The 144,179-nt window shown below is 46.1% G+C and overlaps 1 pseudogene; it reads left to right on the plus strand.

Annotated features, from left to right (window-relative positions):
• The first annotated feature begins 11,402 nt into the window (after positions 1-11,402).
• LOC138488596 (T-complex protein 1 subunit theta pseudogene) lies at positions 11,403-117,652 on the plus strand (annotated as a pseudogene).
• The last annotated feature ends 26,527 nt before the right edge of the window (positions 117,653-144,179 follow it).

A 144,179-nucleotide genomic window follows, 5' to 3' on the forward strand; every position in this document is an offset into this window, starting at 1 on the left:
GGATACTTTTACAGCCAGCCTTAAGGCGGGTAAATGAAACCATGACTGACTTGATATTTGATTTTATGACAGTGTGTGACACGGTTTTTGTTAAACCAACCAGTTTCATGTTTTTGTGGGGACAGCTGTCTCCAGCACACTAATGCAAAGAGTCATCTTTTGATTGTAGACATTTAGAATAATTCCTTGGAAAAGCGCTACAAATGAGTATCCACATGGAATTGCTAGCGTACTGGCCTGGCGCATTGTCGGGCATCTTTGGTCACTGACTCATATGACTGGTGCCTATGAAATCCTAGGCCCAAATGTTTCAGTGAATGGATCCAACGATTTGTTTAATTTGCTTAATGTGATGTTTTTTCTGACCAAGAACTGCAGCGGTGTTCTCGCCAAGATTTTATGGACTATAACTTGACTAAATGCATTTCACACAATGGTGTGATGAAACAGCCACTGCCGGATGGTAGTATGGTGTTTGTAGCTAAAACTAATATTGTATATGGTAGGCATCCTACTTGGAGAAGGGTATTCTCCAAGTCACACAAGGTAGAAACTGTGAACATGTTAGATTTTCCAGTAGTAAGGCAACATTTAAATTGTAGGCTGGTAATGCACACCTCTATTATTACAGTGATACACTTAGACATAGATTTATCATGAGGCAATGTTTCCTTAGTATTACCAAGCTGCTACAAATGGAGTCCATTTCTATGGCCCATCACCAGAGTGCACGTAGCTAGGGAGCTTGATTCATTAATTGCGGGAGCAGCGGGGGTAACAGGAGCTTTAAACGATTTTGACATAGAAACTGTGCACAATAAGCTAGCCACTATGGGTTCTGATGCCAGCTCTGCTACAAAACTTCTGGCCTAGTGGGGCCCATTGATATGCCCAACACTGCTGCAAGTATTGGCCACCACCTCAGATGGCAGAATTTTAGGTATGAAGACATTTTTTCTGCCATAGGGCAGGTCAACAAGACTGCTAAATACACACGATGCATGTTATGGCAAACATTGTTTAATCAGCAGGTGTTGGCTTTTCACTGAGTAGGGGCGACCATCCTCAACACACTGGCACACAGAGCTACAGTTACCAGCATACATATGGATCAAATCGCTTGCTTTAGATTGCATGAATAACAGATGCCATGCTTTAATGCAAATTAGTAGAATTGTTTTTATTTTGATAACCTGGTGCCCATGGGTTCACCTTGCTCATGAAATTAGATGGTTTTTGGTTGGGTTCCACATACATGGGGGAAGTGTCTAATCACACAGCCCATAGTCACGTTTGAATGCCCTGGGATCAGGGGGAGGGTAGGCCCTTAGAGTGAAAGGCTGCCAGGTTTTAGAATTGTAACCATACATAAATGCAATAGTGCATTGTAGATTAGACTACACCGGATTGCCTTGACATTCTAACTGCATGCTGCTTTTTAACTGACAATCAGTTATACAATAATTATTTAGGTATTTTTGTGTAGGCCAGGTTTTGGCTAGAGTAAATGTCCATGTTCACTTTGTGTAGGTATTTTTTGTGTAGGCCAGGTTTTGGCAAGGGTATATGTCACTGTTCACTTTGTGTACATTTTTGTTTAGGTAGTGTTTTTACTAACCTTGCATGCCACGCTGACTAACCGCTAGAAGATAGTTTGCTTAAACCTCTTGCAAAGCCCCAAGGTCTTTATCACTGCACTAAATACTATATTGATGAGTATTAGTCAGCATTGTCGCACACCCTTTGAATAGGGGTGGAATGTAGTGATAAGCAAAATTGCAACTTTGCCAATCAGGGCTTTAGATGACAGCATTAGCAGCTGAAAGCCAATAGTTTATTCAAAGTATGTGCCAAAAATGCTGACAGTAGTCTGTTGTAGCACTTCCATTATGCAGTAGTGAGCTACAAGGAATATGCAGGCCTAGTAGGAGTGATAGGTCACATTATGCATTGTTGATAGACAGGCAGGGCGAAGGCCCCAGCTCTGTAGCTAATAGACATTATTGGAGTGTTTGGAACATTATGGCACCTATATAGCGCTTAGATAGCCAATCTTAAGCGCTATGAACACTAAGCTATGAGTGCATGCCTTTTAGAGCTTGCTCACATGGGGTTAATTCATCTCGGCTTCTCTTAGAATATTCTGCCTTTCTAACGGTAGCCCTGCATGGCTTCGTAAGCAAATCCTCTTTCTCTGAGAAGGCACTGATAAGACATTCCTGAGCTTTCGCGCAGATGGGCTCCAAGCAGGGAGGGGCACAGAAAAGGAGCACAGTGGAAATTCACAGAGTTGGGTTTTTCCATGAGCAAGCCTATATTTTGCACAGGGAAAGTTCTGGAACTGTGCGTCATGGACTGACAGCATGAGATTATAAAAATGCATGCCCACATGACTCAGGTGGGAGATTGATCTGTGGACTTGGTTCGAGCAAGATCAAGTGTCCGGAATTTATGGCTCTGTCGGCACCCTGCAGCGCTGTCCTCTGAGCGGGGCTTGTTACAGCCAGCTTATGAGGGCCAGGGTCTCCCAGTGCTGATTGAAGGGGCGTAAGACTGTGTTTCTCTATGTTTTTCTAAGTTCTATGTTTCTCTATATTTTGCATTTCTCTAAGTTTTGTGCTTTGTAATCTTCTCTAACTTGAATCTCAAGATGTTGCTGAAATTCACTGTTTAGAATAAAATACTAAAACTTATTGAAGGTGTCATTTGTCACTAGCATGAGTTCACTGCTCGGCACAATAGAACCTGTATTTTGGGCTGAATTGGATAATTTTTGCTCCCAAGGGCTGGTCCTGAGGAAGATTTTCCCCTTTTCAAGACAAGCCAGCATTATGGATACCGCCTCAGTCCCCACTTACCTTCCAGGTAGAGCACCCAGGGCCATTTTACGCACTTTTGGGGCCCTGGGCATGGACATCTTTGGGTGCCCCCTTCCACCAAACCAAAGAAATTAAGGGATCAAGAATACTGGTCGCTCCCCCACCCGTCGCGCTCACAACCTAAAGGTCGATATGCTGTCTTGCAGCATAATAAGCATGTTTACTTCCTTTAAGTCCCCTTGCCCTCTTCATTCTTGCTCTAATCAGAATGATAAACAAGTAGCATTTGAAGACCAACATCAGCAGTCTACAAAGGGGTTACTGTTCTAGTACATACAGGATACTTTTTATCAATAACATCCAGGAAGGTAGTTGTAGTATTAATGCAGGACCGTATGTAAAAGGTACATGTAACCCATAATAGACAGAGAACTCACATTAACTGCATCACAGAATGCAAAAGTGTTCTTGCATAGATAGAGACCACCAATTGGAAGGAAGGAGAACGTTACACATACCGTAGCATGGATAGTGGAGGCAGATTAGAAGCTACCGGGAAGGTGTCTTTACCCAGACAGGCTGAGATTAGAAGTGAGATATGGTTTTCAAATAGTGTTGCTATTAGATATCAAAGGAACAAAATGCCTGTGGTGTGCAATATAAATATGCTCACTAGTAACACAGTGAAATCATGAATAAGGCTTTTATGAAGATCATACCATGAGAAGGAAATCACTCGGAAGGGCTGACAATTTTGAAAGGTTTAGGGACTGGCAATATTGAGAGGTTCGGCAATACAAGATAAAATGAGATGCCCAGGATCACATATTGGTTAAGGGGTGAAGCTGGGATTTGTGCCAACTTTGCAATTTCTGCATTTGGACACTTTCTTTTCCAGCTCTTACCATGACCTAAAACAATCTCATTTTAATTTTTTAAAAAACGAACTTGGAAAGTAACAGATCACATTACCAAAGATGACAATTTTTAAACAAAATATTATAGAAGGGTGTTATGCAAAATGGGAATGATTCTAGCTTCATTCTCTCCATCATCAAGGGAAGTATATAAGAACCAGCATACCAATCGATGTGATTTAACAAATTTAATCTAGGTTTGTCTTTTGTATTTTTTTTTTTACTTTATTTATACATTTAATATTACACATTGACAACAAAATGTAATACAATAACACAATTTTCAAAGAATACTTATGCAATTCAATCATATTAACTTTATCCATAAAGAACAATCACGAATTGAAATTAAAATGAGAGAGAAAGGAAGAAAAGAAGAAAAAAATTAAATTTAAAAATTTTTAAAATGAAGAAAATTTTTTTTTAAAAAAAATAATAATTATTATTATTGTTAAACCTCTTCTAGACTTAGATAACTAAGCATAGAGATCATTAAATGCTCCCCAAATCCTCGTATATTTGTCAAGTTGCTCCTTTGCTTTAAAGGACGCCCTCTCTCTCCTGGATAGCAGGCACAAACCTTGCAACCAATCCCCAGTATTCGGAGAAGCATCACTTTTCCAAAATTTTAAAATTTGCTTTTTAGCCAGGAGAAGGGCTCTATATAACCAGAACATTTTGCTGTTAGACAATCCAATACCCAATGGAATCAAACCTAGCACACCAAGGAGAGGCTCTCTAGGTATAGGTAAGCCCAAGACTAATTCCATCCTCTGGAAAACACTATCCCAAAATATCTGTATTTTCCGACATAACCTCAACATATGGAGCGTGCTACCCACCTCTCTATTACAGTTCCAACAGGTGTTTACAGCACTCAGCTTGCAAGATTTCATTCTCAATGGTGACCAGTATAGGTAGTGATTAATTCTTTGTTTTGTATACCTGAAATCCAAATCCACCTTATACTTAACAGGACCCGCACACACGATTCCATTCAAAATCTGATAATGAATTATTCAAATCAGAGTCCCAATTTGCCCTTCCACATTGTGGAACCACCTGGGACGCAGAAGGTGCAATAAGCTTGTACAAGGTAGACGCAGATAAAGGTACAGACTTAGAAGGAAGGAAAAACGCCGGTGGTGCATGTATAGCAGCATTCAAAGGCGAAAACAATAAACCAAAAAGCTCCTTCAAAGCATTATAGCGACAAATCTCAGTTGCTTTGAGCTTATATTTAAAGCGTAGAAACTCAAAGTCAACCATATTCTGACAATTAAAGACCTGCCCAATTCTCCAAATACCTGTATTTTGCCATGTGACCCATGATATAACCTTATTATCCTGCTTAACAGCCTGATTTTTCCATAGACACAAATCTTCACACAATAAAAACTTTTCACCCCGATCTCATTACCTTTATGCCATTCCTTCACAACATGTTTTATCAAAGGTGGAGTGGTATCAATTGGTAATCTTTTATCCATAAACAAAAGCATGTCTAGTGGCGTGGGAGAGATAGATTCCTTTTCAATTTTAATCCAACCCATGCCATTAATCTCTGCATCCGCCAACCAATGATGCAGTGCACGCAAAGTAAAAGCCGAATGATAACGGCTTATATCAGGAAAACCAAACCCACCCACATATACTGGTTTATGTAAAATATCTTTCGGAATTCACGCCCTATTTCCTTCTCCCCATAGAAACTTGCTCATTGTCAGGCTGAGAGTTATCCTGTGTCCGCGGAAGCTGCTGAACCCCCAACAATCCCCCTGAAATGTAATCCTCAGAACTTGATAATTCTCGGCTCTGTTAACTACATCCCAAAGGGAAAGGGGGAAGTGGATAACATAAGAAACACCAGGCTAGCGACGTTCTGACTAGCTGATGCGGAACCTGGTTCTTCTCTTTTAGGATCTTAGAGAAGATTGGAGTAATAGCTGATAAAATCTTTCTACCTTTCTTTTGCTTTGAAAGTCTTGAAAATAACAGCAACTCCTTTGAGTATTGAACTCTTAAGAACCTTGACTCTTGCCTTTAAAACTGTTAAATGTTCCAGTTAAGAAGACTTAGATGAATCTTGTTCTTCCTTCTTAATAAATAAAGTTCATAGTCTCTTGAAGAACTTGCAAACTTTTCCAAAGTCCGTTGAAACCTTATTGCGCACACGCGCAAAAATGTACCCGCGCAAAACACGCGTTGAAGAAAGCACGCGCCGGAGAACAAACACGCGCTGAGGAACACACGCGCTAAGAAAACACGCGCTGAAGAAATCACGTAGTAGTCCTTTCTTACTCTCGCGTACATGCGCTATAAACACCCGCGCTATGAACACACGCGCTACATGGAGCGACATGCAGGCCCAAGATCCTGGCTACTCGGTGAGTCTAATGTCATGACCATGGAAATGTGAAGTGGGTAGGTGAACGACGTACCAATGCATACTCCACCTGGCTGAAAGGGGGGGGGGAATGATGCATACTCCACCTGGCTGTGAGTAGCAGAGACAATGGAGCCAGATCATACCCTAAAGCAACCCAAACTTCACCCAACACCAGTAAACCCAATACATGATGTATGCAGCCCTACCATGTGAATGAGGTTGTGTCCCAACCATGAAACAACCATCTGCAAGTGCATTGTACCAATTCAGACCACATTGACTACAACAAAATGCACCTACATGCACGTCACCAAACACCATCAACCGAAAGGCCTGTCCCCCATAACTGCGCACGAAGGAGGCACATGACGGACAGAAACATCAACACACCATTACACAGACAGCATGGCCCCCAAAATGTCCCTATCAACATCAGTATTGCTCACTGGGGTCATGATGAGGCCGACAGCAATGTTGCAATGTTGTGAGCATTGACATCACAGGACACGTGCCAGGCCACCAAAACAAACGGCATGAACGAACACAGTGGATGGGCACACACAAGGCACTCGACCCCTCTGCATACATTGGTTGATGGCATGCAAAACAGGCCATGAGAGCCATGAGCATATACCGGTCGCATAGTGTGAATCAATTAGTGCATTTAGAAGTGGTCCAAAGTAACAGTTGGATGCAAGCCATGGTGGCACATCATGTTCTGAATTAGACGTCATGACTGACACATACATTCTCGCCCACATACAGGTGATGCAGGCTATCCCCTGAAGAGGTGGCTCCTTACACCAGTCCGGAACCCACAGAACCAGCACGAGGAGGACTTCAACCGTGCACATACACGTACCCATGTGGTCATTGAGCAGGCATTCGGCCTCTTGAGGGCACGGTTTCGCTGCCTCAGCAGGTCTGGCGGGGCACTCCTGTACCACCATGAGAAGGTGGCAAAGATGGTCATGGCATGTGTCATGCTACACAATATGTGCGTCAGACGAAATGTGCCCCTGCCCCCTGACGCAGAACTGCAACCACCTGACGATGAGGATGAGGAGGGTGCAGATGGGACCGCACCTCATGGAGGAGGCAATGCACAGGAGAGGCGTGAAATGCGTCAAAATATCATCGACCAATGCTTCTAGCACACACGGCTGGTGTGTATCACATGGAGACGGCACTTGGGGCACTGTGTGTCTCTGGGTCATGCACACTGTGGACTGTACACCAATAAAGCACACATACGCAATGAAAATGTCCACACATTTGATTTGGGAAAAAGGAAAATGTATTTCAATTGTAAATTGTTGTGAGCCACCCCCTCCCCCCTCCCCCCTGAACACCCCAACACACCCCCTCCCCCCTCCCCCCTGAGCACCCCAACCCACCCCCTCCCCCCTGTCTCTCCCCCCTGAACACCCCAACACACCCCCTCCCCCCTCCCTCCTGAACAACCCAACACACACCCTGTGAGTGGCTAAAGATGCCTGTAACAGTGGGCACACGCTATTGCATTTTGCTATTGCTATTGCAAGCCCCCTCTCCCGGACCCCGGGGCACCCCTGCCTGTGGAGCGCAGGTTCCGTCCTGATCGTCGGACGGGGCTGCTTTGGGCAGAACTGGCAGCGGAGGATGTCCCTGGCTGCTCACGTGCATACATGTCCTGAAGGGTGTGGGACAGCTCCGAGAGCACACAGCGCACGGCGGCAAGTTCCCCACAAATGTCCCTTGAGGTGGACTGCATTGCAGCCCTCAGGATCTCCGTGCTCTGCTCAATTTCGGACCTTAGGGTCTCCGTAGATTGTTCTATGGCTGCCCTAGCCCCCCCCACATTCCGCAGCATGCTCATTGAGGAGCGTGGACAGCTGTTGCTGACGTGCAATGACATCCTCAAGGGACTGTTGCCTCTGCTGGGCCATGCCCATTCCAGGTGGTGTCACGGAGGGGCTGCTCTCCTCCTGTGGACTTTCAGCGGGGCATGGGGTGGATGGCCAGTCCTCTTCCTCTGGGTGCCCCTGTGTGGGATCCTCATGGGGGCTGGTATGGGACAAACAGGGGGAATGAGGCAGGTCAGTGGGGCGTCCAACATCGGGCTCCTCTGTATCGGAGTCAGAGCATGCTGCAATGGCAGCTGTTTCCCCTATGGTGCTGCTGCCTGCAGAGGCGGTGCATTCGGTGGTGGACAATGTGGGGACGTGTGGTGCTGCTGCTGCTGGCCTGCTGGGGTGCCTGTCGGTGGCCCGTCCTGTGTGCTGGCAGATGATTTTCCCTGCTGCGGGGTCTGGCTCACTGCAGCTGAGGTGGAGGGTCTGTGCACGGTGGTCTTGGCCCTCTTGGCTTTTTTTGTGGCAGGGGTGTCCTCATCCTCTGGGTTGGATTCTGAGCCTGTGGTGGAGCAAAGGAGGGAGAGCGTTATTGATGGGTCTGCGGACATTGGAATGGCAATGATTGACATGATTTTGGTCACTAGATGAGGCACATTTGAGGTAGGGGCATGCAGGTTGTCTCCTTTTTGTGTGGAATAAGGATGGAGGTATGTGGGTGCCTGCAGTTAGGGTGTGCATGCTACATGTATACAGGGTGGAGGTCGCATGTGGCTGTGGGCAGTGTCCAGCTGATGTATTGCATTTACACTCTAGGGCAACATTGTGCTACACATGAATGGACTTCAGTGACTATAGCATGTCTTGATTTGAGGCACCTACCTTCATCGTCTGATGTCGGCGCTCCTCTTTCCATCCCTCCTACACCTTCGATGCCTTCCATGCCTATTGTGCTGGCACATATTTCCTCCCATGGTTGGAGTTTGATTGGGGAGTCAGATCCTCCCCCAGTAGCCAGGCCCAGGTTGCGATTAGCGGAGATGATGCTTCTGACGCAGAGCCTCAAGTCATCCCACCACTTCCTGCACTGCTGTGGGTTGCGGGGTACGGTCCCCACCGCACTGACACACTCTGCCACCAGGGGCCATATGGCCTTCTTTTTGGCTATTGCCGGCCTGGTCATTTGCGTAGAAAATACTACGGCAGCATTGTCCTGAAAAGTCTCAGCGAGCATGGTCAGTTCCTCCCAAGAAAATCGGTCCTGGCGCTGCCGATCGCATGCCTTCTTCACAACTTTGGGCATTTTTATGTAGGTAATTGGGTGGGTGATGGGTTGAGACAGGTCTCAGGGTTGGATCTGGTATGGTTGGGGAGGATGGCAATGGATTGTGTTTTTCAAGATGGCCGCCGTGCTGTTTCCCGTTCCGCCGCGATGACGCTACTTCCGGTACCGCTTATTTACGGTGACCGCTAATTACGGTCACTGCTAACTATGGTGTCCGCTCACTACGGTCGCCGCTAAGATGGGTGGTGGTAGTGCACCTTGCGCGGCGTACGATGCCAGTAGGGGCCGTTTCCGCCATGCCGTAATTTACATTACCGCCATGGCGTAATGCTCGTGCGCGATGGGTCGGAATGTGACGCTCTTTCCGCCATCGATCCACGGCGTAAACGTTCATTACGCCATGGCGGTAATATCAGATACTTACCGCCTGGGTCGTAATGACCTCCAATGGGTTTAGAGCCTCAGCAGCACCCCATAAAATATCCTGACGTGTGCTATTTAAGACTGGTTAACAATGGAATCGTACTACTTCAGATCAGGCTGCCTTTTGCGGGCCCCCTTCCAAGGTGGGGGCCCTGGGCAAGTGCCCCTTTTGCCGTCCCATAAAAACGTCTTTGAGAACACGCTCCTAGGCTGGGGCCACAAAGTCCTGCTCTACCGCTGACCCTGCATACTTGCCAACCCTACAGATTTAGGCTGTAGGCTACTGCTTTTTAAGCAGTCCTACCACCTACAGATTTGGGTGACAGATCCTACTGCTTTTTACAGGGGAGGTAATTTATGTGACTGTAAGGCAGGCTGCAGGACAAAGCATGCAACTCTTTAATTAGTCTGTACAGTGGGCTGGTAGGTGATTACTTTGATTGGGCTCAGACCAATTCAGTGACCTGACATCTACGTGGCTGTCCTGCACTCTTGCCGGTAAAACCCGTAGGTGAACCAACAGTGAAGGCAAGTGGCAGAGCGTAACACCATCACACAGCATCTGCCTATCAGACTGAGGGGGGGTATCAGTCTCCATGTCATTCATTGTTCAACTTGTACTGCAGGAATACATATGCATTGTCCAGGCTGCTGCTACAGAGCAATGGCAAATGTTGCCTACCAGTTCTGTGTGATTACCTTCTGTGAGGTTGGATTTGGTGTTAATTTACCATTCAGAATTATACATTTTTTTACATTTGAACATCTTTGCATGTTGTGCTGTTTGATGGGTTATGCATTTTAGAACGCTTCAATGGTGCCAACAATGTATGCTTTGTGTTTTCCTGTGATGTCATATTTATGCGAATTATTTTTTAAACTTGAAAAAGCCTACATCTTTTTGGTCACATAACGTTGGCAAGTATTTTTGCTGTGGGTCTCCTGCAGAGAGCAGGCCGCGCAAGGCGGCCCTTGGCGTTGTGGCCAAGCCGGCAAGCAACTAGTCATGATTTCCATTGGCCTCGTTAGGCGGCCGCTACGTGTCAATTCCAGGTCCTGGTGCTCCAGGTATTTGTTCAGAAGAGGACTGCGTCGCGCCCGTGTGCCAGGCTCCCGCCCTAGTGGTGCTGCCCTGCGCCATTAAGTCTCTACCTAGCGGGGCGTCTACATCTTGTGACTTCGCAGTCATTTACAATCGTCTATCAGATTCACCAGAGAAGAGCCCGCCACACCGGTCCGCTTGTCTTCCAGAACCCTCCACAGCATTCTGGAGACTGTTATGGCAGGAACTGATTGTGTGGCCTCATTTCATTCTGGCCAATGATTGGCTTCTGTAGGCTGCCACTGTGACGTCACTCCTTGCTGAACAATTTGGCGCCAGAAGCTGCCTGTGTGACATCTTTCCATTCCAATCAATAATCTTGCTGAGGGCGCCTGTATGTGACGTTATTGTATTTTGGCCACTAGTGTACCAGAAGCTACCACTGTGACATCATTCCAAAATGACGAATGAGAAATCAGGACCAGAGTAGCCTGCGTTATATAACAAACCGTTCTAACCAATTACCTTCCAGTAGCTGTCACTGTGACATTATTACACACCTGACCAATGGTAGGCCTATATTGAACATCAATCTATTCTGACCAATTATGTGCCTGGGTGACATCATCCAATTCTGATCATGCTTGTGCAGGGAGCTACCCCTGTGACATTCTGTTTTTAGCCGACTCTGTGACTTCACGCCGTTCTGAAGTGACAGTTGGGGCGTCCATAGTCAACTTGGGCGACGACGAGCCTGGGACATACAAGGTAAGAAACGCTATAGGGCAGAATGTGTCTGAGTCGAGAGGTGTTGAGGACAGCAGGCAGTATGACAGAGAGCTCAAGGAGAGTGCATTTCTGATTCAAGAGCGCCTTAAAGCCACAGACCATAGAATGTCGGACTGCACCAGAGCAAAAAGCGTCATCTAACGACAATATAGTGTGTCTGGAAACGTCAGAATAGAGAGTGCCTATGAACCAGTGGAGCAGCGACCATTGGGTAGATCGGGCGTTAGCCCCCCTCCCTGCCTCCACTGTCTCTACATTTTGGGCTATGTTGACTTGACCTGGCTGACCTAGAGAGCCATAGCCGGCAGAACGGGACATAAAAAAGGGCCACAAGGATACACAGTCAACAAACGCCCGGAGTGGTAATTACTAATGTAAAGCTTTTCATTGCTAGCACTTGCATTCGTATGCATACATTGTTTGGCAATTGACATTGTGATGTGGGGTTAGTACTTGCATGTCAGGGGAGTGATTGGAAGAGGGAGGGTGGGGGGGGCAAGCTCATTCACACATCAGTCCTTAAGTGTGTGGCTTCAGACGCAAAGGAGAGAGTTAACTGCTTGTAACATTGACGCTTCACTGGAGTATTCTCATTAGAATGTGTAAAGAAGTTAGATACCTCCAAGCAATATTGTGTGTCCCTCCCATAGTCTCTGAAGTATGCCCTTCTCCCAACATTTGAAAGGATAGCCACCCCTGCCCCCTCCCACGAAATGCTAGCCTAGGTGCACCCCTGCAGAGAATGTCAAAGCAGACAGCATGTATCTGAGGGTGTCCGTGAGAGACTCAGGATGGGCGTCGGGGCAGAGAACTTCAAAGGGCAGCAGAGAGCGCCAGGGGCTGTCCACGCAGTGTGCTTTAGAGCAGAACCACAGAGCAAAGAGAGAGAGTTTGGGGGTGGGGGGGGGGGTTCAAAACAGGGAGTCTCGGTGCAGGTACATCCGAACATAGAGGGCCAGAGACTAACAGAGCTGTGGACCAAGAGAACGTATCCAGACCGTCAAAGACAAGAGAGACTCAGAGAACACACACCAGAGAGTGTTCGAGCAGAGACCCAAAGGAGACACAATCCACAAAAGCTCAGAGCAGAGAGCGTCAGTTTAGAGATCACAGCAGACAGCATCTCAGGTAGAGTGTATCAGCTAGACCACCTCAGATAGACACCCCAGTCAGAGCATCATAACCAGAGTGTCCAGACATACAGTGTTCTATACATTACCCCATTGCACCCTAGGGGTCTCTATCTCTCTCTTCCCACCCCCTCTCTCCTACCCCCTCTTTGGCTCACCTTTTTACCTCTGTGTGCAGGGAAATTATCTTTTTAATTTCATCTAACACACATTTAATTGGTAAACATTCAAGGTTGAATCTCCTCGTCTTGATAGGATTTGAACTCAAAGCAACCATCTAACACACTACCATTTATGGCCAGGAGTGGAGTGACAGTGTTTTGGATTAGGAGATGGATCATTCAGTATATGTAGCCAGTAGTTTATGTGGTTACATAAATCAACCCACACTGTCTGCTGTCACGGTCTATTGGGCGGTCACTCTCAACTCAGAATTCCTTTCCCTCCAATCAAGGTGTCGCACAACAAAGCGCTTCGCAGATTCAAATTTGGTTAGGCCTCCAACCTATATAACACCATTCAGCAGATACCCTCTGTATTACCAATAAGTTGGAAACCAGGCCGGTGTATAGAAATAACAGTGTATATTTATTTAAATTTCTTCACTGAATAACACACAACACAAGAGCACCAGCCACCAACCGTGGCACAACGCAAAAATCACTAATGCAAATTACTGGCATTAATTTACTGACATGTATTTCTTAATGGACTTTCAGTTTTATAGGCTATACAGGTCACAAACTGGGGCAGGCTGTGAAAAAGCAGACCATCTCCAGATGGATCATTCTGGCAATTTCAGAATGCTACAGGCTGGCAGGCAAAGATCCTCCAGAAGGCTTAAGGGCCCATTCCACCAGGGGCATGGCTACCTCTACAGCTCTGCAAGGGGGTGTCCTGATCAAAAACATTTGTGAGGTGGCTATGTGGTCTACTATACACACGTTCAAAATTCAGGAGCAAAAACACAATTATTCATTAAAATCCAATCAGCATTTATTAAATGGCTGTTATTTTTCTTTTGTCTTTTTTTCCTTATTGTCTCTCTCGATAATTACTGCATTTCATTATCATAATTTTACAAACAAGTATCTTGTCAGTAAGATCCATGAACTCGGTAGTGTGTAGTGATACTTTTGTTACACCTTCACCTCCAGTGACTTGTGAATGTAGAAATTATACACAGTCCAATGAGAGTCACATTTAGGCAATCTATACAGCTATAGTTGCAACGCTGGACACAAAATGGTGGCCTAATAAAAGGTTTACGTCTCGATCTAAATCAACAGTTCAAATACAGGGGACAGTCCATACACAAGAAGTGTCGGGTCCCTGGACGTTTTGGCATATGAGTTGGTGAGTCTTCTGCTGAGAACTGGGATAGGTCTCCCTAAAGGAGGAACATATAAAAAAACGAACATTAGTAGTGCTATGTGTGTATTTGCATTAAAAAGTTTGTATATACATGACATTAAAAGAAGGGAAAAGAATTTGAATCTAACAACACCTAGGAGTAACATTTCAACGTACAGGGTAATAGGGAACTGACCTTCAATGTGTTTCACTAGGTACTCTCTCTGTATATTTCTAATGGCTTCAGAGCTTAGTCCTAAAGGTACTCTCTCCGCTGTGTGTGCGCTGTTGGGAGACATGCAGAGGAAAGGCTTAGCATGGCCATGGTAACTCATTGTACAATATACATGCAAAGTATTGTACAAGCAAGTGAAGTATTACCTTATTGTGTAGTACTTCAAGCCTGATTCAGGAAGTGTGTATTGAGATCGGTAGTGGGGGAGGGTGCTTCACCCCCATTAGCATCTAGGGGGAGAGAGCGCAGGGCTCTGATGGCGCTGTTGTTATTAATGGCGCCTCTGCAAAGATTTCTGCTGCTCCTCTGTAGGCCAACAAGTGCAGAGTTCTAAAAGGAGACCCGTATGTTTATGAGTGATTGGATGGGGCAAAGCTACACTCAAAGAACAGAATAGTGGCCAGGTTTGGGGCTTACCTAGTCGGGCGATCCGCTGACCCCGTCAGAGTGGAGTCAGGTATGGGCGACTTGGCACGACACGGGGGAGAAGAAGCACAGCTTCTTGTCATTGAGCTGTGTAAGTCCGGGCCAGTGCGCATGCGTCGGAGCAGGTAGTGTTTCTGTTTCGCACATGCGCTCTGTGCCCGCATCTCGTCGTCATGACGATGAGGGTAGTGAATGCCATCTGATGCGGTTCTGACTATTCCGATGGCCATTTCTCCTGAATCCCGTTAGAAAGTCGGGCTGGGTTTGGTTAGCGCACTTAAGGTGCAGTGTACCTACGGTACACTTGGATATGTAATTATAATAATAAAGCCACAAGTTGGCTTGTTTGCAAACAGCTGGAATCATATCACGTAGGGAACTTGAGGATACATGGTAGTCTAATACATGTTCTTTGCTGAAAACATGGTACCTGCCTAAAAGGGTACCATTGGTTTAAAGTAGTTCATAATTAACCTGGCATTGTGGGTAGGAGGGGGGCTTGACTAGCGGGATACGAGAGGTGAAATTACCCATACGGTCCACAGGGTTCCGCCTCATTTAGACCATTTGTTATGGAGTTGAGCTTAAACACCCACCATGCCTCCTTATGGTTTTGGGCACTAGTGGTGATTGAGGTAGAGGGCACAATGTCCACCACCCACCAAAGTAGAGCATCAGGGCCATGTTGGAATTCCGCAAAGTGTGTAACTATGTGGGCGGTGTGAGTTCTACACCTGATTCTAGATCTGTGCTCTCCTATTCTTTTGTGGATCTGTCTTTTTGTTTGGCCCACGTATCTCAGGATACAGGGGCTTTCTATAACATAGATCACATTGGAAGTTTCATAGTTTGAGAAATGCCTTAAATGTCAAACTCTATCCTCAATCAGAAAAGAGGTAATTTATTTTGGTGAATCTACAGCAAGTGCATGTCCCACAGGGATGGTGACCCCTAATCTCTCTCATATTCCAGGTTGTAGACCTAGTATTCTTTTTACTCATTCTTGCGTTAGTGAGCATATCCTTCAGGTTCTTGGAGCGTTTTATTGCCATTCTTGGTAGTTTCTCCTCTGGTAGACTCAGTTGGACCAGTGGCCAGAATGTTTTAATCAATCCTTTCAGTTTAGTAGCTGTTGGTCCAAATGTAGATACACATGTGAGGATGTTTTCATTCTCAGTGTTCGGGGTCATGGGTGTCAGTAGGGATTCCCACTGTGTATATCTGGCCCTCTTTCTTGTGTGGCTGAGAAGTTTTTTGGGGTACCCTCTTGTACGTAGTTTTTCTTGTAAAGTAGTAGCATGTTTTTGATATTGATCCAACTCAGTACAATTCCTACGGAGTCGTAGAAATTGTCCGTATATGAGATTGTCCCGCAGATTTTTCAGATGGTTGCTTCTGTAGTGAAGGGTTGTATTTCTATCTGTTTCTTAGGTGAACAGTGTACATGTAAGAAACACGTTTAAGGGTTTAATTGCGAGATCCAAAAAGTTAATCTCTGTGTTACTGTTTGTTATTGTGAACTTGACTTCCTACGTTTGTCTGTTAATCCAAATTAGGAAATTATCCAGTGTCTATATTTTGGTCTCTATCAAAGATGAGTAATACGTGGGAGGACACATTCGAAGAACAAGTTACTTACCCGTGCTAACGTTCTTTCGATGTATTCCTCATCGCCCTCCCATCCTACCCCACAGTAGAATTTCCCATGCTGTTACAGCTTTCGCTCCTTCAAAGCTTAGTACGGTCAAACCCGTCGTTATGTGGGTAGTTTCTACTGAAAAAACAGACTGAAGCCAACGGGTGCTGCGCGTGCTATATATACCTTCGATGACATCACCCTCGAGGGGCATCGAATTGAATTTGAAGACTCGAAATCAAAACATACGTAGGATTTATTTGCACATTAACAAGGAGGACATTTTAAACAAAACCCAGTGATTGCTTGGGTTATCACAATGCTCTTCTCTCCCAGCAGCCCCCAGCCCCAGGTATCAGTTATATATGACCCCTTAGTTGGAAGGCAAGGTACAGAGAGTGGGCCTACAGTAGGAACATCTTTTTGGCTTTTTATTAGAAATGCAGGGTTTGGGAAATAAACACAATGGGAAAATAGTTTGGGGTTTTTTGTTTGCAAGGCAGGTTTTGGGAAAGGTACTCAATGGGAAAATCGTTTTGGGTTTTTTATTTGAAAGGCAAGGTTTGGGAAAGGAACTCAATGGAAAAATCGTTTTGGGCTTTTATTTCAATAAAATGCATGGCTTTGGTATTCTGATTTGGGATGCGAAAGACTAAATGGGAAATTTCGTTTTTTTACACTCTACATTAATGTGAATGGCAGAGTTTTAGGGTTACTTATTTTGGGATTATGGACACCCGACTTCTATAAGCAAGTCTGGGGTTTCAGAAAGGTAGAGTCTGTCACGACTCGCTCCCTTCGCTCCCGTTCCCACCACTTGGGGGCATGATTTGGGGTTTATTCCCTACTGGACCTTTCCTCCGAACCTTATGCTACAGTGCTGTGATGATTTGGGAGCGCTAAATCCCTATTTTCCCAGCTACTTCCCTTCCGGATCCATTCCAGGTTTTTGGCAGCCAGCATGCTTCTTTAACCAAATGACTATGCTTCCCAGAATGCCTGGCCCACTGCTCCACCTCCACCCTTGCAACACAAGGTTGGGTGGAGGATAGGTAACAGCTGTGGCGGCAGGTGCAGCAATCAGCACACCCGAGGCGTGTGCTCGTTAAGCAGCTTTAAAAGCCTCAGTCTTACTTCAGTCCAGCGCTGGTCATCGATTGCAGTGTTCCTGTTTTTGACTAGTCCCTGGTTCCTGGTTCCTAGCCTTTGTACCTACTTCCTTGTTCCTGTTTTCTTGTTTCCTCCGCCCTGAATTTCGGATTCATGCGCTAATTGATTTCTGCTCCCTTGATTTCCCTTTTTGTCTTCCTCTGTTGCAGGCAGCAATTTTCAGTGCTTTCCCCTTTTAGATGCAGCCCAGTTTGTCTGTGTTCTATATTTCTTTGACTCTGTCCTTTGCTGCTGTTACCCATTTGCCTTAGCCTTCCTCTTAGTTTAGTTTCCTGTCTTTTCCTTGGAGGGGTAGGAAGAAGTTTGCATAGGTTATTTCGTTTTTTCCCTGCTCCTGATCCTTACTTCCTAGAGGATCCATTCCATGTTTTCCACTGCACTTCTGCATTTATTTTCCCTTTGATTATTAGGTGTGGTGTGCGGTAGTAGCTAGCTCCTGTGTGAATGCTTATGTTTTCCTCACTATTTTGCAAACACTATTCCCATTTAGGTATTTAGTTTTCCTTCCATTGCTGTTCTAGCCTTTCGGGGTCCCAGTTTCTTCAACAGGATTCGTGGGCTAGCTGACATTCAAGAGGTTTATCTCGTCCTTGTGAGTACAGTTCTTAAGTTCCCTTATGTAATACCATCAAGAGTGTTAGTACACAGATCCTGTCATTGCTTGCCCTCCACGTGGGTTTAGCGCTGTCAGTACCTGTAACAGCAATTGGGGGTAAGGCGCTTGCCGACTTTCCTCGCGGTCAGGTGCTTACCCCACATCCCTTTTCATATATTGGTTTTGATGTCACACTCTATTTGCACTCCTGGGTTCTAGCATACCTGAGTCGTAGTTCCTGGGTGCACATTTCCCTTGCCATATTCGCTGCCTTTGTACTCGCCTGACTAATCCTGACAGAGTCACCCAAGTACTTTATTGGCTATGGTGGCTATAACACACTGGGTATGAAATTTGTTAGTTTCGAATTCTAACAAAACTCATCCCGTGGTCTTTTCTATATGGGAATTAATTGAATTAACTTTAATTAAAAGTGGTAAGGATCTACACAGTTTGCCCTCCCCTTTACCCACAATTACATGGACTGGATTAAGGCAGGTAGTTCCCAACCCAATTCAATTTAAACAGATAGGGGTCTTTTCTATGAGGAATTAATTGAGTTATCTTTTTAGTCAAATATGCTCAGGGTCTACCCAGTGTTGCCCCGCACCCACTAATGGAAAGGGATTAAAGCAGGTTGCTCCTCACACAATTGATAGCTTTGGGATATATCTACTTACATGGGAGATCTCTGTTCTTAGCTGAAGAGGCCAGCCAGATTTTAGACCCTCTTTCAGGAATAGGTAGACAGCTCACACCTCTGGTCTCTATTCACAGCAAGGTTCCCCAGCCAGATTTTAGGGCTCTCTTTCATATAGGGCTCCCAGCTTCCAGGCTCTCACTCTCTCTCTCTCTCTCTCTGTCCCTTTTACATTGAAAACTGATATTATATAGCGCTGATGACACTTACATATTATGAATATTCCCATGCTGCGGATTGGATATGTCTCTTTCTCCCCCTCCCACTAATCCGCCTGCTGCCACCTGATAGGGCAAGGAGTTTAGAGATCTGTATTATGGATAATGGGGGAGGAGGGAGATGCATTATTTCAAAATGACAGATATTTACCTTCGGTTTTCGCCTAAAAATCTTACAATATGGCATTTACCTTCTTTTTCCAGATAACTGCATAAACATATATATTTTTAAAATCTACATTTTATGGCAAAACGGGAAATACTAATTTCACTTTGGCATGCCCTTCCTGGGAAGAGCTATGGTTTTTCGCAATTTACTCCTGAGCTAAAGTAGTGAAAAATATGCCACGTCGCTATTCAACCATTAATTTTGCATTCTATCAGTCCACAAACTTTAAGATTCCTCTGAATTATGAGTAGGTTAAGATCACAGTTTTCTTCCTAACTCAAATTCTATACACCACAGGCAATTAAGAGATACAAAGAACTAACAGGCATTCCATTATCTTTAATATGAGTCCTTGATGTGCTCACTGCGACGCACGGTTCTCGTGTTATTAAGGAGAAAGGAGTCCAATGTTAATCATCAGCAATGCATACATATGGTAGGTCGTAGTTTATTATTCCCATAAATCCCTCCTGAGTTTCATTTCTCCCCGGTCACATGAGACCTGAACATCTGCTTGGCTCTTGTTATTCCACCCTGCCATTAAGTGTCTTCAAAGGTCTCTGTTCAAAGCTAATGCCCATTTAATGGGGGAGCCCTGACCATGAAGGTCATTTTTGCTGGCCGTTTTATGTATACCCTCCACAATTCTGGTCCAATTCTTTATATTTATATGCATTTTAAAGTGAAAACCAGGCATGCTTTTTCTGGTGGGCCCAGCCCACAGGTTTTGAGGTCAAAGTTTTAGAGGCACAGACCTTTCAGTTAAGTGGGGGAAAACAAGCTACATAATAATAATTCTAACAGAATACCATTTTAAATAATTGAAAAGATGTGTTCAACATGACATTTTGTATCACATCCTGTCCTGTTGTGTATAACTACAATACAATATTTAAACAGATATAAGTTCACTTTTGGTATTATTCACCCATAGGCCACAGTTAATATAGGAAACTGTTGTTTACTTCTCCAACAAGTAGGCCTTTCTGTTTAAATGTCAGTTTATTTGTGGAAAGTAAGTGCCTTTCTCTGGAATATGTCACTTGGCTTCACATTTTAAATGTAAGGCACAAATCATTGTTTGTATTTTTCAAATGCACAGCATTTGAATGTATCTTTTCCCATGTGTACTGCTGTAGGTTTGAATCTGTCAAAAGGTGCCATTTCCCAGTGTACACAAAGCCACCATCTGCAGCACCAGATGTCTTTTTGGACTCCATTTGACACAGGTAGCCATATTAGAGTTCCGAGGCACGCTCTCCTTCAGCTGAGTACCTTTCCATTTTGACAAAGTTGAGGGAGGCCGATTTTTGTTCCTTCTCTAGGCCTTATGTCGGAAGTCAAAGTTTTGAACTGGCCTGCATCTTCTGATAGGTATCAACATCACCCAGCTTCATTCTGATAATAGGGCTTTGCATGACCTCCCAATCTCTGTCACTCTGAAGCTGTATTTTCACCCCACAAGTCCCCCTCACCCCCCCGGGTCTTTGACTCGGGTGACCTGTAGAAAAGAGCAAGGGAGAGTGGGGGTTTTGTTTTCTTTTTGCTTGTTAGTTCCATGAATTTCCTCATTGGAGCATGTCCGATTTTTTACCCATCCTGAGGGAGGGGCGCTCTTGTCTGCACTCCACTCTTTTTGTATTTTGGGGTTTATGTTTATGTTATGTTCATGTCTATTGAATTTATATAGCGCTTTAAGCCAAAGCGCTTTACAGTATAACAACAAGTAAAAAAGTGAGAGAAGCATATTTACAAACATGGAACAGGTCATTAGAACAATATGTAGAACAATTTACAAGGAGGGGGAGAGAGTGGGGGGGAAGGTAGAGGAGGGGGTAGGTGAAGGGAGTTATGTATCTGATTTGAGGTCGGGGAGAGGGAGGGAGGGGGAGGGGAAGGAGAAGGGGAGTGATCTGGTGTCCTCAATGCCGCCAAGTGGTATTAGTTACCAATTTACCAGTGGGGAAGGGGAGAAGATGGGGGGAAGGAGGGAGGGCAAGGGTTAGAAGGGGAGAGGGGTAGGGAAGGGATGCAAGGGGGGTGAAGAAGATGGGCTTTCAGGGAGTAGCAGAAGGATGAGTAGGTAGGGGTGGAGTGGATGGAGAGTCCTGCAAAAAAAATAAAAGGGTTTAGTCCTGGAAACCCTCCCTTTTGAAATCTCCTACCCCCAGGCTGTCATGGTAAAGAGTTATTGAGTCTGTAGAAGGTAAAAGAGAGGTTAAGTATATTCATACAGTACCTCTTTCCCCGGTAAATAGGCATACAATTTTAAAATCTAAACAACATCACATCACACATTGACATTTATTTCCCTTACATGAACTTTTCTACACACATTTTTCCTCATCCTGATTTTTATACATTCTTTATGAGTATAAATAACTTTACTCCCTATATATATATATATCATATTCTTCATCCGGATTTCCATCCTTTCCTTTAATTCTTTAGATGGTTCCTGGGCTCCACCCTCACTGGGCTCTTCAATTGGTCGTAAAGCCTGTCTAGGGTGACACCCTTCAACTGATTGTATTGATAGTGGACCCATTTCTCTTCCATATGTTCTCCTTTATGGATGCAGATCTTATAGGCAACCGAGGACATTGTATCGATTATTTCTAAGGCACCGCTCCTTAGTCTGGTTCCTTTGGAAATTTTACAAGTAGAAACTGTCTCCTACTCCTTACTACTTCTTGGTAGTTTTTAAGTCATAATAGGTTTTCATTCCTTATGCCGACTTTTCTAAATTACGCTGAACATAAGCAAAAGCATGCTGAAGGTGTTTTCTTAAATATTCATTGTACTCATGGTAGTGGACACATTTATCAGAGTTTGCTCTTGAGTTCTGTAGAGCAGATGCTGAGGTAGCACCATCCTTCATCCAGTCATGAGCTCAAATGGAGCCATTTTTGTTGCAGAAGACGAAGTGGACCTAATGGCCATGACAACAATTGGTAATCTGATGTCCCAATCATCAGATGTCCAGAGTCCGCAAAGAACTTCTTCAAGATGCCCACAATTGTCTTATTGTACCTCTTAACTCCCCCACTCGAGGCTAGGCGGTAAGCAATGTGGAGTTTTCTTTTTACCCCTAGAATCTCATCTCCCACATCTTGGTCATCATCTCGCTTTTTAAAATGACTTCTTCGGTCCAACTCAATCCTTTGGGAAAGGCCGAAACAACAGAAGAGGTGGTTGATCATTAGTGCGGCAGCTGTCTCCGCCTTACAATTCAGGCCGGAAGACATTCTACCCACTTGGTAAACAAATATGTTACTGTCAACATGTATTTGTTTCCTCTAGAGGAGCGAATCACTGTCCCGATGAAATCGACTTGCAAATCTGGTCAAGGCAGTGTCATTCCCTTTTTCTGTAGGGGAGCTCTGTATGTGAGAGAACTTGGCTGAAACTGTGCACACACAAGACACCCCTTTAAGTAGATGTCGAGGTCCTGGCCCATGTGTGGCCAGTATGCAACCTTGCGCAAGATTTCTAATGTCGTACGAAACCCTGTATGACCGGCAGCGGTCGTGTCATGGGCGTGACTCAAAATCAGGCTTCTGAATGCGTTAGGTACAACCCACTGGTCACATCCAGATAGGGATCCCCGTAACAACAAACTGTCTTGGATTTGGAACATTTTGGAAAACTTCATCAACACCCAGAGATCCTCCTTGCCAATATAATCGGATTCTGTCAGAGGAAAATTCATGGGGTCTTCAATATGTTGATAAAATGTCGCAATAATCAGGTCCTCTTTTTGTGCAGTAATCAAATCTGCATCTGGGATTTCTTTACTCCACTGGGCATTTGAAAGTTAATTACTGTCATGGGTTTTGCACCTGGTGACAGCAGTGACCTGGATTTCCCGCAACAGGGATTCGTTTTCTATGAAATCCCTGTGAATGGCTCCAGTTTTTGCCAACTGGTCATCAAAGTCATTCCCAGTCTTGTCCGATCCCTCTATTTTGGAGTTACCTCTGATATTTTTCCAAGAGATGGCCATCTCATTAGAGGTTACCAGACCATCAATTGATTGAATTAATTTCCCATGCTTGAACGGTTGATTGTTTGCACACAGCATGCCTCGATTTCCTCAGTTAATCAGGGGTTTCTGAAACCCATTCCTGACATAATCAGAGTCAGTGATTATGACCCGTTGTTTTAGTTGGTGGTGTGCTGCAGTGAGGATGTCTTGATGTACCACCATCAACTCTACCACCTGACTACTTCGGGGACTTATTTTGTACCCAGCAGAAGGTTTCGGGGCATCATTTACCTAGGCATTCCCAATGCTAGCCACTAGTTCTTTTTCACTGTAATTTTCAACATGGTAGAAGCACCCAGCCACATAAACTGTGGGTATCCCCTGACACGTGTCTTCCTCATAGACGTTGTGCGGGTAAGTAAGGTATGGCTCCATATTGCCATTAGTCCTTAGGCTTTCCTCCTTGAGACAGTTTTCTTCAGTCATGCAAGTCAACCAATCCTTATGCTAGAGGACTCTTCTTGTTTTGGCCATATCTGCCCTCCACAGAAAAGCCTTGCATGGACAGAATCCAGGAAGTAATTCTGGAATGACTTACATTCCCTGTTCGGATTTGGTCACTTTGTAAGTATTACAAGGGTTGGTGAGGAGTTTCCACAATGATGTGCTCTCCATGGATAAACAGGCAGTAATTATTTACTGCTCAGACCATTGCCAGGAGTGCCTTTTCGCAATCAGTGAATTTTTCTTCCACAGAGGACATGTTCTTGCTCACATACAATATTACTTTGTGGACCTTGTTGTGCTTTTGGTACAATACCGCTGTTAAGCAAGTATCTGAGAACTCTGTCTCAAAGAGGAACTCCTTGTTCTTGATGGGGTAAGCCAAACAAGGAGCTTGGGAAGGGTTTCTCTTTAGTTGTTTTACTGCCTTGGATTCTTCTGGACCCCACTCCCACTTGACCCTGGCTTTTAATAAATGGACCAAGGGTCGCGTGACCTCTGTGTAGTTTTCAATGAACATTCATGCTATAATTAGTGAGTCCAAGAAGGCTTCTTATTTCTCGCAGACTAGGGACTTTCAATTTCAATAATGCATCCACCTTTTTCGCCTGGGGACTGAGACCCTCAGGGGTGATTTTGTGCCCTAAGAAGTTCACGTGGGTCTTACACCACTGTGGCTTCTGAAAGGACAGTGTTGCTCCGGCTTTCTGCAGCTGGGTCAGAACATAGCGTATTTCTGCTATGTGTTCCTCCTCAGTCGAGCTCTTGATTAAGACATCATCTACACAGGCCAGGTTTCCCCTTTTACCCGAATCGGGCATGGCCTTATGTAGGAAGATGTTAAATTCATTGCTGGAGTTTATGTATCCAAAGGGAGTGTGGGTCCAAGTCTATTGCTGCCCCGAAGATAAAGGCAAGCTTGAACTGGTCTTCCCTACTCACGGGGACGTCCAGTAACCATTGGTCCGGTCAATGGCGGTATACACCTTTGACCCTTGGATCTCGGCCAGTATCTGATCGATGTAGGGAAGTGGCCATCTAGACATGTGGACCCGTTTGGTCAACTCCCTAAGGTCTGCACATTGTCTCCATTGGCCATTTGGTTTGAGTATGCCGAGTACCAGATTGTTGCAGGTACTGTGGATCGGGCAATTTATCCCACAGGATGCTAAGTTCTTTATAATCTCTGTGGGTGATTCCATGGACGTGAGAGGTAACTGGTATTGTTGAACCAATACTGGAGTCATCTTGGGGTCCGTGGCTGAATGAATGGTTGTGCATCCACAGTCATATTATCCACTGAAAAGATATCTTGGAATTACAGGAAGACCTTATTCAGCTTTTGTCTTTGCTCCTTGGTCTCACAGGCAGCAGCAAGATTGATCCTTTCCTCGACTATCTGCATGAAACCTGGAAAGACCTCGGAATGGGCAATTTCAGCTGTATCCTCCAGTTGGGTTTGAGAGATCTCTTTTGGTGGTGTTGACCTGGCCAGTAGGTTCCAGGGATTCAAAGTAGTGGACCTTGACTCTGAACACTACCTCCTCCCTCATGATGTCACAGGTCACCTGTTCCACCACGTAGGGGCAGGAAGAGTATCCCATGCCTAGTTAAAATCTTTTCTGGAGGAATATCGTCGCTGATGGTGGAACAGTAGTTTGGGATTGGTCCCATGATTTCATTACCTAAATCAATAGAATAATGTTGAGCATCAACCGCCATTCCAATAAAGGTGTCTGCGCCCAAAGTTATACTTCGAGGGTCGCTGTTATCCACCATCTAGGTCTACTAGAAGTGTCAAATTTAAATACAAGGTATCCACAAATCTAAAACCTAGTTGGGGGATCTGAAACCCAAATCTTCCCTATCGTCGTATCACACTTTGATTTCAGTCAATTATATTCAAATGTTGCTTCTTTTTTGGAATTGATCCACGGTGTTGGGTTCCTGTTTACTTTATCCTTCAAGGTTCTACACTTTCTGTTTTTTTTGTGTGTTGTTTCCCAAATAAACATTACATTTTTATTTCGTTTTTTGGAATGCAACCAATTAAAATAGAGGTGTTGATCTAATGTCTCTCAGCTGGACAGGAGATTATATAAGGCGAGAGGAAGAACTCATGAGTTCACTTCACAAAAGATTTATGTTAAAAACAAAACATTGTGTTTGGAGTGTTGGACCAAGAATAGTCAGAGAAAACTACTATTTCTTTGGGTTCGGAGATGTATTTTTTGTAATAAGTTTCGTTCCTAAGGTTGTTGAATACGCAATCCCTCTTAGTGTTGGGATCAGGGTGTGGCCTGTTCTGGGGATCTCTCTGATCCGTATTTGTCTAATCAGCTCACATAGAAGCCGACCGGGTTTCAGTGGTATTAGGGTAATTAAAACCACTTTCTTCAGGGCTATGGACCAGCACCGATTAGTGTGCAGTCTAATTTCTTCTTGTGATGATGAATCTCTAATATTCAAATTGGAGGTCGCCCCTATATTGTGAAAAGAGCGGGGTATGGGAGGGAGATAAAAGAGGGGAGAGTGCCGTTAGGAGACATATCCTGCAGGTTACCTTGGAAAGATAAAGAGTCATAATGTCTAATCTTACCCATCAAAGATGAAACAACTCCATATATCAGGGTCCTGGATTCAAACATGTATAGTTATTTACAGTGTCCCGAATCCAAAGCGATCGCACATTTCTGGCAAACCTACAGAGAAAGTATCATCTATAAGATTTCAGGTGGGATAAGATGGAACTCAGAAAGGATTACCACGTTTACATCAACAAACAATTCAACAGAGATCATTAAAAACTAGCTAAATCATTAGCTAGGTCAACTCATGAGGTGTTTGGCCTGAGGTACACATCGACCCAGTTATGTGTCCCCATCCTATCAACCAATATCTAACTAGGTTGCTATTTGTTTCTGAAAAAACCTCAGTGGTGCAGTCTATAAGGAACTGCTCCCAGGGCAATAATTTTCATAGAACTGCATTGCATCTGAGGGAGGTCATGTTAGTGTAGGAGTGGACCTCACAGGGTGCGTGTGTATGGTCCAAGGTATAGTACAGAGTGTGGAAAACGCCCAGAGCACAGGGAAAAGGGGGATGCAGGCGTATGATTAGACATTACATACATTGTCCTGAAAAAATCGAGCGGCTCAAAATACGAGGAAGCTCGAAAGTAGCGCGACAGAACCGCAATACCGGTGGTGTCTTAAATATCGCTTACCCCCAGATGAGTTAGAGGTAACCCCTAAAGATTCATCCCACAGCCGACGTCAGTTCAACAGAACGGCGTCTCAGATATGATTTTGCATCCTTTAGCGCATAGTCACATGATCTACTACCTGCCGGCCATGATGGCAGAAGACATTATAAACACTAAAGAAGGACCACGCGCATGGCGGCCATATTAGTGTGGTGTGTCAATATGGTGTTGTGGAAACGGCAGACCTGTCTAAGATAAACAGGAGGGGCAGTTTCTCAGAAAAAAAAGGAGCCCACTGGCAATGAGGAAGTGCCCGGAAAGACATTTTTTGAAGACATTCTTTCAAAACGATTCCCTTGAGGGAATGCCCAGAAATGTTGCAAACTTCGGGCATGAAACTTGTTTTAACAAAAGTAACAACAAAAGTACAAACCTTGTTGTAGCAGATGGGAATTAAAATGTATATAGGCGTCCTGATGTTTGAGCTTCTGTCCTCGTTTAATTTGAGGGGAATAGTAAATTGTCGCACCTAGCCTGGGATAGTAACCACTTCTCCCACCTGCCCGCATAAGGCAGCAATTGAGATGACCAGAATGGTTTTACGGTGTTGTCAAAGCCCATGAGGTTACCTCTAAGTCGTGACCAGGCTTTAACAATAATTAGATCCAAATTGATTGCGAATCAGTTGAGAATGTTACTGCCCAAAGTCCATTTAACAAATGCTATGCAAATTCACATAATTTCTGATCTGGAATGATGCCATCATCTGCTTACTATGTTCCAAGTGCTCCCATACCGAATACTTGCCATTCTTATGGTATGGGATCGGGAATCTCTTTATGGTCTTGATTTGTCTTATTGGGTCTTTCACAAAACCCTTGCTCTGTTTCCCTGTCTTTTTCTTCCTCTGCACCTGAGCCCATTCATTTTCTGACTCAGAGTTACTCTGTTTACTCCATTCCCTGTCCTGTGCTTCCTAGTTCTATGAGATCGGGAATATATCCCAGAGTCGCAGGATCTTGACTCTTATCGACTGGATTGCAGTGAGCTCTCAGGGTCACTTTCGCAGTAGTTACTTTCCGGCCCAGGATTATACTCAATCTCTTCTTCCCTCCTTTCGGGTAGTCTGGGGAAACCCCCCCCATACCCCTGAATGGATGGAGGTTTTTTATATGCTCTTCCTGGGTTGCATGTATGGTTTTCTCCTCCAGCGAAGTGGGCCAGGTAGTCTCTTTGTATCCTCATCTTCTGCAAGTCTAACTCACAGGATTCCTTTTGACCTGCCAGGACACACTGGTCCTACCACCTTCCCTTCCATGTGGTAGAGATGAATATACATCAATATCAGACAGGGACTGGCCTTCTGGATCAGTTGGACTAGGCCTGGGTGAGTCTAAATGCCACATATCACCATGTTCTTGATATGTGGCAGGCATGAGGTTGGTTCCCATTTGTACATGGGAAGTTGTAAATGACTGGCATGAGGCCCCTACTGGGAGGGGCCTCATGGCCTCTTTATAATGTTCAATTTCCTTGGTGTGACTCTCACACCTGTGTCTTTCTTTCCTTACTTCCTGTTGGTAGTCAGAGAGAGAGCTAGCTTTTTAATTCTGACACTAAGGCCTGATTAGTATCAAGCACCCTGCTCTGAGCTGACAACCAATCTTTTGCTTACTGCACCTCATGCTGAAGTGATTCATTCTCCCTCTGTAAGCCTTGTATGCTGTGTGCATATTTAAGGCGCTTTTCCTTCAGGAGAATAATCTCTTCTCAACCCCCAGAATTTGCTGCCTCTAATAGTTTGACTTCTATTTGTCTCAAATGCTCTACTAGCTCATTCCTTTCTTCTCTAATTCTGGTCAGTTTCTGAGGATCTGACTGTTGCTTCTCTGCATCCATGTTCAACCTGAATGCATCCTGGTCTTTGACCAATTGTAAATTGCATTGTTTCAGAATGTTTGCATTCTGCCGCATTTCATCAAACTCCTTTTATGAGTCCATCTCTTTAATGATGGACTGACTATTTTACCTTTCCAATTCCCTAATTTGCTGTTTGAGGTCCATAATGTCATCTAACAACCCTGTGATATGACCAGTCTGGCCATTCAATTGCCAGTGCAGGCGATTACAGTGACTATACCCTGAGTGTATACATTATGCAATGCAGCAAACTCTATCTCTCTCTTTGCGCCGGCTTGCTGTTGTGTTTTCAGCTTATCATGTAGTTGCTCAATGAGTCTTTCTTGTTGTAACTCAAAACCTTCGCTCTGATGCACTTTATCTTCAAACTGTGTCAGTTCTTTCTGAGCCTGTTTCCAGGCCTCAGTCTGATTCATCACCCCAGCCTCACTCTTTTGCACTTGTTCTTCGACTAACTGCAAGTGGAAGTATAAATAAGCTGTGAGCTAAGCCATTTGACTCAGTTCTTCACAACCATTTTGGGCCATATAAAATGCCTCTAATGCTTTGTGCAATGTCCCACCTTCACACCAAATGTCAATGCTCACGGTGGTGACCTGTTGCACCATTCTAGTTCTCCTCGAATGAAGAGCTTAGTCAGGAGGTGCTTCCTGGTATCACAAACTCTAGGGTAGTCATTTTCAAATGGCTTTTTTTGCAACTTTTCTAAAACCTTCTTTGCGCATAGCCAAAAAACACCCTGTTGCTGCTTGATTTCTACATACACTGCCAAATCAAAAAAGCTATTCTTACTCAATCTCATTTTCTGCCCTAGCACCCTACACAGTCTTATTTTTCTATACCCATACACCTTCCTGGAACTCAGGGGTCAAGCGTTACAGTGGCCTTTTAACAATGCATGGCAAGCTTATATCTACCTCAATGCAGTTACACCAAAATGAATATCTTGTAACCATGCACTTGTCATGAGTCAACAATAATAGGCCAGATCCCGGCACACAAGCCCCCAATTTGTCGCATTATATTGAGACCACCCTTAATGTGGGGAGTTCCTTCCCACCCCAATCAAGGAGCTCTCCAATACTCGCTTATGTTTTTTTACTGCTGGCCTTACTGAAAACTCATTTAGTGCCACACAAATCTCCCCAGCGTGCCCACAGCAAGCAAAGAACCAGGCCGGGTATAGGAAACATATTTGTATTTATTTGGATAGGTAATAGAGATCACACTAAACCGACAAACGCCCCCTTCTTTGTGGGTCACAATTAAACTTCTTATTACACAAATAAATCACAAAGTTGGTTGGGAAAAACACAAATCACAATACTTTACTTTATACTCACTCCTGTCCTCAACCACTCAACTCCTCTTTCTTGGAGACTTCAATATCCACCTTGATGCCTCCTGTCCTCCCTCTGGACTCTTTCGCGACCTCTGCGACTCTCTCTCACTCTCTATTCTCCCGTCTGGGACGACCCATTCTGCAGGGCACACTCTTGATGCCCTGATCTCTTCTGACCTTCCCCTCTTTGTCCCTCTCTCCACTCCTCTCTCCTGGAGCGATCACTTTCTCCTATCCTCCCACCTCACCTTCCATACCCCACAGGCAAACTCACCCTCATCACTGCCACCCACCTTCACGGTCATCCGACCCATGAAGCGCGTGTCAGTTGAGGCTTTCGCTTCTACCTTCTCGCCCCCCCTACCCCTTCGGCTGACTCACACCCTGACACAGCCCTCTCCACTCTCCACTCTGCTATATCTGATACCCTTGATATCCTTGCCCCTGTCATGAGAATCCGCCTGAAGCCCAAAGCCAAATCTAACTCCTGGTATGACTCGGATCTCGTCACCCTTAAACGCAAGTGCAGGGTGGCAGAGAGGAAATGGCCTGCTTCATGTTCATCCTCTGACAAACTGGCCTGCCGCCTGCTCCAAAGGCAATACCGGCTCTCTGTTCTCACTAAGAATAGAGCCCTTATCCAAGCCCGCATCTCTGCGGCATCTAACAATTCGGCCGAACTCTTTAAAATCTTCAAGGAGCTGGCCAACCCTGTTGCAGTCTCCACCTCTCCGGTCCCCTCCGAGGCCCTCTGCACGGCATTGGCCTCTCACTTCATTTAAAAAACTGAGGACATCCTGTCCTCACTCTCCTCCTATCACCCCCCCCCCCTATTCCCTGCTCTCCCTCTGGCCCTTCTGCAGCCACCCCTCCTCCCTCCTTCTCTGCCTTTCCCCTTTTTTCTGCTAAGGAGGTTTCAAGACAAGTCCGATCTATGAAAGTCTCGTCAAAACAGGTCCACCCCTGTTCCTCCAAAACTATCAAGGACCACATCGACTCCCTGGCTCCTGCCCTGGCTGACTTCTGCAATCACTCCTTCACCTCTGGAGTCTTCCCATACGCCCTCAAGCACTCCCTTGTGCACCCCCTTCTTAAGAAACCCTCTTCTGACCACTCCTGCCCAGCTAACTATCGTCCAATCTCTATCACTCCTTTCCTGGGCAAGCTCCTTGAGAAACTGGCCATCTCCCAGCTTAATCTCCATGCTGAATCTGTTGGTAGTCTTCATGACCATCAGTCTGGCTTCAGAGCTGCCAGAAGCACGGAAACTCCGCTCCTGAACATCCGTGAGGACCTGCTCTCAAACCTTGACTCTAACACCCCTTGTGTTCTCATTTTGCTCGACCTTTCTTCTGCCTTTGACACTGTCAACCACACCATCCTGCTCAACCGTCTCCGTGATAACCTGGGTATCACTGGTCAGGCTCTGGCGTGGCTGACCTCCTTCCTCTCCAATCGACCCTCCCAGGTCCAACTGGGTTCCTTCCTCTCTGACATCTTTTTCTCTACCTGTGGTGTCCCCCAGGGATCTAACCTCTCCCCCTGTCTGTTCAACCAGTATCTGGCACTTCTTGCTCACCGCATCGCCGCTCTCTGTCCCAACTTTCAGTGCTACGCGGATGATACTCAGCTCATTTTCAGGCTATGCTCGGCCTCCTCTTTCCCTTCCCTCATCTCTGACTGTCTTTCTGCTATCCAGGAATGGTGTGCCGCCAACGACCTCTGCCTTAACGCCAGTAAGACTGAGATTCTACTTATCGGCACACCGACTCCCTCCTTCCCTGCAGCTCTCTGGCCGGCCTCCCTTGGCCCTCTTCCTGCTCCTATCTGCAAGGCAAAAAACCTCGGGGTCATCTTCGACTCCACACTCTCTTTCTCTCCTCACATATCTGACGTCTCTAAGAAGGCACACTATCAGCTGCACCTCCTCAGAGGTATCCTTCCTTTCCTCTCCTTCCCCCAGAAGCTCACTGTCTCCAGAGCCCAGGTTCTCTCGAAGCTGGACTACTGTAACAGCCTCTATCTAAATCTTCCTGCCTCTACTCTCCGCCCTTTGCAACTCATCCAGAACAGGACCGCAAGACTTGTCCTTGGCCTCAAGCCCAGGGACCGTATCTCTCCAGGACTGAAATCACTACACTGGCTCCCAGTGGCTGCGAGGATTAAGTTCAAAACCCTCTGCATTATCCACAAGGCCTTCTGGGGCCTTGGGCCAAAATACCTTCAACTCTCTCTTCCTAAATATCTTCCTTCTCGAGCTCTTCGCTCATCCACCTCCAACTACCTCAGGGTCAGCCGCTTCTCCAAGCAACGAGCTGGGGGGTAGATCTCTCTCCGCAGCAGGGGCCTCCCTCTGGAACAGCCTTCCTGCCTCCCTGAAACTTGAGGAGAACCATCTCCGGTTCCGGAAGCACCTCAAAACCTTCCTCTTTGCCTCCGCTTTCTCTCCCTCTCTCCTCTGCTAAAATCACTGAACCTTCACTGAATCTGCAACTGGGCCACTCACCGATCTCGGTCCTTGGCCCAGCCACTCTTCCCTGCACTGCCTACCTGCACTACGGGACTGTCTCTGTATCCTACAGCCCCTTTCTCCCGGCACTTACCTTGCACTTGCCACCAGCTGGCCCTATTACTTATCTTGTATTCTACTAAACATGTACTGCACTTTCCTTGCACTTGCCACCAGCTGGCCCTATTATTTATCTTGTACTCTACTAACCATGTACTGCACTTTCCCCTCTCCCCTTGCCCTTGCATTTTTCCCAGTCCCCTCTACCCTTGCACTTGCGCGATCTGAATGACACCTGGCCTAGTAGGATCATTGTCTGTTTCCCCTTGTTCCCCTCCCCCCTGCCTCGTCGCGCCTTGAAACACTTGTGTATAGGCGCGTTACAAATGCCATATCATATCATATCATACAGATATCACTTCAAGAAATAATCAAACTTTTTAATGAAGAAAAGCAATTTACATCTATAGTGCGGTGCAATTTCGATTTACCTGCGCACTCCACTTAAAAGGCTAGCAGTTTGGTTTACAGATTGGTACAAATGCATATGGCAATTATGATTTGACCCACACTTTACAAAAATAAATAAACAAGGGTGATTTAGCGGTTTGTTTTCAGAGCCCCCATCACTGAAAGGCTTGTGTTGGGGAAGCTGGACAGAAACAATTGGTATGATTTGAGAATTTGGATGTCAGACCCCCCTTACTTAAAGGCCTGTGTTGTGGAAGCTGGACAGAAAAAATGTGAATGATTTGAGAATTTTGGATTTCAGACCACCCTCCACTTAAAGGCTTGTGTTGGGGAAGCTGGAAAGAAAAAATTGGGATGATTTGAGAATTGGGATTGGGATTATTGAGCAGAGATGGTCTGCTGTGGTGCGATGTGGAGAGCAGTATTTTTACAGTGCCAACTACTTGGAGGCGTGGTCATCTTACCCTGGAAGCAAGCTGAGCATTCATAAACTGCATAACCCGCGGAACGCGGAGCGGAGGTGTTGCAGAGATGGTCTGCTGTGGTGCGGTGTGGAGAGCAGTATTTTTACAGTGCTTACTACTTGGAGGAACTACTTGAATGACTACAGAGGTAGGAAGAGTCTCTGATTCAGCACTGAATTGGTTCAGATCTTTTCTGACTAACCGTCAGCAGCATGTGAGACTGGGGGAGTTCCTGTCGGACCTCATCTGTCTAAACAGTGGAGTCCGGCAGGGATCCTCCCTGTCTCCATTATTGTTCAATTTATATACCTGACCTCTTTTGGAAATTTTAAGACGCTACGGGTTGGATTTCCATTCATATGCTGACGACACCCAAATATTTGTACGAATCATTAATTTTCAGGAAGCATTTAGCAAACTGGGGAAATGTTTGGCAGAAGTGAGCAGCTGGATACTATTTACATCTTAATGCTGCTAAAACTGAACTCATTTTATCCGGACCAAAGCATCTGCTGACAGCTGCCAAGAAGTCATCTGTCCCAACACTGCTGGGCAAAAGTTAAAAATTTGTATCAAAAATTAAAAATCTGGGATGCATGTGGCAAGAAGACCTTGGCAGTGAAGCACAGGTGGGAGCAAAGACTAAAGCAGTCCATTTTGTCCTGAGAATGCTATGTCAAGCACTTCCCTACATTCCTAAAGAGGATCATGCATCTGTGGTAGGGGCGCTAACTAGTGCCCATCTTCACTATTGCAATAGTCAATTGCTGGACATCCCCTCCAAACAGCTCCAGCGGCTCCAGAGAGCACAGAATGCAGCTGTTAGACTGATATTTAAACTAAACAAATTTGCTTTGTCCCCATATCGTCAGGAGCTACATTGGCTTTCAATTGCCGACCGCATTAAATTTAAGACACCCTGCATTATCTTCAAGTGCATAAATGTCATTGCTCCTCTGTATTTAAGAGAGCCAATTCAGCCATATCATCCAATGAGACAACTACGCTCTAGTGACAGTCATCTCCTGATTATTCCTCGCTCAGCTTATACATCTCGAGGTGACAGAAGATTCTTTGTTTTTGGTCCCAGGTTGTGGAATTCTCTACCACTACAACTTAGGACCATGAGCTCTCTCCTGCAATTTTGCCAAGCACTAAAAACCTTTCTTTTTAGGTAGATGGCCCCTTATTTTCTGGGGGCACGTTCGGATTTATTTCATCTGCCTTTGTTGATGCCATCTGCGCTAATATTGATTAAGTTCGTCACGTGCGCGTTACAAATATAAAAAAATCAAAAATCAAAATCAAATCTTACCCTGGTAGCAAGCTGAGCATTCATAAATTGCACAACCTGCGGAACGCAGAGCAGACGTGTTGCAAGGGTGGCTGCTGTGGTGCGATATGGAGAGCAGTATTTTAGCGTGCTTACTACTTGGAGGCGTGGTCATTTTACCCGACGAAGCAATCTGAGCATTCATAAACTGCACAACCCGCGGTGGTCTGCTGCTGGCCCGTGAGGGGCTGGGTAAGTCTTCTCTTACTCTTACTCTGCCACCCCCTATTGTGCTCTTTGCTCATATCATTTCATTGTCTGCAGCAAGTCTGGTGCTAGAGAACACTGAAACACCAGCAAACATTCTGTGATAGATGTTTGGTATCTTCCCATGGAGATAGCCGTTTGAACCACACGGGTCGCGATATTCTTTTTTTGGCCTCTTCACACTCCTCGCCCCACCCATATGCACACACCTAAAAGGAGTATTTTTGTTCCCCTGCTTCTGAATAAATGATAAAACCAACGTTACGCTGTGCAATGGCCCGTGTGACTCGTTAGATTAAAAACAAGAGCCACACTGCGCCGTGTCGGAAAAACACTAGCAGCAGCAGGAAAAAGCCAACAAATAAAACAAGTCTTCCCCAAACTGACATTTCGACTTTTTTTTACATTAAAAGCAACGTTTCCCCCGAACTCCATATCTACAAGACCTTTAAGCGACCTATCTGAGGAACCATTTTCACAGACAATTGATAACAATAACTCTCTATTAGAAATGGTTGTAAACTTGCAGTGTGCTTCGCTTGGTGGAGAAAAGGATCTACCTACAGAACCTTGTGAAGGCAAATCCATAGACATAAATCTTTTGAATTCGCCAGATCGCGTTGACCAGGTCTTGCCCTGTTATTCGACTACCATGTCTACAATAAGCCAGGGAACTGAGGCAAACAGCGTGTTGGAACAGGACTCGGAACCCAACACTAGTGCTAATCCATCCACCAGGGCCATGCTTACACTCCTTGCTAAAATGGATGCCCTTTAACTGCAAATGGAAAAAAATTATTACGGATCAATCGACCATTAAAACTACATTGGCTCAAATATCTCTACAGATTGCTACAAAGGTTCTTAAGCCTCCCCGTCTTGCCCCTCTCCTTACAAGCGGATACCAGTAATCGCAACAAACTGAACCAGAAGGGGACCTTAAATCAGTAACACATCATACTCTGGATAGGATGCAGAATAACTCTTACACCAAAACAACAAGACCTACTCAAGAAGTTAGCCAAAAGTCTCCCCCGACTGTTTTATTATCAATTGTCTAAAACAGGGAGTTACAACGGACATCAACAGACGTTCGCTCGAGCTCTCAATGCATTTCATGAAAAATTATTATTTTATAACAGAAATTTGTCATATGTGATGTCATACTACATGGCGAACTAAGAACACCTACAGGGAATTGTGGTTGGACTAAGGGGAATATCTAAGTATACGAACGGGTTGTGATTGGGTCTCTACAGTCAGGTGGACAGCTTATGCCCACCCCTAGTGCAAGTCATCTTCAACAGTTACTAAATACACAGTACATCATTGGCTCTCAAACTATAAGGCCCTTCGTTATATGGCCTTTCACAATTGGTTGGCACGTTTGTACCCTTCAAGAATATTCATCTCACTAGCAGCACGTAAGCTGTTACCCTGGGTGTCAGTGGGTGCACTTGACCATGTCTCCCCACCCAATTAGCCCAACATCTCTCATCGCTCATGCCTTCTGCCATAAAGATTGCCTTTGAACTTGGCCTTGTAGTAGCCTCTTGTCTCTGGGAATATAAGGGAGTGTGGGCACACTCTTATCGCAGGGCAGGTGTGCATGCCTGACTCCTAATTCCATCATTGACTCACATGACAGGAGACTGTCTTTCAGCCTGTTTTTCAGCATTCAATTGTTTTGAATTAATAAACTTGGCACTCATGGTGTTCTTTCTTACACATTAACAAGGGCTGATTCAGCTTCCCACATTCACTGTTCTTCAAGGATAGATAACCAGTTCTTGGATGCTTCAAACTTTGATACCAGGCCAGACAGCCCTTCTCAGTCTTTCTTCGATCTTCAGCTACTTCTTTGCTGCGACGCACACAGCTATTAATCCTTATTTCTCTGTGGGCTTGAACTTACTAAAATCGTCACTGCGAATGTCCAGATTCTATATAATGGTGGCAACGCCTGCAGTCTATTCACTACGTATAGCCAGCCTTTATGATTACTTAGTCTACTTGCGTTGCTGCATCTGTACAATTATAAAATGACTTGCATTTTCTGTAGTGCTCTTCACGCATGTAATCTTCTTTCCCTATATGAAAGCTCACTCGATCCTTTACTTCGTCATCAGATGCCATACGGTCTATACATCCTCTTCTTTATTCAACCTTCTCAGTGCGTCACGCTCATTTCTTGTGACGTCAACAGCTTCTCTTTCTTTCATTTTCATATTCCTTCAGGGACTTCTTCAAGGAGATTGTCATTCCTTCGCAGGTACATCAGATAGAGTTTTCTCAGTGGATACCTTTTCTCGAACACTTGTCGCGGTATGGTCGTAATCACAGGTGTTAAACATGGTTCAGTTTCAGGCTTCCAGCATACAGGCAGCAGGGGGGGCGGTCTTCCTGCAGAGGCATTCGGCTGCTCCTCTACAAAACACTGTAAGGATATCTTCTACTAAAGCAGACAATGAGTCCATGTGTCACGCTTTTGCTCCAGGCCCTTACATACATTCAATGCAGAAGGCTTTGAGTAGGTTTTTATTCCTGCAACTCTTCCTCAGGCCAAGCCTCAAATCAGCTCAATTGGAGCTTTGAAGTCTACAAAGTCGGTTAAATTCAACACGTACCACCTAAATAAGCAAACGATAAAAAAGACAAAGATCGCTCAGGCCGCATGTGATCAGACTCAGAACGCATTGGTTACCCCTGTTCCACAAACCAAGGGTAAAACAGTAACCAATAAACTGGCTTATGGCCAGACAAGGCAAGTGATCCTGAGGGGCCCCCAGCCCAAATTGCCATCTCGGCAGTCTACTGAATGTCTGCCCACATGGGCACAAGTAGTGTTGTGTACTAATGTAAGCATGACTACTACATGCTGTTGTCTAAATCAAGGGAACTGTTCTAAGGAATTGAGCTTAATGGAAAAGAACGTTGAAGGGACTTTTGATTCTCCTACACATGAGCCATCTTACTAAAACAGTCCAAAGAAATTTACATCAAGAGATGACAGAGACCTCGAAATACCTCTGCAATGTACAACCTCTGGCGAAATGGGTAATTCTGGAGGAACTCTATCCTACTAACTCCAGCCCTTTTCTGAACCATTATCGACTTCTGACTATTTTCCAGCAAATACTACAGTTCAAACTACTCGGTTCGATTGACATTGCTCGCATTGAACTGCCCTACATGGGCATCTCTACAAACTGGGCCCTAATTGAATTTTCTTCACTTCTAGTAGTGTCTTTACTCAAATTATGCATGCCAGCTCTGTCTGATATTGGCTTATCCCTCATTATCTCTCGAAAAGCCAAATGTGCGGAACACTCATGGCTCACACCAAAAACACACAATACCCATTCTTCCTTAAAAGGCAGTAACAAATCAGAAAGAACTGCTCTGAGGGATTTACAAACAAATACAGATCAGGCTAGTATTGATGAACAAGCAGCTTTTTTTTGGCAGCCCGAACGTACTGTGAATGGGGCAAATTGACTTTACACCTTAGACCTCCAATTAAGCTGGATATCGTGGAACAGCATGGCGTCCACTCATTCCTCACTCACCTTGAGGGACTGGAAACTATCATAGCCAGTGATGTGTTCATGTGTTCAAATAGAGCACTTCTCTCAAGCAGAGGCTGTGCAAGTGGCGGTCTTGCTATAGGTGCAAGACTAACACACTCATTCCTGCAGTTTCTTGAAAAATTAATGTCACTGTACGTTCTATCAGCGATACTCCAGGTTGCAAATGGTAAAACAGCTTCTATCCTGATAGTAAATGTGTCCGACCCTCCTGGAAACATACAGACTAAAGCCATACATGCTGTAATAGATGAAATAACTATGGCATGTGGTGTCAGCATCGGGTGTCATTTTTCTTGTGGGTGATATGAATGCTAAGGGCCTGCTGAATTACTACTCTCACCAACATCGGTAACCTCGTCAGTGGTCTAGTTAACCGAAAACCCTTGAGCTGGCACATCTTCCCTTTGTAAATAACATCAAAGAACATTAAACTGCTACTTGGACAAATGGGACGGCTAAATCGCACCTGGACTATGTTACGGCTGACTGTGAGTCTATTACTTGCTGTAGTCCTGTTTTGATACACTTCAACACATAAGTACCACGCGATTTTGAGTTATCACTTAGCTAAAGCCTGTAAGAGCCTGATCTTGAGAAATCAATTTAGCTGAAATGTTCAAGGTAATCGCTTGCTATGGTCTTCTGCCAACATCAGGGATACCAACACCTCGCTGTGGAAAGATCAATTAAATATTGAAATTGCCTTAAAAACAGCGAACTGGGACCTGGAGCAGATGATAAGGTCCAGACTGCCAGACCCAAATAAAAATATTCATAATGTTGTGCGTTATAGCACTAGAAGCAAAAGATCCCCTTTTGACCCAGCTATTGCGGCCCAACAACACAGCAAGGCACATACCTGGATCAAGCGTGACCATACCTTCTGTGAACTGACAAAGAAGATGCTCATCAAAAAACTGGTCACTCATTCTAAAAATTGCCTGATGCTACATAAGAAAATCTATCAATACATCTAATTGGCTGCTATTGTTCACCTTGCTAAAAACGAATGACTCCCGTAAGTTTTGATCACACTTTAACGTCCACTGCAAGTCATTGTTGCCTGCTGATTTCAATCCTATATCAGAAAGAGAGTGGTTTGAGAATATAGACTCGATATATAAAGACTCTACACTGAAAGAAAACCAATAATGCTTTTCACTGAGTTTGATTTTGAGGAGGGCACATTAGCTAATATAATCACAAAGCTATAGAGCTCTCTTGCCCCGGGACCGTACGGCTTATCAAATATCGTCATGAAGGCCCATCCAGTTCTTTGGGCAAAAATACTAGCTATACTATATAGGCACATTGAGCTCTCAGCAGAGATTCTTCCCAGCTGGCTCAAATCTGTCCTGGTACCGATATTTACAATGGGCGATAGACTGGACCCATCCAACTACCGCCCCCTAGCCATGATGGATGTGAGTCAGAAGATTTTCCCAGCTGTATTACTAAAAAACCTCACCAGATGGACGGAGAAATCTTTTAAGTATCTGCCAAACTGGCTTTAGAAAGTCATATAACACATTAGCAAATATATGCATTCTCCAGTTTCTTATGTCAAAAATATCCTCAAATCAAAAGCGGCCCCAGTACTGCTGCTTTGTTGATTTCAGCAAAGCGTTTAATTTAGTTCCCAGACCCTTACTGTGGGAAAAGCTGTCTGGATGGGGTATTAATCCATCGTTATTACATGACATAAAACAGCTGCACACTAATACAGAAAATTCAGTCCACCTAAATTTAACTGGTGCTCATACCAATTACTGCCAAATGAACTGTGGACTTAAACAAGGTTGTGTATTTGCTCCCACCCTGTACAACTTGTTCACTGCCTGCTGACTTCGCTCAAGCCATCCAGAAAATTAACAATTTCCCACCAAAAATAAATGGTAAACATATATCATGGTTAGCATATGCGGACACCATTATTCTTGTTGACCAAAGACAAACAGGATTACAACGGTCACTGGACGCGCTTATGGCGTATGCAACTAAGACGAACATTATGATCTTGGGAAAGAGCACAAAAAGTGAAAGGGGGAAAAACTAGAACCTGAAAGGTATTCGCTTGGAAAACGTCAAGGAATACATCTATTTTGGATTCCCCATTACTGCAAATCTCACAGCAGCTTATTATGGTGAGAAAACCACTACAAAAACGTAGAAAAATGGTTAGTGGTAAGACATGATGTTATGCATCAGGTTAGATACAATATTGAGGGTCTATTGGAGATCTACCACACGTGTATCATACCTGGCATACTGTATGCTCTTGCTTCTCTACCATTCCGACTGACAACATGGCTGGACGGATTAGAGGGAAAATGTTTATGTGCAGTCATAAATCTTCCTAAATCAGTGCCGGTTGAGGCATTAAGACTCGATTATGGGCAAACCTCGCTGATAACAAGCTGGTCCATCCAAAGAACTTTGCTATATTTCAAACTTATGGTCACAAATCAAAACACTAATGCCCTATTGCAACTCCTGGGAAAAAACATGGACTCAGAAAATCTAAATATTTTCATTAAAGAACTAAAGTTCTCAGCTGCGACACATCTTGAGGAGTTAGATCTAGCTGAGGACATCATCAATACAAATCTCAATTATGAAAAGAGTATTAAAATTAAATCGGCTCAATGGGATCAAATAAAAAATATTGAAAAATTGCAGGGGATTAGAAGGCAGAACAAATATTCTCATCAGCGCTTTTGACCCCTTAAGCCACGTTCCTACCTAACTAAACACTGTTCAATGGAACTCAAATGCTTCATAATATAGTTTGGTTGGTGTTTCTATTCATATGGTGCTGGTGCATTTGATTGTATGCATTCACTTCAATCACTCTGTTGAGCGTATTATTTATGGTCCACTCGTGTTTTGTCTTATTTGTGATTGATTTAAATTGTGTTAATCTTCAGAAAGTGCTGTCACGTGTTTGAACCATAAACAGGTCTTTATCAAGGCTGGGTTTGTGGTGTCTCGGTTATAGAGGTTAGAAGGATGCTTGTAGCCTTGAACAGTAGTTCATTTTGTTGTAAGAGATTTAAAGAGGCGTGTGGCCTTAGGCTCAAGTTGTCCTCTCTGGTTAGGTGCATCTGTTTGCGTTGGTGCTCGCTAGCTTATTGCTGTAGTCTTCCGTCCGTGTGGTCCATAATATGCCTACGCTTAAATCTTCGTCTTTCTAGGGAGAATATTGGCTCCTTGAAGAGTATACCTCTTGAAAAGCGCATTTGTCATCTTTGCCATACCCAAGTGGAGACTGCCAAACCCAAGTGGAGACTGCCAGAGACCTACTGATGAACTACATACTCCACAAACTATACTACCAAAAAGGGAATGGTAGGTCGTAGGCAATATTGAGGACGTTGCCCAAGATCAATTCTGAAACACCCTATTTGGCGCTGAATCCATTACATCCACTACAGTTGCTCAAGATATATAGAATGAAGCATTGACATTTTTTTAAGAACCAATGAATTTGAAAATTTTAACAGACTCTTATTCATTTTAAATATGAAATGTAGTGCAATTGCTTTTATCTTATGTACATTTGTTGTGCTTTTCTTATGCTTTTCTATGTGCTTACTTTCCCTCATGTATAAACTAATGCACACAAAAAAGAGATTTGATAATTTTGGATTTCGATCCCCCATCCACTTAAAGGCCTGTGTTGGTAAGCTGGAGAGAAAAATTGGGATGATTTGACAATTTTGGATTTCCGACCCACCTCCACTGAAAGACCTGTGTTGGGGAAGCTAGACCGAAAAAAATTGGAATGATTTGAGAATTCTGGATTTCAGACCCCCCTTTACTTCAAGGCCTGTGTTGGTGAAGCTGAACAGAAAGATTGGCCAACTAAGGTACAGGCTATAGATTTCAGAGCACACTGGAAATTAGCTTTCTTGATTTTGAATTTTAAGAAAAATCATCCTGTGGTGCTATGCTAAATGGCGCATTAATTAAATTAATATTTGTAGTTTAATAGGCTAAGGATATACATGGTTTTGATACCCCACCTTCCCCCACTATAAAGGGAAAGGATTTAAGGCAAGCAGATTCCCCATCTTTTGGTTTCAGAGGCTTCAATTCTACTTACATTTAAAACCTTTGCTTAGAGTTCAGGAAATCCAGCTACATTTCAGGACCCTCTGGGAAGACAGGGCTGGGGTCTGGTCACCCCACTCTCAAGGATGGTCCCCAGCCCTTCACCATAGGATCCAATCAGCTTTTAGGCCTTCCCAGCAATAGAGCACTCCACCCAGATGCAGTTTCAGCAAAATCTCCTTTTGGTGTTTCCTTCCGGCTGTCAGATGGTAAATTTCTGCAGCTCTGTCCCTTCTCCCATAGTGCATCTACTTTAAATATCAGTAATGACATCATCAAGATTTAAATTTTGGGCAGTGCCCTGCAAGAATTTGAGCAACCAGGATTGGAGACTTACCCTTCTCTCTCCTCCCAAATCCAGTCTCTCTCTAAGGATTGGTTTAGGAGTCTGGAGCAGACATATGTCAATTCCCATTTGCAATCCCCTTTTGTTTTCATGTCAACTTTTGGCAAACATCGAGTTATGTGTCAAAAACTTTGTGATTTACTAGTAACTGCCATAATATATATATATTCCATTTCAGCTAATCATGGAGAATTAAATAAAACAACATCCGGGTTTGCACCATTTTGCATGGCCGTTTGGCAATTGCCTGCTGTTTTTACAAAAAGCATAACAGTTAGGAACATGTAATTTACTCCCCACATTCCCAATTTTACCCTGCACCAGTTTGCCAACTCACAAATTCAGCCAGGAACATCTTTTAGCTGGTCATTACAATTCCCTATGTTGCAGGTGGATGAATTTTATTTTGACAAAATCGTGTGGAAATTATCTAGAAAATGGCATGAAAATGTAGGCAGTACAGCTTGCGGTTGCTTAGAAAAATGCCGAAATGATAATAGTCCTTTTAAATTAATAGCACATTTTCCTGTTATGCAAATAGTAGCTCTCTGGTCTCCAGACCATTTGTCACTCTGGCCCAGCCTGTGCCCAGAGTTTTCTTTAGTTTTATTTGTCTCTTTGTTGTTTGAAGTGTAGGCTGCAGATCGTAAACACCTGGGATGCACTGGCCAACTCAGAGATCCCCCTGCCCACATTCCAGTCATGCACTGGCTAGAACATTTAGCCTACCCAGAACTGCCTTCAGAGATGGCAGGTCTTGGGACACTAGGTTTTCAATACCTTTCAGGCAGGCTACATTTGATTGCAGTTGTAAATAGTAGGGATGAACAGACCAGGCTTCCAGTCGGTGAAGCCATATTCGAATTCTGCCCAGAGACCGACCATCTGTCCTTGGCTGAAAGGAACTTACATATTAAATTTTCTAACATCACCCTTGATTCTTTGACATAAGGTGTGTTTTACTGATCAGGGTTCCCATTCTGCTTTTGTGCTGGAAGTACAGGGCTGTTTCTTTCAGTCATTAATAAAACACACTTTAAATTATAAGATGTTCATTTTTCTGCTGAAAAGTGGGTCTGAATTGTCGCAGTTCACAACCTTTTGATGGGTGGCAATTTCAGTGAAAATGATGCATTCATTTCTCAGCCAGAAATGTGATATGCTCTTCTAATCTGTGCTTGGATTGCATTTTTGTTTTAGCTTTCTCTGGATTTCCACTGCAGAAAGACATCCCCATAGTTTACCTCGAGCCTACGGGACATTTTCATGGCAACAAAGTGGGCTTTTCTTTTCAAATGTTTGCCGATATTTCGCATGTGAAGCATCATATATATTACTTTTGGTCAACACACACAATGGGCCTCATTACGAGTTTGGAGGTAGCCATGCCGTTCTTAGCGGCATGGCTGCCTCCAAACTCGTGTCCGGATCCGGGTCCCAAAAAAAGGAAATTATCAGGCCATTCTGACTTTTGCGGGCCCCGTAATTCCCTTTTTTCGGGACCCGGACCCAGTATATCCCCATTCCCATTCTAGCCCCTATAGGGCTCAATGGGAATGAGGAGGATGCTAACAACGGACCCATTAATGACGGGTCCGTTGTTAGCATCCTAGTCTGCTCGCGGGTGGCAGTATGCACGTCTGGTCTGGCCCAGACTGCATACTGTCACCCGCGAGCAAACTCGTAATGTGGTGGCCCGGAATGAACAGTGCCGGTACCTTACCGGCACCGTTCAATTCGTGGCCGCCAGCCTCGTAATGAGGCCCAATGTGTTTTCCCTGACCTCTTTATGCTAGCAGGGTCCATTTTTGTCATGTCTTGCTTTAAACTGAAAACACATGTAAAGCCGTTTTGGTGTCAATGTTTGAAACTCCTGTTTTTCATGTGAAAGGGACCTTTATTTTTCTTCTGCCACTTGTGAATGAAATGCTGCTTTTCCTTTTGTAATGACAGGTAGGGCTTTGTCACATGGCCCTACCTTGTGTTGCTTGCAGAAACCCCACAGTCTTCATTAATAGGCCCATTTTCAGTGTGAAGGTTTTCTTATAAGTGCTGGCAGGTCATTTCTTTCAGTGGTCCCTTCAGATCTGTTGGTTTGGGACCTTTGATTACACCCCACAGGGTGAGTCCATGGGTGTGCCTTCTAGCATCAGTCTCTGTAGGAGAGTGAGGAATATATATCGTTTATAGCAAAATGTATGTTTTTATTTCTTACAATTTTTATGTTTCTAATTTTATTTTTCCTTATTTTGTATGGTGTGTGTTTTCTAAAGGCCTAGCATATTTCCTTTTGTTGTGGGTTTTTGGCCAGTGGCTTGTTGGAGACATTTTATCAGGGAAAAAGTTTCTCTTTCTAGTCTGGGAACTCATCTAATACTGTCACAGACAGAGCCCTGTTCAGTCGATAGAAACACATATAAGTATCACTGGGCCTCTCTGGCTAACGGTGTAATGTGACCCAACATGGCACCCTGAGATTCTCCAGTCTTCCTTGTTATGTGACCTTGCATCCATGACACTCTAGCTTGCTCTAACTAGCATTCATATTTGCTGACCTAACTTGGTCCCTGTACATGCTAGTGCCTAGGGACAAAGAGCATTACATTCTATATGTCCAACCAATTTCTTAACAGTTCCTAATGTAACCATTCAAGATGTCTAAGCCAAGAATATATCAGAATTCTGGAGCTTTAATATGGGTAGGAAATCCAATAAAACCTACACGTTGATTGTCTTCAGGATCAGCAGGAAAAATGGAGAGGGCAACAGTCCTACTATGATCTTCAGCCTAGATGACTTCACAGTTACCATCCCCAAGTTCAGATGCCTGATTCTCCAGAGAGTAAATGTTGATAGTTCACTGCTGGAAGTTATTCAAGTAGAAACCTACCCTACCTCCTCTGCCAGCCCTGAAACTTACTCATGACCCCTTGATGCATTCCCTTTGTAATGTGCTCTGAAGATTCCCAGTTAGGTTTGCGCATAATAAATCCCCTACATAGTTACAAAGGAACTGGGAAGGAGGTCGGATTCCCAGCGTTCCCTACCAGAATAGCGCCTAGGCAGGGACACCTAATTCATGATTCAAATGGTAAAACAAGTTCATCTACAGTACTACTCTGGAGTTCAATGTGCTAATGTGATCAAACTCAGCCTTCAGCTCTTCAGGAGAGAGGCTCAGAGTACCAGTTACAAGCTGTGAGATATATTTATGTGTCCACAGGTAATATGGAGAGTACTCCCCCCCAATCAAAACCACCACACAAATAGACTTTTGCTATAATTCCATCTGGGATGGAGAGGACACTGGTGAAATGTGTATTTGCTGCGTGTGCTGTGTTTGCTAAACTCAGTGCCTGCACCCTTAAGAAACTCAGCTTCCTATATAAGGAGGAGCTGGGCGCGTTGCACCTGCACGTGAATTGGCAGCTGGAGTTGAGTCTGAGAGGATGCTGATGAAATTTGTACCTGCTGCATGTGCTGTGTTTGCTAAACTCAGTGCCTGCACCCTTAAGAAGCTCAGCTTCCTATATAAGGAGGAGCCAAGGCGCGTTGCACCTGCACGTGAGTTGGCAGCTGGAGTTGAGTGGGAGAGAACGCTGGTGAAATTTGTACCTGCTGCATGTGCTGTGTTTGCTAAACTCAGTGCCTGCACCCTCAGGAAATTCAGCTTCCTATATAAGGAGGAGCCAGGAGCATAGTGGGCACGTGAGTTGGCAGCTGGAGTTGAGTCAGAGTCAATGTCTCCTGGTGGTGCTCGCACATGCCAGCTACTCTGGCTACAGGCCATGGCTTTGCTAAGGCCAACTCAACCCACCGTGGCGATTGCTCCCCCTACATAGAAGATTTAACTTCTCAGTTGATGGATACCGATACCACAAACCGAATAACACGTTGTTTGTTGATTTAACCCAGGGCCCTGCACTGACATTTGAACCAGCAAGACTGGAGGGAAGGGGCTCTGAAGAAAGTATCTCGTGGGTTGAGCATTGTTAGGGAGAATTCTCATAAATGGCTGATTTCCCTTACCTAATGAGTCCCTCATCAGCTTTGCTGGATTTCTAGGATTTTTTTTTCACCTGGTAAGAGTGTGAGCCTTTTTCCCACTCTTAGCTGTGTTTTGTTGTGTGTGTTTTCATTTCTTGTGTGATCTTGAGCACTGGAGCCTCACCTACTCCATGGCCTCATACTCTCATGTGTGTAACACAGCACCTTCAGTGCAGTGACACAGGGTTGTCTTTGAGACTTCCCACTGACTCCATTTTCTGGGGCTGACTACTGTCCCCCAGAGAAGGTAAAGCTGCCATTAACTTTATTTTAGTTACTTTAAACCACAGACCCAGTACACCCCATTTTACATGGAGTATTGGAAAGGGTTCATTCTTATCCATTTTTGTCTGTGTCTCTTGAAGCACTGTTTCACTCCCTTTACATCACGACTTGGCTGGTGGCAGTGGTAACTACCCTAACTTTTCTACTGCGGTTATCTTATATAACCATGGTATTGTTTCAGGCTATTATATTAGCCTCGAACATAAACCCACTTGACCAAATATATTTTATTTGACTCCGGCTGGGTTTATTTGCCATTTCTTTTGTTAAAGTCTTTCTCGTGTTTTTCTCTGCACGCCAAACCGGGGATGATTCCTTTGTTCGCCGTCTTTTCGCAGGCTTCTGCACAGAAGCTCTCCTTAAGGCGCCTGAAAGTCTAGGTAGGCAGGATTTGAGGGCGGGATCTTCAGACCCCTGCCATGGGTTCCCTTGGTAACCCAAGTCGCACTCCTGTTTGATTGGCTGAGGGGACTGTCCTTGCCAGGACAGCTACCCTGTTGCGTGATTGACAGCCAGGCTGTAGTAATGGGGGAAAACTGCATAAAAAGCAGGTCTCTGGGACTGTAAAGGCAGAGTCGCCACTGGAACGAAAGAACCAACGAGGACCTGATGGAAGAGGACCCCTACAACGAATGAACTGCCCGGTGAAGCCCTGCTGCAGGTCTGAACCTTCAGAATCCGACGACAGAGAAGATCCTCCAGGAAACTTCTTGAGCTGGTGGGACCAACCAGTTCACCAAACTGCAAGCCAGGACCCCTCCTCTGGTCGAATTCGCTGTACAGAGCTACAGTGGGCCGGATAGCCAGGAAGGTCGGACCCTGCTTGGGTTTTAAGGAGCACACCTTTTATTTGTTGCTTTGCTCTGCTGCTGATTTCTTCCCTGGGTAGTGCAGGACCCTCCAGTCTTCCTACTTCTTGTCAGTCTGACAGTCGCTTCAGGAACCGTGAGCCTGCAGGAACTACCAGGAACTTCCGCATCAGCTACAGCTTCCTCTCCGTTTTAAGGTACTGTGCAAATCCGGTTGCTCATTTCGTTCAACCGCAGTTAGAGTGTTTGAAATCTTTCTCCAATCCGAGGTCTTGTCCTTCTCTTCTATTTGAACTAACTTTTCTATCAATCAACCTTGTCCGAATCCGAGCCACGAACTTTAACGCAAACTACCCTGAACTGTGTGATCTTGAGCAAAACACTTTCGACCCATTGACTTTGGCCCTAAGCCTTTTGTGCCTGATTCTATCTTTGTATTTTCTCTTGTTCAATTGCCCGGAGTACTTACCTGTTGGTTTGATTTAATTTCTATTAACTTTGTCTTCCCTCCCTTTTAAATTGCTGGAGTGCCATTTTGCTCCCACTTCATTTTGTGAGCTTAACTTGTCTGGAATTTAAGGGAAGTGGTGTGGTGTATTAAGAGTGTGATTTTTAGACTGCTTATAATAGTGTAATGTTATACAACTGAAGAGTGAAATAAATGTATATTCTTTTACTTGAAAACCTTGAGTCAGTGTTTTCCTGAATCATAGTAATTGCTGTCCTTTGTGCAACTTCTGGTACTGCTCACTTACTCTTGAGATAAGTCTGGCTGCTCAGCCATTGCTACCACTTTAACTGTGTAGTACGGGCTTGTACCAAAGGTGAATTTGTACTGTCACTTGTAGTCTTATTGTGTGTGGTGTTCCCAAAGGGTACTGCATATAATTCTGCCTAACAAGCATTAGTGGGGCGACAGCCCCAGGGTTGTGAACTTTGATGAACCTACTAGCACTAATCCAAGTGGTAACCCTGTGACACTTTTGTGCAGTTTCAAGCAGCAGATGCAGATGCTGAGGAGGGTGTAGGTTGGCGTTGGTAGGTGGGAACCACCTCCTGCAGAGTCATATCATCTCACGCCCCCTGTGGTTGTCGATGTGATACAAGTCGGCATAGAGCCTGAATTTGATTCAAGTGAAAATCCTGACCCATTGAATGAGTGTACTTCCTTGGACCGCATATTTGCTGTACCAAGCTCCCCGGTGGGCCTGACGACAGTCGAGGACCCTCAATACTCCAGCCACCTACGGGAGATTTGTTGTTAATGTTAAAGGTTCTAGAGGGACAACACTCTTTACTGGTGGCTCGCCTATCCTGCGATATTGCAGAGACAAAAACGCAAATTGCAAGCCAAAAGAAATCCAATAATGCTAGGATAAATGGCTCTGATAATGAGGAAAGATCAATATAAAAATGTGCTAAAGAGAACTTTTGGCGAAAAATTGTGAAGCACGAGGTCCCTGCTTAAGGATCGACAGTAGGATTGCACCTGATGTAGAGAACTTGCCCGAGCCACTTGACACGGACATTTTCGACTGAGATACGAAAAGACCTGGGTTGTACAGAGGACAGATACTTGTATCATTTGTCCTACCCTGAAAGTTCCCCTATGAGTGGGGAGAACACTTTGAAATCACCCCATGATCCCTCCTCTGTCCCTACTGATGAGTAGAGAAATGACTATGTTATTCAAACCGACAAACCAGGATATGAAGCTCATCTCTCATCTGTGGCAGTCTTGCAATTACAAAACAACATAGTGGCGGCTTTAACCATCTTCATGGGCCCATTCTCCAAACTGTATGAATCACTTAATGATAAGCTGAAGGACCAGGCAACCCTTTGAGCGATGATGCAATCTAAGATGATATTTTTGGAAAGCTTTGTGCTCTAATGTGCATAGTAGACTGGATAAAGAGGCTGAAACATCATCTCAATGGCAAAATAGATCGCTTGACCTAGCGAGGCGAGATGAGATGGACAAAAATACCTTGATAGCCGACCTTTTGGAGGACTGTAAATGAATGAGGTCTCAATATAAAAACATAAACATGATCAATAAGAGGCAGCAGGAGACCTCAGAGTAAGTGCTACAAATCCAGCTGAAATGCTCTCAAAGTGTAGGGCCCGTGAACGTCATCCCCCCAAAGCAGCAAGGATCAACAGCTGTAATAGATCTAGTATCGACTACTCTGTTGGGAATAGAGAAGCAAGTTAAAGATCATATGGTGGTGGCAGATGGAATGAGACCCATCTAAAAGATGCAGCTGCGTAATGATCACAATTTAATTTGAGCTCTGATAAAATACAGGCCTGTGTTTTAAAGCAGAAAGCAGAGAAGACCAGAAATTGCTCCATCAAACCATTTGAAATATTTGAAAAACAGGTGCGACCTGACTCATCTAACCTGAAGCCTAACCGAACTCAACAACAACAAAAAGCTAAAAACCTACAGACAACACATAGACCAAAGTCCAACGGGTCAAGAGCTTTTCTGCAGAACCTAAGGAAACCTGCTACAAGGTCCCCACCCGAGCATAGACAGAGGAAGGAGCGAAGTGGTCTGACTGTCCCAAAACTGTGCAATGGGCCTGAAGGCGTTTCTGCTCCTTCTCATTTGGAGCAAGCCCTTGACTACCAGTAGTCCTCTATGTCAGAAGACCTCTGCCTTACTGGCCTGCTAGATGAAATTACCATCCATGAAGAGGAAGAGATGTGGGAAGAAACTGGGTGTTCAGAGTCCCTGGACAATGGTGATACCATATAGGTTGCTAAGCCTGGGCCGCCCTCTTATACCCCTCCAGATAACAAAGGGTATGGGCGTGGAGAGAGTGTGTACACCCAGAGCTTTTTGACACTTGAACAGAAAAGGATGGCCCTGACTCAGAAAGCCAACCTAATAGCTAGAGACAGATCAAACTTAAATGGCTCACGCTCAAAAGTGTTAGCTAATAACCTAAGTTTGCAGCGCTCAGCTTCTACGTTGGAGAACTTGATTACACTGGTGAGACTGCTAACCACGGATGATAATGTGATCCTTAACTGTAGAAAAATGTTAAACTGTTACACCACATTCCAAAATTAAGATATATCAACTCGGAGGAAATTTGGGTGGTACAGTTTGTGAATGAAAAACAGCTAAATAGGTTAATCCTACATATAAACTCTGCCTTGGTAAAGAACACCCTTATAGAAGCAGGTCTAGATCTGCTGCCATTGGGGTTTGAGTTAACAGATAATCAAGAAGTAAATGGTAAAAGGTACGATGGCAACAATTCTTCATATAAAAAGGGGACTACAAAGGTGGAGTCTTGCCCATGATGGAGGTAAAATGAAAGTACTTTCAGATAAAAGTGAGGGTTGAATACACAAAGGTTCCCTCCCGAGAAGTACTCGAGGTCCAGTATACAAGAGTACCCAATGCGGCCAATCAAGACTGGTCATGGCTAGCCAGGGCGGAGGTCGCATCTAACGATCACAATCGCCAGGATGAGGCCAAAGTCCCTGTACTGCGAATAGGATCTTGGAGCTCAAGGGATTTTGCTCATTTGTTTAACAACAAAGACCTTGGTTTGTGGTCCTACAACATTTTATGTCTCCAAGAGATTTGGTTGAGATCCAACCCAATTTGTGAGGGATTTGAGTACTATTTGAATCAAGCAACAAAAAGGTTAAGTGAGTAGGCCATATTCAGGTTTCCTGACACTTATAAAAGTTGGAAAGAGGATTGTGTGTGGTAAGTGTGCAACCCTAATCATTTTGTACAAATGTTGATTTTGGAGAGAACGAAGAAAGGTGATGAAAACATGATGCCTGTGATATTTAATCTGTACTGGAATTTGGCCATGTGTGAGGAAAATGTCCTTGTTGACTCTGTAATGGGGATGATGGATGAGATTTACACCACCTGTAATGCTCTGCCCATTATTATGTGCTGGCACCTAAATGTGAAATGTCTGTATGATAAGGGGAAGCTTTTGATCAAGAACACATTGCATAATAGTGCCACTTAATGGCTTGATGAATCCATAGATCAGGGCCTCCAAATGTCCAAGGGAGATATCCCCGGAAATTGGACCTAGGTTAGGGGCGATCAGAAAGCCTGTTTAGACAACTGTTTCATATTGACTAACATCCTGCACTCAGTGGATCTGTTCCATGTGGTTCCAATGTCAACAAATGACCACAATATGCTAGACTTGAGGTGCAAAAGGACAGTCAATTCATGCATACATCAATCACATTCATTGATCTCACAGGGGAGGAACCGAGTAAGAATGAAGCCAGGGGAGGTTACAACTATTACAGCTACACTTAGCAAATATTTGTCTGCCAAAAAAGGGGGGATTGAATATCCATGGATATTAAAAGACTTTACAGAGGTACGTCAGACCCAGGGAAGACCAGATTTTAAGCCCACTCATGTATACAACCTACAGGTGGAGGAGGCAAGGAAATGGCTGTGCTCAGATCTTAGGAAACTCAAACAAGGGGATGACCAGGCATTTTTAATGAAAAAGCGTAAGCAACAAGAAACTGGTTAATTGTATCTAGAGCGTTAAGATCACAGCACAATGCTGAGCATATGCTGAAAACCATCTCTAAAAATAACACTAGAGACCTATGGGAATTGATAAAGAACAATTTTAGATTTCAATCTGCACTGTAATCAAACCAAGTCTCTGTGGAAGCATGTGTAGCTCACTTCACAGCTCATTTTACAGTGGTACCGCATAAGGAAAGCAAAGAAGATGGTAAACTCCTAAAAAGGTGGTCCTTTGCCTTTAATCAAGAGTATATCAAGTGCTTGGTTAGGAAACTGAACTCTTCACGGGCACAAGGCCAGATGAGTTTACCAATTCTATGTTAATAGAAGCCATAGCTCCCGGGGCTGAGTTTATCATCTTGATCTTCAATCAGATCATGATCCTTAGAGAAGTCCCTGGCTCGTGGAAAACGGCTATAATAGTTCAAAATTTTAAGAAGGGCGATAGAGAAGATCCCAGGAACTATTGCCGAATCGCCCTCCTGGGCATTATGGGAAAACCTTTGCGTCTATACTATTACGCGACTTGAATGAATGGGCTATCAGATCTAGCTGTCTAGACCCGAGACAAACAAGATTTGTTAAGGGAGTAGGCACCAATGTAAACCTCCTACTGCTATTAAGACCAAATCAAGTTACTACTTGGCTTTTATCGACGTAGAACAAGCGTTCGACAGCATCAACAGGGAGAGACTATGGGAGGAAAGTCTGCAGCTGGAAATGCCTGCGAGATCTAGTGGAGGCAATTATAGCCTTGTATTTGGGGATGTCCATACAGGTCAGAATGACAATGCAGGGGTTCATCACTAAAAATCAACACCTATAAAAGATTAAAACAAGGGTGCCCTTTAACTTGTATATGTCCGATTTGGGCAAATCTCAGAACTCCATTTTAGCCTTTCTTCCAAAACTACAAAACTATTCTATTCCATGGATCCTATATGTGGATGACTTAGTAATCATTGCCCAAACCCCAATAGGTTTGCAGTGAAGGTTAAATAAATGTATGGCCTATACAATTGAAAATGACCTCAGAGAGAACACCAAAACATCTAACTTCTTGGTATTAACAGCAGCCCAAAGGAGGAAAGAAAAAAGGTGGATTTCATTGGGTTTTGGGGGAGAGAATTGTTACAAGTGGATTCGATTGTATGTTTAGGGGTGCTTGTCAATCAGAGCATAAATGAGAGAGCGTGGTATTTAATACTTAGATCGAAAGTCAAGTGGTTGGCGGCTCAAGGGGCGGCCCTGCATAAATGATATGAAAAATATACAGTTATCCCGGTCCTAATCTTCAATAAACAGAAGGTTGTGCCGGTGTTAACATATGGAGCAGAAGCAATGCTAAATCTGGCTTGGCAAATGTGGGGGATCTTAGAGGGATGTTTCTGGAGAATGGTACTGAGGCCGCCCAAGGGCCTGACTGTAATCTCGATTAGACGTGAACTGGGACTACAATCTATGGAGTCTGTTCTATTGTGGAAATCCATCTCCCTGTTTAGGAAATGCGTTACATCAGACTGTCTTCCCCCCTTTGAGATCCTAAGGAACATAATTAAAGGTAAACCAGATTGGTGCTTGGAAAAGTGGCAAAAGGGGTGTAGTGGCTGGTTAGAATCTGCGGTAGTCTCTGTTGACATGTTGATAATGAATTGTAGAGGGTTAAAAAAAAAGGTCCAGGATTGGATAGAAACACAGGAAAAAACAATCTAAGTATGGATTATCTCCAAACCTTACTTATGAAAGGAGAGCGCCCAATCTATCTATGCGAATTTCCATCACCCAACTATTGAGATCTATTTATGAGATTTCGCTTGAACATCCTGCCGACGAAAGAAGTACTACAACCCCGGAAACAGATTCCGAAGTCGCAAGTGACTTTCAGGATTTGTGGGGTAATTGGTCTTACCAAATCATTAAACCATCTGGTGGTGGTCTTTAGGGAGCAGTTAGGGTGGGAACTCGATACCTGGAACACTTTGTTAAAGAGGTAAAGACATTATAGGCACAGGAGTGGTGAGAAATGTTTTTAATTGGGGATAACCCAAGCTTGATTCTTTCAGTTATGAAATGTATAGAAGTTTTAAACACTGGAACTGACGAGAGATGCTAATGAATAACTTGGCTTGAGTTACCTGCCTTCTATCTTTTCCTTTCCTTAAATTAATGTATTGGAAATGATAAAGATAAAGTTGTAATAATTCAATCTAGTTCTGGACGTGACTCATCTTAAACCACTATCAGTCCTCACCGCAGTGCACTAAATAAGACAAAAACCAGGCCGGCATATAGAAAGAATATATTTGTATTAATGAATATGGAAAAGTTAATAGTTACGCAACAGCACACAACATACCACATTATCCATAGCACCAATAAAGCAGCAGTACAAATAATTCACCTTTTTGGGGATAGAGATTAACCATTCCAAGATCACACTACAGGTGAATTTTTGCTTTTGAGTCCCCAGTAAATAGAATACAGGTCAAGTGACCTTTTATCACACACAAAAAATCACTTAATGGCAAAATGATACAGCACCCTTAAAACATGACTAGATCTCCAGCTAGGCACTATACTTAATATGAAATTTAATTAAAAAAATGCAACACTGTTTGTTTTTCAAAAGAACTTTAACACACACGTTTAATGGTGGAAGCCATTTTTTCTGCCCCAGCACAAGCCCAGTAATTCACTTGATCATTTGTTTCTCCCCTGCCTTAATGCAGGGGTCAGGTGAATGGCCAACAGTAGGCAAATTCGTTTGAATTAATTCCAATTCAATTCATTTGTGGGGTTGGCAAAAAGAAATACGAGTACCCGATTACTTTAATAGGCTATATTATTTTATCCATACTGGAAGTGATGTTAAGTTCGAATTTCAACAAAATCACCTAGTGGAATTTGGCTGCGTGGGAATGAATTAAATTACTGTTTAGTAACAATGCTAAGGATCTATTTTGTTATCCCAATCAATAAAGGGAAACATGACATCACACAGATCCCCACAAGACTTAGGTTGGCTGGCCAAGTTCATTTACATAATTATTTCTGGGGTTGCGCTCAGGAAAGCACAGCCAGATCATCTTTCAGGTACAGGACAGGAATCTGGTCAAAATCCAACATCAGTCATGGATATTCTCAAGCCTCAATCCCTTCTCCTGGTTTACTCCAGCAATTTGATCAGCAGTTCCAACCCAGGTCATTTCAGGCAACCTCTCTTATTCATTTTCCAGGCTGATGCCTGATTTCCATTGAGCATCTCCTTATAACACGTAAACCACACCCCAACAATGTCTAAATCATGACATGCCAGCTCATTGGTCACTAGTTTTTATTGGACAACTATTTTCCATCCCCTTATTCCAGGCCAACCATCTCTTCTTCGATTGGCCCATTCAGTTACCAAGCCCAAATTTCGTGAGGGAGATGGTCACCCTCTTGAATTTAAATGCTTACACATTACAAAGTTGCACTCAAAAACTCTCACTTGACAAATATTTTCTGCAAACTGAACAGGGGATCTGGCCATTGCCATCCTGTGTTGACCCAAGCTGCAATAAAGTCTGTCAACATTCTTGCACAGTCAAAGGCCGGGCTTAATGAATGCTATGTTTGCTTATCTTGAAAAGCAGGAGATAGAGCAATCCTCCATGCTCAAGGAAATCCCTCGGGAACAGGCCTGTGATCAGTACCTCTGAGCTGACCACAACTTTAATTTTTAAGGATTATTCAGAGTACAACCCATTATATGAATCTTCTGTTTTTCACAGAGGTTGGCTGTTGACCTCATAAAAGCCTTAGTCCAGCACAAGTTGGCTTTGCAGAAACCTCAAAGAGATTTTCAGATAAGGGGGGAAGGCAGAGCTTGCTCTTTACATCTTGAGGGGTCCTCCGATCCCAATATATAAAATCATAATACAAAATGGAGCACACACCGGGCAAGAATCAATGCTGTTTATTACAGTCGGGCGAGCACAAATCAAACAGAACAGTGGACTGGATCTGATTGATGAGAGTTGACATCAGGGAATACAGCGAACATTTGTTTTATACTACAAATACAATGGTCAAGGAATTAGAAACAGTTGCAGCTCAAATCTGCATATTTTCCATGGTTCCCAAGAAACTCATTGGCTACAGCACGTCATATCCTTAGTGCTAAATGTATATTAGTAGAATGTGATTGGAGCAAACCGATCAACAGTATCCCAACTCATTGCCTCCTCATGTGGCGCCACATCACTTCTCACACCTCCCAGGAACAGTTTGCAATTAGTAAAATAACATTTGTGCTGACCGCTGGGACTTTATTATTCTGCCATTGGTGACTACCATTGCAAAATGAACACAAGAAACCCTGCTTCTGGTGGGAAGGGCGACATGCACATGGCACCTGCTGTATAATGGCCTTTGCAAACCTTGTGGTGGATACTGTAAAGGCTGGCTACCTCCCAGGGACATAGAAACTTACTGTCTGATTGGTCCTCCCAGAAACGCCACTCTGTTCAGCTTTCCCATTCCCATATCCACCTGCCAAAAGGCACTTGTGGCTTTTCGAGCGGCTATCTGGCTCAGGTCCACTTTCCATCTACCCCCGAGTGCCCATGGGACTGGCTTGCTGCCCTGTCATTACATCACCCAATACTGTCTCAGCAGCAACGATCTGCCTGTGACGCACAGTCTGAGCTATGTCTCCCTCCTCCCTAATCTGTAGTGAGCTGATCATGGGTTCAGAGCAGGTTTTCCGGGCGAGGCCTAACCTGGGGGCATCCCTGCTAAATGTGTTTACCTGGTATTTCTTCCTATCTCGTAGCAATGAATATTATTTATTATTTCAGAAACCTTGGGGTAGTCTCCCATTAAGATCCGAGAGTTCTCTATTCTGGTGGCCAGGGGAGGGCCCTTGCTCTTGGATCCCAAACCTGGGGGTGGACGAGCAAGGGAGGATCACCTGGGTAGGAGAATCCAAGGTTGCCTTCATGGGACTACCCCAAGGAACACGAAGTATTCTGATGGGGTGATAGAAGAGGAGAAGGAAGTCTCGGACGCCTTCATGGTATACATTGATTCCTATCACCCTAATCCAGGTCTCATTTTCCCTAATTCCAATACCGTCATCCATGACCCCACGAGGGAGAAAGGAAAGAGTACATTTCCCAAGGTGAGGAAGGAAGAAAACCAACTAAAACAAAGACAAAAGTCTGATATTAATATCCATTCATCCTCTACCAATCTAGATCACTGGGCATATCATCAAGACTCATGTTTGTATTATCAACCATCAGGGATATGGAAGGAGGCAAACATCACCTTGAGGGAATACCAGGCTAGAGGATTTCCCAATGTCCATTGTTGATTCCCTGATAGAGTAGCGGGAACAAAATCTATCCTCCAAAATCCTTCCATCACCCTCTCACCATTTTCAACCAATACTTGGATGAGGCAACCCGGAGCAGTGAAGATTACCCATAGAAACAACATGGGGAAAGTAAGGGAAACTTACTATAGAAATAACTCAAGTTGTCCACTAATAGAGTCAGGCAGGGTCAGGCATTTAATAATGATCATTCACACTTGACTCCACTTGACTGTTTTTTCAACTATAAGATGTGTGGTTTTTCACAAGGAGGGGAGCGAGCCGGGTATGCTGTCTGATCCCAAGAAGCCAAGGAGCAGAGAGGAGCAGGTTTGGAAGCCTGGAGGAGAATGGTGTGCCGAGACGCTGGCCCAGCTTTTGTGAGGGGCTGCACCGGGACTAGGGAGCCATGCCTCCAAGGAGCCGGAGTCAGGCAGGCTGTATCCTGCTGGTGGCGTGCAGCAAACTGCTCGTTCCCTTGGGATGTGTGCCGGTACCAAGGGGATCAGAGGAGCAGGTGGTGAGACCCTTATCTCAACCCTGTGTATCCAGAGGGACCGCTTGTCAAAGCGACGCTGCCCAGTGAGTGCGAAAGAGAAACTCTGGAGCATAAATTTGACTGAAGTAGAGCAGGAGAAAGTCACCGTTTTTATTTTGTTGTAAATTTATTTTTATTAGGTTTTCACAAAGCCTTACAACAAATTAACCAAAAACATTTTGAGGGCGAAGCGCCCCCTCCATAACATTAATAATGCGTAGTGCAGCACCCTCCCTCCAACCCCCTGTGATCCGAATAGGCCCTCCTATTCGGCAGTTGGCTCCATAACATTAATAATGCGTAGTGCAGCACCCTCCCTCCAACCCCCTGTGATCCGAATAGGCCCTCCTATTCGGCAGTTGGCCTGTCGGGCCATGATTCTCAAAGTTAAATCCCCTGTCGAGTGGTCTGTAATAATTAAGTCCTTCGCTCCCTGGGGGCATGATGCACCCCATGCCCTTAGAAAGTATAGTTGGGCCGGGCCGGCCTCACCCTTCCGGCCGTCCACTTCCCCTTATTTTCGTGAAAACTTTTCATTGAATTGTAACCATTGTGTTTCCACCAAGGTGCTACTTTCGTGGATGGCTGCAGATGACTTTTCCATCAGAAATATGTCCTTAGCTGTGGAGGACCACTCTGTCACCGTGGGGAGGTGCCCCCATTTCCAATGTCTAGCCCTGCATGCTTGTGCCGCCAGCAGCAGGAAGTGCACAAGGGGCGGTAGTGTGCCCCATCTATCATCGCACTTCTTCCGTCCAAGGAGCATCAGCATGGGGTCCTGATGGTAAGTCCCCCCCTGCGTCCCTGATCCACCCCAGAGTCTCTGCCCAGTAAACCTGCACCCTGGGGCAACTCCACCACATGTGCCAGTAGTCGGCCCTGGCTCTGCAGTCGTGCCAACAGTGGGGGTCCACCGTTGGAAACATTCTAGATACAGGGCCATATTGCCAGCGGTGGAGCAGTTTTATTGCATGTAATTTGTACTGGCATGAGATGGACATCTTAAAGGCATGTCTACACATCTGTCACCAGAGACCATCCCCCCAAGTCTACCGCCAGATCCTTCTCCCTGCGTGATTGGAGCCCTCTAGTGACCCCCACCCTTGGCTCCAACAGGGCCCAATATATACGTGAAATGAGGCCTCTCAGCTCAGCGTGTCCATCCAGAACCTTTTCTACAGGGGTGAGTTCCCTTTGGATGCGCTCCTTCCATTTATCTGACATAAGAACCCCCTTAAGCCTGAGGTACAACAACACCGAAAGACTACCAATGCCCAATCTTTACTCCAACTCTTGAAAGATAATGAATTTCCCATTCTGCACTAATTGGCCCACTCTATTGAGTCCCGCCTCGAACCAGGACTCGTAGCGCCCTACCTCTGGTATCTCGTCTCTAACCAGCGGTGCCCAGATATGACTTATGGGGGGTGGCCAAGTGGTGATACCCTCTCTTTCCTTCCATGTCCAGGACTTCCCAGTGTACCGCCAGGATTGGGTGCTTCCTAAATCGTTTCGGGAGTCTGTTCCTAGGGACCCAGAGCCACTCCCCCTCTGTCGCTGGAGATAGATGCTGATTTTCCAGAAAGACCCACTGTTTGTCCGTGTCCTCCCTCAGATGCAGGACCAGTGCCCTGAGTTGTGCCAACCTATAACATGTCTTGAGATCCACAAGGCCCACCCCCCCTTCTCCTTTGGCAGGATGAGTGTCTCATAGCTCACCCTGGGTTTCTGACCCTGCCATGAGAACCTCGTTATACATCGCTTGGCCTCTTTCAGATGGTCCTCTGGTGCCGCCGTTGGGAGCATCTGAAACAAGAATAGGACCCTTGCGAGCAGGTTCATCTTCACTGCATTTAGTCACCCCATCCATGATAGGCCTCCCCTTCCCCACCTCTCTGTTTCTGAAAATAGCTTATCAAAAAGGGGGGGTAGTAAGCCCGGCCCAGGTCCTGATCCGGGCGAACAATATCCCGAGATATCTCACCTCTTCCTGTTGGATCTGCAACCCGAGGGCCTCTAATTCTTCTACATTCCGATCTGAGTCTGAGGCAAAGGGGAAGCCTACAGATTTGCCTACATTCCCCTTGAACCCAGAGAACCTTCCAAATTCTCTGATCACCCTCATGGCCACCGGAATGGACTGTGCAGGGTGCGTCAGGTGTAGCAAAACGTCATCCGCATATAGTCCAAGTTTAAATTCCCTGCCTCCCACTCGGATCCCCTCAACCTGAGGGGTTCTCCTGAGGTATTCCGCAAGGATCTCCATTGTCAAGGCAAAGACGAGGGGCGACAGTGGACACCCCTGTCTCGTTCCTCTTTGTAGCAAGAATGGCCGGGACAGACATCTGTTGACTGTGACCATGGCTGACAGGGCCTCGTATAGTGCTCAGATGCCCCGCCAGATCCCCTCACCCAGGCCAAATTTTAGGAGCACCCTGTCGAGAAAGCCCCAATCCACCCGGTCGAAGGCCTTTTCCGCATCTATGGCCACTAGAACCGTGTTTCCCATCCCTCCCACTGCTATTCTCATGAGGTGGAGTGTTTTGTGGAGGGTGTCCACCCCCTGTCTGCCCTGGATAAAGCTCACCTCATCTGAGTGGACTAATCTCGGCATATGCCCCTCCAATCTAGAAGGCCAATATTCTTGTGTAAAGTTTAGCATCCACTTTGAGTAATGAAATAGGTCTGTAGGATGTACAGTCCTCTTGGTCTTTATCTGCCTTTGGAATTACCATAATTAGAGGCTTCCCAAAGGATGGGGGGACCCTCCCTGTGGTCATTATGTGGGTAAAGAGTGCAGCCAAGTGCTTTGCTAGAGCGCCTGCAAAGACTTTATAAAACCCAGCCGTATAGCCATCCTGACCTGGTGCTTTCCCCAGTTTTAGCCCTGAGATCGCCCTCAATACCTGCTCTAGTGAGATGGGCTTGTCCAGCGCAAGGCTCTCTCCAGACTGGAGTTTCAGGAGTGGCACGCCTGCAAGGTATTCCCCCAACCCATCTTCATCATCGGCCCTCTCCTTACCATATAGGTTTCCATAGAATGCTGTGAACTCTCCCGCCACTGCCCCTCCTCCAGTGAGTCTCTAACCCCAGATCCCCGAATCCCAGCTACCCACCTCTCTGTCCTCTGTCCCCTGAGTTTCGCTGCCAGTAGTGCGTCGGCCTTCTCCTTCTTTTCGTAATATTTTTGCTTAAGATATTGCAGGCTGGCGAGCACTCTGCCCATCTCGATGTCCTTCAGCTCAAGACGCTTGTCTTTTGCCACTTTGAGGTTTTCCTCCATTTTTCCGGCCTCCTTGCACTCCACCTTTTCCAAATGGTGAATTTCCTCCCTGAGATTTCTGGACAACAAGGTTCTAATCCTTTTTTTGGCAGCCCCTTTCCTAATGAGAAGGCCCCTCCACGTTGCCTTTGCGGCTTCCCATACCATGCCCCTGTCCACCTCCCTGTGTCATTAAGTAGGAAGTATTCTTCAACGGCACCCCTCAATTCCTCCACAAAGACTCTGTCCCTGAGGAGGAAGTCATTGCAGCACCATAAGGAGTCCCTGGACCTCAAGCCTGATATGACTACTGTCACCTCCACTAGATTGTGGTCTGACCAGCTGATTAGGATAAGCTCACTAGAAGCTACCCTACTAACATGCTGTTGTTCCATAAAAAGATAATCTATTCTTGTTCTGGAGCCGTGAACCATTGAGTGGAAGGTGAAACCCTTTACCGTCTGGTTGGAATCTCTCCAAATGTCAATTAGTCCCTGTTCCCACATGTAGTCCGTAAACCCCCTATTTGCAGCTCCCCCCTGCTCCCTGAGGGGATGTTTCTGCCACTGTGGTCCATTTCCCTGTCCGCCAACATGCTCAAGTCCCCCCTATGACGAGGAGGCCCTACACTCTATCCAAGATCTCCCTCATTGCTTCCCTCAGGAACTGCATTTGACCAGTGTTCGGGCAGTAGATTCACCCTATCGTAACCTGGGTGTTTTCTACAGATCCTGAGATAGTAAGAGCCCTCTGATCCATCCTACCCCAAACCACCGTTTCTGTGAGCCTGATTCTCTGGTTCAGTATGATCCCCACTCTGCCCTTTTTAACTGGCCTGAGGCCCAGAAGACTTGAGCAATGTGCTCCCCAGGGACGCGCCTCTCCTCTCCGGTTACTGTTCAGGTTTCTTGTAACAGCAGCATATTTAAGTTGCAGTTCTTCAGTTCTTTCCTCAGTAGGGAGCGCTTAGTTGGGGAGCTGAGGCCCTTTACATTAAGAGAGCCTATTTTGAGGACCTCCGCCTGGCCTCAAGTATCAGGGAGCGCCATCTGGAATAGTGAATTTCTTTCGTGACCACTCGATGCTAGGGAGTATGATGCCTCTCCGTCTTAGTTTGATCTGCCTTTCCATATCTGAAACCCTGGATCCACTCTGACCCCCCATTCCACCGTCCTCCTCCTTTCCCACCCCCCACCACACCTTTTGTGCGCGGGGATGCCCACCGGTAGGTGTGCCACTAGGGATGAAAGTGTCGCTCTGCCGTTGGCCCCAGCATCCCCATACCTCCCCCCAGCAGTGATTATGCACCAGTGATCGCCCCCTGTCTGTTACGCTGAGGCAGTCTGCTTATCAATTCTCATTCCCGCTCTCCTCTTGGGGCAGGGTGTTCAACATCATTAATTTCCTCCGTCCTTGCACCTTCTTCTTGAACGCCTGTGGGCCCCTGGGCCCCCACTGTTGGTTGTGGGGTGCCGCTTCAATCCCGTCCATTCCCTCAGTCCCCTCTTCCCCCTTTATGACCTGGAGCACCTGAAGGGCCTCCTGACCACTGGTCACATGGTAGTCCACCTCTCCTCTCTCGAATGTTAGTGCAAAAGAGAAGGACCAGCGGTATCTAATGTCTTTGCTGGCGAGCCATTGTGTAAGGGGGCGGCAGTCTGTACGCCGTGCCAGTTTAAGGGCTGAGAGGTCCTGAAATACCTTGATTGCATCACCCTCATAGGGGAAGCTCCCCAGCCGTTTTACTTTTTCCAGGACTTCCATTTTCTCCCTGTACCTAAGGAAGCGAACAACTATGGATCTTGGGCCTCTGCCCCTCCACCTCTGCCTCTGTGGGCCCTTTCCAGCTGCACCTCCTTGCCTCCCTCGAGGGTGAATAATTGGTTGATCAGCCACTGCAACCTTCCGACCCACTTCAGCAGCCGATTCCCCCTTCTGCTCACTCACTGCAAGGATCCGAAAGGTTGTTGCATCTTTCCCTGTTTTTGAGATATTCCAGTTTTAACAAAATGTCTTCCTCCCTCATTTCTAGGTCGGTGAGGCACGCTTCATACTTCATGTCAAGAACATCCACCTGGAGGTTGTTATGCTCAAGCCCCTCCAGTTTGTCGTCCAGTTTGTCCACCCTGCCCTTAAGGTCACAGATGGATGCCTGGATGTCAGTCCTTATTGATTTTATTTCCTGGAAAATATCCTTCAGGTCATCCCTAGTCAAGGTGGGGGAGGGGCGGCCCCATCCCAATGCCATTTCCTGGGTGCTGGCATGGGCTACCCCACTGGCGTGGATGTGGTCTCTCCTGAAGCGTTGCAGGGTCTGAATCCCTGAGGGTATCTGTGCTGTGATGGTGAGATGTCCACCTGGGCCCTCCAGATCTGCTCCTTGTCAAGGCACTTCCTCTCAGCTTTTGGGGTGAGTGCAGCCCGGCCCTGTTGTGACTTGGAGGAGGCCCCTAGGCTGTGCCCAGTGTTTAGTGATCGTCGCCCGTTTGTTCCAGGGTCTGTGGCTGTGGCTCTTGTCTCGGCTATTTTCCAAAGTTCAGATAGCCGCTGTCTGTGGTGCCTCGGCCCCTTATTGGGTGGATAAAATTCGTGCTGCTGCGGCCCACCGTTGTAGTGTTGGTTTCCTTGGCTATGCTTCCCTTGCTCGGCCGTGCTTGTTGCAGGGGGAGGTATGGGTGTTTCAGTGGCCTCCCCCTCCACCTGTTTTCGTGGCACCTTTTTTGGGCAGCCCAACCTTCCCCACTGGTCTTGGAGCCTTCCCACCGGGGGCAATTCACCAATGTGGGGAGGGGGGTGACGCAAAGGCCTGCCACCCACTGGTGCCTCACAGATGGCCTTGGTGCTTAGTCTTTCAGGGCCATTTGGCACGTGTATGCATATTTAGCTGGGGTCTTGGTGCACTCAATGTAGGGGTGTTGAGTCTGCGTTCCGAGCTGGGCCCTTCTCCCTCTGCCACTCCGTGCTTCCAGCCGGCTTTCCTGGGCCACCCTGTCGCCTCTGTGCTCCTCTTAGAACGGGTTTGCCCCTGATCCTACTCTCCCCTGTGCTTCGTGGGCACAGTGTGTCCCTTATTGCCTGGTGCCTCCCACCCCGTACCGTCTTCTCACTGATCCTCTTCGTCCCAGTCCAAAATGTCCCCTCCCCCACTAGCGTTCTGGCCCGGGGAGTCCTCCGGGGTGGGCCTCGTCTTGCTCACTCTACACCTATGGGAGTCCTTTCTCGTGGGGCCCATTTCCTGTTTTACTTTATGTGAGGGGGCGGGGGGGCGTGAGCTCTGCTCAATGGCCAGGTCTTCCGATCCAAGTAGGCCTACTGAAACTGTATCTGGCAGGACAGAGGTGTCTATTCGTAGGAACCCGGTTTCACCCTGTGGGCACGGGACATTTCGGGACCGGAATCCATGAACCTCTCTGGGTCCCCCTCTGGTCTACGGTGTCCACTCTATGGGCATTGCTGCTGTGGCATCTGACTGTTTCCCAGACGCAGGGGCCTGATTGAGCCGCCGGGGCAGTCCACCGCGGTGTATTGGAATCCTGCCTCCCTGCCTCCACCGGCCTCCTCACCTCTGTCGGGTTTCTCTCTGGGGTGGTTTCACTCCAGGGGCATCGGGGGGTCGCAGCACTCTTCGCTCTGAGGTGTCTGATGCCCACGCCTCCGGTTGGGGGCGCCTTGCCCCCACGGGTACGTCTGCGGTGTCTCCGGCTGTACCACTTGCTCCCGCCTCGGGCTCCCAGGCAGCAAGTTCTTGCACAGGCGTGTCTCTCGGCGCTCCCAAAGCTACAGTCTTGCTGCTGCGCAGGGGACCCCGGGCTCAAGATCCAAGCCCCTGTCTTCCCACCTTCCGGAGGTCCGTTGGTCGGGGGGCGCCGGTGGTCCTGGATGTGATCCACCAGCTGATGGATGGCTCCACCTGGATGCATTGCCATCCCGGGGGTCCATTGTAGCTGAGGGTGTCTAGTTCTTTTATCCCTCCTACGTCAGGGCCGAAAGGGTCACGTATCTTGGAGTTTTGTTAAAGCGCTCCCCGGACCTCAAGCGCTCCTCTGCTTCAGGGGTGATCACCACTCAGAACGCCCTCCGGGCCCAGGTGATCCCGGTGGGCATCTGCAAGCTGTTCTCTGCTGGGGGTGCAGAAGTCTTTGTAGGCCCAATGGCTTAGCACGTAGCAAAGTGAAGTGAAAGAAAGGCATTTGAACAGTGCAAAGAAGGAAACATGGAATAAAGACTTTTAACGAGTGCAGAGTGTGCATGGTAGGGAGAGGACAGTGTGTCAAGTGTACAGGAAGCAGGAGAAAGAAACAGACAAGTGCAAGGGTGCACGATAAGGGAAAAGAAAGTATGTAAGGTGCTCACGAGGCATGATAAGAAAGCAAAGGAAGGTGGACAAGTGCACAGTGGAAAAAAGGAACAGCAAAGGAAAGGTGCAAGTGTGCACGAGGAAGAAGCAAAGTATAAAAGGAGGAGCAAGGAACAAAGAGAGGGGTTGCAGATCAGAGTGGAACCAGGTGGTTTCGAAAGTCTATGACTGTACCCCACAAGTGAAGTGTGTGTTAAAGAACTGTATCTGGAAGGAACGGTACATACTGACAAGCTGAACTTGTGTTTGAAACCAAAAGGGGTCTAAGCCTGGGGAAGGGAACCTGGGAGGCCTAACAAAGTGGAATACTTATTATTTTATGATATTGAAGGAAGAGCAAAGTCTGGCAAAACTGAATTTTGTGTTGGAAACTGAAAGGGGCCTGAGCTTGGGACGGGAACCCTGAGAGGCCTAACAAAGTTGGAGACTTGTTATTTTGTAGTGTTCAAAGGATTGAAGCTTAGGGAAGGAAACCCTGGGAAGTTTCAAAAGGAACTGTTTTAGAACTTGAACAAGTTGAAGCTTGGGGAAGGGAACCCCAAGGAACCAAAGAAGCTGAAGGTATTTGAGAATATTGCAAGGGCTCGGTGGAGAAGTTCTTACGAACAGCTTTTTTTGATTTAACTCATTTTTGTGATATTGACCAAACTATACCTGGTGAGAAGACCACCTGAAACCGACCTTGGTATCCTATTTTCTGTTAAACCACTGTTTTCTTCATTTTTGAAGACTTCCTATCACATTTTTGTAAAGTGTGAGGGCAAGCATCGGTTTAGACACAGACGGACCTTTAGTTTTGGACTATCAGGCGTCGACGACCTTTAGAAACATTAGTTAAGGGAACCATCCATTTAGACTTAGGGCCAGTTAGGCATTATACCAACCCAGAAACCTTAGTAAATACAGGTTTTGAAACGAACATCTTTTGAGTCTATGGCCCTCATTCCGAGAAGGGTGGTAAGGGATACCGGGCACCGGTAAGGAGACCGGTGCTGGTAATCCCTTACTGCCCTACTACAAGATCCCTTAGCGGGTCCCTTCCTTAACGCCAGGTCTGACCTGGTGTTATGGACGGGACCCGTTTAAGGACCTGGGCACAAATAATGGGCTTGGCATACGCCGGCCCGTTATTTGCGCCCTCCCATTCTCATTGAGCCCTATGGGGGTTCAATTGGGAATGGGGAATGGTTTGGTAAATGGGGAGTTACCGGTCCCTCCAAGGTCGGAATGGACCGGTAAGTCCCCATTGAACCAAACCGGAGTCGGTACAGGTATGGGAGGTAGTCATGGCGCAAATAGCACCATGACTACCACCATACTCGGAATGAGGCCCAATGTCTCTCTTGATACCATGCCTGTCTCACAATGGGCCGATGGCATACACAGTGCAACCCTATCCCTGTTTTTTTCTGCAAGTCCTTTATTCATGATGTTACTACAGTTTGCTTGTGTGCCTGTGTTTTCCCCCCTAGGAGCTGCCCCGTCCTCTCTTGCTTACTCCCGCAGGTGGTAGGTACCCGACCTATCTGGCGCTGAGATGGCACCTTTAATACATTCCACCTTCAATCGATCTTTCGATCGACATCTTTTTCACGCCCAACTCCTTACCCTTTTCCTTGCGCACCCACATCTGTGTGACCATGTTTATGTGTTTATGTCCCCTTCCCCTTCTTGCCCTGCTAGGTATTCTCTGAACACCAGTATCTTTTTGCCATCTGTTGAGCATTCAGCCCAAAGTGCTCCGTAGTTTTCTAAATCTAGTGGGGGTGCTGCAAATTAATTCTACATCATCCTCACTCTCATTCACGCTTGGAGGTTCCATGTCTAACACATTACCAAGCTCAATGTTGTTTGCCGTCATTATGTAACATGCTTTTCTTTGGCAACAATTGCACTGGTGGATGACCCACCGACTGACCCAGAAGGTGACGAGCATCACGACAAGCACAGGGACAGTTATTTTGAACATGGCTGTCAGCCAGTCTGCAACCCAGGCAAATAACGAGTTGAGCCAGGTGTTTGTCGTGGTGTCATGCATCTCTTTTATCATTCTTTCCTGTATGGTTCGTATCTCCTCGACAGCTCCCGTAAGTGTTCCACTTGCAGCATCGTTAGCTGGTGTTGCTGTGCAGCATGTGCTCCTTATCTTGTGGCACACGCCACCTTCCATAGCAGTCATACGGTACAACAAATAACATTTCTGTAGGGTCATCAAACACAGAGCTCAGAGCTCTTCTCAGACTTCATTCAGTCTTTTTTTGGTAGCTTTAGCCAATTGGAGCAGTTTGTAACGCATACTCTGAATTCACTTTGCGTTAGCGGCTGTTTGCACCCCGGGAAGCAGGAGCGAGCTGAAAAACACGGACTCTTTGCTGAAGAGACTCAGATGTGGTGGGTTATCGTCCAAGCTCCTCTCCAGATTTTGCTGATATGTAATTGCTTGCTCTCTTCCTCCTCATTATCTACGGTTGTTCATTTCATGTCTCTGTTGGCCCTTTTTCTTTATTCTTCAATTTCTGAGTGGATAGCTCATTGAATGGCATCGAATCTGCTCGGGCACCACCAATGCAGAGTTGTGGAGGGTCACGAGTGCACATACACCTCCCCAATCTGGTGGTAACTGGGCATAGGCTCTTGCCCCACAGGCCCACCATATGTCCATCACTGCCGCTGTCCCTTTCTGCAACGCCGCAGTGCTGATTGTCCTGTCGCAGCCAGTGTTCATCCCCAACGCCATCGTCCCGTTGGCTGTGAAACACAAAGAATACTGTGTGAGGGGTTTTATGTAGGCTGGGCAATGTTTATCATCTATCCATGTTAAGTCATGTACATTGGCATCTCATATTCACCTACATCCAGCATTTATATTCTTCACCACTTTCTCTTTGAACCGCACTAGCCCTTCTGTGCGGCACTGTACCATCCCTCTTTCCCATTTTCCATTGTGATACACAGATCCCTGTATTCGCATTAATGACCTGGTATGGCAATAGGGTATGCCATATTCTGTTGACTACTTACAGAATATTTTCTTACGGGCAGTAACCGCCTGTTTTTCCCCTCTGTGCCTCTTCTGTATTATACTCTAATACAGTGGTCTTCAAACTTTATTATGCCAAGCCCCCCTTGAGGAAAACATTTGAAGTCGGCCCCCCCGGGTCATTGAGTTCACTGGATGAGAACGGACAAAGCTTTCCAGAGACCACCTTCCCATGGTCAGACGTGTAGCTGTGAGCAGGGAGTATGGCAAAAAAATAAGTGCCCAGACTCACCTCTCAAACTCTTGAGTCTAAATATGAGAATGTTGAGAAGTCTCAAAATGAGAAGAGTTGGTTATGTGGTGGAGGGTTGAGGTGGAAGCATCTGTTAATCCCTTCAGTATCGCACTTGTTCAATCCTTACACAGTGTTTCTCAATTTTAACTCTCTACTGTCGCCTCTCTTCTTTACTTTACCTGTTCTGTCTCCCATCTTCCTCTCTGGGCTTGGCTGCCATTCTCTTGTTCTCTCACCTTAGCACTTGTAATATATTTTCATTATCTCCTTAAATTCAGTCTCTTATTGCTCGTGTGTACATACTTCCCACTGTCCATGATCCCTCCCCCTCTTCCTCCATTTCTGTTTCTTATTTATTTAGCCCTGCACCTATTTGGTCTGTTGACTCGCTAAACTTCTCTGCCTGTCCATTATCTCCCTATCGTTCTTGATTTGTATCTTCTCCTTTTCTCCCTCTGGCATTTTCAGCTCTCTCTCTCACTGCTCCTGAACCAATCCTCTCTCTTTTCCCCTTCTGTTCTGTCTCTTTTAGTTTCTCTCCCATTCTGCCGATCTCTTCCCTTACTGTTCCCGGCTGTTCTGCCTTAGTTTCTCATTTGTATATTGTCTGATCTTTCAATTTTCTGTCCTCTTATAATTGCTCTAAGTTCTCTCTGCATTCCCTCTCTCTCTTTATGTTTCCTTCACTCACAAAGTTTTCCATCTAAATCTATATTGTTTCCTTTCCCATTCTGGTACTCTGTTCCACTCATTCCTTCCTATTCTGCATCACTCCTTACCCTCCTATTAAGTCTCAATCCCTCCCCTCCTATTCTATCTCTCTCCCTCCTGTTACATCTCACTCACTGCCTCCTCTTCTGTCTCTTATTCTGTCCCTTTGCATTCTGTCTCTTCCTCCTTTCCACTTTCAGCTCAGCCTTTCTAAAGACACACTGTCTCACCCCTGTGCTGTCCATTCTGTGGGTGTCTCTCTTTTGTTCTCAAACACTCTTTTACTCTCCTCCTGCTCTGTCTCTTCTCTACTATCTGACATCCTGTCTCCGTCACTGTCCCTGTTCTCTAGCATCCTAGCATCCTTGTTTTCCTTTTCACGTTTTTCTCTCCTCGACTCCTTCTGGGCCTCTCCACCTCCCCCACCCTCTTAACCTGCAGCTGTCCTTCTGAAAAATGTCGCTGTGGAGAGGTTAGGGGTTACTGTGCCTGCCTCCCTTTCAGGAGTGTCCTGAAGAACTGTGGTAGACCTGCTGCAGGTTGGGATGGAGCAGACTCCGAAAAACGAAACCCCTGTACCTTTTAAGCAGAGGAAGAGTTTGGCGCCGTTGGTCGTTGAAAGGTACCCGCAGGAGAAGTACTTGCCCGTTTTGGACAAAACGAAGTGTCTTGTTCCCGAAGACTTGACAATGACGAAGTTTGATACCATCATTCGATGTCGGATGGCGTTAACTGCAACGCAAGCTTTTTACCTGATGGTGAACAAGAAATGTTTGACCACAAGGTCTCTCACCATGTCCGTTGTGTACCGGGGTCATAAGGACGAAGATGGGTTCCTGTACATGACTTGCGCTTCCCAGGAGATGTTTGGTTGTTGTGGCTTGCCCACCAACGTCACCCAGCACACTTCAGTAATATGGGACCAATGACAATCGAGTTTTAGCTAGTAAACATATTTTTTAAAGCTGCCTTTCTGCACCAGGTTTTGTACGGCATGTTAGCAATATGTGCTGAAAGCAATGATTTGCTCTGTAGGCTACTGCTGAAGAGTCGGGATGGATTTTGATCGCATTTTATGCCCTTCCTTAGCCAACCTCACTAGTCTGTTAATCACTGAGGTTTTAAGCAGTACTGTTGACCTTCTATACGACTTCTAAAAAAGAAATGAATGTCTTTGCCTTATGACCCCAGTTAGTACTGTGCCTTCTGTCATCCGTGTGGTCTGTGCTAACTGTCAAGCAGCAATAGTCGGGGAAGTGAAGGTGCTTGATGGCTTGAGTGTTTAGTTTATTTTATTTGCATTTATAAAGAGCATTGACAGCCCAGGGACATCAAGGCGCTGTTACAAGAAAATTATTTAGCTACAAGATACAGCGTTGCATACTGGTTACATGTGGCGTAGCAATGACGAATCGGGTTACATGGGTAACAACACTTACAGAAGACATAGGGCCTCATTACACGTTGTCCGGTAAGGGAATACCGTTACCGGTAACGAAATACCGGCAACGTTATTCTCCCAAGCCGATCACGACCCGGACCGACTGCTATTAGTGGACCCGTAAAGTACGGTGCCAATAATAGCGGCGGGGCCGTGTGCGCGCGACCCCCACACCGTAAATAGCGCCATGGCGCTAATAGCACGCAATCACAACCCATGCGTACATGGCAATACCGGCATCCCAAAGACCCAAAAAGCAGTTACCGGTATGGCGCTAATAACAGCAACGAAAACCACACGTTCACAGACCTGAGCAGTGTTCCCATCTGCCACAGGTGGACACAATCAGCACAGGTGGAGGCAATGGAGACAGGCAGCACTAAAGAGCACACCACACCCCTTCCCACACCCCTTCCCACACCCCTTCCCAACCCTTTCACACAGCAAGATGGTCCCAATACCAGCAGCATGACATGGGCCTGTGTACATGATTGCAGTGCAGCACCAACAACAACAGGCAGCACAGATTAGACGAAGGAGGAGGAGGAGGAGGAGGAGGGCAAGACCGGCGCTGCAAGCACCACCAGGGCACCCAGAAATACCACAAGGGCAGCCAACAAACCCCCGGATTCAAGGCGAAGATGACCATGGCATGTTTAAGGCACAACTAAATGTGCATCTGATAGAATGTGCCCATGCCACTATGCAACCACCAGATGAGCATGATGTGGATGTGGATGAGTATTGGTGAAATGATCCGCCAGGACATGCAAGAGGCGATGGCACGGTGGGACAGGATCCATTGCACTGGCATCAGGTGAGGATACCTGGGGGCTCCATGACACATCTTGGTTGTGGGTGGGTGATCCGCCTTGGCTAAACGGACCTGGTGAGAACATCGGGCTTGACAGTAAGGGGCGTGTTGGTATGGGGCTGTGACTCAGATCCTCAATGCCAGGTGCTACCTCCGCATCCGAAAGTGGGGCAGTGGCTGCTGCCTCACCCGTTGAGCTGGTGGCAGCAGAGTGCACTCCCTCAATGCTGCCTTCATTTGCTGGGAGACACACTCCCGTGGGTGCCACGACGGCAGCAGGCATGGCCTCTGGCTGCGTGGAACTGCTGCTCCTGCTGCCTTTGTCCCTGTGATCATGGTCACTCCTCCTCGGTCCCCTAGATGATGTGGCGGTGTCCCCCGTGGCATCCCTCCTGGCTTTTTTCCTGGGTGCAGGAGCAGGTGGTGAAGTGTGTGGCTCCTCAGTTGACATGTGATCCTGCAGGGGTGAGAAAAGGGGTAAATCATCATCTTTGGGTCAACCTGCCTTATGCAGGATGCATATGTCATGCCGTCTAATGCATTTGGGGCTCTTCAGTGTGGAGGCAGGTAAGGCGGATGTTGGCTGGCTCATGCATGATTGGCCCTGTTTTGGACGGGTATGTGGTGATGCATGCATGTCTGTTTGTGGCTGGATCCACAGCATTCATATGGACACATGATTGGGGGACCCCTCACCCTTCACTGCGCATTGTTTGGTGTATACACTCACCTCCATCGGATGAAATGGCCACGCCAAGCTCCATATCTCCGACCCCTTCGATCGATTTGACTCCATTCGTGGAGGCACATATCTCCTCCCACTCCTTCAACTTAAATGGGGACTCTGCGCCACCTCCTGTGCCCATTGCCATGTTGCGGTTCGCTGATAATATATTCCGCACACGGACCCGGAGGTCGTCCCACCTCTTGCGGCAGTCCTTGACACTCCGGGTGGTAGTGCCCACAGCACTGACTTTTTGTGCGACTTCTGCCCAGATGGCCTTTTTCTTAAGGAGGGCCTCCCTCCGCAAGTCATTCACAAACACTACTTCTGCATTGGCAGCAAGTGTGGTGGTCAGCATCACAAGCTCCTCATTGGAACATTTTTCTTTGCGCTGGCGATCAGCTGTTTTTTTTAGGGCCTTCGGCATCTTCGGGCTATCCGGTATGGTTCCTGGTCGGAGTTCCCTGGATATATGTCCTGGATGCAGAGGATGGCAATGGATTGTGTTTTTATAGATGGCCACCGTGCTCTTTCCCGTTCCTGTGCGATGGCGTAATTTCCGGTTCCGCTTTTTAACGGTGACCGGTAATAGCGGTGACCGTTATTTACAGGTGGCGGGAGGGCGGAGGCGCTATCGACGGTTTGGACGACGCCGGTAAGGGGCGTTTTGGGGAATTTAGCGGCAGGGCGGTAGGGTCATTTACGCCATGGCGCTATGCTCGTGTCCGCGTACTCGTGATGGGACGCTATTAGCGGCCTCTTGCGAGGGCGGACACTCTGAGAGCGCCATGCCGTTAAATTCCGATTTTACCGGACAACGTGTAATGAGGCCCATAGTTACTTAAGGGATGGCAGTGTTATAATCAATACATTTCAGTAATGTCCCTGGGATGGCAGGATGGGTCAGGCAGGTCTGGGATGCGGCTATTTAGAATGTCCGTCTTTAATGTGCTCACATTTTATACAATAAATGCATCACATTTTAAGTACTAAAACATTGCACATTTACTGTTGTATGAATTATAAAATCTAAATTATGTTTTACTTTAAGATGTACACGGTTTGGACTTTTCTGCGTTGTGTTAACTCTCTTTATCAGGCGCACACTTATGAAAAGCAGGCAGCCACCAGACTAAAAGGACATATGCAAAGGCTGTGCTTGCCGTAGGGAAGCTGTTTATCATCTCTGTTACAGCAATCCCTGCCTGTGCATTTTGACTTTCAGTCCAGTGATTCTAGCAAGAAATAAACGGAGCACCACGCTGTGTTTATTTCTTGAAAGAAGTATACCGACAATAAGGCAGTGCTTGCTGCAACACCTCTGATAAACCCTAATTGCCTGTCAATTGTTCGTCATGCTAAGGGACCCGCTCCCTACCCCCGCACATGGTGCCACGCCCCAACAGGGGGGCACCCCCCACAGTTTAAAGAACACTGCTCTAATATGTGCTTGGTAGCTTCTCTTGGGGCCATGCTTTCAAGTTGCTTAAAGTTGTCTGCATACACCTCCTCCCCCTCATCTATCCATCTGGTATAAGCCCCGCCCACCTGGTGCCTTCCTGGTTGCCACTCTTTTTCCCCACTTAGCAAGCCCGGCCCACCTGCTGCCTTCCTGGTTGCCACTCTTTCTCCCTACTTAAGGAGCCCTCCAGCATCTTTTCTTTAGCAGATGGGGAGCAGGTGCAAGTGGATCTTGGTCACCTGGACTAAGCCCCGCCCACCTGGTGCCTTCCTGGTTTCCGCTCTTCCTCCCTACTTAAGGAGCCCTCCAGCATCTTTTCCTTAGCAGATGGGGAGCAGGTGCAAGTGGATCTTGGTCACCTGGACTAAGCCCCGCCCACCTGGTGCCTTCCTGGTTTCCGCTCTTCCTCCCTACTTAAAGAGCCCTCCAGCGTCTTTTCTTTTGCAGATGGGGAGCAGGTGCAAGTGGATCTTGGTCACCTGGACTAAGCCCCGCCCACCTGGTGCCTTCCTGGTTGCCGCTCTTCCTCCCTACTTAAGGAGCCCTCCAGCATCTTTTCCTTTGCAGATGGGGAGCAGGTGCAAGTGGATCTTGGTCACCTGGACTAAGCCCCGCCCATCTGGTGCCTTCCTGGTTGCCGCTCTTTTCCCCACTAAGCAAGCCCTGCCCATCTGGTGCCTCCCTGCTCTCCTGCTCTTAACTCTTAGATCATCGGTGTCTCTCGCCCGGGCATCCGAATAGAAGGGCAATTCCTGTTTGGACCTGTTAGGATCCAGGGCCCGAACCCCTGCACAGACAGCAGATAAGCATGCACCAACATGTGTTTACTCCTTCTGTCCCCACAGGCCATCCCTACCCCCTCTGGTCCCCACATCATGTTCCCTTCTGCCCCCCCCCTTGTCGCACACAGGTGTTGCCTGTTTTGTTTGATTCTTCTACCCCGCTCCTCCTCCCCTGCCCCCTAGCCTACTACTGCAGGAGTCTGTCCTGATACATTCTGGTTTCACCATCACTGTCTTGTGGCCAATGCTGGAATTTACTTTTATGGACTTCATTGATCATAGAGCATCACCCTTTCTCATGGTGACCCTCAATCATGCTGTTCCCATCTTCATCTTGTATCCAGGCTTGCAACATTATGTGTTACTACTGACTTCTGCAATTGTATTCGCTCTCCCCTCTTGCTTATCCACTCTTTTGACTGCTTACTCTCTGTTCTCTCCTCCTCTCTGTTTCTCCCTTTTCCTATCTCCTCCCCTCCTCCCCTTTCTTTCTTATATGCACTTACTCTATCAGAATTGTCCCTGGACCTAGTATGATAGCAACCTTGTCTGTCTCGTCCCCACCTCCCCTTACCTGTTTCCCCACCCCCGCCCGCCCCCTCCAGCACTATCAGAAAAGTCGTCAGGCCTAGTACGATAGTCGCTTGCTTTGTTCCGCCCCTCCCTTTCTGCACCCCTCTCCCTCACCCTTTTGCTTTCTCTGGCTCTACCAGAAATGTTGTCAGGCCTAGTACGGTAGGTGCCTGTATGTTTCCATTTCCTTCCCACTCTCCCCCTCACTTCCTTATATATGTCTTAGCTCTCGCACTATCTGAAATGTCATCAGGCCGAGTATGATAGTTTATTTCACATCCTTACTGTTCATGGCCTGTAAGAATGTCATTGTATTTTCCATTGTTCCCTCCCTTGCCTTGAAGCGCTTTGAAACACATTGGGCCTCATTATGAGTTTGGAGGTAGCCATGGTGCTATTAGCGCCATGGCTGCCTCCAAACTCGGGTCCAGGTCCGGGTTCCTTGAATGAGGAATTACCAGGCCATTCCAACCTTGGAGGACCCGGTAAGTCCTCATTCAAAATACCCATCCCCATTCCCATTCGAGCCCCCATAGGGCTCACTGGGAACGGGGAGGGAGCTAATAACGGCCCCGTTATTAACGGGCCCGTTATTAGCTCCCTGTCCCCTTGCGGGACCCGCAAAGGACTTCTGGTCTGACCAGACATTCAGAGCTGGTCCCACAAGGGAACCTCGTAATAGGGCGGAATGGGTTTACCGGCACCATTACCGGCGCCGTTAAACCCATTCTGCCCACCTCGTAATGAGGCCCATTGTGTATAGGCGTTATATAAATAAACTATCATATCATATAATTTCACTTCTACGGGGTGCCCCTGGAACAGCCCCCTTGTTTTGCACAGGAACATATGCATCAGACATCCCCCCTCCTCTACTGCCACCTCATGTGGCAGGAATTGTTCCGGTATCCCTGCAAGGTGTGGGATGAGTGAGCCATTGGTGCTTCCTCGCCCCATCCTCTTCATCTCTTTATAACATACATTTTCAGACGCAAGGTCCCCTCCCTCCTTGATAGCATTGTAGAATCATTTAATACTAGATACACATCTTTTGGTGCATTTTTCCCTTCCACCATCATCAGCAGGAGTACCCGTACTACCCTTATGCATTAGGACCCAAAAGAGGAAGCGAAGACAGATGACAGAAAGACAGAACAATCCAATCCCTATTACATGTGTATCAAGTTTTGTTTTTCTCCTGTTCCCCCTAGTTGTGTCCTGCCCCTCTTCTCCTTAATTTATAAGCCTTCTATAGAGTCTTATAGCAGTACACAGAGTCAATGATAACTGGCTGATACTTCCCATTAGGTGATGCTTCTCTCTTGTCTTTCTGTTGTGCTGCTGTTGTCTCTTCAGGGGTCTGTCATATGGATCCATGATCTCCTTTCCTTGATCTTCACTGCTGTTGGAGTTGCATAGACAACTTTGTATGAACTGAAAAATCTTGGTTCCTTCCACTTCCTTACAACTTTGCGGATAAGAAATCTGTCTCTGAGATAGAGAGGCGGAGCTTGTGGAAAGCCATCCTCCCGATGAGCACTTGTGTGCTCTTCAACATTGGTCAGCCGACATGTAGGTCGCTGAACCTGGCGGGAGATGTATTGGAGGACATTTGTCATTTCTGTCAGATAACTTTTAATTTTGTCTCCGAGGATCTCTGAGCTAGGGTTAGCATCCAAAATTGAACACGCAGGAGGGACAGGCACATGCATTCTCATACCCATTACAATTTCATGCAGAGCTAAATGATGGTCCACACTCGATGAGTTGTGATGGGCGAAAAGAGCAAGGGGGAGGCAAGAATGCCAATTTTGGCAAAGAGAAGAGGTTAGCTTTGCTAAACATTCTTTAAGCAAGCCATTGAGCCTTTCAACAATTCCGTTCGCATGGAGCCAATACACTGTGCAAAGTTTATTTTGTATCCCTAAGAGGTGCGTAATCTCCTTAACACGGGTTGTCGGAGAAATGCTGGCCATTGTCTGAACATATCTCATCACAGATCCCTTGATACCTTGGAGACACCTCCCTTACCAGGAATTTGGCCACAGATTTTGCATCTTTCTTGGCACAGGGCCCAGCCTAAAGCCAGCACGGGAAGGGGCAGACAACAACAATTAGGTACTTATAAGACAAGCATCTTTCTTGCATATCAACATAGTCAATATGCAAGTCCTGGAAGGGCCCTTCCAATCGTGGTATTGTTCCTCGGATGGTTTTGAATGTATAACCAGACAAATACTGTTGACAGAACACACAGTTCACCATAAACTCTGCTACTCGCTCATGCAGAATTGGTACATACCATTCCTCACTTATCTCTGATCCTATATTTTCTTTGGATCCGTAGGCTGGAAAATGAAATTGCCCGAGAGCTAAATTCAGCGATTTCTGTGGCATGACTGGTTTTCTTATACTATTCTGTCTCCAGATTAGCCTGTTGGGGAAGGAGAACACCCTCTTTGTATCCACAAGTCTTTCACTTCTTACAGGGCCTCTCCTTGTAATTCTGTTATCTTAAAAATTAGTGTTGCATTAAAACTTTCCTCATTCTATCTTTCCTGCCCTTTACTTTTTTTCTGCGCCATCATTTGTTTTCTTCTTTTGCCCTCTGGGAAGAGTACTCTGCCTCTTTTTGGTAAGTAGGCTGCTTCTTTGGCTGCTCTGTTGGCCATTTCTGTCATGATGCCTACCTCCAAGGAGCCAGGTCCGACCCAGCAACCCCAGAGGCAGGCATCATTTCCCCCAGGGAAGCGCCAGCGGGCCCAAGCTTGGGCCCTTTGGACACAGTCCTGGCGCCTTAGGCGCCAGGCTCATGTTGGACCCCTGTCCTGGCGCCTTAGGCGCCAGGCTCATAAAGCTAGACATGTGTTCAAGTGTTTTAAGGTGCACTTACCTGATGCAGACCATGCTGCTACATCCAGGCCCTCTTGAGGCCTGAATGGAACTACTTAACCTGTGGACCTACTTTCCCCTGGGTGTGGTCGGGGAAGGATACATACCTGATCGGTGGAAGGATACATACCTGGAACTTCTTCCAAAGCTATTTAAACCACGCCCGATCAGCAACTCACGCTTCGCGTTGTTCTGCTCCTCGCAGCTGGACGCTCACCGTGTCAGCTCCTGCATCTGGACTTCAGCCACGCCTGTCAGCATCCTGGGTCACCTGCTAAGAGAGAATTGGGGAGAAAGAAGACCTTACCTGCTAAAGCTGCATCACAGAGACTTCACACCGACGATCCTGAAAGGGAAGACATCATTTTAAAAGCATTTCGCTTCGATCGCTGCAGCGCTGCATTTCACTCACCTTTCCTGGGCACCTCCATCTTCAGCAGCGATCATCCGGATCCGCAGCCACTTCCCAGAGCCTAGAGAGAAAAAGACAAGAACACAAGGTGAGAGAAGGAAGGGAATAGGAAAAGCTCAGTTTCCTTCTAAGACTTACCTGTTGGGTCATTCCCATTTCATTTCGGGTCCTGCCGCTTCCTGGCATTCCGGACCCCGGCCCCTATGGGGAAAAAAGACAAAGACATTGAATGAGCGAATGCAAAGACATTACCCGAACGCTCATCCAGAACTTACCTGTCATTTACTGGAACTGCACGTTTCACTTCGGGTCGGCGCCATATCTCCGGCATTCCGAACCCCGGCCCCTAAGGGGAAAAAGACATAAGCGTTAGCACTTGGTGCAATAAGACAATGAACATTATTATTAAGCTTGAACTTTTGAACTTGCTACAGAACTCTTACAGCGCCTTACCTGAATAGTCAAGCTTATTGAACTCCCATCAAACCTCAATCCAGTGAAGTAACTGGGTTTCAACGCGCCCCTGCATCAGAAGCAGGATGGAGAACTCATCCTTCCAGACCCTAAGGTGAGACTTCACGGGGAATCGAGGAAGGGTATCGTGGAGGGCTGGAAGGGAGTGGGAGGCTTGAGCATTATTCCGTCAGTAGGTAATACTCCTTTTTCACGCACAGGGGAATATTCCTGCGAGCCAGTCAGTCCATCTTCAGAGTCCTGCGCTTCACCATAGAAGAAGCATCAGCACTCGAAGCCAGACCTGCGCCTCCGTGGGAATCAGGTGAGCGTGAAAATTTCATTCCCCAAAGATATTTGGTCTTGTCCACCTGTACGGGCTGCACATTTTATCATTGCCACTTCCACCAGGGCTTTTAATGTCTCTATCAACTGCCCAGCAGTTTGGCATGTTTTACTGGTGTTTCATCGCTCCTCCTGAAACCCCTCCTTTCCCATAGGGCCAATCCTGAATGTATAGCAGATGTTACATAGGCAGAATCGGAAAATGTGTTTGCTGCATGTCCCTCCATCATGTTTAATGCACTTATCATTGCAACTAGCTCTGAGGCTAGTGCTGAATAGTGTGATGGTAATCACATCGAAATTCTATTACATATTCCCCATGTATGTAGCATACTACAGCTGCTTCTGTATGTCTCCTCCAGTATCGGGGTCTATATTCGATGACTCAATGTGAATATATACCATGCCTGCCCCTTCTATTGCTTCTTTACTAAAATGCTTGTTTCATTCCATTCGATCCATATGTGTGGCACAATCATGTGTATACTGCTCTTCAGCTGCAGACTCTGCTACAAACGTTGCTGGGTTTACCACACAACACCTTACTACCTCTATGGCTGGGATTCTTAGTATGACCTCATACCCTGTTGCCCTTTGTGCCGTTAGGGTGCTTTTTGATTTTTCCAGGACAGCAAACAGTGAATGCTACATGTACAGCACTACCGGGCATCCCATCGTGATTGTCGCTGCCTTTTCTATTGAAAACACTGCAGCCACAAGCGCTTGTTCGCAAGGAAAATGTCCCTGTAGTAGGCCAGTGGTTTGTGCCTTTGTGGTTTCTTTTGTGTAAGGACAGCTGTCATTACAGAGCCTTCCGAGTGGGTAAAAAAGTGGAATTTTTCTTTGTAGTTAGGAGTAGTCAGTACTGGTACATGCGCTAATGCTTCTTTAAGATCTGTGAAGCTTTCTCTCATTTCAGATGTCCATTTTAACTCCCTCCTCTCTTTCTGGGCTTCTTTTAGTGCATGCAGTAAGGGCTTAGTGTAGGTCGAGTAGTCAAAAACCCACACCCTGCAATAGTTACACAACCACAGGAATGTCTGCATTTCCTTTACTGTGCGTGGATGTGCTGTCGACTGAATTGCCTCCACCCACTCTTGTGTTATCCTGCTCCCTTCAATGGATATTATTTGCCTCAGGTACACTTCTTTCTCCTGACAGTATTGTAGTTTTCGTTTATCCACCTTGTACTCTTTCTCTTGCCAGTAATGCCAGAAGGTGCACTGAGTCCACCCTACACTCTTCCTCAGTGTCACTGCATACCAACAAGTCATCAAAATATTGGATCATTGTGCTTGGCACTTGTAAATTGCTCAGGTCCATTTGAATCACTCTATTGAAAATACTTGGTGATTCGCAGTACCCCTAGGGCAGCGTAGTGTGTTTGAGTCCAGTTTCCCAATACGTAAACACTGAAGGTACCGTGAATCAGGGTGCAATGGAATGGAGAAGAAGGCATTCTTCAAGCAATGACTGAAGTACTTTGCCTGCTTTGGGATGTTGCACAATATTGTGGCAGAGTTTGGTACTACTAGAAATTCAGCCTCAACATCGTCTAGGGGGCGTAAATCTTGTATACCTCTCCAGGACCCACCCTTGGATTTCATTATCATGTAAATGGCTGTGTTACATGGCGAGGAAGAGGCTTGTATGATACCCTTCTCCCAGAGTGCATGCAAGGTCGAGTATATTCCCTCATTCGCTTCTCTAGATAATGGATATTGTTTAGCTCGGGGGAGCAGCGCTCCCTCCTTTAGTTTTATTTTCACTACCCTAGTCTTTTTAGTACCCCTACATCATGGGCCCCCTTGGCCCATAATTTTTCAGGGACTTTCTTGAGAGCTTCGTCTGCATAAATACGCCCCTTCTTCGCCAGCTGCGTTAGTATTGGTACCAGCTTCTCCACTACTCTTACTGGGCAAGGTATTTGTAGCTGAAATACCATCTCGCCCTCTTCCTCTTTGTCAGAGAACAGATGTTCATCCGTTACTCTGGTTATCGTTGATGTTGGGTTGATGCAGAGCACTCGGCGCCATTCCATATTGTCATTGTCTGTCCCAAACAGGATCACCATGTCCTTATGTACCATTACCTCCTTTAGCTGTAGCACAGGTGTGGTGCCTTCCATGTTGTCCCTTTGACACTGTGGTCTGAACAAGAATTCTAATGCCAGTCAGAGCACCTTCCCTTATATTCCAAGGACCCATCCTAGCAGTATCTCCACTCCATACAAGAACATGCTCGGGTACATTGGTTGGCCTCGCAATGTGCTTTTTATCATGTGCCGCTAACAATAGTGCAACCACTCGGGTGGAGTAAATGCCTGGCGTTGTGTACCATTCCTCTCTCTGGTAATGATATGGGGGCATTCAGTTTGCTGAGTAAATCTCTCCGTAGTATACTGATGGGAGTGTCTTTAGAGTACACTAGTGGAGCTATGATGTATTGTGTCCCTATTGTTAGTGGCAAGTGTTTTGGGACTATAACCGTGACTAATGCCCAGAGAAATCCTGTGTGTCCATGACCTTGTTCGATAATGGGAATACCCCCTCTTGAATACAGGATTTCGTTGGATCTGTGTCTATTATAAAAGAAAATTCCCTGGGTCCTATTTTCACTGCTACCTTGAGTTTCTTGTTGGAGCCACCAGTTACTGCTAGGACTGGACATACTCAAGCCTTCTATGGGCCCCCCCTATTGCTGCATGTTGCCCTGGGGAAAAGGGAAGGGATTTCCCCCCACAACACTTACCCTGATTTAATGGGGTACCATGTTCTACCACAGCAGCACCATACTCCCCATGACCACTGCTGCAGTCTGTGTCATGGCTCAGGTTCCCGCTCCCCCATCCTTGGACCCCCGGGATACCTGTGGTGCTCCCTGCTGCAAGGGTTTCTGTCACTGATGCGTCAAGGCTAAGCGAGGCTGCATCTGACCCCTCCTTGCTGTTGAGCCATTTGTATTGCCCGTGCTTGGGTTTGTTGTGCAAAAGGACAAGTGCGAGCGACATGCCGCATATTTTGGCATTTGAAACATGGTTCATAGATCCTGTATCCTACCCCTCTATATGCTCCTCTTCCTCGTTGCTGGTACCCACTTCCCATGGAGAAGAACCCTCCATGCATATAATTCCCCTGCAGTGGCACTCCCCACTGTGGCATGTACTACGACGGCACATAACGCCCTGGTTGTGGTGTGTGTCCTATGGGAAACCCACCATGTGGGGCAGTGCTTTGGCTGCATTCTCAGCCGCCTGCCCCTCAGTCTCTTGTTTCATTTGCAATAGTGCTCTATCATTGCCTGTATATCTTGCCAGCCCTTAACTTCGATGCCCACAATCTTATCTAATGATGCCTGTACTTCTGTCGGCAGTCCCTTTATCAATATGTGATAAAACAGAGGTAAGCATTCATCCCAGGACCTTCGCGTCTCCTGTGTCCACAGATCCTGCACTCATTTTATATACTCTGCTGAGTTATCGCTTTTCATTTTATGGGCCATTAAGGTCCCTAGGTCGGAACTGTCAGGATACATACTTCTCACAACCTCCCAGATGTGTGCTCAACAGTTATTAAATGGAGCTCTGTCATGGGCATTTGTGCTTAATTTCACCCCTTTGTACCCCACCTCATTCCATATTTGGTCTGCCTGCTCTCCTATGATGGCTGCGAATAATCCTTTCATGTGCCCTATGGCCAATGTCACTCCTGCTGTCTTTTCTCGAGCGCCTGTGTCCATTTACTGGCCCCTGCCACAAGGGAGGGTAGGATGCATATTAGATTATCTCTGTCCATTGTCTGTCATGGTACATAATGGGCGTCCTCTCTCCCTTTCTGTAGTAATGGCATTACTCTTGTCTCTGGCCCTATCCCCTCTCCTCCTCTGGTGGCCTGAGTTAATCCCCATTTACATTCCCTACTCTGCTGCGAGGGAGGTGGACCAGACCCTTTCATTCCCATCACTGTCCTGTCGCTTTCACTCTTTCCTCCCCATCTCGTCACTGTCCCCATCATTCCATTTTTCCCCTAGCAGTCCTTCCTCTGAGGCCGTATCATCTTCATCCTTTCCTTTCCCGTCTTCCTCCTCATCATCCAGCTTGAATTGTATTCTCCCTGATAGCCATTCCCCATTCTCCCCCTTATTTTTCCTCCCCACCTCCTCCTCTATCACTTTCTCTGCTTCACTGAATAATGCGTCCACCTGCTGTTGCATATTCTTTTCTATGTCCGCTAGGTATTTCCTCTCTCCCCTTGTGTGGATTTCCTGCCATGTGTGTCTCTGTCTTTTTCCGCTGTCGTTTTCACCATGTCTCCTCCCTTTGTTTCTCACTGGGGGTTTGTGTACCCCGCTGCAGGCCGTAGTGACAGATAAACACCATAAGGCAGGAGGGCAGAGAGCTCTGTCTGCCTCCTCCAATAATTTCCTCTTCCTCCATTTTCACTTTTTCCCCCTCTTGTCTCTTCATATAATTTCCAGAGCTCCACAATGTTCTGTGTACTTTTCAACTTAGAGCCCTTATATTTTGTTAAGAAATACGAGAACATATTCTCTATTATTTTGCAGTCTAAAGTTCCCTCCCTGGGCCATGCATGGAAACACTGACTTGCAGTCTCCCGGGCCCATGGAAAATTGTATTTTAATATTTTATCGCGATACTGGGGCAATTTCGGGCACATATGATCCAGGGGGCTATCTAAATAGGCCATTATTCCCCTACCTCCTGGTGTTTTATATCACAGCTACCCTTTATATCCTTCCCATTTTGTTCTTCTTCTCCCCCTTGCCTCTCAACACACATGCACTTACTCTCAATCTCACCTAGCTCAGCACTCACTCTGGCCCTCTACAGAGGCCCACCCAGCACTCCACTCATCACCCTGGCCTTCTCGAAAGGTCCGACCACTCACTCGCTGTTAGTATCCAACGCCCCTCTCCACGAACTCACTGTTCCCTATGTTAGAGCAAATAAGCATCGTGCCTCCTCCACACCACCTGCACGAGGTACCTCCTGATGTTAAACCTTTCACCACGAGTATACACCATAAGACAATACTAACTACCACTTGTGTGTTCCTCTCTATACCCCTGAACAGAAAAACTTAAATAACACAACTCTTACCCCAATGACGCAACTATACAATCACTGGTACTATGCGCAACTCCCGTATGATGAGGTTCGCCACATAATAGGCACCTCTACTTCTCTAATATTATATGATATGATATGATAGGTTATTTATAATGCTCTTAATACCCAGAGGTTTCTAAAAATGAACCCGGGGATTGAACCTGTGGTGCTCCGTGTCGTCTTAGTTCCAAGGTGAGCACGTTTCCCCTGACTATCTTCCCGAGGTAACAGGCGTGCCCATGCTCACATTCACTCCCTATTGGGTGGTACATAGTCATTTCTAATACTAATATGGCTGATTGTCCTCCGTTCTCGAGGAAGCGTCCAAGACACCATAAAAATGTATCCCTCCCCCGCCATGCGCATGCAACCACTATGCAGCACACTCTTGCACAGTTATAGTCACGTCCGAGAGACCCTCGAGTCCCCTTGGCAGCAAGCCTCCAGCACAGGCACACCTCTCCTACTAAGCACGGCAGTGCTCAGATCCACGCAGACCTTCATGAACTTGGCGTCTGCAGGGCCTCCTCAGTGATGCGCGTTGATCAGTTCTGCGGTCGCCGGAACTGTGCCCCAAGGTGGCCGACCTGGATACCCTCAGCTAAGCAGGGGGAGTATGGATCTCACTGGAGCTTCCAAAAATTTACAAGGGGCCATCTAATTCCAGAAAACATGGAAAAACTCCAGGACTCAGCGCCAGTGTAGAATTAGATTGTTTAATGGCACAATCTGTTTGCACATTCTTATGTGCGAATATCAACAAAAAAGCCCTCTACTTGATTACGCGTTTCGGCTCCCACGAGCCTTTATCAAATCAGGGCTACATTCATTATTCAAACCAAAATATATACGTTCACAAAACACGTATTGTCAAAACACGTATTGTCAAATGTATGATTCAGTTGCACACATTGTATATACATGTAATGTATTACAAAACATTTAGCACATTGTCATTTGACAGAGAAACAGGGGTTGGTGAAAGGGAGGATTGAGTGGGTTGAGAAAATTCAAAAACAAAGTCATCATATCAACCATAAACAAATCATATTCAATTAATGATCATAAGAAAAACAGATAAAATTGTTTTGAAAAAATCGGGGAAACAAAGAAGTGGAAAAAACAAAAGAAAAAAGAAAAAGCCCATTAGTTACAGTTTTATAAAAACGAATCACTGAGTATAATGCTATATTTCAATTAGAATACATGCCTGGGGCTTACCCAGTAGCAGAAAAATCCATACGAACATTGTCTGAAACACAGTTATAGGGAAAAATCCCAAATCCTCTAATTCCAACATATAAAATCGTAATCCAAAAAGGAGCACACACCGGGCGAGAATTAATGCTGTTTATTGCATCTGGGCCAGCACAAATCAAACAGAACAGTGTACTGGAACTAATTGATGAGAGCTGACATCAGGGCATAAATCAAACATTAGTTTTATAATACAAATACAATGGTCAAGGCATTAGAAACAGTTGCAGCTCAAATCTTTATTTTGTCCATGTTTCCCAAGAAACGTATTGGCTACACATCGTCATATCCTTAGTGCTAAACGTATGTTAGTAGATTGTGATTGGAGCAAACAGATCAACAGTATCCCAACTGATCGCCTCTCCATGTGGTGCCACATCACTTCTCACACCTCCCAGGAACAGTTTGCAATTAGTAAAATAACAGTTGTGCTAATTGCTGGGACTTCATTACTCTGCCATTGGTTAGCACCATTGTGAAAAGGAACACAAGACACCCTGCTTTGGGTGGGAAGGGAGACATTCACATTGCATCTGCTGTATAACAGCCTTCGCAAACCTTGTGGTGGATACTCTGAAGGCTGGCTACCTCCCAGGGATATGGAAACTTATCTTCTGATTGGTCCTCTCAGGAACGCCACTCTGTTCAGTTTCCCCATTCCCATATCCACCTGCTGAAAGGCACTCGTGGCTTTGTGAGCGGTTCTCTGGCTCAGGTCCACTTCCCGTTTATCCCTGAGGGCCTGTGGAATTGGCTTGCCGCCCTCTCATTACATCACCCAGTGCTGTCGCAACGGCAGCGGTCTGACCATGGCGCGCAGCCTGAGCTTTATCTCCCTCCTCCCTAATCTGTAGTGAGCTGATCATGGGTTCAGAGCAGGTTTCCCGTGCGAGGCCCAACCAGGGGGCATCCCTGCTAAATGTGTTTACCTGGTATTTCTCCCTATCTCGTAGCAATGCACATAAGCTTCCTGGGCAGATGGCATACACAGTGCAACCCTATCCCTGCAAGGCCTTCATGATGTTACCTTCATGATGTTACTACAGTTTGCTTGTGTGCCCGTGTTTCCCCCCTTAGGAAGTGTCCCTTCCCCTCTTGCTTACTCCCATAGGAGGTAGGTGCACCCCTCTATCGAGCAATGAGATGGCACCTTTAATACAATCTGATGGGGCACGTCACTGTTTGAGTGTTCTGAACAGAAACTGGTGATTTTAAATATGGATTTCTTCCCACATGAGGCCTTTTATACACTGTAATTGCCTCCTGCAAACAATGTTCGTCTTTACATCCTGAAATATATTCAAATTACTCCGGTAATGAAGATTCATTTTTCCATGTGTTCATTGTCCTTAGTAACAGAATGCATACCATTTCCATGGTCTCTCTGTATTAATTAATTAATGTATTTATTATTACATTTGTGGGAGTGCACCAAGCCCTTGGGCGTCCAGGCACTAGTTACAAGCAGATAAAGTTTCAGCACTAGGCAAACAGATAGCGGCCAGTAGTGAATCTAGTTGAACATGTAAGTCTTTAATTGTTTCCGGAACTTCTAGAGGGAGGGTTCTGCTTTCAGGGTGGGTGGGAGTGAGTTCCAGAGCATGGCATCAGAGACTGAACCTAGAATCGGTCAGGCGGTTTCGGTAAGCGATCCGTGTTGGTCTGGTAGTGGATGGTTTCGATAGTCTCTGAGCTGAGCAGGATTTTAAATTGTATTGTATTCTTTGTCTGACAGTGTGCCAGTGAGCTTCTTTTCTTGCAGCCGACACATGATCATGTTTGTGGAGGCCAAGGGCAGCACGGAGAGCGTTGTTCTGAATGGGGATAGCAGTTTGTTTAGGTTTTTTTTGGAGGTGCCCGAGAGGAGGTCGTTGAAATAGTTCAATTTAAAAAATATATATTTTTTTGCATTTGAGACAAAATAAGAACAACCCAACACAGAATAGAACATAATACCATAACACAATTGGATGACACTGTGAGATACAAAAAAAATAGACCAGGAGGATTACCATCAAGAAAGTTCATAAACAAAGCAAAGAATTTCCCTTTGGAAGGCTTGAGCCCCCTCCCCCCGGGCCCCATTTCCCACCTTCTCCACATCTTGTCCCGTTTCCCGGGGAAACTCTTGCAATATACATTCTCTTCTCTAGGGCCATACAACAGTCCATTTCAGAGAGCCACTTTGCTAGCCGTAGACATTCCGCTGCCCCCCACATTGACGCAACAGTTTTTTTCATAGGTCCGGCGGCTGTAGACACTGTTTCACATACCTGGTGAGGGCAGTCCCACCTGGAGAAACCGGCATGGTCCGCCGTTCGGTAGTTGTGCCCTTCAAAAAACAGCACTCTGACCCAGCCAGAAGAGTTTCAGTAAGGAGGACCATATCAGGCGAGTACCGGTTGTGGAGTTGTAGCACCAATCACCTCTTCACACTTGACCCCAGCCCATTCACATTCCAGGTTAAAAAGGAAAGTTTCCTAGGTCCATCCCCCGCCATATGTTTGAGATAAGAACAGTATTCCAACTCAGCCCATTCACTCTTGTCTATCCATTTGACAGAAAAACCTCCCAGGTTATCATTCCCCTCAGTGCACTAATTGTCGAAAAACTCTTCCAATCCCTCCACCCCCAACTCCTCCTTGTTTAAACAACAGCTGCCCACCCTGTACTTCCCTCCAACTAGAAGCACCTGTTGCCCAAACCCCTTAGAACAACAACCATTTCAAACATAGGGCCTCATCATGACTTCGGCGGTAGGGCCGCGCTATTAGCGCGGGGGCTATTAGCGTGACCGCCGTAGACCCCGGCGCTAATAGCGCGGGATCACGAGTTTGGCGGACTTGGAAGTCCCCATTCCCCATTGAGCCCATTTGGGAATGCCCCATTCCCCATTGGGCTCAATGGGGAAATTTCGCGCTCATACCGCCGGCGGATTTCCCGCTGGTGGTATGAGCGCGAATTTTTGGCGGATTTCTCACCAGCTCAGAGCTGAGTTGAAATCCGCCGAAGGTAATAGCGCTACTGCCGGATTTAAGGGTTACCGCCGAAGTCGTGATGAGGCCCATAGTCAGGGTTACCTACAAGAGCCATCCGAGCCCCATTTGAGAACTCACCAGGGATCACCATACACAGGAGCTTCAGTTGCAAGACTTAACACTGATATTGCCTGCAGGATATCCTCCTCTACTCAACTGAAGAGAGTCCGAAAGTCCTCCAGTCTCCCCAGTCAGCTAGTGCCCTCATGGTCTTGCGTGCCACCAGTGTGCTCAACCAGGTCAGACCGCTGCATATCAAATACGTCAGGGGAGGAATTTCAATCGCGGCTCAGGTTGGGCCGGGATTTAGGTGATCCAGAAAACGGCCGTGACTGGATATGCATCTCTATCCAATCCCATAGGTCCTTAGGGTTAATAAACAGATGTACCTTGCCCCTATGGAAGACCTTGAGCAGAGCTGGGAAGAAAAGAGCGTACTTAATAATTAGCATCATCAGCTTCCTTTTAACAGAGTCCAATGACTGTCTGGCCCGTTGCACTTCCTTCGTATAGTCTGGGAAGAAACCGATCCGGTCCCCATTATATGTGATTGGGCCCATCACCCTCTCCATGTCTAAGAGAGTGTCCTGATCTCTGTAGTTTAGTAGACACGCTACCACAGTGCACAGAGGTGTTCCAGGTACAGGGCGGCCCATCGGGACCAATGTGCCCACTCTATTGAGAAAAAGTTACAGAGATTTTTCGGCACCATTAGGTCTGTCAGCCAGTGCTCTAGAAATAGTTCCATGCTGGATCCCTCCTCTATCTCTGGCAGCCCAAGGATGCACAGATTATTACGTCAGGACCTGCCCTCAATGTCGTCAGCTCGGTTTTCCAGGATGCTAAGTTTCTGTGATACAGACGTCAACTGCTTTTCCATTTTCTTGAGCGTGTCTTCAGTATCTGATATATGTTGCTCTGCCTCGCACACCCACAAGGACAATTACGAAGAACCTACTGCAGGAAAGACACATCTGATGTCAACCCATCTATCTTTGCCCCTACTGAGGATGTGGAGTCCCCTATGGTGCTCGTAATGACCGTAAGCGATACCTGCTGTTCTTCTCCTGAGGTGCCCACACAGGTCACAATGTTCCCTCTAAGCTGTGTGCAAATGCATTGCCCAACTTCCTTCTGGATGCCGCTCAGAATAATTTCAGCAGCGCACACAGACAATTCCCACCTTTTCAAAAAGATGTAATAATGCTCCAGGCACGGCAGGTACCTAATATTTGTTTTCTCTCAAAACGAAGATAAATTATATGAACTAGTAATGATATTCTGACCAAGCCTATTTACATTGCCCTACTATTCAAGCTTGACCTTAAAAGCCCCCAAACCCTAAAAGTAGAATACATCCATAATAAATTAAAAACTAATATGAAAAGGTCACTGCATGAACAGAAGATATAATTAAGAGATGTCTGCACACATTAACCAAATTATCTCTGCTCCCTACCCATGAATCCTAAACTTGACTCTATCACACTTATACCTTATGACTCGAACCTCTGCCCCAGACCTCATTCAGATATATCACCAGACAAACTTGACTCTGCCTACCATTGCTCTGCAAATGGTTACCAGACTTGTACTTACATCCACTTGTTTTATGTTTCTAACATGAGTGATGTTTAAGCACAAGTATTTCCGTTACTCATGGCGCCTTAGCAAAAGCGTCACCCAGACTATGCAGCTCAACTCTCGGCTCAAATATCAAATCCTGAGTGCAAGTAACCAGGCTATTTGAATGTGTAACATCATCCCATGATTACTACTCTTTGTACATATGTCACACAAGCAGTTTGAAACCCCCCTGACAGTTAATGCATTCTAAAACTCAAATATTAATTTGCCCTCTAAGGATTTTGAGCAGGCAAATATCATGTCTACTTTATAAGCGGAGAGCAACATTGCAATATCATTTACCTGGCCTGCAAGAGATAATGGGTATGAACTCTGCCTGCCATTATTCATATATAGTATCAGGGCAACTGATACTTAGATTAATGGAATGCTTTTCACACAATCTGCCAGCTTTCCAAGTTTTCATAGTTCCATGGGGCATAGACCTTAACAAATTACATGCTAACTCGCTGCTATAAAAACAGTTTCACTGAGCATTTTTATAATCCTACCCAACAATTTAAAGGCGGGGTATGTTGCAAACAATCTTGTATACACTTCATAGTAGTTGTGCACTTACAGATTCATGGCATTTTCTTAAACTGCACATAATATCATGGTCAGGTTTTAAACATGTTTTGCATTATTGTGGGTATGCAAATATCCCAGTTAGTGTTTTACTACTACAATCCCTCACTTTTTACAGAGCCCTGACAATTGGTATTGGAGGCTAGCACAGGAGCCGGGCTTGGGTACAGATGGAAGGACACAGGAGAACACACCTTTGGAGTGGAAAACAAATCAGCAACATTCAAAAACCACATCAGATGTTTTGTCAGGGCAGTACAGTGAAGGAAATGTGTTTGTTTTCTGAAAGGTAGGAGACTCTAGTAACAGTCTAGGAAACTGTTCTTTCGGTTTATTTCTCTGCTCAGTTACTGACGGCTTTTCATTATAATAATGTGTTTGCGTTTATTGCCTCTAGCCTCCCCATGTATACTGTCCAACTGATAATAGCGAATTTCACAAGAGGGGTCCCTAGTTAAAGAAGAAAGCCCTCAATCTGTTGTACGTATGAACATTGCTCCTATTGACTTAAAAGGCAAAAATATGTGATTATCTTCAACAGTGCTCCAGACAAAACCTCAGTAAGACTCTAATGGAATTGTCTCTAGGCTGTGGTGAGAAATGGTGGGCCAAACTGTAAGTTGTATTATGTATCCTGTCATGTCACTTCTTATGTCAGTGTTACAAGGAGGGCTCTAATATGATGTTACTCCCTACTCTGAATCAAATGATTTTTCAGGGAGTAAGAAAGTAATTAGCTCTTCCATTAGGGATATTTCATGTTTATTAATATATGTTCTTTCAAAGGGATTGTGTCCTCCTACGTATTCCTTATCTTTGATACTTCGTCTCCAGCTTGCTGGCCTTGGAAATTTTTTTCAGCAGAGGGCGCTGCGCATCGACCTCCGTTGATTTGATGTCCCTCGACAGCCACCGTATCGGTGCCGACATCACCATGCCCATAAATAGCCACGCGCAGCGTACGTTGCTCTGCTCAGTTCTGTTTTTCCGCGCTTCGTGGGGCCTCGGAATATCGTTGCTCAGTTCTTCAATCAAATATACTTCATTATTCCTCGTGAATACCGACTCGTACTTGATGGCTTCCTCATCTGAACCGACGTCACAATGGTCCGGCTTCAAAAAATGTCGAGACTGTGGAAAGAAAATGTCATTGACGGATCCTCACAGGATCTGTTTGTGGTGCCTGGGAGTCGAGCACCATTGTTTGGAGTGCGAGGACTGCATGTCCATGACGGCGAAAGCCTTGAAGAAGCGTAAGGGGAAGCTCGAGAGAGGTAAGGCAGTTAAAACTTCTTCAAAAGTTTCCTCGGCGGAGTCGAGACATTTGTCTCCTCACCATCACAAAAGACATTCTCGTTCTAGGTCTCGAAACAGTTCCCATCACTCTTCGAGATCTAAGCATTCAAAAAAGAGACATCGAAGATCCCCTTCCTCGTCTTCTTCTTTTTCTGTTTCCCCAAAAAGGGTCTCCTGCCCCACAAAAATAGCTCTCAGGCTGAGTGGGAGGAATTCAGGAAAAAGATGCTTAGCGTCTTCGAGAAAGCGGCCTCGACCCCCTCGAAGACTGCTGAGGGTGATACCCTGGGTGAAAGACCTGAAAAATCAAAACGCAGCGAGTTGCAGCACCCGGCGAAAGAAGCTACTCGAGAGCGTCACAAACCCTCGAGTAAAGGCAAGGTCACGTCTAAGACGCCGTCGTCGAAGGTCCCTTCGACGCATAGATCTGCGTCTTCGACGCCATTATCGAAGGGTTCTTTGACGCACAGGTCAGTCGATTCGACGCCGTCTTCGATGCCGACGTTGACGCTGAGAAAGGACAAACCCACGGCCACCTCACAGCCAGTGGCCATACCCAGAGCTTCAATCACGAGAATGTCGTCGATAACCTCAAGTAGAATTCCGATACTCTCGAGTTCCTCGAGGCCTCTACCAACTTTCTCAACGCCTTTTTCGATGGCTTCGAAGTCTTTAACGTCCGCGTTGACGACGTTGACGTTTTCTCAGCCAATTATGACGAATTTGGCCCCTTCTGCTCTAGAAATGGGATTTATACTATTTCCAAGATCTGATCATTCCAGAGCCTTAGCATCTATTTATGAGGAAGGAGAGAATTCGGATCAGGAGAGACCTTTTGAGTTGCAGGGATCTGCAACTCCTGTACCAGAGGAATTTACCTCTGAGGAAGGTAGGTTTAAGGACCTCCAAGAATCCTTACATGAAGCAAGTGGGTTGGACACCTCCCCAGAAGTGGAATTTGCCAAACCAGACCCAGGGAAACATGCTGAAACCCCTTATAGAACCTTGATGGCAAGGATAATAGAGTTTATGGGGTGGTCTACCCCCGAGGTTATCCCGGCGGTTAGCAAAAAATTATCAGCCAAGTATAGAGTGTCTACTGCTGACCCTGAATATTTATCCAAACACCCAACTTCAGAGAGTCTGGTTGTTCAGGCAGCAACTTCATCAGGTAGTAAATCTGCTTACCCTACTGTTCCACAGGACAGGGATGACAAGAGATATGATTCTATGGCCAAAAAAGTATTTTCTGCATGTAGCATGGCGTTAAAATCCATCAATGCTACTTGTACACTTGCAAGGTTCAGCCACACACTTTGAGACTGTGCTTCATCAGCGGCTGACTGCCTCCCAGAAGGAGAAGAAAGGGAAGCGTTTCTCAACATCATTAAGGATGGTAAGGACGCAATGTGCGAATCCCTTCAGACTGGCATCGATTCTGCTGACAGCATCAGCGGGGCCATGGCGGCAAGTACAACAACCAGGAGATTTGCTTGGTTGCGAAAGTCTGGTTTTGCTCCAGATGTGCAAAGCAGACTCTTGAATATGCCCTTTGACGGCTCTTCTTTGTTTGGTAAGAAGGCAGATGAGAGTTTAGAAAAGATTCAAACATCAAAGGCAGCTGCAAAATCCCTGAGAGCTGCAATCCGTCAGACACCATATCGCCTCTCAGGAACCTCTTGGAGAAGTAAGTCCTTTCGCTTATATTCCGCATTCGGAAGAGGCAGAGGACAGCCGGTCCAAAGGGGTAGGAAAAAATTCACCCGAGGTGGACGGGGTAAAAATACAAAAGCAGCAGCAGGTGCCTCTTTACCCTCGCCATCTGCATCAGCCGCCTCCAAACCGCTCTGAGGACTCTCCTCACAAGACACCAGTAGGGGGCAGGTTAACTCAATATTTGACGGAATGGCAGGCTATTACGTCAGATGCTTGGCCATTGGAAACAGTTGCCCAAGGTTACTGCCTGCCTTTTCTACGCATCCCTCAGAGTCATCCACCGGGGGACAGCTCTCTGAAAGTTCCAGATCCGCTCCTCCTGCAGGAAATTGTAGACCTGCTAGAGAAAGGTGCCATAGAACCGGTATCTCTAGCGGAGAGAAACAAGGGCTGGTACTCCCCCTACTTTCTCATCCCGAAGAAAGACGGAGGACTGAGACCTATCTTGGACTTACGAGAATTGAACAAGTTCCTCAGGAAGGACAAGTTCAAGATGGTAACTCTCTCTCAGATCCTTCAGGCCCTCCAGCTCCAGGACTGGCTGGTATCTCTGGACCTCCAGGATGCTTATTTCCATGTGCCAATCCATATCAAACACAGGAAATACCTGAGGTTCGTAATTGGCAGCTTTCATTATCAATTTTGAGTTCTGCCATTTGGGCTTACCTCCGCCCCGAGGGTCTTCACCAAGTTAATGGGCCTCATTCCGAGTACGGCGCTAACCTATGGCGCTATTAACGCCTTGGTTGACACCGTACCCGGACCGGCAGCGCCTTGGTGGATGGCGGAATTACCGCCCCATTCCAAGGTTGGCGGGGCGGTAATTCCCCATTCACCAAGGCTCTTCCCCATTCCCAAATGAGCCCCCATAGGGCTCAATGGGAATGGGGAAGATGCAAATAACGGTGACCGTTCATTACAGTCACCGTTATTGGCTTGGAGGCCCCTTTGCGCCCTCGACTTTAACACCTGCTCAAAGCAGGCGTTAAGGGCGAGGGCGCAAAGGGAACTCTGAGTATGGCGGTAAGGGATCACCGCCACCGGTCTCGTTACCGGTGGCCGCTATCCCTTACCGCCATACTCGGAATGAGGCCCAATGTCGGTAGTGGCGGCAAGTCTAAGGAAGGGAGGGATTCACGTCTACCCCTACCGGAACAAGCTCAGATCCAGCTAGATTATGTCTGCCACTTCCTTCACAAACTGGGCTTCTCCCTCAATTTAAAGAAGTCACAGATGATACCATCACAGAGTCTCCAGTTCATCGGAGCGGTCCTGGACACTCCTCTGGGAAAAGCCTTGCCATCAGAGGTGAGGGCTCAAGATATTCTGCAGATGGTCACCAAGTTTCAAAATGCCCAACATCTCCCAGCCTTCGACTTTTTGAGGTTGCTAGGCCTCATGGCATCCTGCATCTTCCTTGTGCGAGAGGCTCGCCTGAGAATGAGATCACTCCAGTGGGCACTAAGAACCCAGTGGTCGCAGTTCTCAGGAAAAATAACAGATCTTCTCCGGATTCCGGACAAGGTAGCCAGAGACCTTCAATGGTGGTCTTATCGAGAGAACATTTTGAAAGGAGAACTGTTTTGGCAACAATGGCCGGAGATAACAGTAGTTACGGACGCCTCACTTACGGGTTGGGGAGCCCATGCCAATGACTTGACCATCAGCGGTCGTTGGTCTCCATCGGAGTCCAGACTACACATCAACCTATTGGAGCTGAGAGCGATCAGACTAGTGCTGAAAGCTTTCCTACCATCAGTACAGGGAAAAAAATGTCCTGATAATGACAGACAACAAAGTGGTCATGCACTACCTCAACAAAAGAGGAGGCGTGGGATCACTGCCACTGTGCAGAGAGGCAATGCAGCTCTGGTTTTGGGCAATTCAAGAAGGAATCTCTCTAACGGCAGTTCACCTAGCCGGAGAGAAGAACTTGACGGCGGACGCTCTGAGCAGGCAGGGCACAGTCTCCCACGAGTGGGAACTAGCTCAGGAAGTCCTTCAGGAGATCTTCGCCCTTTGGGGAACCCCTCAAGTGGATCTGTTTGCCACCAGTACTAACAGGAAGTGCGATCTGTTTTGTTCAACTGAATTTCCCCCAAAAGGAGCTCTAGGGGACGCGTTCGTAGTGGACTGGGAGTTTCCACTCCTGTACGCGTTTCCACCAGACCCTGTCATTCCTCAAATGAAAAGGAGGTTGAGAAGATTCCGGAGGACCATGATCCTAATTTCCCCAGACTGGGCCAGGAGAACGTGGTACCCAAACCTTCTGGACATGTCCATCTGCCCTCCAATTCGCCTTCCACTCAAGGAGAATCTTCTCTCACAGAAGGGAGGTCAGGTTCTCCATCCAGACATCAGAACCCTCAACCTTCACGCTTGGCTTCTGAAAGGTTGAGATACAAGGATTGGGACCTCCCTGATGACGTTATGGAGGTGTTGCTTTCGGCCAGAAGGCCAGCAACAAAGTCTTTATACCGCTGCCGTTGGAACAAATTTTGCAGCTGGTGTAGAGAAGAGAATATCGACTCATTTTCATGTGGTACACCAACAGTGTTATCCTTTCTACTCTATTTGGCAAATTCAGGCCTTCAAGTTGGCACTATTAAGGGCTATCTCGCAGCGCTATCGATCTTCAAGCGCACTGCAGAGGAGCCATCGTATTTCAAATAACCCTTAGTAGTACAATTTATAAAGGGATTAATTAATGTCTATCCGCTAAGACCATTCCAAGTTCCCTTAAATTTAGTCTTAAATTTCCTGATGGGTACTCCTTTTCGAACCACTCCACTCTTGTTCGCTAAGATTTCTCACCCTTAAAACTGTCTCATTAGTTGCACTAACATTTGCTAGAAGGGTGAGCGAATTACAAGCTCCATCTTGTAAACCCTGTCATACAATTTTTCATAAAGACAAAGTTTTCCTACAGGTGAAGCCTAATTTCCTCCCAAAGGTGGTTTCTGAATTCCACATCACTCAGAAAATTACATTACCTTCATTCTATCCTCCTCCCCATCCAGGGAAAGAGGAAGAAAGGCTACACAGGCTGGACCCAAGATGGGCTTTAAGCTTTTACATCAGCAGACTTGCTAGGATTAGGCAAGCAGACCAACTATTCGTAGGTTACTCAGGTCACAAATTGGGACTACCGATAACAAAACAGACCATTTCCAGATGGATTATTTTGGCCATTTTGGAATGTTACAAACTAGCAGGGAAAGAGCCTCCTCAAAATCTTAGGGCTCATTCAACGAGGGGTATCGCAGCCTCTTCGACCCTCCAAAGAGGGGTTCCGGTTCGAGATATATGTGCGGCTGCCACATGGTCGTCCGCACATACCTTCACAAGAGTTTACAACCTGGATTCCTCCTCTAGTGAAGAGACTAGGTTTGGCAAAGCAGTATTACATTCTGTTCATTCCTAAAAGGAAACATGGCGTTTTTACTCCCACCTCAAATTACACAACACTGCTATGGGAGTCTATCAAAGATAAGGAATATGTCGGAGGACACAATCCCTTCGAATTACAAGTTACTTTTTACCTGATAACATTCTTTCGATGGGTTGTTCCTCCGACGTATTCCTTATCGCCCCTCCCATCCATCCCCGCAGTAATACTTCCCTTGTGGTTGCAGCTTACGCTCCTTCAAGGTCAATAACCAATTCATGTAAGTCAACTGTTAACATCAAAACGGAACTGAGCAACGGACGCTGCGCAAGTCTGTTTATACGTGATGATGTCGGTGCGGATACAGAGGCCTTCGGGGGACATCGGCTCGAGGGACGTCGACGCGCAGCGCCCTCTCCTGAAATTTTTTTCCGAGGCCAGCAAGCTGGGAGATGATCTATCAAAGATAAAGAATACGTCGGAGGAACATCCCATCGAAAGAACGTTACAAGGTAAGAAGTAACTTGTTCTTCTGCTTAAAATTCCTCTTGAGATTGGGCAGTAGTATTATTTGAGTTTCTACCAATGCCCTGCTCTGCAGGTCACTGATTCAGAAAAATATCAGTGGAACTATGTGGGTAGAAGCAGGGGGTAGGTTCCTTTATGTTCATGGTTTCCTGTTTTTAGGGAATAACAATGGATCGTGCATATGCCTCTTAGCTGTAAGGCTGGCTTTGAGCAAATGTCACAACTCACAAGACCACGTAATGTGGATAGCAAGCAGAGGCCCAGGAATTCTGATCATCATATTCTGTGGTAAAGTTTTTCAAATGCAATTATCGTCCTTACACACATTTTGAGGCATGTTCTCCTGTCCCTTGAATTACTTCATTAAAGTGGCGCATGAATTCCTTTTTCGCATGTTTTCTGACACATTCCTTTTAGTTGCCATTATTTAATTTGCAAAAACGTTATTCTGTCTGAATTTCTTGACAGCCACATCAGTGATAAGTGATACTTGCTTTTTTGTAATAAACATGAGAATTTTTTACAAATGGTTTTACACACTTTCTGCATTGTCTCTAAGCAGTCGACAAATGAATAGCCACAACTAAACCTATTGTTTATCCTCAACGTACAAAGATGTTTTGTGCATACACATTTGTTTTCTCTGCACATCAGTAATTTTGGTAAGGAACTATGGCATATCTTGAAGTTTTGGACTGGTTGATGAGCTCTCCTTACAACTACATAAAATATATATATATTTTTTAAGCCTATATTTTGGAAAAAAGTGTTTCAAGACGCACCTTTTATACTGACTCGTAAAGAATTGCAGTGGTTTGGAAGGAGACATTCAGTTCCAACCTCTTTGAAGATGGTAGCTCAGCAACTACGCTTGCTCACAAAGTAGCTTACTTCGTAATTTAGTTGCGCATCCGGAAATAAGTTGCGCACGAAAGCTAAGCCTTTCTGCACTAAGGGAAAAATAATTAGAGGGAACATTGGTCACAGCCGTTTCTTGCATCATGACAGGAAGTGGAGGGGCACTCAGCGTATAGAAGGCCATCTTATTCTGCAGGTTCCCCTTCCAGGGTTTGTCTTTTGCCATCCTTGCAGGGGCCTTTTGTGCCCAGGTAGCCTTTAGTGACACCCATCCCACACACCGGATGGCCAATGTCCTTGCCAGATGCAGCCGCCCACACCCACAAGATTCTCATCAGCAGGTCTCACGGGTGCACAGTCCACTAGTAGTTCGGCACTCGATCACAGCTCTAATCCTTGGTGCCACACTCTTCATCTATTCAGCGCCCCCAAGCTGCTCCAGAGTGCACCCACCAATATTCCGATGCCCAGCTCTATCCCGTGGTCTCCAGTTCCAAGCGATACCACACGCAGAGGACCACCATATGCATGACAGCTTCCTTGAACTTGCCGTCTCTCTAGCGTACCAGTTCCAGGGAGTGCAACACTCAAGGGCTTGAAGATGCTTCACTGCTGCCCCTAATCCATCAACATCAAGTATAGTCACAGTGGAGCCCTACAAGACAAGTGCACTCCCTCTGTCGGCCACCGCACTGCTCCTGTTGACCAGTGCTCTCCCCGCATGATTTTATCTGCCCATGTCGGCGAAGGGCCTGGAGCGAGGGCCCAAATGCCCGGGAAAGGCCACTGACAATGTTTATAATAGTTCTTTTATAAGGCGCTTAGTACCAGAGTGAACCAGTTCCTAAGCATAGGCCCGGGATTCAAACTTGTGTTGTTCTTCGTCATCTTGCTTCCAAGACGAGCGTGTTGCCCCTGAGCTATCCTCCTGGCCCCCTGAGCTATCTTCCCGCCCCCCCTTTAGATGGGGCAGTCCCCGGGGGCCGTCTTGTTCCCACCTCATAGAGGGTGTTTCATATGCAGGCAAGCCCCCCAAAAGTGTCTTTACTGGCCAGCTATTGCATTGTGGGTTCCTGCAAGGCGAAGTGGCTAAGGTTCCTGCAGATGCTGTTGTCCACAGGGGACATGAGACGGGTGCACCCCATTCCCAAAGAGTGCCCTGTCCCCTGGTTAATTGCTCCTGCCATCAGTGATTGCACTCCGGAGCGGCTGGCTCTGCTCTAAATATCTTGCCAACAGACCTCAAAGGGGCGGCCTCCCGCCCACCCAGACACTGTGCCCACTGTGCCTCCCGGCCCTTGCCTGTGCTTCTGCTACTTAATGTTCACATCTGTCACAGCCAGCGGCACGGTACGGCTCACCTCTCTGCAACTTCGGAGCTCCCGCTGCAAAATGCACAGCGGGTGCTGGGCTGCTCACCGGCTCTCTGCCGCTTTGGACAACAATGTACCGGCTCCTCCAATTATCAGCAGGACCATTGACGGGTTTCGAACCGGGCTGCCACTGTCTGCAGCAGCCTCTGCGCCCTCAGCGTCTCACCAATATGGCGCCCGGCCTCAGTGCAGTCCGCAGGATCCATCGGTGCTGGGTTCCCCTGCACCGATTTTCTTCGAAATTGCAGCAGGATATAGCAGGGACGTTCCACTGCCCGATCGTTATCGAATCTCTGCAGGATATTTGCTACAAGTAGTATTTCTGCTTCAGGATGTTGGTGCTCCCTGCGGAGCAGCTAAGGTTCACGTCCACAAGTGGCAGCTGCTAGACAGTGCCCCGCAATAGTCAAATTTAGAGAAGATAAGGGCATGTGCAATGTTGAGGCAGTTGTTGTGGACAGATAGGGTTTTCTGCCGTTGATGAGCTTTGTGAAGTACGTGGCTGCGGAGACAATGGCATTGATGTGGCGTGACATGCTCAGTGTAGCATCGAGGTGGAAGCCAAGAGTCTTGACAGCAGGATACACGTGGATGGTGTGGCTTTCAGTGATGAAGGATTGGTAGGTTGGCTCCATCTTGGAGAGGTGGGCTGGGTTACCTACAAGGAAGAGTTCTATTTTTTCATCATTGAGGCATAAGTGATGGGTGGCCATTTAGGCTTGGATAGTCTCGTAGATGGAGTTGAGTTTCAAGGAGTCCTGGTGTTGATCGCTGAATAGAGGGATCAGAGCGGAGTGTCATCAGCGTAGTTCGTGTACTTGATGTCGAGTGAGTCGAGATGGCCAAAAAGTGGTTTGGTGTATACGTTGTAGAGGGTGGGTGAAACACAGGAGCCTTGAGGTACTCTGCAAATGGTGGATGGCAGAGTGGTTGCCAGAGAAGACTCTCAAAGTGCAGTCTACATGGAAGGATGCCACCCAATTGATGGCAGCAGTTGAGAAGGTGGCAGAACTGTTAAGGTGGTGACAGAGGGTGGAATGGTCAACGAGGTTGAATGCAGCCGATAGTTCTAGAAGCATAAGGAGTTAGAGGTTGCCAGAGTCTCTGCAATCATCAAGCTGGTTCGTCAGGTCCAATAGTGCAATTTCTGTGCCGTGTCTGGGGCGGAAGCCGGATTGGCGGGGTCTGAGGATGTGGTTTTGTTCTAAATGTTGCTGGGTCTGAATGTAGGCAGCAGGATCAATGATTTTTAACAGGGAGGGGACTGTGGTGTTGGGCCTGTAGGTGGTGGGAATAGCTGGGTCAAGTGAAGGCTTCTTAAGAAAGGGTGAGATCCAGGATTCTTTTAGGGAGGTAGTGTGAGAATCCTGCGGATCCCCTACCAAAACCCTGACCATAGTCCCTCCCAGATGGCCAGGAGAGGGCAGACGCTTCCTGATCCCAATCCTGGGCATGGTGTACTGCAGGAAGATCACCTGGTTGGAGACAAGGCTTAGGGTAGTGGGGAGATTTGACATGGTATTGTTCCTCGGTTACTCTTAAGAACCTTTTGAGAGAGGTTATAATAAATGTTGCAAATTCGATGAATTTCAGCCTATGGTTGAAACTAAGCTAATAAAACCTAGTATTAAAACGTCTAAAGCTGTCACAACCCCAGAACCATTCTTTGTTATCCCTAAATGTTCTCCTCAATATCAAAAGTATACCAGAAAGAATGACGGAAATGTGGCCTTTCCTGTCCCATATGTCTCTAAAAAGATTAAATCCTACGATCCCTCTAGTAATAACATAAGGGGAAGTAAAAGCACAGGTAGCAATAATAAGGAAGTAGGACAACCAAAGTTCCTTAAAACGGACTACATATCCCAGAATCCCTCAGGGACTGAATAGGCATGTCGACGTAAAGGACAGGCAGGCAGGCCTAACAGCCTTTGGTAAGGTTAGGAAGTTAACTCTAAGGGCCTGAACCTGAAGCCAGTTGCCCCACCTGAGTGGCATAAAAGGTTGCAGCAGGAAGGAGCAGTAGAAAGACACTGGAGCAGGAGCTGGAAGGTCAGCAGCAGTAATAGAATAAGAAGTAGAGCATGAGGCAGGCAGATCACTAGGAAGCATGACCACCGAAGGGACGAAGGGACGGGAGAAGAGCAGATTTATTGTGCAGGTTCTGAGTTGGTCCTGTGCTTATTAACACTGTTTGGCTGTGGCTGCATTGGAAGAGAGTGGGATAGACTAGCAGTCTTTCCAGGTGTGCCTAATTGCTGTGAATGTAGAGCAGAGGTTGTGCATCCATCCAAGGCCTGTGTGCAGAAACAAGCCAAGGGAAGCTGGAGAAAGGAAGGCTCTCCATTGTCGAGGCTGGATCTGAGACACCCATGCTGCTGAGGGGTGTGGGTCCCAAGAGTGCCTGTAGCAGTAGTAGCAGAAGAAAGAAAGTCCAGAAGTGGAAGCATCCCACGAACGCTGTGACTTTGGAGCCTGTGCATGAAGCTCTGTACTCCAAATCACAAGAAGCTCCTTGCCGGTAACTGTAACTAGTTGATTTGGTGCTTGCGTGTAAGTAAGAATGAGTAAAGTTGTTCGCAGTTGTGGGAAGTCATTATAACAAAGGGAATTGCATCACATGCTTATTCCACACATTACCCAAGCGGTTGCGTGTATCCATAAGGAGAATGTTGCTGGTAATCATTTAAGAAGTAGCAGCAGACTTTCCCAAAGTGTCACTAGACTGTTTAACATCAAATATAGGTCATGTGCATTAAACTGTGTTTCCGGATCTAGGTTAAAGCAGAACGTTGCACGAACAAAAGGGAACACATGTCTTTAAGTGGAAGTTCATCATCAAAGAGAAATTGCGTGTACCTATATTCATCTCTATAGAGAAACCTGTCTCTTGTAACATTCAGAACAATTATTTAGTAGTTGTAGAAGTTGCTGAAGTCACAAGAAGAACAAGCATTACTAAAGGCAGTAGATAGATCCTTTCTAAGAGGAAACCAGCCCAATTAAGATCTGAACACCGTTGTATTGAAGTTATTGAAGCTGTTATAAACCCAGACTCCTCTGATATAAGGTTAACATGGTTCTCTAAGGCTGGAAGAGTTGCAATACAGCTTGGGGGGTGTAAGAAACTCATGGTGGCAACAGTAAATAGAGACACAAGTGATCACAGTTTAAAGGTGTTTATTAAACTGTATGCAGGTTGGAAAAACACCTATTCTAAAACGAAATCTAAGATGGAAGCAAGCGTTGACTATAAAATGAAAATAAGGCAGTCCTTGTGGTGTTGTGTCAAAATAAAAAGAGATTATGCTAAGAAGCCTATTGCCAAACATTACAACTAATACAAAAAGGGTGTGCGATGGTTTTCAAGAACAGAAAGAAGTGTTCACAAATAATATGTCAGGATGCAGTAGCTTGGTTCTCCCTTCCCCACGTTTTTAGCACGGGGTAAGGTGGGATGTGGGAGCACTGCATACACTCGAGCTTCTCCAGCACGAGTCGACAGTTCTGTTTGAGTTTATAAAGTACTCCGGACTTTGCACCTACCACAAAATCGTATCTCCTCTTGCACGCTAGTATCACCTTTAATCACAGTAAACTGGGTTTCACAGCCCATAGTTCACCGTGGCGTTTTTAACTTGCTTCCTGCCACCAACAGGATACCAATTCGATAGGCATCACCTGATCGTTTTGCTGACAAACACCACTCTCACGAGACACCCACACCACCAGTGTTCATCATTCCAGGTCCAACACTCACCACTCCAACAAATCCCATGCTGGATGTACATGGGCCTCGTGTTGTGCTTTAAATACACTGACTCCCTCACCTGCGGGGTTAGCGGTATACTTACCTTTATCTCTACAGCTCCCAGAGACCATAGCCATTAATTAGTAGCCTGAGTGACCCTAGTCATACGAGTCTTCCCATGTCTCCAAGAGTCCGGCAACCATAACAGGACTCCAGCACAGCGTCACCGCTGCACCACAGCAGACGGTAAGCTGTTCTATGGCAATACACTCCGAGTGTATTTTTAGGCACCATTCAGCCATTATTTATTAATACATAAATAAAACCTTAACTACCCGAGATCCTGACAGCTCTCCCCTTCCCCCACAGATTTCTTTTACGGACAGAACCTGTAGTAAGAAAGCATCCTGATGAAGGCCACTACCACCTCGGGCGTAATCCCAGCCCAGCTTGGCCGAAACACTGTCGTGTCGATTTTCTGTGGCACAACCCCTGTTTATATGTGTTTGTAGAATAGTGTTGTGTTCACTATTGTTGTTCTAGTACCCCTGGACCTATCACAGTCCTGGGCTGCACACCGTTGACACCTTCTGTCGTCAATCACTTGTACTGTATACTTGTGCATCACTGTGAAAATTATTCCTCCGCAAGAAAAGAGGACGATACTCATTTGTATTTCACAAAAAAAGAAATATCTGTCCACCTAACCTTTCGTGCTTATCGAAAGTTGTATAAATGTTTAAAAATACTAATCTGTGCAAAATCTTTTTGAAGGCAAAATAAAATAGCTTCAAAAATTCGACAGCTGCTCTCGGATCTCTCACCCTGATTTCTATCTATTTACCTACAAGTACCCTCCTGGGCATATCAGGACTTTGCCAGGCGCCCTTTATATACGCTTGAGTTTATAAGGAGCCTCGATGGTCAAGTCTTGTTTCCCTTGAAAGTCTCTTGCCTTCGAGGGCCTGACGTGTTCAACTAACTAAACAAAAGTTCCTTTAACAAAATGGTTTTTTGTTTCCTGGTTCTACTTAGGGTGAGGGCTCTTCACCCTTGGGTCCCGCTCTTCCGGGCGCTGACCCCTGTTCCTCGTGGTGTTGGGTGATTGCTTTTCACCACTTGGATCTCCCTCTTCCAGGCTTGGATCCTAAAACAGTTCCTTTACAGATCTTCGGTGGTTGGTTTCCTGCTCCCGAGGGCCTGATAGGTTTACCATACGAAAAACGAACAAACACAAAGTTCGATTTTACGTATTGCTCAGGTGATGGCTTCATCCTTGGGTCCCTCTTTTCTGGGTGTAGGCCCCTTGTCTATTTTCAGCCTCCCTCCACCGCGTTCACTATGGCTTTTTCGGGTGATGGATTCACCCCTTGGTCCCCCTCTGCCAGGCCTGGACCCCCCCTTTGTTTTCAGCCTCCCTCCACTGCGTTCACTATGGCTTTTCCTTCTTTCACAACTCTTAATATCTTTTAAACAGTTCCAGTGGACATCCCTCAGTCGGGTTCACTCTTGTCAACACACTGTTTCTTGGGACTTTAGACTTACCCCCTTCTCGTCAGCATCCCTCGGTCGGGTTCACTCATGCCAACTTCACATTCACAAATGATTGCAGGATTCACTTCCCTTGCTTTCTCACAGTTATTACGTCAAAGGCTTTCGACTGTACAGGGATATTGCTTGACCTCCTGTATGACCACTTTGATCTAACTTGGCAGCTCTCCTACGGCCTTCTGGTTTCTGTAGTTTCACTCAGACGGGATCGAGCAGAGTCTCTCGAGTAAGCACCCATGTGGTGCCGGTTCCCTCTGCAGCTGGTCTCCCCTTTACACTTTTACAGTTCTTTGAAATTATTTCAAATTGCCATTTTGTGTCTTTCATTCACCACAGTCTGGCGCTTGCTGGCTCTACCCTCAACTCACCACTCTGATGAACTGCTTGGCATTCCTCATAACTGGAGTCAAGGCCGGTACCACGGTAGCAGGATTTTCCCTCGCTCCCGCTTATCAGCATCAACATGCTTTATGTACCGTTGACATTTGTTGCAGCAGACGTGTGCTATTATCCTCGGTCTTCCGATTACCTCTGTGGAGGTTTCGCGGGTCTGTGTCGGAAAGGGCTACCCTATCCACCATCCACAGCTGTAATCAAGATTATGTTTTGTCCTTCCCCAAAACGTGTCTGGATTCATATCGCCAAAACACATTCACACTGGCTTGTCATGTGCTTGATTCCATAAAAACATTTGATGTGTTACATAATATGAAGGATTATAGGTGCATTATGCTGAAGTCCCTACAGACTTTACAACCAGAATTATTAGTACATATTTCCGACTCATACCGACGATTGGCATTGTCTTCTCTAAAAGTATGGTGGACACAAATAAAAATGGGAGGCTAATAGCTGGTCTTTCAATAGTTGCATAGACTTACACAATTAGGCCAGCTGCTTAAAATATAAATGTTTCAGGATCCTTGTCTGAGAGCTGGATCCTTACACAAGGGGGTAGATGAATTTCGGGCGTGCGTGTGTTGGAGATGAGCACCTTAGATAGACAAACTCAAAAGATGCGTATGGTAGGTGAGTGGGATTGCTAAACATGAGTGGGTTTTTGTAAATGATGGCAAAGTTTAGGGGAGCATGTTGTGGAGGATATGTGTGGTGGGATTTCAGCTATGTCATAAGGGGCAATTTGGTCTCGAAGTATAGGGGTGGTCCCTTTATCATTTCTCTCAACCTTGAAGGGAGCTCAAACCTCTCACTCAAAGAACACTTGTTCTAAGACTAATTTACAACAGCCAGGGTACACCTACTGTCTAGTCTGTTCCTCTGTCACTCTCTCTGTACCCTCCATCTACTGAACTTATCACTCTCCCTCCTTCAATCTCTACTATTCAGCGGACTCCCAATCTTATCCATTTTGTTCTAGACCTCACTCCTCCCCACACTACTCCTGCATCCCCTCTTCTCTGCCCTCCTACCTCTCACTCCCCCCCCCCCTCTCTCTCTCTCTCTCTCTTCTCTCTCTCTCTCTTTATTTGCCCCTCCTAGTACTAGTATACCTTCTCACCCTCCCCTTTTCCCATCCCTCCTAACACTACTGATCTTACACCTATCTCTGTCTGTCTCTCTCTCTCTTTCTGTCTCTCTCTTCCTCTTCCCTATTCTCACTCACAGCCAATCATTCAATACAATTGATAACACTCTACCAATCCTAACACCTACTCCAGCATTGGATCTTTCATGGATTCACATGCTGTGAATATTCCTCGTCGTCAGACTGGGAATCCCTGGTTACTTTGATTTAGTCATTTTCCTATGGAAAAACTTGACACCTTGAGTGTCCCATCAACGTCATTGTGGGTGCTTTTGGTCCCTGTCTTCGTCTGCAAAAAAGAAACACCATTCGTCCTCGGAGTCTTGCACTTCTAAAGAAGGTCACAGATCCTCTTTTGGACAAGAGTCGTCCAGGAAGCACCCTTCGATGACCAAATCATCATCGACACTCACTCCAACGACGGAATTGACAATGAAAACGGGACATCACTCGTTGAAGACCCCCTGGTCGACGACCAAAAAACACAAATTGTCCGGGAGTAAGGCTGCACTGCCATCAACCCCGTCAACCCACCAATAGGACGCCGCGTGTATAGCTCTGCCCCGGCAGCTTCCGCTCAGATTTCAACTGTCTTTCGAGCTGGTGGGATTACTCGGGTTTTTCTCTCCTGAGAGAAAATATCGTTCCACACAAATTTAATATTTGTTCAACTTATTCTCCAACTGGAGCAACCGACAACTCATCTACAGTCCCATTTACGACCATGGAGAACGCTGCACCGAAAAAGTCCTTGTTCAGGCCCTGTGGCACTAGAAGCCTGAATAACGTGTACGAAGGTGACAGGAATGCAGATTGTCCATACTGTCTCTACCCTAACCATTCCCATGGAAGAATGTGAGATCTGCCTGGGTTTTTCTACAGAAAACCCTTAAGGACAGAAACCGTCGCCTCATTTGTTGGCTTAATGAAGGAGCATACCCGGCATCGGAAGCAGGTTTGTCAAGGAGTGGGAGAGCTACCACTCACTCTGACAAGAGGTCGCCATCAGGTCACAGGTCCAAGTCTGAAGAACCTTTAGCAAAGAAACAGAAAACAGGTGAGCCAAAATCGTCCACGAGCCATGATAAGGCAAAACACTCCTCTCCTGTTAAAAAAACACCGGGTAGCGGTAAGGTGTCCCATTCTGGGTCGACTTGTCGAAAATCCCGCTGACGAAGACGCCATCAGAAAATCTGACGGATAAAGGCTCACGCCCGTCAACTAAAATCACGTCTGACTGGTCGAGAAGGTCCTCTCCTAGGACAGACAAACACAAATCCAAGTCATCCACGAAGACCCCGTCTTCCTCTGCAAAAAAGAAACACAATTCGTCCTTGGAGTCTTGCACTTCTAAAGAAGGTCACAGATCCTCTTCTGGACAAGAGTCATCCAGGAAGCACCCTTTGACGACCAAATCATCATCGACACCCACTCCAACGACGAAATCGACAATCACATCGGGACATCACTCGTTGACGACCCCCTCGTCGTCGACGACCAAAAAACAGAAATTGTCTGGGAGTAAGACTGCACTGCCATCAACCCTGTCAACCACTACCACGACTGAAACCATGGAATTACCTATACAGGACAGTATATCATCTGGCAAAGGAATACTAAAAACCCTGACAAGGGATCTTGTAGATCACTGACATCTTCCTCTAGGAGTATCTCCTATAAGTTACCCCGACATCATGCCAGATGACATCTTACAGCATGAAATCACTTCAGATTTTGAGCATCCAGCAGAGGAGTGCCCAGGGGTCATGGACTCGGATCCTGAGAAAGGCAGGTTCCAACCTCATATTCAGGACAAATCCTCTGATCGTCTACCATTGAGAGGAGAAAAAACGCCTCTAAAAATACATAACGTACAACCTACTCTACCATCAACACCTTCAGGAATGGGAGGTCTGATTCCACAATACCCCCTTTTAAACCTGCAATCCTTGCTCTCCCTGCAAGTGCTTTCCACCATACAAACACTTCTGGGACAACTCAATGCCAGGTTTCCACCTCCTCAGCCACAGGGAGTTCATCTATTCAGGAAGGACCAGTGTACACCAGGTCAGCAGCAGCAAAGGGATCCAGCGCATTCTTCCAGGGACCAAGACAAATGTTCAAGAGCCCAGTCTCCTCCTAGACCTCCACCCCCACGAAGTGATAGTCCACGAATACGCAAACAAGAAGCGAGGGAACTAGTAGATACAGACCAAGACACATGTCGAAGGGATACAAACTCTACTGTCTCTTCATCTCCTCACAGAGACGATACGCGGGACACGGATGTCCCGGATCAAGATACACAAGGTAGTCCTCCTCAACCCTTGCCTCCAGATGACATTAGGGTTTTCCACTCCATGGTATTTAAGGTGTGCCCGGAATTCGGTTCAACTCCTGCAGAAGAAAAGAAAGACTGCTTTCTTTTTGACAACATGGGTAAGCGCAGAAAGGCTGTGTTTTCTATACCCATCCTATATCATGTTTGGCAAAAAGGCCTACGTATGCTCAAACACCCATTCTCCGAACCAGCACTTAAAGAGAGACTGGACAAAAAATGTAAGGCACCAGACACAACACCAAAATGTCTCACCTCAAAACCCTCTCCAGAGTTGGTTGTGTCCGCGGCAGCGAGTCAAAAGGCTTGCAAGCAGCACAAATGTGCCATTCCCCCAGATAATGAAGGCATAAAAATCTATGAAAAAGTGCTCACCATCGGGGCAACAACAGTCAAAGTGGCTAACACCCTTGCAATAGTTGCTCCCTACAATCAAGAAATGTGGCATTGCTTGGCTCCTTTACTAGAGCACTGGCTAGAGCAACAACGTAAAGAAGCCATGACACTGGTGCGTGAAGGAGAGGAGGCCTCAAACCACTGCATTAACATTGCAGTGGATCTTGCAGAAACAGGATTTAAACAAATTGGTAATGGGGTCGTCCTCGGAAGGCAAAGGTGTCTACGTTGCACCGATTTCAGACAGGAGGTACAACATAAGGTGGTCGACATGCCTTTTTTAGGAAGAACATGTTTTTGGTGACAAAATAGATGAGGCCCTCAACACGATGAAAGCAGACTATGATACTGCTAGGTCAGTAACATCCTTACAGGGCAGAAGGCCTTTTTGTTCCTTTCGAGGTGCCTCGGCTCACTCTAGGTTCTCATCCTCAAGAGACAGCAAAAACGACAGCAGATCTGTATACTACTCGCAGGGATAAAAGAGAAACTACCAGTCCGCGAGTATCACCAGGGACAGTGCAACCACGGATCACCAACCTCTCAAAGAGGTAGACAGAGCAAAGCTCATCAATGACTGCCTCAGGGTCACACAGGTGGGAGGAAATGTGGTGTTTCATCTCCGCAAGTGGCAAACAATTACAAAAGACAGACGGCTACTAATACCCAGTTGCAGGCTAAATATGCGACCATCTGTTAGCTAGAAAACTTTGTACCGGTCGCATATTTAGCCTGCTCAGGGTCACACAGGTCGGGGGGGGTGATTCTACATCATGACCCGGGCACCCTCAAATTAACAGCGTGGCTCCTGATCACGTCAAATTCCGTCACTTTAACATCCCTCAAGACTGCCAGCGCATTCTAGCTGCAGATAGGACTCCGTCCAATAACATTTCCTACAACCACAAATGGAAAAGGTTCTATACATGTTGTGCGCAGCAGCAAAACCTTCAACCACTGGCCATAAAACCTCAACAGGTTCTTCTCTACCTTCTCAAATTGGCAAAAGAAAGTCTAGCGATCTCCTCTATAAAGGAGGTACACTTGGCTTCAATCTCTAGATTCACAAGGAAAAGAGGATCACCTCCTCTCTACAGCGACAGGCTACTCAAACACTTCCTAAAAAGACTATTTTGTACTTTTCCTCCAAAGAAAAGAATTCCATCAGTAGAGAGTCTGAATCTTGTCCTGGCCGGTCTCATGAAAACTCCTTTCGAACCTCTATCAACAGCAATGATCAAGTTAGTGACCTGGAAAGTGGCATTCTTAATCGCTGTTAAATCCTCCAGACGGGTTTCGGAACTACAGGCTTTAGTGGTCGACACTCCGTATCTCCCATTTGCGAAGGGCAAGGTAGTCCTTTCCACCAATCCTCACTTCATCCCAAAAGTGCCATCGAAATTTCACAGGAATTTTTTTTAAATGTATTTATTTTTTAAATTTTATTTATTTTTGTAACCATACCCCTGCCTACATGCTTTCAAAACGCCACATCCCCCAGCGGAGAGAGCTCTGCACTCTCTGGACGTGAAAAGGGAGTTCAAATATTATCTGGACCAGACAAAATCATTTAGAGCAACAAAACAGCTAACAGCTCTTTGTCGCCTTTGGCCCCTCAAACAAGGGAAAAGCCATCACAAAACAAGGCATCACAAGGTGGATATCTAAAGCAATTTCCTTCTTCCACATAAAGACCAACAGGCCTCTGCAAACTGCGGCTAGGGCACATTCTACAAGATCCACAGCCGCCTCAGCGGCTCTCTGGTCCGGAGTGCCCATCAAAGACATTTGACTGGCGGCAACATGGGCAGTGCCTCACACATTTACCAGGCACTACTGCCTACAACAGCAGCACGCTGAAGACATGCAGATGGGACGGGCAGTCCTTCAACAGCTGTTTCAGTAATATAGGCCCTGCAGCTTCTGGAGTATTTTCTTGTGCTTACGTATGTGTACTTCTCGTATGGTATCTTTCATGTATTCACATGCACCCACCAGCCTTCCCTTTCCAGGCAAACATAATCTACAGGGGGTTATCCTCCAGCTAGAGTGGTTAAAATCAGAGGAGAAGCTGCCAGGGGTGGGGCTAAACACTCGGCGTCCTCTTGGTAGGGACCAAAAGCACCCACAACGATGTCAATTGGACTCTCAAGGTGTCAATGTTTTCCATAGGAAAATTACTAAATCAAAGTAAACAGGGATTCCCAGCCTGACAACGGGGAAAATTCATAGCATGTGAATCCATGAAAGATACAGACGCTGGAGAAATGGAGATACAGGTAAGAAACTACTCCTTTGCCTTCACTATCTCAGTCCTCCTCCACCAGCTGCACGCCCCTCTCTCATCTCTTGGGCCTCATTCACCTCCTCCAACCTCACCTGAACATTTTTCACTGCAGACTGACTGTGCTGTTTATTTACAGCCCTCCCTTTCATTCCTAGAAGGTTCTCTCTGCTCCCATTGTGTACTCAAGTCATCTGCTTCCCTGGGCCAATCTCTTTCTGCTCTTCCCCCAACTCCTCCCATGTCCCTCCTTTGTGGCCTGGGACCTCCACTGGAAGTCTTCAAAAGTGCCTTTAGACCCGCTCTCTTTTCAGTCTATTTTTCTCCAGCCAGACCTGCGGTCACTGCAGTCGTTTGTTCTTTTTTCCTCCGGGATTAAGTAAGGCATTGTCCACAAAGGTTTTGTGGAGTGTTCCCTGATCTCAACTATTGCTGAGCAGGTCCCTGCTGGTTCGAGCTCCGCTGCCGCTGCTCCACTGTTCCCCAAATGGTAGTCCTTTAGTTTGTGTGGTTAGTTGTTGGTTCTTCCATTCGGCTCCTGAATGGAGAAGGATAGCCCATTTCCATTCCAGAGTGTGTAACCATGTGAGCACTATCGATTTGATTTTTTTAAAATAAAAATAAATGATGGAAGATCAACCTCTGAAAATGTGTGAAACCATTCCGCACACATTTTACCTACTGACTGCACGAAACGCATAGTCTTGTGTACTCCGGAAGGATACAGCCTACATGGGCTGTCCTCCCCTGTCATGGTCAGCTGGAATGTGACAGCCACAGGTACATCAAAATCATCTCAAGAAGGGGGAAGGCAACACCTTCCTCTGGCCATGGGCAGCCTAATTAAAATATCAAAGGCTCCATGGATCTGCCCTGTTCTATTGTCTAAGTTCTGTGTGGTGGCGGCATATACTGATGTGAGTTAATTGAAACAGGCCTGTGAATAGGCCTGGTCACAGAACTTAACAATGGGCAGGAAAACTAACACCTGTTTGATATGCAATGTGTCAACTTGAAGCTAGTCCCACCCCTCTTTATGAAGGACAGTGAATGGCATGTCTGGGTCCCCTATTTACCGTAGGCAACTCCTGCAGAGCAGACCCCTTTCAGAGGGAGAACTATGTGATTTAAGGGAGACAAAGTCTGCTCTCGTCACAAACTTCAAGGGAGACCTGCGCTTTGATCAAGAGTCACAGAGGGCTCAGTTAACCAGAGGGACACTTTGATCTACAACAGACAGGAAGATGGGTGGTACTTGGGAGTACATGGTGTCACCCCTTGCCTTTCCTGTTGCAAAGCACCCTGGTCCTGACATCACGCATAACAGAAGAATGTTGGTGGGGACCCCGGATTGGTTCCTTAAGGTAGGCTTTGTCTGCACCAATCACTGGGGCCCATTTGACTTTAAAAGGAGGACTGATCCCTCACTTCCCAGATCATCTGAAGGCTTCACCAGAAGCAGGAAAGAAGAACTCAGCATTGGACCCTGGCTGAAGGTACAGTCTACCTTACATCTTCTGCCAGAAGGCTTGTTGGATGGACCGGCGTGGCTGGTAGCCCCTAGTCCAGTTCCACAGACTACTGAGTCACCTACTACTGCGACAGAGGGGCTAGTAGCCACCCAGGACCCTACTTTGGTAGCAGAGGACTCAGTGACTTTAGAGTTGCCTGGCACAGCGCAGGAACCTGAGGTGGAGGACCGGGTGGGTGCAGATCTGAAGGGCCTGTCCAAGCTGGATGAGTTTGCATCAGTTGGGGCCCAGGTCAGGCTTACTTCTTCACAGCCCAGAACTCTTCAAGTACAGAACTTCAAACAAAAGACAATATTGGTTTTGAGATAACTTTCTTTGCTGAGACTCCAGGGCCTGGGCATTAGGGCAGCCAAACAGCACTTCCAAAGCACTTCTCGATTGCGCGCATGAATGCGTGCACACGGTCAATAAGTAAGGCTTCTGGGTAAGTTGGCGGGGCTTAGGTGCTCTTCAAGTACAGAACTTCAAACAAAAGACAATATTGGTTTCGAGGTAATTTTCTTTGCTGAGACTCCAGGGTCAGCATACTTAAAAATAAATGCCTTTCACTCAGAGCCGGTTACCCTCCAGTCCCAGATCAGGCATTCAAGCTGAATCCCCACTCTAAAAGCACATGTCCAATCAAAGTCAGCAATGAAGGCATCACACCTGCTCTGCCTTCATGCAGGGGACGGCCCTTCACTCATCAAGCATAAAAAAACATAACCATGCGTTTAACTGGAGGGGGGTTGAATTCACCTTATCACTAATTCACCACTGCCACTGCCTCTGGCTCTTCAACTCCCACTCTTCTCGCCCCTTCCCATAGCTCTCTCCACTGACTCTCCCTCTCTTGTCCCACTCTCTGCTCTTGGTTTTGGTTTCCTATTCACAAAAGCTGCGGGTACAAGTAAATTACAGGTATCCAGGCTATTCTGTCACAGCTACTTAGGAAATGTTGATGGTTCTCTGGCAGGATTATGTAACATACTCTTCTCTCTCTCTCTCTAGGTCATGGCAGCCCATGTCCCCACCGCACCGGGATACCTGCAGATGATGCGGGCAGGGACCAAATATTTCACAGGCATTGAGGAGACGGTGTTCAACAACATTACTGCCTGCAAAGCTCTGGTGCGATGCCTCCGTAGCTGCTATGGCCCGAAAGGCAGCAACAAGCTGGTGGTCAACCATTTAGGAAAGGTGTTTCTCACCTCTGATGCAGCCACCATACTGAAGGAGCTGGAGATTGAGAATCCAGCAGCCAGACTACTGCGGACCGCATCCGAATCACAGGAGCAAGAGGTGGGCGATGGCACCAATTTTGTGGTCCTGCTGGCTGGTGCCTTGCTGGAGAATGCAGAGGGGCTACTGAGACTTGGCGTGTCTGTGTCCGATGTCAAGGCTGGGTATGAGATGGCATCCAAGAAAGCCTTGATGATCTTGAAGAATCTGTGCTCTTCATCAGTGGAGGACATCAGAGAGGTGGGTCAAATTGCCCGGGCTCTTCAAACAGTGATTGGAAGCAAGGTGGATGGCTATGAAGAATTCCTGTCTAAGCTGGTTGCAGAGAGTTGCATTTCCGTTCTTACCCCAGAGGGACAGTTCAATGCAGACAATGTCCGAATCTGCAAGATCCATGGAGCCAGCCTCCTCCACTCTTCCTTGCTAGATGGAATGGTCTTTCAAAGAGAAACAGAGGGTTCCATCACCAATGTCCTTGGTGCCAAAGTCGCAATCTATTGCTGTACTTTTGGCACGATGAATACCGAAACCACAGGCACTGTGCTGTTGGAATGTGCTGCAGACCTCAAGAACTTCAGCAGCGGTCAAGAGGACCTGATGGAATCGCAGGTACGCTCCATCGCCAACACTGGAGTCAATGTAGTTGTGGTAGCTGGAAAGGTTGAGGATCTGGCTCTCTATTACGCTGACAGATACAAACTGATGGTGGTCAAGGTGACATCCAGGTATGACATGAGACGACTGGGCAAGGCCACTGGAGCTACTGTACTGATGTCCTTGATCCCACCATTGAAGGAAGACTTGGGCCACTGTGATCAAGTATACTTGGATGAAATTGGTGACACTTCAGTTGTGATCTTCAAACAACTGAAGGAGCGTAGTCCTGTTTCCACCATTATCCTCAGAGGATCAACTGACGAGTTGCTTAGCAACATTGAACAAGCATTAACTAATGCCATAAATGTCTACAAAATCTTCACTGCCAGCCCATGCCTTGTTCCAGGAGCCGGAGCCACAGAGATTGAGCTTTGTGTCAAGATCCGCGTCCTGGGTATAAGCCACCCAGGTTTAGAGCATTATGGCATCCTGGAGTTTGCCCATGCTTTGGAAAGCCTCCCTAGGGCGCTTGCTGAGAATGCAGGACTAAATGTCAACGAAGCCATGGCCAAACTAAAGGCTGTCCACCAACTGCAAGCTCCCAACGTTGGCCTCAACCTTAGTGGGGATGGTGCAGACACTGTTGACACATCTAAAGCAGGGATCCTTGACCCTTTCCTGGTCAAGTACTGGGGAATCAAACTGGCCACTAATGCGGCTGTCACTCTCCTTAGCATTGGCCAAATTGTGATGGCCAAAAAAAGCGGGGGACCAAAGCCCAGAGGAGAGAACCCCAACTGGGATCTGGAACCTGATATGATAGACTAATTCTAGATGGGGCCCCATCAAATGGGGTTAAGAAGGATGGGGCTATTTTCCATCAACAGTTCCAATTACAACAGAGTGACGATGACACCCTAAGACAAGTTGCTTGATACTGGAACCCAAATGTTTCAAAAGTACCCCAAAAGAGATAAGCTATTTTCTAATGACTATGTAAATACCTAGTTAGGCATTTTTTCTGTGCTTCTATTTATCTGGAAATAACAGTTACATTGGAATATTTTAAGAGGAAGGAATTATAAAAAATACTTGCAAGTATTATAGTTTATGTAAAAATAGTGAATGAAAGGGCTCTTCTTGCTCACTGTTAGAAAATGTCTGCATTAAAGTTAATCTTAGCTGTGGATTTCTCATAATTAATTGATTGTAAACAAGATCACAAATTGAGGTACATAGGTGTAGTTACACAGCTGAGGACATCCTCCTCTCACTCCTTCCCAATAAGTTGAGTAGATTTCTTTTGGCAACATGAGAAATGAGGATGCTGGACTTCTAAGGATGTAAAAATATTACAGTTATAAAGAAAATCTAATTCAAACCAAGTTTGAGACAGGTCTCTGTTAGTGCTCAAATAAATTTATTGCAGAAGGAAATGTTTTCTTCAGGTAGTCATGTTTCATTCACATACTTTTGTCATTTCAATGTTAATACAGTTCTTTAAAATAATATTTTCTATAATTGTGTTTGACACTGAAAATAATGCCATAGATCTTCAGAAGTCACACATCAGCAGGTGTTTTGTGCTAAGGCAAACAGTGCTTCTTCAGGACTTGGTCATTGTCAGACACTAAAATGAAACAATAATTACAGCAGCAACAAATAAAAACATAATGCAAATATATACCACACCCTAGAGCAATGTGTTCAAATTACTAGGAAGGTCTAACTACAATGCGACTATTTATTCCTAAAGTTTCCTTTAATGTAAAATTCTTGTGAAGACGAGAAAATGGGGGGTTAGAGAAAGCCTTGGGTAATGAATTGGCTACCTTTATAATATCTCTGTCGTAGTTTTCTGGCATATAGCTGTCAGACCCTGAGGGTCTATATGAGATGCAATGATCTCCTGAAAGTAATGAGGTATCGTCTTCGTCTTTCCAAGGAGGAGAGACCACCTTTTCAAAGGGTGGTGCTCCTCCCCAAGCAGAAGCAGATTATGTTATGCGCTTCTCATAAAATATCCTGGTTACACGGGTCAAGAGCTGGAGTGGGAAGAAACACAAGAAGGTCACACAATGGTCAGTATGGGTAATTAATATCAGACCTCCCACCATGTCCCCTTATCCTGGCAACATACCTTTGAGACCCCATACCCTTACTCGAACCATCAAGGATACCCACTTAAGGGCCCCTGTCGAGTCACAGAGTTTTACTTTGAGAGGGTAGATGGAAAGGACTTGTTAGGAAGAACAGACTTATAAGGGCAAAGAACGACACTAGGAAGTCACTGTGAAAGGACTCAGAAGTTTGACCTAATTAGCTAGACGTAGAGCGTAGTGTAGTCTTGAGGTAGCCTGGAGGGAGCTTGCAAGGCAATGCTTTACAAACTTTTTAAAAAAAGATCTGTGAGAAGCACGTCCGAGGACCGTGCTGACGTTCCCCGACATCATCAGCCGTCTTGGAAGGGGCGCAGGGCTGCACACAGTGGTCATCTTGAACTAGAGCTCTGCCTGTGATCGGCAGCCTTCTGGAATTGGCACTGGTTCTCCGATTGTATGGCAGTTACAAGGGACTCTTCTTACCACTGCGCAGTAACAGCATGTCCACTGTGGCTACCAGCGGCATCCTGGAAGAAGAGGAGCAAGCTTTCGGAGAGGTGAGTTCCTAACAATAGCATCCTTTGTATCTCATACGACTGCAATTTAAACATGCCTGTCACATTAGGCTAAAATATCCAAAAATAGAAACAAAAAATGGGCTCCATCATACGTAATAGTTATAGGTAAGGTGGTAAACAATCAGTGTGAAGCACATAATCAGAGCGTACTTGTAGTGGACACTGTCTTTGCATCCAAAGAATGTGGTTAACAAGATTAACAGTACTAGTTATTTTCTGTGTCAATGCCGCCATGAGCAAACCCCCTCCCCCAAATAAGAGGCCCGCCCCCCCCATATACACTCTGCACAGGGCAGGCACAAACATGCTCTCTTTCACACAATATACACTCCCTCATTCACCCAGGCATTCATACATTCACAAAACATACACTCTTTCATTCTCCCAGGCAATCATACATTCACATATCATATATTCTCTCATTCACCCTGGCATTCATACATTCTGTAGGTCAGAAGGAGGAGACATACTAGGGTTTGCCATTTCAAGAAGTGTTTATTTAAACTAAATAAGGAAATGCCTGACATTCCCTATTTTAAAGGATTCACTACCTAACAAAACCAAACTAGGGTGCTCGTCGTTCGTTCTATAGTCCAAAGTAACAATCTGTCCTCCATCCACAACTAGTCTATGCTGACTCTACCACTTATACTAAACAACAAAAGACCAGGAGAATGACTCCCTTCTCCTGGGGCTTGCTTTCCAGCAATGTTCTTTTCAGTATAAGATCTTCAAATAGCACTTAGCTATTTCTTGTACCAGTTCATTTAGTTCTCGTAGGGGACTTGTCCACGCCCCTTTCTTTATCTCTCTTTGCTTTCTTATAGTCCTCTCCCTAGGTACCCTGGTACCTGTATACTCTTTTACTCCATCCTTCCCAATAGCACTGGATAGACTTCCTCGTTCTGGTAGTTCTTTCATCAGTTGCAAAGTTCTACTTTTAGATCTTGCTATATCTGTATGCCCATAAGTTTCCTCATTGGGAGGATCAGGCCTTCGTCCCACTCACTCTTATTATGATTTGTCCACCCACTGCTGGAACGAGTAGTTTGAACCCTTGAAGGATTCTTCCTCTTCTTATTTTTTGGCTCTTTACTGAGAAGAGGAGGCTGAGTCCCTGAGGGTTTCTCACTTTCTTTATGACCTGTTCCTTCGCTGGGATGAAGAGGCTGTGTCCCTGAAGAATTCTTATTCTCTTTCTTACATGGTTCTTCACTGGGACGAGTAGGCTGATCCCAGGAAGACTTCTCCTTATTCATTGCTTGTTGCCCAATTTACTCTGACAAGTGAGTGTACTCCAACCGTTACATTCGTTTTTCGTGGGTAACTGAATATAGTTTATGTTTATGTTTATTATTTATATTGCGCTCCAGGTACCCACAGGCTTAAGGGCGCATGCAAAAAAAACGAATAATACAAACAAAACTTACACAAACACAAAATCAATAAATTCAGTGTCTAGAATCATATGGAAAACATACAATGGAATAGAAAAGAGTGGGGAATCTCCTTGAGCCACAGAGGCAATCAAATAATCAGATTACAACTAGAGGATCCCTTTGGAATATATTTACACAGTTTTAGGAATGCAGGCAGGGAACTAATCCCACACCCCACTAGGACACATTCCTTATTGTCATACGTGCTCCAGTCCTTCAAGTCCATCCTCCGAAGGATTTTGAGATCAGATAATCTGACCACACCTGGCCCAGTTCTCTGTCTAAGCCAGGCTAGAACTTTGCACCGCAGAGCTTCTTTAGATTCATGACCATTGGCCTTGCTGATGTTGGTAATAATAAAATTTCTCTGGTCCGAAACAAAATCCTGAATGTTAATGTCTTCTATTTTAGGCATCTGACATTTTCTAACACAGAGGTTCTTGGAGGAGCCAAGCTTGAAAAGGGCCTTAGATTGAGGATGGGACTTATGCACCTCTAGGTCTGGCTTCTGAATAGCTGCTATAAAATCAATGGCCGGTTCCAAGATGGAATTAACGGTATTAGGCTTTGCGATGAGGCTGCTTTTTTTATTAGTCTGACGTTTATGTGGTACTGAAGTTTCCTTATTGCTATAATCCGATTGTGAAGTCTTATCTAATTGCTCTTTTTGAACATTAGTTTGACAGGCCTTATCCAAATACCTGTCCGTATCCCAGGACAAAGACGAGAGGAGTCATTTGTTTGTGAGGCCATATTCTTGCTCAGAGGTCTAGGATCCCGAACCAATTTGCTTAGTGAATCCACTAGGAGTCCCAGGTCGAAAGGGCTAGTGCATAGCAACAGCTCCTTAGCGATATTGGCCATGAAATCCGGCCAGTGATCAAGTATAGATTGCTCTAGGGAGAGCGGAGAGGAACCAGTCTCCCCTTGCGAGACACCAATGGAGGTCTTAGGGTGCTCCCCATTATTTCCTAGAGGATTGTCATACCCTTCATGGGCAGGGAAGACAGCCGGATTACTGACAGCAGGCTTACTACCATACTCCATGGTGATATTATTTGCTGTGTTTGGGGCACTCCCTGGTACTGCGGGGAAAATATTCTTTGCAAATCATAATTCATGCAACAGCAGGATAAGGGCCAGCCAAGCGTGTTGCAGCCCCTCGCACCAGGAGAAACTGGGCCCCTGTGAGGGACCGCCCACCCCCTCTCTAGCTGACACAAACTGCCCACGCTAAGCGGTAGGAAAAAATAGGGAAAGCAAGGACAGGGCACGGCGCAGATATCGTGCCTTCCGTGGCCCTCCTACACTCACCAACTACGGATTGAGGGTTGTAGTATCTACTACGGCAACAGTTGCGAGCCGGACGTGCAGATCTTCAGACTGGGCACGATTTTCTCGGTGCTGTCGGTCCAAAAGAAACCCCGACAGCACCCGTGACCTCCTCGAGCAAGCTCCTCGCCCTCGCCCTTGTACTCGCAGCCGGCACACCTGTGGGGACACGGTGATTAGAGGAAAAGACCTAGGATTAGCCCGAGACGTCAAGCTGCACGGCCGTAACCGCCGCTTCCGACATCCGGAATGTACAGTCGCAATGGGTGAATAGAAAAAAATGCAGTTATGCCAGTTGTTATAAATGCTGCATTCCCCGGGTCTCGGACTTACCCTGTTACATGCAATGTAATGGAACTGCATCACCGGGTCAGGGTTCTCTTCTTCTCGTGCTCTGTGTCTTATCAAGATGGCTCTATTGCTCAAGTCTCCTTCTCCACCTTTGCTTTGCCCTTTATTTTCCATTGCAGTATCGGCACAGAAGGGTTTTTCTTTCTCTCCCCTTCTGGCCACCGCTTTCATCTCGTACCCACTTCCTGGGACTCTCCACAAACAAACAGAGCCCCACAGGCCTAGTGCTGGTGCCATGCAGCTCGAGCTCTTCACCGTTCTGGTTTCCTGTGGCCAGTCTTCCTCAAACGTCCCTCATGGGACCCTCTTCTTCCTGCCAGACTCTCAATAGTCTACTCTGTCTGCAGTCCGACTTGGAGAGCTTTTCTTTGCAACTGTTTGCCAGTGTATTAAGGCGTGTTCTTCATGGGCCTCGGTCACCATGACGCCACTGATTTGAAATTCCTGAGTCTTTACTGGACACCCTCTCACCCCCCTGTTCTGGGGCTTCCCCAGCTTCTGGTGATAGTCTTTTTTCTGTGTTGGGGCTATATTTGTCATTAATCCTTTGGGTTTCTTGGTCCCACTACCTGGTAGGTACTTATTCCACATTACTCCATATGTTTTACTCACCTTGGAGAGATATTTGTCTTTTGTTGACACATCACAATCACAAATGAGAGAGGTTTGTCCAAGGATTGCGTCAGCTGGTTGGTTCTGAATATATCTCAGAGTAAGATGGAAATGGAGTTCCTCACCGGAACGGAAGTCCTTATCCCCAGGAGGGGAGTCTCATCCTGTATGGTCCTGCTTATCACCACCCCTAGGGGGAATGTTGCGTAGCGGGCTCACCTCCCTTGCCTCACAAGGAAAGGCTCCCCGTGGCTGAGAAATGACTGAATCCCAGTGTTTGTCACAATTCACAACATACACTGTCTCATTCACCCAGGCATCCATGCATGCACACAACATATACTCTCTCATTCACCAAGGCATCCATACATGCACACAGCATATACTCTCTCATTCACCCAGGCATTCATACATTCACACAGCATATACAGTCTCATTCACCCAGGCATTCATACGTTCACACAGCATATACTCTCTCATTTATCCACGCATCCATACATACACACAACATATACTCTCTTATTCACCCAGGCATTCATACATTCACACAGCATATACTCTGTCATTCATCCAAGCATCCACACAACATATAATCTCTCATTAACCCAGGCTTTCATACATTCACACAACATATACTCTCTAATCCCCCAGGCATTCATACATTCACACAGCATATACTGTCTCATTCATCCAGGCATTCATACATTCACACAATATATACTCTCCCATTCATCCAGGCTTCCATAGATGCACACGGCATATATTCTCTCTAATCCCCCAGGCATTCATACATTCACACAGCATATACTGTCTCATTCATCCAGGCATTCATACATTCACACAATATATACTCTCCCATTCATCCAGGCTTCCATACATTCACACAACATACACTCTCTCATTCACCCAGGTATTCATACATTCACACAACATATACTCCATCCAAAAAAGCCAGTAAGGAAAGGGCCCGGCCTAATTCCTGCATGCCCACGAGCCCGAGACGAAGGCCTGATCCTCACCAAGAGACGTGTCATCGAAGGAGCGGTCGAGCTGAAAACATAAGAAACACAGGTCGAGGTCGTCAACACCATCAACGCTGACTGCACCTTCGACGCCAGCCAAGCCTTCGACATCGAAGCCGCCTTAGGCATCGACGGCAGCTGCACCATCCACATCGACGACTCCAGCAACGAATACACTATTCAGATACCTGAAAAAACGTATGCGCCTCTACCTAGGAAGGACTATTCTAAGTCCCTTACCTCAATATACGAGGAGAAAGAACCCTCAGACAACGAGGCACCATTTGGCCTCCAATTTGGTATGCCAAATGTGCCAGAAAGTTTCATCTCTGAGGAATCAAGCTTGAAAGACCTTTATGACAACATGCAGACAGCTAGTGGGGTGGACACCTCACCTGAGCTAAAGTTTGGAAGACCAGAGGCTGGAGAGCATGCTGATGCATCATATAGACAGCTAATTTCCAAGGTAGTGGAATATATGGGGTGGAGTAGGCCTCTGTTACCATTTGAATAGGATGATCTGGCGGACATACTGGATATGAGTCCTCAGTCAGATCTTATATTACCTTTCCACATTGCTCTGCAAAAAAGGGTGGCAGCGAATTGGGAGATTCTAGAAACCAATCCGGCTGTGAAGAAAAACTTGACCAAGAAGTACCACCCTTTCATTAGTGACCCGACTACCTGTCAGAACACCCCTCGCCAGAGAGTCTGGTGGTACAGGCAGCTACTGAAACTACTACGAAAGCAGTTTACTCTACCATCCCTTCAGATAGGGACGACAAAAGAGCAGATGGATGGGTAAGGAAGGTATTTTCTGCAAGGAGTATGGCGCTCAAATCAACCAACTCCACATGTGCTCTTGCAAAATGTACATTCACTCTATGGGACTGCATTTCCATGGTGGCAGATCACATTCCCGAGAGGGATGAAAGAGACAGGTTCTTAGCCATAATTAGAGATGGCAAAGAAGCCATGTGTGAGTCTCCTCAGTCAGGTCAGCATCAGCAGAGCCATGGCTACTAGCACCCTTATGTGCAGGTTTACATGGTTGAGGAAGTTGGGTTTTGCAATGTGCAATCCAGACTCAACATGCCCTTTGACGGGTCTCACCTTTTCGGCAACTAGGCCGGCGAGAGCCTTGAGAAGTTGCAGACCTTAAGGGCGGCAGCCAAATCTTTAGGTGCCGCTGTTAGGCAGCCTCAGCCTTTTTGACCTAGTAGACAGCCTTGGAGGGGTAGATCTTTTTGCTACTACTACTCAGTTGGAAGGGCAAGAGGAATGGCTGGTTAAAGGAGCCAAAGAAAGTTCTCTCGTGGTGGACGAGGGAGAGGTGCAAAACCAGCTCAAGCAGGGGCATCTTTACCATCTGCCATTGCATCAGCTACTTCAAAACCTCTCTGAGGTCTTGAGTCACAGTACACCAGTGGGGGGCAGACTGTCTCAGCATCAAGAAGAATGGCAACACATTACTTTGGATGCGTGGGCATTGGAAACCATAGCCCATGGGTACTGCCTTCCTTTCATACAGAGCCCTCAGAGCAATCCACCAGGGACCCACTCTTTAAGGATTCCAGATCCGCTCCTTGTGCAGGAAACTTTAACCCTGCTAGAGAAAGGTGCTATAGAGCCGGTGCCTGTAGCGGAGAGGAACAAGGGATGGTACTCCGCTTATTTCCTAATACCCAAAAAGGACAGAGGACTGAGGCCCATCTTGGACTTGAGATACTTGAACAAGTTACTCAGGAAGGACAGGTTCAAGGTGGTCACACTTTCACAGATCCTTCAGGCCCCCACCTCCAGGATTGGATGGTGTCATTAGACCTTCTGGATGCTTTCGTTCATGTGCCAATCCATCCCAAGCACAGAAAATATTGGAGGTTCGCAGTTGGCGGTTCACATTATCAATTTTGAGTTCTGTCATTCGGGTTGAACTCTGCCCTGTTGGTGTTCACCAAACTGATGGCAGTAGTGCCAGCGAGTCTCAGGAGAGCGGGGATTCACGTCTACCCCCTACCTGGACGATTGGCTGATCAGGGCGCGTTCTCCCAAAAAAGTTCGGGATCATCTCAACGTCACCTGTCACTCTCTTCACAGACTGGGTTTCTCCCTCAATTACAAGAAGTCCCATATGACACCTTCTCAGAAACTCCAGTTCATTGGAGCTGTTCTGGATACATCCTTGGGAAAGAGTACGCCACCTGAGGTGAGGGCTCAGGACATTCTGCTGATGGTCACCAAATTTCAAAGTGCCCAGCGTCTCCTGGCCTTCAATTATTTTAGGTTGCTGGGCCTCATGGCATCCTACATCTTTCTGGTGCCAGAGGCACGCCTGAGAATGAGGTCCCTTCAATGGACTCTCAGAACACAATGGTCCCAGTTCTCAGGAAAGATGTCGGACCTACTTCAAGTTCTAAGCAGGGATGCACAGGATCTTCTGTGGTGGGCCTGTGAGGACAACATTCTGAAGGGAGAACCTTTTGTCAACCATGGCCAAGGATAACAGTAGTGATGGATGCCTCACTCACGGGGTGGGTAGTCCATACCAATGATCTGACAGTCAGCGGTCATTGGTCTCCATCGGAGTCACAACTACATATCAATCATTTGGAGCTGAGGGCAATCAGATTAGCGCAGAAGGTCTTCCTGTCCTCTGTGCGGGAAAAGAATGTACTGATAATGACGGACAACACAGTGGCCATGTACTACCTCAACAAGAGAGGAAGTGTAGGGTCACTACCACTGTGCAGAGAGGCAATGCATCTCTGGTACTGGACAATTCAAGAAGGAATCTCTCTTATCAGCAGTTCACCTAGCTGGAGAAGAGAACATGGCGGTGGACACTCTGAACAGGCAGAGCACAGTCTCCCACAAGTGGGAACTAGCTCAGGAAGTCCTTCAAGATATCTTCACCCTTTGGGGAACCCCTCAAGTGGATCTGTTTGCGACCAGAAGTACGAATTGTACTGCTCAACGGAATTTCCTCCAAGAGGAGCTCTAGGGGAACGTGTTCATAGTGGACTGGGAATTTCCACTCCTGAACGCGTTTCCTCCAGTCCTCGTCATTCCTCACGTGATCAGGAGGTTGAGAAAGTTCAGGAAACATATGATCCTAATTGCCTCGGATCGGGTCAGGAAGACGTGGTACCCAGATCTTTGGGACATGTCCATCTGCCCTCCAATATGTCTTCCACAAAGAGAGGACCTTCTCTCTTGAGAGGAGGGTTGGGTTCTCCATCCAGAGGTCAAGACACTCAGCCTTCACACATGGTTTCTGAAAGGCTGAGATACAAGGATTGGGACCTCGCGGATGACATAATGGAGATTTTGCTTGTGGCCAGAAGGCCAGGAACTAAGTCCTTGTACCGTTGCCGTTGGAACAAATTCTGCAACTTGTGCAGGGACAAGAATGTAGACCCTTTTCTATGAAAAATACCTCAGGTGTTATCCTTTCTACTATATTTAGCCAAATTGGGGCTCCAGGTTGGAACTTTAAAAGGCGATTTGGTGGCGCTATCCATCTTTAAGCGCTCGTCTGAAGAATGTTCATATTTCAAGATTCCACTGGTGTCACAATTTATAAAGGGGCTCATGTTCCCCCATCTCCTTTCCAGGTTCCAATTTGGGACCTTAATCTGGTTCAATAAATGTCTAATGTGTGAACCCTTTGAACCTTAACACTCATGTCCTTTACCTTTAAAGCCATTTTCTTGGTAGCTATAACTTCAGCCCGTAGAGTGAGTAAGTTACAGGCACTTTCGTCCAAGCCATCCTTTACTATCTTCCATAAGGATAGGGTTGTTCTGAGGCTTAAACCCTAATTTCTGCCCAAAATCATTTCTGATTTTCACATAAGACAGAACATTGTTTTACCAACTTTCTATCTTCCACCTCATCCTGGCAAGTAGGAGGAGCGGTTACGTAGGCTGGACACTCGCAGAGCACTGAGCTTTTATATATCTAGACTGTCAAAATTCTGCATTGATGATCAACTTTTCATTGGCTATACGGGCCACAAACATGGCCAGACAGACCTTATCCAGATGGATCAGTCTGGCAATCTCTGAATGTTACAGGCTGGCAGGGAAAGATGGTCCTGAAGGTTTAAGGGCCCATTCCACTAGGGGCATGGCTACCTCTACAGCCCTGCAAAGGGGTGTACCAATAAAGGTATTTGTGTAGCAGCAACGTGGTCTTCTATTCACACGTCCACAAACATTACTGCCTGGAGTCTTCCCTCGGTCCGGATGGGAGCTTTGGAAAGCTGTCCTGCATTCGGTTTATGAGAACCCTTAAGAACACAATTCTAATCCCTCCTCCAAATCAAATACTGCTGGGGAATCTATCAAAGATGAAGAATACCTGGGAGGACACAAGCCATTTGAATAACAAGTTACTTACTCGGGTAACGTTCCTCTCACGTATTGCTCATCGCCCTCCCAATCAACCCCTCAGTAGAATTGTCCATGCTATTACAGCTTTTGCTGCTTCAAGGCTGAGTATGGTCAAACCCGTGGTTGTGCGGGTATTTCTACTGCGGGAAAAAATAGAACTGAAGCCAACGGGTGCTGTGCGGCCTATTTATACCTTTGATGACATCATCTTCAAGACAGAGGCCCTCGAGGGACATCGTGTCGATGCCATCGTCGCACAGCACCCTCGGCTGAATTTTTTTTCCTGAAACAGCTGAAGCTGGATATCGAATATCAAAAATGAGGAATACGTGGGAGGAACATCCAATTGAAAGAACGTTACTAGGGGTAAGTAACTTGTTTTTCGCCCCGGCGTTCATACATTCACAAAACATACACTCTCTCATTCACCCAGGCATTCATACATTCACACAGCATATACATTTTCATTCGCCTAGGCAATCATACATTCACACAACATATACTCTCTCATTCACCCAGGCATTCATACAATCCCACAACATACACTCTCTCATTCTCCCAGGCATTCATACAGTCACCCAGCATATACTCTCTCATTCACCCAGCCATTCAATAATTTACACAACATCCACTCTCTAATTGACCCATTCATTCATACATTCACACAACATACACTCTCAATCATCTGCGCATTTCTACATTCACACAACATACACAGTCTCATTCACCTCATTCCTATAGCAGTCAAGCACACACACATAAAAACAAACAAACGTTCACTGGCGGGTGCATTCGCACATGCTCAATCAGAAAACCTCAATTGCATGCACACATACACACAAACAAATTACACAAAATACACAACACATTTTCACTTACCTTGCACCTTCAGCACGCAGACACCGTCCATGACACTGACCAGCAGGCCCACCCCATGCAGAGGGCGCTGGCTGACAGAAGACTAGAGGACTCCTCTCCTGTTAATCAGTGCACTCCGCCTAGCGCAAGGTTGAGATGCGGCAGAGTTGGCCATCTTATGCTCTGCTGGCCTCCCATCATTGCGCTCTGCACATTTTGTGATCTGTGTTGAAAATGAAAACAAAGTTGCAGGTGATGCGCCCCTGCTTAGAGATAAGCAGCACAGCTCCTCTGCAAATCAAAGGACTGTGCTGCCATCCAGTCAAGCGAGGGTTCAGTGACTCCTGCTTCACAGAAAGACCACCACTGATTATGAGTTTGGTGGTATTTCTTGTGAAAATTCTGCAAAACTTTCATACTGTTTCGACTACTCTGTCTGGCAGTAAATTCACCAGATTACGAGTAGCTCAATGATGGTGTTAATCCCCACTCATGGAGTCCATAGGACTCTGTGTGGGATTTAGAGTATTTACTGTGGGTAGTCGATCTGCCGGCACTAAATCCTCAATTTCTTGGGCAGTAAATTGGATTAGAAACCTCCTGCTAGGTGCAGGATATATCTCCTCCACTTTACCTCCAAACACTTTACACTTTAAAACGTTAGAGAGAGTCCAGTGGTTCCACTCGTATGCGCTATACACTTCTATACAGTTTACGGCCACAGTGTAATGAATGTTAGTAATGCAAAAACCAAATTAGAGTGAAATGCCTGAAAACAGTTTAAATCTATTTGGCATTAATCCAAGTGGATGACAGCTCATTTAAATTGCGCTATGTGAGTCCATTTGATCAGTGCATAAGCATCTTTGTTACATACGTTTTACAATCCTCTCTTATGCAAACACTTCCTTGCCAACACATGTTTCGACCCTCTCGGTCCTCATCAGAGCAGATGGTCTAACGCTACAAACATTAATTTGATGACTCCTGTCTTGACAATGATTGCAATATACTCGGCGTATGATAGAGACACACAAAATATGCAATATGAAGAAGAATATAAAAAAAATATAAAGAGAGGGATAGGAGAGGGGAGGAAAAAGAGAGGAACACATATTAGTCAATTCACAGTTTCTGACTGCATTAAATTCACAAATATACACATCTGTCTTTTGAACGAAATACTAGTCAATTATACATTGCCTTTTCAATTTGCTTCATGACTATAATCCCAACAGTCCTGGATAAACTCTTTGATCAAATCATCAAAACTTTTTCCAATTATGGCCAGTCCTGGTAGATTATGCAAAGGAGCCTGTTCTAGCCCATAGTTTTACCAACAAATGTTTACTATAAAATAGACTTTGTTAATCAATGAGTATATAATCCAACATAGTATCTGTGCATAGGTCAGTCCAACTGGTTGTACTCCATACTCAGTATTCATGATTAGATACTTGAAGTGTCTTATCTGGACATAATGTGCGGTTACCTACCTCTACTATAGATCCAACCTCTGTTGAATAGTTTGGGTGAATGGGCGTCATTCAATGATTAATTCCATTATTACTTAAGATTTGTAAATTCTCATTAATAATGATTCCACATCTATTTGCTCCAAATATTGGCACTGAGTCCCGCATTATATAGAATAACATAATGGGATCATGTGAGTATTAAGTTCGCTTTTGTATGATTAACATGAGTTACGCAATCTCGACCAATGTCGAGATTCGCAAAATGTCTGCTTACCGTACTGCATGCTTGTCTCTGTTATATGGTTTGAATAATTGGGCATCATTAAATTCATCATTCCATAAGGCGTGAAATTTGCTTGTTTCATGTTAGAAATTCTTTCCAATCTATTGCTGCAGATTGTGCTCTGAAACCTGCGCTATATAAAATACGAAATAAAGGGATCTCAAAAATAATATATCTGCTTTTATGCAGAAAGAGTGTATTTGAGTGACTACAACCTGTTTAGGAAACAAACATTCTGCTTACCGGACTATGAACTTGTCTGTGACTCTGTTGTAATACCGTTTACCTTCTATGAATTGTGACCTGCGTTTCCTGCAGTCGAAATGACTGAAAGGTTTCCTCGAAGCCTCGTAACTCTCGGTACGGGCTATATTTGTTGCTGCAATACATAGAAAGTGCACCAGATATATGTTGGTTTTTATACGTAATTCCGGACATTGCTTTGTGCAATTAACAAATATATACTCGTTGAGGCTTACCTCCATTCAATCCTGTGTATAAGAGAAACAGTCAGTTGCGTAATGCGTCTACTGTACAACTGCTCCGGCGAAGACCGGTCTGTTAGTTACTCATTGTTTATATACATGCTGGGCGTGTTGGTCATGTGCTAGGTCACATGCTCTGTAACGTTCCTCGAGACTCAGTTGTTTTTTTTTTATTTGTTTATTTATAAATCAACACACAGGAGCTTATACATATATATTACGTATAGCTTCTCAAAACATATAAAGCACAGAATCCCCTTCCCCCTCCCCCAATGTTCCACGGTGGCACCATTCTCGAGTCTCTTTCGGCCTGGCCCGGCGGCGGCGACGGATCGTCCATAGAATTAAGGGCTCTGGCAATCAGGCGTGGTTTAAATGTCAGGGCCGGGAAGTTCTGGTCATAATCTAGCACCGGTGCCCAAATGTCCATAAATCGATGAAGCAGTCCTGCTTTAGCTGCCGTGACCTTCTCAGCTATCAGAATATCCCAGAGCTTGACCCAGCAGAGGGTCATCAAGGGTCCTTCCATGGATTTCCAAGTGCGGACCACCGTGATTTTGGCTGCCAGCAAAAATTGGGATATTAGGGAAGCTCTCCTCCCTGATCTCGGGTATATGTCTGGCAGCGGGATCCCCAGGGGGACTTGCTCAGGTTTTAGCGGAATGGTCACCTGAGTGACGTCCTTTATAGTGGCTAGGCAGTGAGACCAGAACTCCTGTACTCTGGGGCAGGTCCACCACATATGGAAGTATGATCCGTGGAGGCCACAGAGACGCCAGCACTGAGGATCCATGGCCTGTTGGAAGTGATGGAGGCTCAGGGGGGTTAATACCATCGCAGAAGCAGTTTATTGGTGCACTCCCGGTTGGTGATGCAGCGGGATGCTGTGCGCGTTCTAGACCAGATGTCCACCCACGTGTGATCTTCTCTGGCATGCCCAAGGTCCATTTCCCATTGGGACATATAGGAGGGCCTGGAACGGAAAGGGTCATCTTGTAGCAGTTTATAAAGGGCTGAGATCTTCCCCCGGGCCGGCAGGTCGTTCACTGTTAGCTCCAGTGGAGTAAGGGGTCTCGTGGCCACTACTCGGGTCCGGGGGTGGGAGCTCCAGTGCCTGAGTTGGGCATAGGAGTATCTGTCTGTCTCTGCTAGCTGAAATGCCAATTTACATCGTTCAAAGGTTAGGGGGGAGGCCCCATCAAAGAGTTGCCCCAGTCTTTCAAGGCCTCCTGCGACCCAGTTCCTGAAGTTCCTTGGATGGGCTCCGGGGGAGAAAGCTGGGTTGAGGAAGATTGGAGAGAGTGCACTCAGGTCTCCCGGAACTCCACGATGCCTGCGGGCCCACTCCCAAGCCTTTATCGATTGTTTCGTGGCAGTCAGTACTCCCGGCCAACTTCGGCGTAAGGCGGATGGGAGAAATGGGAGGAAGCGGAGGGGGAGAGGGAGGCAGGATTGCTCAATCTCCACCCATTTCGGCCACCCTGTGGCGAGCCCCCATGCTTGGAGGTGGGCTAGCTGTGCTGCCATTTGGTATTTTCGGAGGTCGGGGACCCCCAATCCACCCAGTCTAGTGCTGGTCATCATCGATCTTCGCGGGATATGTGCTTTCTTCCCTTTCCAGTCAACCATCTTCCTTTGGAGCCGCTGTAGAGGGGGGGAGCGGAATTTGAGCTGGGAGGGAGGCACAGGCATAGAGGAAGCGAGGGAGTAGATTCATTTTACATGTCGTGATGCGGCCTAGCAGGGAGATTTCTTGCGATTGCCAGCGGGTCAGGTCCTTCTCCAGTTCCTCGAAGAGCGGCGGAAAGTTAGCCTGATAGACCTTAGTTGGGTGAGCGGGGATCCGGACCCCCTGGTACGGGATCGAGTGGGTGCTCCATTGGAACGGGCCTCGTTCCTCTAAGGCTTCACATTCGGCTGGGATCAGGCCCTCTCCGAGTGCCGCTGACTTTTGGAAATTAATGGCAAATCCCGATACCCTCCCAAAGTTGTGGATTTCAGCCAGGGCCATCCTCATGAACCCTTCGATGTTCGTGATGGTTAGCAGAACATCGTCTGCGTAGAGGGCAACTTTATGTTGCTCGGAGCCAATCTTCAGACCACTGATCCGGGGGTTTTTGCGAATTCGCCGAGCCAGCGGCTCCATGGCCAGGGCAAAGAGCAGCAGGGATAATGGGCATCCCTGCCTCGTCCCGCATGTGAGATGGATTGGGTCCGATAGGCGGGCGTTGACTCTGAGCCTGGTCCTAGGGGCTAGGGGCTTGGTAGTTCGCAAAGATCATCTTCCCGAAGGTCGGGCCAAAGCGGAAAGCCTCCAGGGTGAGGCGCAGGTAAGACCAGTCCACCCTATCGAAGGCCTTAGTGGCGTCTAGCGCCAGTACGGCCAGTTGTTGGGAGTCCCGATTGGCGATCTCTATTAGGTCCAGTGCCCTGTGGATATTATCTTTTGTCGACCTGTAGTTTATAAACCCTGTTTGATCTGGGTCTATGATGCTCGGAAGGATAGGTGCAAGACGGTTGGCCAAGATCTTAGAGTATCTATTGGCATCCAAATTCAACAGAGAGTTGGGTCTATAAGAGTTGATATATTGGTGGTCCTTTCCCAGCTTGAGGATGAGGACAGTGATGGATTTCTGCATTGTTCGGGTGATCGTCCCGGTGGCCACAAATGAGTTGAAGAGGCGGGCCAGGGGGGCTGCTAGTTGGGGCCGGAAGAGTTTGTAGAAGCGGGTGGAGAATCTGTCCGGGCCTGGGGCTGTGGTTTTCAAACTTTCGATGGCTGCCTCCACTTCCACGGTTGTAATGGGTGCTTCGAGTTCTTCCCTGGCTGCCGGGGTCAGATGCGGAGGGGCCGCCTCTTGGATGTATGCGCGCTGCTCACCCGGGACCCTCTGGTCTGCCGTCATTTTTTCTGAGTGGTGTTGCCACCAGGCGTAGTTTCTCATTGTCCGTGTAGTGGATCGCCTCCCGTGGGTCGCGGAGGCCCAGGATTGTATTTCTGCTCTTCTCCTTCGCCAGCTTATTAACCAGTAGTTTGTTGGCTTTATTGTTATGGACATAATACCATTGCTTGGTTCTAGTTAGTAGGCTCGCTGTGGCGTCAGGAGACTGAGTTGTTTTATTGTTGATTCCTTCCTGAGGTATTAGGTTTCAGTGTGAGCTAATTGCAGACCCAGTCATTCACTTGTTCATAAGTAAAATTCATGAGCGGTGGCGGTTATTCCGTGATCCAAGATCATTGGTTGTTATTGTTCGTGATGTTAACTTATTTGATTATTTGTCTAAAAAATGCATTAAATAATAATACATAAACGCACCTCAATTGCCATTCTAAGCCGATGTTGTGCAACTTTGCTCTTGCAGAAACAGTGTGTAGGAGTTGTGTTCTATCCACCGCTATCTGGTTAATCATTTTGCTTATGTCAAAATTGGAGTATGCTCCTCTTATACCAATTGTTACCTTTTTTGTGGAATACAGCATGTGGTAGTTGTGTATCATCCACCGCTGTCTGATGCCTCTTTTTGTAACTGTAACCCAATGGTGATGCTTTTGCTGGCGACAGTTTCCCATAGTATCAATTAAACAAATCCCTTTTATGAAAGTGTCTTTTTCACACAAAGACAGCTCACCCTTCAAGAAATCTGTGTTTTTTCACCTGGTTGCACAGCTGTGAGCAATGGCTGGTGTGTCACTAGCAAATGGGCGATGTTGCAAATGAACTAATATCTTTATTATTATTTTTTTATTTCTTGCATTTGTTGTATGCCCAAACCCAGGGGAATCACAGCGTAGATTTATAGGTATACTTGGTCTTAGATGTTACATGTACAAAGGATTTACAATTGTTGAGTCAGGTTTCATAAGCAAATAAAACTTTGATACATAGTACATTGGCTTATTTACAATAGTGAAGTCTTGTTACTTACATAATACACTTGTTACTAATAGGTCTATCATTACGATGGTGCTGACTTACTAGTCGACAGACATAAATCTTAATGGTTGCATAGTAGTTTACAATCTTGAGTTCAATGATATTACATACAGAGCGTATATACATAGCAGGAGGAACTTAGTATTTGTTAAATAGCAGGTTTTGAGGAGTTTCTTAAATTTGTTGAGGAACGCCTCGTTGATAATATTTACTGGAAGTGAGTTCCAAATTCTGGGGGCTGCTACGGGGAAACTGGAGCTGCCTGTTCTTACATTCTTGAATCTAGGGATGAGTAGGTTTGTGTTTGCTTAACCTTTTGTTGAGATAGCTAGGGGTGTTGCCTGAGACACCTTTGTGTGCAAGGGTAAGAGTTTTGTGGAGTATCCTGGCTTGAATAGGTAGCCAGTTTGCCTCTCTCCTGTGTTGAGATATGTGATCCCTTTTTTCTATGCCTAATGCTGCTCTTAGCGCTTTACTCTGGAGTAGTTGTATTTTATTTATATTTATTTTGAGGTTCCTAATAGTAGTATGTTACAATAGTCAATCTTAGCTAAAATGGGGGCTCTGGCAAGGGTGATGCAGTTTAATTGTGCAAGGAAGGGTGGTATAGGCTGTAGATGAGGCAAGTGCACTAATATGTTTGCACATAGTAAGAGTAGATTCCAGATAGACTCCTAGAGTTTTTACTTGGTTGGAAATGGTGATAGGGGTGCCGTCGATGACTATAGCTGTGTATTGTGGTTGAAGTTTCGCTAGTCGGGCGGGTGAGCCTACTATCAGGATCTCAGTTTTTTTTTTTTCTCCGTTTAAACATAGACTGTTTGCCGCCATCCAGTTCTGGATGATGGAGTAGATTTTATTCACAAATAATGTCCTGTTCAAGGTTGCCTGATATTGGGATAAGTATGTGTGTGTCATCAACGAAGTTGGCATATATTACTCCCATTGCTTCTTGCGCTGCGAAGAGTAACTTGGTGTACGCGTTATAGAGCATTGGGGAGTGGCAGGATCCTTGAGGAACTGCTAGCGGGACTGAGATTGGATCTGATGCTACGTCGCCTATGGCTACTCTGGATGTGCGGTCTGAGAGGAATGATTTTATCCAGGCGGTGGCTTCCTTGGAGAAGTGGAAGTTGTTGGCTAAGGTGAGGCATAATTTGTTATGATCTACTAGATCAAATGCTGCGGACAGATCCAGTAGTAAGAGAATGCATAGTTTCCCTGAGTCCCTGACCTCATCCATCTGTTTTTTAGATCCAGCAATGCTGTCTCAGTACTGTGTCGAGGGCAGAAGCCTGATTGTCTTTCCCCTAGCAGATGATTGTTTTCGAGGTGGGATTGGACTTGGGTATAGGCAATTCTATCTATGATTTTGAGTAGGAAGGGACTGTGGTGATGGGTCTATAATTAGTGGGGATGGTGGGATCTAAGGTGGGTTTTTTGAGAATGGGGTAACCCAAGCTTGTTTGATGTTAGTTGGGATGGTATTAGTGTTAAATGAGGCGTTAACAAGATTAGTAATGGTGGGTACTAAGGTGGGAGGATAGTCCTTAACTAGTTTGGCAGGAAAGTTATCTCCTTTACATTTGGAGGGTTTGAGTGAAGCTATAGTTTTTAGTACTTGATCTGTGGTTACTGGGATAAAATCGAATTCCAGTATGTTGGTTGTGGTAGTTGTAGATGGCAGAGGGACTGGCTCTGTGATAGTTCTTAGTATTTTCTTTTGCGAATCTATTTTATTTTGCAGAGTGTTTATTTTAGTGGCTAGTGCGTCTTGGATGGTGGTGCAGCATGCTTTGCTTACTTTGACTATGCTGGGTGGAAGGATGGGAGTTTCTAATTCTTTGATGATGGCGAATAGCTCTTTGCTATTTGAGGTGGCATTAGTGATGCGTACGTTTAGGGAATTCACTTTCTGGGTATATATTTCCAATTTGTAGGATTTGGATACTAGCTGAAGTTCTTTTTTGGTTTCACTAGTGGGTTTTTTTCTAAAGAGGTGTTCTGGAGTTCTTTTTTCCCTTCTCTGTTCGATGAGGTCATCATTGAACCAGGTGTTACTGTGCTTGAGTTTAGGTCATTTAGATCTGAGGGGCTATTTCATCGATAGTTGTCTTCAGGCAGGTATGATAGTGTAGTGCGATATCATCCGGGTTGGGATCTACTGGTGGTTGAGTATTAATTCACTTATTTAGCAAAGGAGTTAGGTTTTCAGGAGTGAGTTTCCTTGAGTTTCTCATCAGGGTAGGTAATGCGGGGGTGGTGGGAGGAGTGGGATCCCCTCATTGTGTTGATATTGAATCTAATGAGGAGGTGATCGGTCCGGGACATTTCTATGATGTCTTCTAGAAGGACTGAGGTGTTCACTGTTAGAATCCAGTCGAGGATTCGTCCTCTTGAGTGAGTTGGGGTGTTAACAATTTGTATAAATTGCATTTCTAGAAATGCATTGTGAAAGGCTGTAGCTTTAAGGTCTGATTGGTCGTTGTATCCCAGATTAATGTCTCCTAAGAGGATGAATTTCGTTTTGGGTTTGAGGAGTGGAGAGATGAGTAGTGGTTTTGGGGTCTATGGCTAGCTTAAGAGCTAGGAGTTCATAGCCTGGTAACGTTTCCGTTTTACATTCTCTGAACTGGAGAGGAGTTTTGTAGATAATGGCATCTCCTCCTCAGTTGGCCTCCTGGCAATCTGATCTAAGTAATGTATAGTCAGGTGGTATTGCTAAGGTGAGCAATGGGCCTGATGCTGATGCTGAGTGGAGCCAGGTTTCGGTTGTTACTAGAAAATCGAGTTTATATTCAAGAATAAGGTTGTGTATGCCAGTGGCGTGTGCGCCTAAGGATCTGACATTGAGTAGGGCACCCTTTAAAGGTTAAGTGACTGGTGGGGAGCAACTAATTTGGGTTATATGTACTGGTGGGGTCGGTGGGATACTGCATTGAATGTTCTGGAGGTTGTTTTTGGATTTGGAATGTGGCGCTGAACTGCAGTTTAGCGGTTTTATGGGAGCCAGGTGCTTGGTAAGGGGTTATGTTTCCGGTGGGGTGGGAGATGGTATGGTGGTATGGTATGGTTCTTGGTTGTGCGGGAGAAGATTCTTATTTTTCCTAGTATAAGTCTAGTGCATGAGAGAGAGGTGTAGGTTCTGGAGGAGAGTCTGGAGCAACGAGTTATGCCTAGCAGGGGCGTGGAGGTTTGTGTAGATGAGGTGATGCGTGGTGTTGTGATGAACGCTGGTGTGTTGGGCAGAAATGGTGTGAGGCATGGTAGGGGGTGGTGTCTGGAACAGTATAAAAGTGCTAGGCCTGAGCCTGGATGAATGCACCCTTGGTGAAAGGTGTGGAGTCAGTGTTATTGGTATTAGGTTTGTGGGTTGTAATAAATTGGTGGTGATTGTGGCTGCTACCATCTTATTGGTGCGCTGGGTTTTACTGTCAAACGGTACTAATAATGGTAAACATGGCAATGCGCATATTGGTGCACCTGTAGATTTGGCAGGTCTATGTTGCGTTTGACATTAATTTTCTATTGGCATAATGGTCTGTCCTGGGATGGGCTCTGATGTCGGCAAGCAAATTAAATAGGAAGTATGGTACAAACATAGTAAGGCACCAAGAAGCAATAAGTATCACTGACACGTGAGTATTTAGATAGGGCTAAACAATGCAGTCTTGGGTAATACAATTTATACGGCATATATATGGAAAGTTGAGGAGTACCAGAACAAAGCAAGTGTTGATCTAACAAGGGCAAGCACTAGTCGGACGTTCACGGTACAATCATGAACGTGCAGTTGTGGAATAGTATATAAGATGGCTAATGGATGCTAGTAGGAGGCTATATGCAGTGGTACTAGGCAAAGCGTTTAAGTGGGCAGCATTTAGCTAAAATACTTTTAGTGGGATACTCTAGGTAATGCGTATGTTAGACTAGCAACAGTATATGGTATACAGTAATGAGTCCTTAACACTTGCGATTGCTAGGGAGAGGCTACACGAGGCGCTACTACACAGGGCATATAGGACGACCTTGTTTAACTAATTACTTTTCGTGAAGGCAATATAGACAATGCATAGGAGAATCCAACAGTAGCATACGATAAATGAACAGAATGTTACTTCATGGGTGGTTTTAAAACAAAGACAGAGCAGATATTTATGCTATGTGCGCTTGGGGATTATATGCAGGTCATTAATGTCCCTTCGTAGTGTTGAGGGTCAGTATAGCACAAACGAAGGTGGGTGGTGCGGGTCTTACCACAATACGTATTAGAGGAAACAGTGATTTTCGGCGAATGGTAGTAACATTAGCAGAGAACAGTCCGTAGGTGTGGCATAAGACAGTAATGAAGCTGGTTTGGGCAGGGGTCCAGGCGTGGGCATGCAGCAACATGGACAGGCACAGACAGGCCTGTGCCTTTGCAGGGTGCTTTCGAAGGAGGGCCGGCTGACGGCTTCCGGCGCTGCTGAGTACAGGATGTGGAAACGTTGGACCAATAGGCAGCTAAACTCTTTGTCAGGTTACCTTTATCATTACCCTTTTATTGGAGATTTATAGATTAGTTTTGTGTGGGTAGGAAGTTTTCTATGGTGGTTGGTTTGGCCTTAACTTCTTAATACAGAATCCTGGTTCTGGCCCAAGGCAAGATAGAGTTTCTCAGTGACAGCTCTGATTGGCTAGAGAGCACAGCAGAACAACAATGAACATCCTAAACTGTCACTCTTTGCCTTTATCATCTAAGCCCCAGCTGAGAGGACGTGTGTAGTAGCTGCTCCTGCTGAAGTCTTGGGCCTGGTGGAATTAATCCTTCAGGCTCTAGCAGTCGAGCGGCTACTCTTCAGGGGTTTCAGGAGAAGATCCTTGATTGTCAGGAAAAAGTTCTAAAGACTGGAAAGCCTGAAGTTCTTTGAAAACCATTCTGAAGATAAGTGACTTTCATTTGGATTTTAAAACCACTGCTCAGCTTTTATCTTGAAGTCATTTTAAGTGAGAATTCATAAACTTTGAGCTTTGAACTTGTAACTTTGATCTATTTGAGTGCATGAACTTTGGCGTTCGTTTTGAAAGTAAGCGCAAGGTTTGACGTGTGAGCGCCTCGTTCGTAACACGTGTGACGTGTTTGCCTTTGGCATATGGTCGGACTCCTGCACGTGCAAAAACTCTTCTACTGCTACGAGTTTTCTTCAGCGCGTGCTCGTGTCAGAAATTGCTACGGAATCTTAAACGCATGAGTTTTCCAGCGCGTGTGTTTTCAAGCACGTGTGTCTTGAAGCGCGTGAACTCTTCCGTGCGTGAACTATTCCGCGCGTGAACCCTTCCGCACGCGAACTCTTCCGCGCGTGTGTTTATCCGCGCGTGTGTTTATCCGCGCGTGTGTTTATCCGCGCGTGTGATTATCCGCGCATGTGATTATCCGCGCGTGTGTTCTTCCGCGCGTGTGTTCTTCCGCGCGTGTGTTCTTCCGCGCGTGTGTTCTTCCGCGCGTGTGTTCTTCCGCGCGTGTGTTCTTCCGCGCGTGTGTTCTTCCGCACGTGTGTTCTTCCGCGCGTGTGTTCTTCCGCACATGTGTTCTTCCGCGCGTGTGTTCTTCCGCACGTGTGATTATCCGCGCGTGTGTTCTTCCGCGCGTGTGTTCTTCCGCGCGTGTGTTCTTCCGCGCGTGTGTTCTTCCGCGCGTGTGTTCTTCCGCACGTGTGTTCTTCCGCGCGTGTGTTCTTCCGCACGTGTGTTCTTCCGCACGTGTGTTCTTCCGCGCGTGTGTTCTTCCGCGCGTGTGTTTATCCGCGCGTGTGTTCTTCCGCACGTGTGATTATCCGCGCGTGTGTTCTTCCGCGCGTGTGTTCTTCCGCGCGTGTGTTCTTCCGCGCGTGTGTTCTTCCGCGCGTGTGTTCTTCCGCGCGTGTGTTCTTCCGCGCGTGTGTTCTTCCGCGCGTGTGTTCTTCCGCGCGTGTGTTCTTCAACTCGTGTGTTCTTCAGCGTGGGTGTTCATCAGCGCGTGGGATCTTCAGCGCGTGTGTTCTTCAGCGCGTGAGTTCCTTTTGCGCCTGTTACTTCAAGAATCCACGTACCCTATCGCATTGTGAACGTGTGTTCTTCAACTCGTGTGTTCTTCAGCTTGGGTGTTCATCAGCGCGTGGGATCTTCAGCGTGTGTGTTCTTCAGCGCGTGAGTTCCTTTTGCGCCTGTTACTTCAAGAATCCACGTACCCTATCGCATTGTGAACTTGTTTGGAACTAAAAGAAAAGAATGAGGAACAGAACTCATTAAAGCCAACCTTTACTGGAACTATTTTCAATTTAAAAAAAAGCAAAGGTCAAGGCTTCCCAGGTTTGCTAAATATAAAGAAGTTGCTGCTGACTCAAGTAAGAGGTAGAAAGATTTTCAGCAACTTCTGCAATCTTCTCTAAGAAATTTTAGGAGAAGAACCAGGTATGATTCTTTACACTTCAGTTATGGATTTAAAATCTTTATAAACCCTGATTTTAAGTAAGTAATGAGAGGATTTGTGTCTGTTTATGTATTCTCTGCAGGTTCAGCATTGGCTAGTCTTGACACTACCAACCTGGTGTTTTTATGTTATCCACTTCCCCCTTTCACTTAGGGGTGTAGTTAACAGAGCCGAGTTGTATTTTAGTTCTGAGAATTACACTTCAGGGAGGTTGTCAAGGGGTTCAGCAGCTTCCGCGGACACAGGAATCCTCTCAGCCTGACACTCGTCTGCTGCTGCTTCTAGGCAACTGTGTAATCAACAAATACGGCTGCCATTTTCCGATGGCTCCTCATGTCTCTGGCGAGTTGCGGGAGCAAAACAAAGAATATGAGGGACAAAGAGAGATAGTAGAGATACAGAGAGAGAGAGCGTGAGATAGAGACAGAGAAAGAGAGAGAGAATACTTATCTTTTCTGCAACTGCAGGTCTGCCATCCTCAAAGTCACTGAACAGGGTCTTCTGGAGGGGGACCCCCAATGCCACCACTTGCCCCGTCGCCACATTGCCCCTGCATTTGACTGCCAGTGGAAAGAAAACAAAAATGTCTGCCAGTCCGGTAGGAACTCAGGAGAGACAGTTGTGATAGAGTAAGCGAGAACACTTATCTTTGTTTGTGCAGGTCTGCCTTCCTCAAGGTCATTCAACAGGGTTTTCCTTCCCAGTCGATTGCTAGGTGGGAGAAGAAAAGAATTGGTCCGTGGGAGAGAAACTCGGGAAAGAGCAAGGGAGAGAAAGAGTGTGCAAGGTAGCGTGGAAGAGAGATAAAATACATTCAAGGCAGCCCCTGTGGTGGGGGGGAGAGGAGAGAAGGATAGAGAGAGAGAGAGATAGAGATAGGGGGCGAGAGAGAAAGAAGTCTCACTTGCCACAGCCCCACGCAGTATCATCACTGCAAATTTACCTCAAGTTCAGAGTCACATGAGCAAAGCATTGTGGGTATGCAAATGACCCCAAATGCAAGCCATTAGCTCCAGACAAATGTCTGTCTTAGAGGGCAGTGCTGTTTTATATAAAGGTTCTTTAACACAAGACAGACATACACAAATACAAGTGAACCGGTTGAAGTAACAAGCATGCCCCCTTACTGTTCACAATCACTATTGTCGCAACAAATCGAGTACCACAACTAAGTGTATTTGATACTGTTTTTTATATTTTATAGTATCTACTTGATTGTAAATTTAGGCACAGTGCTGAACATCGTGGGTTACAGGGTGAGGCAGCACAAATGTGCACAATACATCAAAAGCAAGCTAATATTCTTGCACATATGCCAATACAGTAAACAAAATAGAGTTCCACTGTCGATATATAACGACGGGAGTCAAAATACATACATAAATAAAACAAATACACAAAATGTATATCAATACAATACAGTGAAAGAACATTTATAACTCTGTGGTTTGGAAAGAGTTTGTCTACACCAAGGTGTTTCAGCCGTATAATTTCACCCACGGCCGGAGATCCTTCTCAACGGCCGCGAGTGAACGTCCTCGTCGCCACTGAAGTATGGGGCAATGACAGGTAAGTAAGTAAAGTTGTTTAATGGCTAGATTACAAGTATTACTTTAACACTGTATAACATCTATGTACGAATATTAAGTAATGTGGGAAGAGAGGACATGAGCGTAGAGTAGCCTCACCATTCTTCTCCCGAACTGTCTCTCCATGCTCCGCGCCTCACCGTTGCACTCACAGTGGCTCAAATGGATTATTCTACTTCGACAAAGGTTTCTTTCCAAGCCTTTTTAAACCCACCTTAACTTTGCTTGTGTTTGATGTATAACATGTACGTATGTGTGTGTGACTATAGGTATAATATCTCTAAAAGACATATCATCCTGTAATTCAGGTCATTAAAGGTCTTATTTGAGGCTAGTTGTTACATCACTGCTGACCTGTAATAAGAAAGTGACATCACTGTACTGTAATCAGGTATTACACTTCGGTTGTGACGTCATAATGCCTGCTGCTTAAGTCACACAGCAGAATTCCAGCTGCCACTGCAGCACTTCATTAAAGCAGTGAAGAGCTAAACAAGCTCCCTTCTTGTAACAATCCTTACTTTGACTTGGAAACCGCTACACAATAAGCATCCCTCGCACGCAAAGAAGGGTGGCTCAGGCTCAGCATGGAATCATACTCTGCAAATGCCGGGAGCAGTAGCCAAGTGGTCCATCTTCCAGCCTCACACTTTAGGGGTCAAAGCAGAGAAGCTATTTTGAAAAACCGATGAGCAAGAAAGTCACACGCACAGACCTTAGGTGGACTCAAGATGGCGCTGCAGGCTAACCAAGAAAGGCTAAGACACATCCTTTGAACTCCCTCAACCCTGTCAATGCAGGTCAGAGCTCGGATTAGTGCTTTATATAAGATAAGGGCTAAAGGGAGCTTGCCCACCTCAAGGTAAGAGTAGTGCTGGCAGTGTCAACAGCGGGTCTACTGTAGCCGAAATGAGTATAGTGCTGTGGCTGCACTGTCAGCAGCTGTGCATGGTAGGCTTTTAGGAGTGGGTAATACTGCGCACAGATGACAAAGTTAAGGGTCGCTATAACTCTTGCAGCTTGCAGAGTAAGCAGTCGATGTAATGCTCAGAGC

This window comes from Ambystoma mexicanum, chromosome 1p, assembly GCF_040938575.1.
Source record: "Ambystoma mexicanum isolate Mex_15411 chromosome 1p, UKY_AmexF1_1, whole genome shotgun sequence".
NCBI lineage: Eukaryota > Metazoa > Chordata > Amphibia > Caudata > Ambystomatidae > Ambystoma > Ambystoma mexicanum.